Source organism: Salmo trutta, chromosome 24 (assembly GCF_901001165.1).
Source record: "Salmo trutta chromosome 24, fSalTru1.1, whole genome shotgun sequence".
Lineage (NCBI taxonomy): Eukaryota > Metazoa > Chordata > Actinopteri > Salmoniformes > Salmonidae > Salmo > Salmo trutta.
The window spans coordinates 14583306-14708073 of NC_042980.1; the positions used below are offsets into that span (position 1 = coordinate 14583306).

At 42.6% G+C, this 124768-nt stretch overlaps 3 protein-coding genes across 10 annotated transcripts; 2 read left to right on the top strand and 1 right to left on the bottom strand.

Annotated features, from left to right (window-relative positions):
• Nucleotides 1–44925: 44925 nt before the first annotated feature.
• Nucleotides 44926–67791, top strand: itga6a (integrin, alpha 6a). 6 transcript variants are annotated; one of them, XM_029711133.1, is made up of 27 exons: nt 45110–45234; nt 45344–45440; nt 46609–46680; nt 58276–58403; nt 58555–58634; nt 58980–59241; nt 59574–59705; nt 60194–60407; nt 60536–60729; nt 60816–60910; nt 61004–61131; nt 61229–61318; nt 61435–61496; nt 61623–61792; nt 61898–62041; nt 62202–62317; nt 62442–62601; nt 62689–62775; nt 62875–62954; nt 63047–63124; nt 63217–63319; nt 63392–63568; nt 63698–63790; nt 63878–63994; nt 64102–64200; nt 64311–64436; nt 66218–67791. In XM_029711133.1, exons 5-27 carry the CDS (start codon nt 58590–58592, stop codon nt 66380–66382), a joined length of 2937 nt encoding a protein of 978 aa, XP_029566993.1. In that variant the 5' UTR covers nt 45110–45234; nt 45344–45440; nt 46609–46680; nt 58276–58403; nt 58555–58589; the 3' UTR covers nt 66383–67791. The 6 variants fall into 6 exon arrangements, with proteins under 6 accessions (XP_029566990.1, XP_029566991.1, XP_029566992.1 ...); XM_029711131.1 differs by lacking the exons at nt 45344–45440; nt 46609–46680 and adding an exon at nt 64661–64789 and having other exon boundaries at nt 44927–45234; nt 66218–66260; XM_029711132.1 differs by lacking the exon at nt 45344–45440 and having other exon boundaries at nt 45104–45234.
• Nucleotides 67792–70722: 2931 nt separating this feature from the next.
• On the top strand, nt 70723–74513 carry pdk1 (pyruvate dehydrogenase kinase, isozyme 1). Its single transcript, XM_029711139.1, has 11 exons — nt 70723–71368; nt 71518–71662; nt 71886–71957; nt 72062–72246; nt 72512–72607; nt 72702–72779; nt 72922–72998; nt 73094–73192; nt 73287–73394; nt 73482–73595; nt 73703–74513. The coding sequence occupies exons 1-11, from the start codon at nt 71257–71259 to the stop codon at nt 73841–73843; spliced, it is 1227 nt and encodes a 408-aa protein (XP_029566999.1). The 5' UTR covers nt 70723–71256; the 3' UTR covers nt 73844–74513.
• Nucleotides 74514–74516: 3 nt separating this feature from the next.
• Nucleotides 74517–120610, bottom strand: LOC115160761 (neurabin-1). 3 transcript variants are annotated; one of them, XM_029711136.1, is made up of 20 exons: nt 120346–120610; nt 117997–119953; nt 91206–91338; nt 90905–91025; nt 90363–90467; nt 86739–86871; nt 83961–84110; nt 83798–83851; nt 83331–83560; nt 82519–82615; nt 82281–82425; nt 81954–82099; nt 81436–81769; nt 81211–81262; nt 81057–81128; nt 80702–80897; nt 79693–79737; nt 77517–77633; nt 76215–76403; nt 74517–75886 (listed from the first exon to the last, which is right to left on the bottom strand). In XM_029711136.1, exons 2-20 carry the CDS (start codon nt 119788–119790, stop codon nt 75728–75730), a joined length of 4272 nt encoding a protein of 1423 aa, XP_029566996.1. In that variant the 5' UTR covers nt 119791–119953; nt 120346–120610; the 3' UTR covers nt 74517–75727. The 3 variants fall into 3 exon arrangements, with proteins under 3 accessions (XP_029566996.1, XP_029566997.1, XP_029566998.1); XM_029711137.1 differs by lacking the exon at nt 79693–79737 and having other exon boundaries at nt 75573–75886; nt 120346–120609; XM_029711138.1 differs by lacking the exons at nt 77517–77633; nt 79693–79737 and having other exon boundaries at nt 75573–75886.
• Between the last annotated feature and the right edge of the window lie 4158 nt (nt 120611–124768).

Here is a 124768-nt window from a genome sequence, read left to right on the forward strand (position 1 = left end):
CACAGTTTGTCATCGTTATAGTGCAATTCATGTATTGTTTAGTGTTGTGTTATGTAATTGGCTCTGCTGGCATGCATGTAAAAAAAGGTTTTGGTAGTTTTGCCCACCAACATTTACATGCTAAAAGTGTTTAGTTCATTACCAAGTGAAGCTCACCACCTACTGCTGTGAACACAAATCTCAGTTTTATGACATTATTTCCTTTTTGACCAATTCATTCATCACTGTGTGTGAATACCAGAACTGTAAGTAAGGAATATGTTTTCCCCCTGTTTACTGACGAAGTTGTCAATAGTTTAAGAATATTTTCATCATTATTACAGCATTATGTATCTCCTTTTTATGCTACTTATCTATCATTGTTAGCTGGGAAGTCTGATGTTGCTAGCTACTTTCAGTCATTGGATTATTATAACAGATGAGAGCTGTATATCTTGTTTTGTTATTGCTAAATGAATGTGCCTTATCTTAGTATTGATGCCAGTGAATTCATGTTTATTATTTCCAGACCACATCTTGTATGGATAAATGGACAGTTAATTGGATAATCACAGCTGAGTGACATGGTACAGAATTGCAAACATTGTTAATGTCCAATCAACATTAAATAACCCTAAACGGAGGAACTGCCTCTCTCACCGTCTCTCTACTAGGAGTAGAATCTCCATATCTTCACCTACTCAATTAGTGTATCAATTCCATAGACATCACCCTTTAATTCCTGGTCCTTTAGAGTCGGATTTAGTAAACCAACCGAAGATATGATCAAACACATACGGACGCACCTGACCAATGCGTGCGGCCCCGTTCACAGAGAGAAAGACATCCCCCAGCTCACCTGGGTGATTATGCTGTTGAATATCTCCCTCACCAGGAACAACGCCTATCCACAACTCAGGCACCCCCTGATTAAGAAGAAGGAGTAGTCGAGTGGACATCCGATCAGAGAGGAGAGCACCAGCTCCAAATACAGTGCCCGCTCATCGGTGAGCCGCTTCCCAAAATTATCCTACCTCCAAGCAGGTTTGTAGGAGTAAAGAATGAAGCTCATGGGGTTTAATGACCTACAACGTCAGCTAGAGCAAGATCACAACATCGACGTAGAGTGTCGACGCATAGCAGCCGAAGCCAGAGAAGCTCATTGACAACAGGAAGAAGCTCAGTGCCGTCAGGAGGAAGCTCATCGGGCTGAGAAGCAATAGCTACACAACTGAACAGGCAGCAGCATCTACAGAAGGTACGTAGCCACCATCTTAAACTTCCCCGCCGTCAAGTTTGGAGATGCAGAAGCCTTCGACACCTTTGCCCTGTCTATCCACTCACTGGTAGGCATGCTCAGGACCCTTGAGGGGCAGAGCTCATATGTGGATCCTATGTCGACTGGCTTTTGAGCAAGATGCCACAGAGCTACCGGGATGAATTCGTTGAGTATTGCTTTGATCACGTCATCCTCAGGACTGGCACGGACCAGATGTACACCCTACACAACTTGGCAGCCTGGTTTCAGAAGAAGTCCCAGGCGAAGCGTATATCAAGCAGAGCCATTCAAGAAAGACCACCGTGTCTTCACGAGACAGAAGGAGAAATCTGCTTCAAACCTTTTCAATGCAAGTGAAGATCCAAACCCCATGGAGCCTGCTCAATCCAAGGAGAAATCCTAACCCAAGCCATACTGACCCCACTGTGACAGTAAAGAACACTTTCTCAACTAATGTAAAGCGTTCAAGAAGCTGAACACAGGATAGATCGTCAAGTGGATAAAGAATGGAAAAAGGTGTTGGAAGTGCGGACGATCCAAAGCTGATTTCTTGCACCCTCAGACAACCTTACAAGACATGTAAAGAGCAGCACCTAATGATCTTTCATGACACCATACAGGAAAATCAGAAAAGCGTGCTCATGGTGAGTGTCCCTACGACCGATGTTTACCTGGACAGAACAAAACCGATTGGCGAAAGTAATGCGGAAGGTCGTGAAGGTTTTACTTCATAATGGAGACCGAGCCCTGAAGACGCTTGGAGCGTAACATCGTCCTGTCACAGTCTGTTCAACAAGTAAACCTCTGTCACGTCCTGACCAGCAGAGGGAGCAATTGTATTAGTTTTGGTCAGGACGTGGCAGGGTTTTTGTGTGTTAAGTGTTGTGTTGGTGATTGGACTCCCAATTGAAGGCAGGTGTGTTGAGTTGCCTTTGATTGGGAGTCCTATATAGTAGTGTGTGTTTTTCTTTGGGGTTGTGGGTAGTTGTTTTTGCACTGCGTTGGTTAGCCTGCAAAACTGTTGCTGTCTCGTTTATTGTTTTTTCCTGTGGATGCCTTACTTGAGTATTAAAAAACTATGAGTATCCACATTCCCGCTGCGCCTTGGTCTTCTCTCCAATACGACACTTGTGACAACCTCACTTCTGAGCTTGAGACCCTCACCCAAGTACAATGGCTAGCCTCAAGTCGTTATATATTAAAAAACATTCTTGTGCATTTTGCTATTTTGCTATTTGCCTCGTGACTCATGCATGCTTTGTTGACTACAAACTTTCTTTACCCAACTGTGGGACAGACTATGTTTGTTCCCACACTCAGGACTCTGACTCTCTACACTGACTTTTGGCCTCCCATCCCATTCTAACCACCTCTCGCCGGCTTTGTATTCATGCTACCTGATGAAATTTCTGTACAATATGATCTTGTTGCCATCTGATGCACATTCAGATGTCATAAATCAGCACTGCAGAGCTCTCCCTGTCCTATGCCGTGCCTTGATTGTATTACTCTTGAAGATATCTGGAAATGTGCATGTACACCATGGCCCATCTACTGTTGCTAGCCCCAATTATGACTTGTGCTCTGATATCTGCTTCACTGATTTCTGTTCTCGTAAAAGCCTGGGTTTTCTGCAAGTTAACACTAGAAGCTTATTACCTAAAATGGATCAATTGAAAGTGTGGGTTCACAGCTCCAATCCAGATGTGTTGGTCATTACTGAGACGTGGTTAAGGAAGAGTGTTTTGAATACTGATGTTAATCTTTTTGGTTATAACCTTTTTTGGCAAGACATATCTTCCAAAGATGGGGGAGTGGCAATCTTTACCAAGGATAACCTTTAGTGCTCGGTTGTCTCCACCAAGTCTGTCCCCAAACAATTTGATTTGCTGGTTTTAAGTATTACACTTTACAAGATTCAAAAGGCACTCGCACATCTGAGCAATCTTGTTGCAGGTGCATGGCAACAATTGAAACAGGATGAAGGAAAAAAGGAAACCGCACACTGTTCTTGATAGTATCACTGATATTTAATAAGCTTACGTATCGGCCTAACGGCCTTCGTCAGAGCTTTTGTGAATGTTCTGAAAACAGCACCTCTATGTAGACCTAGCCCCACCCACATCCGTTCCACGTATGGAAAGGAGTTGGAGGCAAAGGAAAAATAAATAAGTGCTACCAAACATAACAATATGCATTTCACAAATATTACAAAAGTGTATAGACAAGACGCACCGAACACGTCCATAAAATCACAACGAGGACAAAGCAAGTTTTCATTAATCATTGGGTACATCATACGAAAAAACGAAGTAATCTTAAATAGGAACATATTTTAAATTCACAACATAACATACATAGGCATTTCATCATTAAGTCCTTTAGGAAATAATGTCTGGAGGGTGAAAATCCAAAAACATTCTCTTTTGCTCAGAGTATTATTAATATCACCTCCCCTGTCTGATATCTTGACTTTCTCTATACCACAAAATCTAAAGGTAGAAATGTCATGCTTTAGGTCATTAAAATGTACTGCGACTGGATAATCCCTGTCGTTTCTCCTGATAGAACTTTTATGTTCACTAATTCTCTGTTTGAGAGAGCGGGAGGTTCTATTACACTTTCAAATAGCTCTTCGTTGACTGTTGCTGGGTGCTATCGTCCTCCATCAGCACCGGCCTGTACCCTACCTGCCCTAATCTCTCTCCTGGCCCCTTACACTAAGCATGAATTTGTCCTGCTAGGTGACCTAAACTTAAACCACCTGACCAAGTCCTAAAGCAATGGAACTCCCTAAATCTTTCTCAGATTATTATCAATCCCACAAGGTATGACTCCAAACACCCAGAAAAGGCCACTCTTCTTGATGTTATCCTCACAAATAATCCTGATAGGTATCAGTCTGGTGTTTTCTGTAATGACCTTAGTGATCACTGTTTTACAGCCTGTGTTTGTAAAGGCTGCTCAGTGAAACAACCTGTCCTGATTTGTCATAGACACTTGCTAAAAAACTTTAATGAGCAAGCCTTCCTTCATGAAATGGCCTCTGTTAAATGGTATAGAATCAGCTTGATCCCCTCTGTTGAAGTCGCTTGGATCTTCTTTTTTTATATTTTCAGTGGTATTGTTAACAAACACACCCCCATAAAGAAAATGAGAATTAAAACAGGTTCAGATCCTGGTTCAACCATGATCTTGCAGGTCCACTCCACCTCAAGAATTGCATTTGGCGAAAGGCTCGGCACACGCATACTCAGGCTGACTGGCTCTTTTTCAGGCAAATGAGAAATAAGTGCACTCAGGCTATGGTTAAAGACCTGGAGAATAAACCCTCCTCCTCAGAGCTGCTCAGAGCTGCCCATGTCCCTTAAAGTTGATGAGGTGGTTGTTACTGACAAGAAGCACATGGCTGAGCTCTATAATCACCACTTCATTAAGTCAGGATTCATATTTCACTCAGCTATGCCTCCTTGCCCGTCCAACAATTCCTCATCTCCCACCCCTTCTAATGCAACTATCCCGATGCTTCTCCATCTTTTTCCTCTGCCCCGCTACAAAGTTTCTCCCTGCAGGCAGTCAATGAGTTCGAGGTGCTAAAGGAGCTCCATAAACTTGACCCACAAAAAAACATCTGGTTCAGATGGTTTAGACCCTTTCTTCTTTAAGGTTGCTGCCCCTATCTTCGCTAAGCCTATCTCGGACCTTTTTAACATGTCTCTCCTTTCTGGGGAGGTTCCCACTGCTTGGAAGGCAGCTCCGGTTCATACTTTATTTAAAGGGGGAGATCAAGCTGATTCTAACTGTTATAGGCCTATTTCTATTTTGCCCTGTTTATCAAAAGTGTTGGAAAAACTTGTAAATAATCAACTGACTGGCTTTCTTGATGTCTATAGTATTCTCTCTGGTATGCAACCTGGTTTCCGCTCAGGTTATGGATGTGTCACCGCAAACTTAAAGGTCCTCAATGATGTCACCATTTCCCTTGATTCAAAGCAATGTTGTGCTGCTATTTTTATTGACTTGTCCAAAGCTTTTGACATGGTAGACCATTCCATTCTTGTGGGCCAGCTAAGGAGTATTGGTGTCTATGAGGGATCTTTGGCCTGGTTTGCTATCTATCTCTCTCAAAGAGTGCAGTGTATTAAGTCAGAAAATCTGCTGTCTCAGATATGCCTGTCACAAAGGGAGTTCCCCGAGGCTCAATCCTAGGCCCCACACTCTTCTCAATTCACATCAACAACATAGCTCAAGCAGTAGGAAGCTCTCTCATCCATTTATATGCAGATGATACAGTCTTATACTCAGCTGGCCTGGAATTTGTGTTAAATGCTCTACAACAAAGCTTTTTCAGTGTCCAACAAGCTTTCCCTGCCCTTCAGAACACATCCAAAACAAAGGTCATGTGGTTTGGTAAGAAGAATGCCCCTGTGATTACTACCTCTGAGGGTTTAGAGCTTGAGGTAGTCACCTCATACCAGTACTTGGGAGTATGGCTAGACGGTACACTGTCCTTCTCTCAGCACATATCAAAGCTGCAGGCTAAAGTTAAATCTAGACTTGGTTTCCTCTATCGTAATCGCTCCTCTTTCACCCCAGCTGCCAAACTAACCCTGATTCAGATGACCATCCTACCCATGCTATACTACAGAGACATCGTTTATAGATCGGCAAGTAAGGGTGCGCTTGAGCGGCTAGATGTTCTTTACCATTCAGCCATCAGATTTGCCACCAATGCTCCTTATAGGACACATCACTGCACTCTATACTCCTCTGTATACCTGTCGCAAGACCCACTGGTTGGTGCTTATTTATAAAACCCTCTTAGGCCTCACTCCCCCCGATCTGAGATATCTACTGCAGCCCTCATACTCCACATACATCACCCGTTCTGCCAGCCACATTCTGTTAAAGGTCCCCAAAGCGCACACATCCCTGGGTCGCTTGTCATTTCAGTTTGCTGCAGCTAGCGACTGGAACGAGCTGCAACAAACACTCAAACTGGACAGTTTTATCTCGGTCTCTTTGTTCAAAGACTCAATCATGGACACTCTTACTGACAGTTGTGGCTGCTTTGCGTGATGTATTGTTGTCTTTACCTTCTTGCCCTCTGTGCTGTTGTCTGTGCCCAATAATGTTTGTACCATGTTTTGTGCTGCTACCATGTTGTGTTGCTACCATGCTGTGTTGTCATGTGTTGCTGCCTTGCTGTGTTTTTGTCTTAGGTCTCTCTTTATGTGGTGTTGTCTCTCTTGTCGTGATATGTGTTTTGTCCTAAACGTATATTTTGTTTATATTTTTATTTTTAATCCCAGCCCGCGTCCCCGCAGGAGTTCTTTTGCTAGGCCGTCATTGTAAATAAGAATTAGTTCTTAACTGACTTGCCTAGTTAAATAAAGGTTAAATAAAAATTAATTAATTAATTAAAAACAAGGTGCCTCAGTTACCTTTAATGTCCCCCCCTGCTGAAACGTTTCAAGAAGTATCAGATACTTCAGGCATTCACCAAAGACAACCTAGGGCTTTCCGAACATTACTTCCCAGTAGCAGCACTCCAAAGGCGATACGACCACCTCCGTAAGCTGCCTTTGCCACCGGTGGACTAAGCTCAACCTCTGCTGCTGATTGGTTCAGACATGCCTCACCTCCTGATACCCATACAGCCAGTGTGTACAGGCCCGCCTTGTGGATCCATTGCCGTCCACATCGAACTCGGTTGGTCATTCCCTACTAGCTATGTCCACACAGCACCAGCTGAACAACAGTACCTGCTTACCACTACTGTTTCGCCTTCCGCCGAGCTCTTCAGGAACATGGAGCGACTTAGGCAGATCGATACCCTTCCCTATGTGAGTGAGAAGCTGGCGGCTCGCTCGAAACAAGACCAGCAAGTCATGACGCTTTTCCAGACGTCCACTTCTAGGATAGAAGTTGATGGCATTCAGTGCTACGCTACATCCCTGCTTCGTCGAGTAAATGATGCAACTCTCCATGCTCCAAAGGAGGCTGTACTGCCAAGCCTCCATAGCACGGAGCGAAGACTCACCAAAGACCCAAAATGCGCCGAGGTGTACTGCCAGGAGATCAAGAAGCTGCAGATGGCAGGCTACGGGTCACTTGTGCCAACTGAGGTAGCTGAACAATCTACTGAGGCCTGGTTTATACCCCACCATATTGTGCATCACAGTGGAAAGGATAGGATTGTGTTTAACTGTTTGTTCCAGCATAAAGGACAATGGCTCAATGACTTTCTCCTCGCTGGACCAACCTTGGGATCATCCATGCTCGGTGTCCTCCCCAGATTCCGTGAACATGCTGTAGTTGTAAGTGGTGACATCAAAGGCATGTTTCATCAGATCCGCCTCTTACCAGCTGACAAACTGGTGCTACGCTTCATCTGCCTGAGCATGCAAAGAACTGAAGATCCGAACAACTATGAGTGGCAGTTCTTGCCATTCGGCACGACTTGTAGTCCCAGTTGTACCATCTATTTTCTGCAGCGTCATGTTCAGGACAACGTAGGAGCCAACCAAGAGCTTGTGAAGTCAGTTGAGGAGTCATTCCACGTGGACAACTGCCTTCGAAGCATCCCCTCTGCTGATGAAGAAAGAAACCTTGTTAATGGACTGCGGCAGTTTCTCCATACTGGAGGCTTTGAGATGCGCCAGTGGGCTAGCAATGTACCAGCTGTCATCAAGCACATACCGCCTGAGGCCAGATCAGAAAGCAGCAAACTGTGGCTTTCCGAAAGTAGCATGGATCTCCAGGAACCAACCCTGGGGCTACATTGGAACTGCCTCAGAGACTCCTTGGGATACAAGTAGAGGTCCAAGCCTACAATGAGTATTATCTACATCATGCTCGCCTGTCACTGCGACCCACTAGGCTACATCGTGCCTTTCACAATCTGAGCCAAGATACTCGTCCAGGACCCGTGGAAGGAAGGGATAGGTTGGGATGACCCCATTCAGCCTCAGAGACTGCTGGACAGATGGCTTGTCTGGAAACAAGAGATTCCTGGTCTTGTCCAGATGGAACTCCCCAGAACTTACACACCACCATATGCTGACAACCGAAAGCTGACCAGAGACCTCCACATATTCAGTGATGCATCAGAGAGAGCCATATGGCTCTGTTGCCTGCATGCGGACTGTGGATGACCAGAAGCAGGTACACATTTCCTTCATTCTGGCCAGGTTTCGCGTTGTGCCAAATAATCAATTGTCGATGCCACGCTTGGAGCCGAGTGTTGCACTCACTGAGGCTCAGCTGGCCAGTGTCCTCTAAGCAGAACGTGGCAGCCGGGTCCACTCTCCAGTTCACCCAGCAAAGCAGCAGATTACATAGCTGCAGAAAACCTCCTCCTAAAGCAAGCTCATATGGAATCGTTTCCTGTCAAACCGGTCTATACCTTCTAAAAGTTGTCTGGGTCCCTTGTCTCCTGAGTATGATAAGGATTCAGGACTACTTAGAGTTGGCGGTACACCTCGCAGAGCATCTGGAGATGGATGCTATGCACCCCATCATCTTGGATCCGCATCATCCGTTGACCAAGCTACTCATTCAAGATTTCGACGAGACTCTCCTCCATCCCAGCCCAGAGAGGGTTCTGGCGGAACTGCGCTGTAGATACTGGATTCTGCAGGGAAGGGAGGCCATCCAGAAGTTCCAGCACACCTGTTTGCAATGCCAAAGATGGTGCACCAAACCTGAAGTTCCTAAGATGCCGGACCTACCTCATGCGACTGTACAAGCCACCCTTCTACTCTACCGGAGTGGATTGTTACAAACCATTCAACATAAAATCGGACGCAATGAAAAGAGATGGGGCATCGTCTACAAATGCATGACCAGCCGCTGCACCCACCTGGACCTCCTGGAGAGTCTGGATGCTGATACTTTCCTGATGTCTTTAAGACGCTTCATTGCACATCGAGGCAAACCTTTTTAGCTTCTTTTGGACAATGGTATTAACTTTGTTGTAGGAGACCAAGAACTGCTAGAGGCCTTCAAAGCGATGGCACCCCACCTGAAGGAACAGTTGGCCAAACAGAGTATAACGGATCAACCACCAAGCGCTCCTCACTTTAGTGGAACGTGGGAACGTGCTCTCAAGGTCATACTCAAGGAGCAGACAGTCACTGAAACCGTGCTCTGTACTGTGCTTACCGAAGTGAAGGGAATCTTGAATGCTAAACCTCTCAGGTACATCTCCTCCGATGTCGCGGAACCAGATACCGTCACACCGAGCCTCATACTCATGGGACGCTACGACGCATCTCTTCCTCAGGTTTTGCATGACTGCAATGACATTCTAGGGAAACACTGCTAGAGGCATAGCCAAGTGCTTGCCGATCACTTTTGGTCCCAGTTCGTTCGCTATTACTTGCCAAGTCTACAGGAAAGACAGAAGTGGGGGAAGGATGGAAGGGAACTTACCGTGGATCAAGAGGTTCTCATCACGGACCCTCAGCTCCCTTGAGCTCTCTGGCCTGTTAGGAAGGTGACTCATACTTACCCTGGAGCTGATGGACGTATTCGGACTGCTGCCATCCAGGTCAAGGGTCGGACTTACCAACGACCAGTTGCCCAGTTGGTGCAGCTCCTAGCCATCCTTGATGATGATGCAGAGGAACCTTTCACCAAGAACAGACTTTCCATCTGGTTAGAATGTCATAGCAGACATTTGGTGTGGCTGTGTAAAGTGTGTCCCTTTTAAGAACTCAGTGATGATCTCACAGCTATCACAAGCTGGCAGAGTGTTCAGTTCATTACCAAGTGCAGCTTGCCGCCTACTGCTGAGAACATAAATCTCAGTTTTTGGACATTATTGCCTTTCTGACCAATTTATTAATCACTGTGCGTGAATACCTGAACTGCATGTAAAGTTGATGTTTTCCCCCTGTTTTACTGACAAAGAATTCAATAGTTTAAGAATATTTTTGTCATTATTACAGCATTATGTATCTCGTTTTATGCTAGCTACAGTTGAAGTCGGAAGTTTACATACACCTTAGCCAAATACATTTAAACTCAGATTTTCACAATTCCTGACATTTATTCAGAGTAAAAGTTAACATACACTCAATTAGTATTTGATAGCATTACCTTTAAATTGTTTAACTTGGTTCAAACATTTCGGGTAGCCTTCCACAAGCTTCCCATAATAAGTTGGGTGAATTTTGGCCCATTCCTCCTGACAGAGTTTGTGTAACTGAGTCAGTTTTGTAGGCCTCCTTGCTCGCACACACTTTTTCAGTTCTGCCCACAAATTTCCTATGGGATTGAGGTCAGGGCTTTGTGATGGCCACTCCAATACCTTGACTTTGTTGTCCTTAAGCCATTTTGCCACAACTTTGGAAGTATGCTTGGGGTCATTGTCCATTTGGAAGACCCATTTGCGACCAAGCTTTAACTTCCTGACTGATGTCTTGAGATGTTGCTTCAATATATCCACATCATTTCCCTTCCTCATGATGCCATCTATTTTGAGAAGTGCACCAGTCCCTTCTGCAGCAAAGCAACCCCACAACATGATGCTGCCACCCCGTGCTTCACAGTTGTGATGGTGTTCTTCGGCTTGCAAGCCTCCCCCTTTTTCCTCCAAATATAACAATGGTCATTATGGCCAAACAGTTCTATTTTTGTTTCATCAGACCAGAGGACATTTCTCCAAAAAGTACGATCTTTGTCCCCATGTGCAGTTGCAAACTGTAGTCTAGCTTTTTTATGCCGGTTTTGGAGCAGTGGCTTCTTCCTTGCTGAGCGGCCTTTCAGGTTATGTCGATATAGGACTCGTTTTATTGTGGAAATAGATACTTTTGTACCTGTTTCCTCTAGCATCTTCACAAGGTCCTTTGCTTTTGTTCTGGGATTGATTTGCACTTTTCACACCAAAGTACGTTCATCTCTAGGAGACAGAACGCATCTCCTTCCTGAGAGGTATGACGTCTGCGTGGTCCCATGGTGTTTATACTTGCGTACTATTGTTTGTACAGATGAACGTGATACCTTCAGACATTTGGAAATTGCGCCCAAGGATGAACCAGAATTGTGGAGACCTACAATTCTTTTTCTGAGGTCTTGGCTGATTTCTTTTGATTTTCCCATGATGTCAAGCAAAGAGGCACTGAGTTTGAAGGTAGGCCTTGAAATACATCCACAGGTACACCTCCAATTGACTCAAATGATGTCAATTAGCCTATCAGAAGCTTCTAAAGCCATGACATAATTTTCTGAAATGTTCCAAGCTGTTTAAAGGCACAGTCAACTTAGTGTATGTAAACTTCTGACCCACTGGAATTGTGATACAGTGAATTATGAAAGAATCTGTCTGTAAACAATTATTGGAAAAATGACTTGTGTCATGCATAAAGTAGATGTCCTAACTGACTTTCCAAAACTATAGTTTGTTAACAAGACATTTGTGGAGTGGTTGAAAAACGAGTTTTAATTACTCCAACCTAAGTGTATGTCAACTTCCGACTTCAAGTGTTGTGGTCAGATGAGACCAAAATGGAGCTCTTTGGCATCAACTCAACTCGCCGTGTTTGGAGGAGGAGGAATGCTGCCTATGACCCCAAGAACACCATCTCCACCGTCAAACATGGAGGTGGAAACATTATGCTTTGGGGGTGTTTTTCTGCTAAGGGGACAGGACAACTTCACCGCATTATTTGACGGGGCCATGTACTGTCAAATCTTGGGTGAGAACCTCCTTCCCTCAGCCAGGGCATTGAAAATGGGTCGTGGATGGGTATTCCAGCATGACAATGACCCAAAACACACGTCCAAGGCAACAAAGGAGTGGCTCAAGAAGAAGCACATTAAGGTTCTGGAGTGGCCTAGCCAGTCTCCAGACCTTAATCCCATAGAAAATCTGTGGAGGGAGCTGAAGGTTCGAGTTGCCAAACGTCAGCCTCGAAACCTTAATGACTTGGAGAAGATCTGCAAAGAGAAGTGGGACAAAATCCCTCCTGAGATGTGTGCAAACCTGGTGGCCAACTACATGAAACGTCTGACCTCTGTGATTGCCAACAAGGGTTTTGCCACCAAGTACTAAGTCATGTTTTGCAGAGGGGTCAAATACTTATTTCCCTCATTAAAATGCAAATCAGTTTATAACATTTTTGACATGTGTTTTTCTCGATATTTTTGTTGTTATTCTGTCTCTCACTGTTCAAATAAACCTACCATTAAAATTATAGACTGATCCTTTCTTTATCAGTGGGAAAACGTACAAAATCAGCAGGGGATCAAATACTTTCCACCCCCACTGTATCTAACATTGTCAGCTACATTTTCGCCTCTCATTGTCAGCTTGTTAGTCTGATGTTGCTAGCTACTTGTATTTCCGTTTCAGTCATTGGATTATTATAACAGATGAGACCTGTATATCTTGTTTTGTTATTGCTAAATGAATGCGCCTTATCTTAGTATTGATGCCAGTGAATTCATGTTTATTATTTCCAGACCACATCTTGTATGGATAAATGGACAGTTAATTGGATAATCACAGCTCAGTGACATGGCACAAAATTGCAAACATTGTTAATGTCCAATCAACATTAAACAACCCTAAACTGAGGAACTGTCACTCTCTAACAAGAGTACAATCTCCATAACTTAATTTACTCAATCAGTGTATAAATTCCAGAGGCATCACCCTCTAATTCAATATATAGCCTTGTTGATTTGATTATGTTTAAATGTTGAAGTTGAAATGGTGCTGGAAGAGCGGAAGCAGTGCTCCTGTTGTCTTTGTGCTGGCTTGCGGTAGCTCTGTGGTTCTAAATGAGTAGTGGTTTAGTCAACTGTCGAAAACATTAACTTGCTTGACCATGCTGCAGGTCATATAACTGTTACGTGTAATATTTGCTTTGTCGACTTCACAGGACAGATGTTGCTCTCCAGTTTTGTCATTTAAACATACGTATTTGTAGTTGAATTTATTCCTCCACTGTGTGACTGTTGTCTTTTTGTTGTCACGCTCTTATTGTGTATCAAGGTGGCGTATGAATAAATGGGTTATAGAGCAAATAGCACAAATATCACAACATAGGTTGTAATATGGCTTTTTTTGTTAGCTTGGCTTCCCCAGTGATTTTATCAACGCACTGCTACTGCCTTTCACTTCACATTTACCTACTCAGAAAGATGTCCAATTTGCACTTTGCATTGAAAACATAAAAAGGCAAAATATGGTTACATTGTAAAAAGAAATAAAAATAAATAAATAAGTTAACAGGAAAATAGCTTCTGAGATTCAATAAGCCATACACATGCTCTTCTGTTGCCAAGTTACCTCTGACCTGGCCTTCTGCTGTGGTGGACATGGTCAGTTTGAGTTTTCCTGGTCTCAGAGCCAGGCGGCTGCGATCTCTCTTCCACACATATTGAGGGGAGACACAGTCTGCCCATTGTTTCCAGGGACACAGCACTCCATTCCCAGGCTGGACCGATGAGGACTGCCTGTCACAGCCAATTAAGGATCTCCACAGTCTCACTGCACTCAGCCAGCAACAACCTAATAGTCTGTGGCCAGAATGAGCTTCTCCCGTGCAGTTAGAGTAGGAGCATTGAAGTTGATCTGCTTCAGTATCACTTGATGTTTTACTAAGGCTATAAGTTTGGGTTTGTTCTTTGAAATAAGCATACATCTAGAAAAAACTATTGCGACCTATTGCATGGTTATGAGTAGTCTCGCTACGTTTCCTACATTTAAGTGGCTAATTAGTTTTACATGTGCTCCATACAAATTCATTTATTTATTGATATGTTGGGGATTGAGATTCAACAAGCGGAAATTTGACTGACAAGGTATTTTCAGCCAGGACAGTCATCATGAAGTAGTCTGGAGTGAAAAGATTAGCAGTGATCGCTCATATTACTCTCCTCTGCTTGGCACTGTGTGAAGAGGTGACAGCTGAGTCTTGGTTGTGTGCCACGAGAGTGTCCCTGGAATAGATTCGCCCATTGTCTCAACATCATCTGTTTTTTCTCAGGAAGCCAGCTAACAAGGCACAGGGTGCAAATACTTGGCATGGAAAACATAAATACTGTCAGAAGCTGTTAAAAGGAGCAGATAGGCGCTGGGAATGCGCGAGTCATCACTTTCAGATTGTGGAATGGTGGGATTTCACACTGCCATGACACTATCTTACCCTACATGGGGATTATTTACAGGACTGGAGCTACTACACAACTACTCTTCTCACGACTACATTAAGGATAGTAGAGGTTTTGGGTGGCACCCACTACTCAACATTTACCATCCTGATTCTCATGCTCAGAGTTAATAGTTCTCTATCGTAAGGTCCTGGTTGTATTGAACTTATTGATGTAGCTGTTTTTCGGAGTTTTTCCCTTCAGCGCTGTGCTCCAGCATGGCGCAGTGGATCTTCTCAGTGTTAACTGAAATGAGGATAATGACAAGAGACAAGAAGCAGGTGCCAAGGCCTTCTAGAACAATCATGTTTCACCCCTGTGCTCGTAACCCTCCTTGACCCAAGGAGAAGCTCACTAACCAGTCTGGTTTGAATGTCTGTGATGATCCAGCATCTTTGCCATAATGACTATCGTTTTAGTTGGATTGCAGCACTAACTTGACAGTATCCATCTCCCAACATGTGTTTCATTCTGATTTTGAGAATGGGGTTACAATGTGTTGACATAATAAGAAACAGTGTGACAATCTGCTGCTGGTAAGTAGAACAGATAGCTGCAGGGAGATTTAAATTAACAGGCTTTTCCCAGATGTATTGTTTCAATGGCTGAGAAAAATTGACCTTTCTTGATTGGATGTTTTTCTTTGGCCAGTTCACATGCTGTTCTGACTTCCTATTGGATCTGTTATAGGATAAAAGCCTGAAATCATGTCTAATAGAAGCACTTCTCTTTTTTGCTGCATTATCAATAATGTAATGCTTAAAATGCTCATATATTATGTATTACTGTGTAAGTCAATAGGGAACGTTAGCAAAGATGGCTGACAATATTTGAAATAATTTTTTTAAGCAAATGTCATTGCCACATTGAGTTGGTGTGTTTGATATGTCTTGGTGTGAATGGGCATTTATAAATAACTGTGTTAGTGTGTGTTTTATTTTGACTTTATTATTCTCTTCTAAATACTCCTGAAGACACAACAAGGCCAGACAAGGTTGCTGTGCTCTGTTATCCTCTAACTTCTTGGTTATGCTGATAACAGGGTCATATTCCTCTCTTTGCCTGCCTGCCTGCCTGCCTGCCTGCCTGCCTGCCTGTCTCTCTCTCTCTCTCTCTCTCTTTACTAATGCACACAGCACACAATCTGTGCAATCAAGACAAAACCATGGAGTCTATATCTTCCTCTCGCCCCCCTGCATTCCCACCCACATCCTCACTCTCTGACTCCATGTAGCTCTCACCTCCCTCACTGGCACAACAACACATTCCTGCCCTATCTTCACCCACCTCTGCTACTTTAGAGCCTCATACAAGAGCCTACCGCAGGTAGGTTGTAGTTCTGTATGATGCAAAATGGTTACAAACAGGTTTCAGTAGTTAAACATCAGCTGGTATTGATACTTGCTGTTAGCAATCAAAGTTCAGACAGCAGGATGTCAATGTGACAGATAACGATTTTGACCTCTAGAGACGATCTATACATTCTACTTGAGTGTCCAACATATCCCAGCAAGTTCCATGTCACTGTGCCTCAACTGGAGGTGTAAAAGCTGTTTGAAGCAGGCAACACCTGAGAAACTTTAGCTGGACACATAGTTTCTGGAGAAAATAAATGGCTTGGCCTGATTCCATGACATCCCAATTTGCCCTGGATTGATTTGAGCACTCCAAGTGGGAGAGTTGCTGTTGTGATCACACCTCAGACACCAGTGGGGAATTAGCCCTCCTAGTGGGAAATGGAGCTGTATGGGAACACAATCATGCTAACAATCTCTTCCAGATGTTGTCCACCACGCCCAGCGGCGCAGGCAGAAATTGCTGTGTGGCTGGGCATAAGTAAAAGTGGCTGGGTCAACATTTTCCAGCCCTGACATATTTAAGTGAAAATTAAAGCAATCACATTGCATAATTTAACACATAACACATCATAAATGTGACCAAATACACCACAAACAAGCCCGTTATTATTGCCAAGTAGGCAGCGCAAGTGCGCAACTACACAACTGCTTACAACAACACCGCTGACAAAACAGTACAACAGTAAAAAAACATAATGAAATATAACACAACCATGCATGAGAGCACCAGCTGTTCCAGAAGACTTTGTGATCACGCTCTCCGCAGCTGATGTAAGACCTTCAAACAGGTCAACATTCACAAGGCCGCAGGGCTAGACGGATTACCAGGACGTGTACTCCAAGAATAAGCTGACCAACTGGCAAGTGTCTTCACTGACATTTTCAACCTCTCCCTGTCCGAGTCTGTAATACCAACATGTTTTAACCATACCACCATACCTACCTCATCCCCATATTGTTTTTACTTACTTTGCTGCTCTTTTGCACACCAGTATCACTATTTACACACCATCATCGGCTCATCATCATCTGCTCATATCACTCCAGCGTTAATCTGCTAAATTGTAATGACTTTGCTACTATGGCCTATTTATTGCCTTACCTCCTCATGCCATTTGCACACACTGTGTATATACTTTATTTTTTTCTGTTTTGTTATTGACTGTACACTTGTTTATTACATGTGTAACTCTGTGTTGTTGTTTCTGTCGCACTGCTTTGCTTTATCTTGGCCAGGTCGCAGTTGTAAATGAGAAGTTGTTCTCAACTAGCTTACCTGGTTAAATAAAGGTGAAAAAATTGTGCCTGTGCCAAAGAACACTAAAGTAACCTGCTTAAATGACTACCAACCTGTAGCACTCATGTCTGTAGCTATGAAGTGCTTTGAAAGGCTGGTCATGGCTCACATCAACACAATTATCCCAGAAACCCTAGACCCACTCCAATTTGCATACCGCCCCAACATATCCACAGATGATGCATCTCTATTGCACTCCACACTGCCCTTTCCCACCTAGACAAAAGGAACGCCTATGTGAGAATGCTATTCATGGACTACAGCTCAGCATTCAACACCATAGTGCCCTCAAAGCTCATCAATAAGCTAAAGACCCTGGGACTAAACACCTTCCCCTGCAACTGGATCCTGGACTTCCTGACGGGCCGCCCCCCAGGAGGTAAGGGTAGGTAACAACCCATCCTCCACGCTGATCCTCAACACAGGGGCCCCTCAGGGGTGCGTGCTCAGTCCCCTCCTGTACTCCCTGTTCACTCATGACTGCACAGCCAGGCACGACTCCAACACCATCATTAAGTTTGCTGAAGACACAACAGTGGTAGGCCTGATCACCGACAACGATGAGACAGCCTACAGGGAGGAGGTCAGAGACCTGGCCGTGTGGTGCCAGGACAACAACCTCTCCCTCAACTTGATCAAGACAAAGGAGATGACTGTGGACTACAGGAAAAGAGGACCGAGCACACCCCCATTCTCATCGACGGGGCTGCAGTGGAGCAGGTTGAGAGCTTCAAGTTCCTTGGTGTCCACATCAACAAACTAACATGGTCCAAGCACACCAAGACGGTCGTAAAGATGGCACGACAAAACCTATTCCCCCTCAGGAGACTGAAAAGATTTGGCATGAGTCCTCAGATCCTCAAAAGGTTCTACAGCTGCACCACCGAGAGCATCCTGACTGGTTGCATCACTGCATGGTATGGCAACTGCTCGGCAGAGGATAGTGTGAACAGCCCAGTACATCACTGGGGCTAAGTTTCCTGCCATCCAGAACCTCTATACCAGGCGGTGTCAGAGGAAGGCCCTAAAAATGGTCAAAGACTCCAGCCACCCTAGTCATAGACTGTTCTCTCTGCTACCGCACGGCAAGTGGTACCGGAGCGCCAAGTCTAGGTCCAAGAGGCTTCTAAACAGCTTCTACACCCAAGCCATAAGACTCCTAAACACCTAATCAAATGGCTACCCAGACTATTTGCATTGCGCCCCCTCCCTCTTTTTCACCGCTGCTACTCTCTGTTGTTATCATCTATGCATAGTAATTCATGTACTTCATGTACATTTTACCTCAACTATGTCACATGAGATGACGCTGGAGAAATGAAGCAGGTACGGGGAGTAAAACATTTAATAAAGTTGGTGTAATGGAAATGATCTGATTAAAGGTTTGACTAAATGATTTCACTCAGAAACCATATAACCTGTTGAAATGTATTCGAAATAAGGCTATAATAATGGGTTAAAAACTATATTCCAATACTTTGTGTGAGTAAGACACTGTTACCACTTCAAAATGAGCAGGGCAGAGTTGATAAGACGACCTTGGGAGGGGAACAGGAGAAGATGCCTCCCTAAGTTAGGGAGAGAAACAACGGCCTGGGAACAGCTAGGCTGGCAAAAGATAAGGAGACAGGTGGTCTGGGTACTGTGGAAAAATACAGCCGCCTAAAGCTGGGTGGAGTTCTCTACTGATGTAAGTTAGTGTGTGTGTGTGTGTGTGTGTTAATATAAAAGGCTTGTACATTGTAAGGATTTCAGAGCTCTCATAAATAAACGTTTTGACCCTTGTGGGCTGGCTATCCGTCTGCTTCATTCAACCAGAATCTTACACAGTCTGGGGGGGCAGACTGAGTAGTTTAATTGAAGTTCGGTTTAAGAACATTGATAACTTAACTCACGTAACAGATGGACATAGAACGAGACAGGAACAGCGTCAGCAAACTAATACTAAAGACAAAAACCATACAATGCAGCAGCGTGGAACAGAGCTGGGGAACTGACAAATATAGGGGAGGAAATGAACAGGTGATAAGTGAGTCCAGGTAAGTCCAATGACGCTGATGCGCATGACGAGGGAAGGCAGGTGTGTGTGATGGATGGCAGGAGTGCGTGATGCAGGGCAACTTGGCGCCCTCAAGCGCCAGGGGGAGTGAAAAGCGGGAGCAGACGTGACAGTACCCCCCCCCCCCCAAACCGTCAGAGACATGGGCGCTGGGCTAGCCGGTTGGGGCGTGGCAGGAGCGTGAGAGCCTGGCGAGCCGGCTGAGGCAAGACGCCTGTCGATCCCGCTGCAGAGAGGGAGCCCGATGATCCGATGCAGAGTGACGTGGGATGGGAAGCCGCCGAGCCAACTGAGGCAAGGAAACCTCGAGCCAGCCAGGGCGTGGAAGCCCGACGGGCTGGCTTAGGCACCCCCAGTTCTATTGGCTGTGGAATCCACCCCGACGTCACCAACAAAACAAAAAACAAAAAACTCCTGGACCAGCTGGGCGAACAAGAACTGACGATCCGGCTGAGGCCTGACGTGGGATGGGCGCCATCCGAGCCAACCGGGGCAAGGAAACCTCTCGAGCCAGCTAGGGCATGGAAGCCCGACGAGCTGGCTAGGCACCCCCCGGTTCCATCGGTGGTGACCCAGAGCCGATGCCACCATACCAACCGGAACGCCAGTACTCCCCGATGTATGTTGGCTGCTGCATTCTGTCACATGATGGCGCTGGAGAAATGAAGCAGGTACGGGGAGTAAAACATTTAATAAAGATGGACATAGAACGAGACAGGAACAGCGTCAGCAAACTAATACTAAAGACAAAAACAATACAATGCAGCAGCGGGGAACAGAGCTGGGGAACTGACAAATATAAGGGAGGAAATTAACAGGTGATAAGTGAGTCCAGGTGCAGACGTGACAAACTAACCGGTGCTCCCGCAGATTGACTCTGTATTGGTACCCCCCTGTATATAGTCTCGCTATTGTTATTTTACTGCTGCTCTTTAATTACTTTTTACTTTTATTTCTTATTCTTATCCGTATTTTTTTTAAACTGCATTGTTGGTTAGGGGCTCATAAGTAAGCATTTCACTGTAAGGTCTACACCTGTTGTACTCGACGCATGTGACTAATAACATTTGATTTGATTTGATACATGTCTATCACCTACATATTCAGAGAGAGAGAGAGAAAGAAAGAAAGAACTAAAGAAAGAGATTCTACAGCAGCAAACAAGTACAGTGACAAAACGGGAAAAATTATACTGTCATAAAATACGGATAATGGATGGTGTTCAGTCCGAGAGTCCAACCTCATGAAATAATCAACATATTATCAGATCAGAATGACCGCTCCCACTAAAAGGAGCGATCTACAGTACAGGCCAACAGGTGGATTCGGGACCATGCTCAGTGCATCGGCCGGACACCAGCTCGGCACTGGATTGAAATATGGGCAAACAGCTTACTGCACAAAGATGCAAGAAATAAAAGAAAGTCCTGAAAGTATTTTCATTAAGCCCCCAAGTGCACACCTTTTCCCATATGGAAACACCCACACACAATACAATACAAACACTTTAGGCCTATATCTTGAACTCTATGGCAGGTATGAAATAAATAGCTCACTCTGAATAAGAAAACTACCGTATAGGCATTCAGAAATTAAAACATGAAATCATTATATATAATACCACGGTGGGTATGAATACAGCAGTCCTATTTCAAAGGACAATAGGGCTAGATTGTTGAGATGTGCAGACAGCATGCAAGATCGGATGGATGTTTTGATACGGCCTGTAGTGGAGAAGAGTCTCTCAACAGTACATGAAGTCATACAGTAGGAAGGGTGAGGCCCTTAGTAGTCTATTGATGTTAGGGAAAATGTCAGGACTCCAGCTGTCCTAAACTTCAATAAGGGATGGGAATTCCTGACCTTCCCCCGCTTTCCAACGCAGTGATGGTAGTGGTACCATATGATTGCGGTTTAACCAATTAGATCCCAGGAACTTCCTACTGCATTTTTCAACATTTCTGATTAGCCAGGAGACAATGCAAAACAAATCAAATTATGGGTGGGCCAGTGTTCAATCTGGCAGGGTCTCTGCCCTGCCATGGCTTCGCTGCCATGGCTGCCATGGCTTTACTTATGACCACATCATGCTATTGCCAACATAAGGCCTGAGAATATGATGTGTTTATGTATACTGGACTGAAATCACAGCTACTGGCAATTTCTCAGATTGATGTGCTCTTTCTTTGGGTCTTCGTTGTAATGCTTCATTTGACCTGAAGCCAAATTCCCATGCTGGAACAAAGATAGACTTCAGGCTCCATCTATCAGAATGGCCGTTAATGAGCTATTCCTGGCAGAGAAAGCTCAGAACTTCTTCTCAAAACTATTGGCTGCCAGTGGGACAGTGTTGGGGATTAGTGAACTACACGTGGTTACTAGTAATGTAACTACATTTTACAGTAGCTTGGTTGTAGTTGAACAAAATTCAAATCTTGGTAGTGTTTTCAGTAGTTAATTAGCGGTGTAGCTAACTACTGGAACAACACACTGGCTTTTTTGCTAAAATAAAATATGGATGAAGTAGGCAAAAAGTTGCTAAATTCTGCCTAGCTCACACTTGAAGCATAGTTTTTGTGTTTAATAGAATAAATTACACATTATGTTAAAATCGGACTACAGAGTGACCTATTCTTGCAATTTGTATTCTAAGACATTTCAGATTTAGATATGATCATTTTTCACAAAGTAGTTTGGATGTAGTGAACTACTTTTTCAAGGTAGCTTTAGTTAAGTAAACTATATTTTTTCTTAATGTCACGCTTGTCGTCGGTGAAGGAGGACCAATACGCAGCAGGTACGTGTATGCTCATTTTGACTTTTATTAAACTATCAAAAGAACACTCCAAAACAACAAAACACGAAAACGAACGAACAACAAACAGTCTGGCAAAGCCTAGGGCTGAACACAGAACAATCACCCACAAATCACAAACACACCCTTATATATGGGACTCTCAATCAAAGGCAGATAGACAACACCTGCCTTCAACTGAGAGTCCCAACCCCAATTAACCAACATAGAAACACACTCACCAGACTAGACATAGAAATACATAAACATAGACTATAAACCAAAACCCCAGAAATACTAAATCAAACACCCCCTTTGAACAAACACACCACCCTGAACCACATAAAACAAATACCCTCTGTCACGCCCTGACCAAACTACAAAACAATTAACCTTATATACTGGCCAGGACGTGACACTTAACCTCTAAAAGTCAAAGCCTGGGGGAAGTTCTACTAAGCTAAAATATGGAATTGTTTTAAGATGGTCATACCATGCATGTATCATTAAGCTATTTGATTTAGAATTTTAGGACCCCTGTATGTATATAAAAAAATAAACATTATTTGATAAAAATATTTAATTTGACCCATAGAAACTCATTGAATAACACATTCATAAATGGCAAAAAAGACAGTCCAAAAATAAATCGTAAGGAATAAGGTTCTGAAGTGTCTGTCCTATATCTAGGAAATATAAGAAAGCTCAGGATTTTTAAAAACATTTTGGACACATATTTAACGCTTTTTTTTGTTGGCACAAAAATACCACCGTACTTCCCATTCATTTGTATGGGTTACCTTCAGACGAGTCCCGTGACAATTGTGGGGGTCTTAGAGCAAACGTGTTCGTGAGAGTATCATCTTTCATAGAGTGGTCTTTTATTAGTTAGTAGGCCAAACCGTTCAGACACTACAGATGTTTTCATGAGAAGACCGGTTTTTGGGATGTCTCATGTTCTCCTGGTCTGACAAACAGCGTTGTTAGCTCTGCCACTTTTCACTGCAGATGTAGAATGCCGACATAGGCAGATGCCCATGCAAAAAAAAAGAAATATGTGGACAAACCTTCAAATTTGTGGATTCGGCTATTTCAACCACACCCGTTGCTGACAGGTGTATAAAATTGAGCACACAGCCATGCAATCTCCAGAGACAAATACTGGCAGTAGAATGGCCCGTCATAGGCTGCCACCTTTCCAACAAGTCAGTTCGTCAAATTTTTGCCTCGCTAGAGCTGCCCCTGTCAACTGTAAGTGCTGTTATTGTGAAGTGGAAACGTCTAGGAGCTTCAACAGCTCAGCCACGAAGTGGTAGGCCGCACAAGCTCACAGAACGGGACTGCTGAGTGCTGAAGCGCATAGCACGTAAAAATCGTCTGTCCTCATTTGCAACACTTACTACCGAGTTCCAAACTGCCTCTGGAAGCAACGTCAGCACAAGAACTGTTTATTGGAAGCTTCATGAAATGGATTTCCATGGCCGAGCAGGAGCACATAAGCCTTAGATCACCATGCACAATGCCAAGCGTCAGCTGGAGTGATGTAAAGTTTGAAGCCATTGGACTGGATGCAAGGAGAATGCTACCTTCCCCAATGCATAGTGCCAACTGTAAAGTTTGGTGGAGGAGGAATAATGGTCTGGGGCTGTCTTTCATGGTTCGGACTAGGCCCCTTAGTTCCAGTGAAGGGAAATCTAATGCTACAGCATACAATGACATTCTAGACGATTCTGTGCTCCCAACTTTGTGGCAAAAGTTTGGGAAGGCCCTTTCCTTTTTCAGCATGACAATGCCCCCATGCACAAAGCAAGGTCCATACAGAAATGGTTTGTCGAGATCATTGTGGAAGAACTTGACTGGCCTGCACAGAGCCCTGACCTCAACCCCATCGAACACCTTTGGGATTAATTGGACCGCCGACTGCAATCCAGGCCTAATTCCCCAACATCAGTGCCCGACCTCACTAATGCTCTTGTGGCTGAATGGAAGCAAGTCCCCACAGCAATGTTCCAACATCTAGTGGAAAGCCTTCCCAGAATAGTGGAGGTTGTTATAGCATCAAAGGGGGGGGGGCAACTCCATATTAATGCCCATGATTTTGGAATGAGATGTTTGACGAGCAGGTGTCCACATACTTTTGGTCATGTACTGTATCTCTAGGTTAAACTGATGGATTTTGATGGGAATTGTTTAATTATGTTAATTAAATTGACGCACGGGTCAAAGATTTCTTAAGAGCAGCTTTGGTGTAGCTTAACTTCTTCCAGTGTGAAGTAATTGGTAGCTTGGTAAACTACATTTTCATAGTTGATTTCCCAACACTGCAGTGGGAACAACACTAATGGTTTAGGAGTAGATAAAGATAATTCATTAGTGGTCGCTCTGGCAACACACAAGCATTCCAATGAAAAGTCTATAGTTATGTCAAAAAACATATATTTTTTTCATGTGTTTTTATGAGGAAGTTTGACGACTAAAGAGCTGGATTGAAGCTAGTGTGTAGGTTTAATCTAGAAATATATAGTAGATACAGCCCTTATGGGACTACCATGTAGGTCTCACTGATGTTCATTTTGCACAGTTGAGTGGTTTCAAATGATGGTATTCATCTCATACAACCAACAGGCTCAGCAGAAGTGAGGGGGATGGGAACCATATCTGTCCAGCCGCTCACTGAGGCAATTACATGCTGAGAGGTTTTAAAAAGGAAAATCAGTCATCAACTCAGAATTGTGACACACAATTAATTAGGTCGCCAATGAATAGACGCGGTCAACAGATCAACATTCTTCATCAGCGATCTAATAAAGCTGATCAGAGTTTGGACGTGAACAGATCAGAGGATCGCTGAAAATCAACAAAATACATTATGGTCCATGAATATGTCCCTTAAACTGGAAAAATGTCTGACTTCCAGACTTCCTAATATATGTTGTGCAATATTTAATTGTAGTAATGTATTTCTATTGTTGATAACCCCTGTGACTCGGGCCCTGGCAAACATGACCCTTGATCCAAATTTGGTTGTCCACCCCGTTCCCTGTTCGGAATTCCAGGTATCCAGGGTGACCAACAGTGCCTGTTTACACTTCCAACGTTCTTTACAAAAGCAGCCATTGCTCTCATCAGGCAGAGATTCGCAGTGGGAGAGGGGAGGGGAAGACCACAATGCCTAATGGGTAAGGTTACTTTTATTAGTATGTTTTCATGTTGTTTATTTATCCTTTATATTATTCTGAAGTTGGACAATACAGACAAAGGAGGGAGATTCAAATGATTTTTCCTGGTGGTCAGGCCCATTTCAGTGAATAGAAATCTGTTTCTGTTAAAACTTTCAACAGAGAAAACACACACACACACACACACACACACACACACACACACACTATACTTAGTTGAGTTTGCAACACTTCAGTGGCCAAGGACTGTTCCTGCACCTAACAAGATTATAGAAGAAAGTGGAGGATATGACTTTCATTGTGGTGCATTGTGAGGCAAATCAACTGTGTGCAACCCCACTGTGTTAGCTGGGTCCTCCTGCTGCTCTGAATACTCACTCACTCAGTGCTGAGGGAGCAGTGGTGCACAGGATCATAAATCAACTGAGCCTGCCTGGTGCTAAAAGGCTTCTCTCTCCTACTGTGGAGTTCAAATCTACCATAACCTGAATCATACTGTATGAGACAATGACTATAAGACAATGACTATAAGACAATGACCATAAGACAATGTCAAACATTTAAGGTTGAGTAATCTATGTGAGATCACTCAATGAACGCAGGCAGCTTTCGAGTTCAGTAAAAGGGCTTTGGCTGCCGTGTGATTCGCTGAGCCTATGTCTTGCTGGGAGTGTTGCAGCTATAGAGATCCTGTTAAATTGCTAAGTATTCTAATTCCTAATTCTATGGTTGCAGCATTCATCACCATGGCAACTCATCCTTGGTCATCCTTTAGTCAATTGGACCCGATGCTTATACATGGTTGATTTTATGGTTATGATATCGATACGCAACTGGTGACTTATGTTTCCCTTTGTCTCAGCACACAAAATTCTGAAAATGTTTATATTGCTGTGCTGATTAGTCAAGCACCAACTGCCGTGTGATAATGCAATTCATACGATTGATATAAACATTGGTCAAGAAAAAATGCATGAATACACCATTAGTATATGGATTTTCCTCAATGTACCTCACATGTTCATGCGTCCTTTGAACATGGATACGATTCCCTCAACTGGTTTTAGCTTTGTAAGACCATTCCTGGTCAGACTCTGGCCAGGGTAGCTCTCTGGGACTTCTGAGTTCCTCTGCTAGGTGCAGGAAGAGCCTGAAGTTAATGTTAGAACCATCCATGCCCGGGCTGTTTCCTTTGAATAAGTCATGTTGCCTTTTTTCAGATGAGAGGGTCTTTTTTGATTTTTAACAACAATAGCTTCAAATGGGCAAGCTGCAGCTGGAATAACAACTGGAAGGAAGTCTTCACTTTGAAACAACCCTATTATTTAGGTTACCTTCTGAAGATTAAGTGATGTGCTTGAGTGCATATTATACAGCAGACAGTGTCAATATTGATTTGATTTTTGTGTTTAGCCAATTGACACTTTGAAAATGTATTATTTATTCACACAGTGCATTCATTTTGTGTTTAAATGGTGAATATGTCATTGCAGTGCACAGAATAGAATTATGTTCTAAATGTATTATATATGTATTTTCATTTAGAATGAGCACTTCTTTGGATATTACAAATTGACCTTATTACCTGCGATGAGCCTGACGATGCGATGCCAGAACAACCTGAGAGACACATGGAGAAATGCATGGCTTTGTATCGAGGGAAACACAATCCTGCGGTTTGAAGAGACAACAAAGGGGAGTCCCCCAGAATTCCCTGCGTCATCTGCTGGACCTGCCTGAGAAAGAATGCAGCAAGGTCCCACTCCCCTCATTGTTTATTCAGAGGCACACCACCCTCCCAGGAGTCATAAAGGGGAGGCAGTCCTTTGTGAGGGGGACCAGAGCAGATTTACTGCCAGGGGTTTCTCCACAAAGGGCTGTGCCACTGTCACAACAGGAGTAGATCAGGAGCTCTCCCTTTCACACAGTGTGATTTAACACCACGCTTCACACAGCTACTGGTGCCTCTCTGGCCGTAGACTTTTCACCGGGGCTTTTAGTGTCACACACACTCACTCACCAGACGTTCACACACTTTCAATGAAAAGCAGTAAGCGCTCTGCGGCTCAATTCTTAGTAGCTGTGACTGATGTTTGTGTTTTTCCAACCGCATTTCCTAAAATGTATAACCTTGATAACAAGCTTCAGAGTTGAATATTTTTGTTTACATACTTTGTATTATCTCAGAAACCGAATGATCTGAAGTGATGCAGGGAGAACTGTGCAGCGGGGTCACAATGGTATGTGAGTCTGTGCTCTCTGGAGTTTCATGGTGAATTTGTCTCAGGTGACACTTTATCTCGCCTGTTGGAGATGTCAGACTGAATTAAGATGCATATGCAAACATAAGGATTTTAAATCTGTCCAAGTGATGTTTTTATGAGCCAAAAGAACCACCTGATATGCAAGTAGCCCAAATATCTCCCCAAACACAGATGTAACAAAATCCTGTGAGAAATCATTATGATGCGATCATGTGACCATTTATTAGAGCTACACCAAAGAATCAAACTTAAAATGGATGTCATCAATAAGAATGCATTTAAATCCCTTTGAACCACACTACACTCCCACTTCCTCAAATTGAGACTTGAAGACACAGAATGACAAGAGGCTAAGTGTGTAATAAATGAGGTGAACAGATGGTGTGGTAATGAATGAGGAGTTCTGTACTCCTTAGTGGTCTAATGGTGCATCTGTCATTGCATTGCATTGCAGTGACTAGTCCAGGATTGTTAGATGGGGTGTAACGGCAGTTGTCTAAATGCCTTTATGAGTGCCATGCCTGCTGTGCTCTTTGGGCTCTGTCCGATAACTTCTGGGTTTGGTTTCTTCAGCCAGTCAGTTTTGATTTCACCACTGTGTAACTTCAGAAGCCAGCCCTCCAATCTCAAAAGCAGCTTGGGTTCCAAACAGCACTGGTATTAAGACACCTTAACAAAGCAATAAAGTCTGGTGGCAAAACATATTTAAAGAGGTAAAAAATATATATACATAATAAACAATGTTTAATGGAATATAAAGTATATAAAATGTACAGTACCAGTCAAAAGTTTGGACACACCTACTCATTCAAGGGTTTTTCCTTATTTTTCCTATTTCATACATAGTAGAAAAATAGCGAAGACATCAAAACCATGAAATTACACATATGGAATCATGTACTGTAGTAACCATAAAGTGTTAAACAAATCAAAACATATTTTATATTTGAGATTCTTCAAAGTAGCCATCCTTTGCCTTGATGACAGGTTTGCACACTCTTGGCATTCTCTCAAACAGCTTCACCTGGAATGCTTTCCCAACAGTCTTGAAGGAGTTCCCACATATGCTGAGCCCTTGTTGGCTGCTTTTCCTTCACTCTGCAGTCCAACTCATCCCTAACCATCTCATTTGGGTTGAGGTCGGGTGATTGTGGAGGCCAGGTCATCTGATGCAGCAATCCATCAGTCTCCTTCTTGGTTAAATAGCCCTTACACAGCCTGGAGGTGTGTTGGGGCATTGTCCTGTTGAAAAACAAATGAAAACCAGATGGAATGGTGTGTCACTGCAGAATGCTGTGGTAGCCATGCTGGTTAAGTGTGCCTTGAATTCTAAGTAAATCACAGACAGTGTCATCAGCAAAGCACCCCCCCCACCCTAACACCTCCATGCTTCATGGTGGGAACCGTACATGCAAAGATCATCCGTTCACCTACTCTGTGTCACAAAGCCATGGCAGTTGGTACCAAAAATCTCAAATTTGGAGTCATCAGACCAAAGAACAGATTTCCACTGGTCTAATGTCCATTGCTCGTGTTTCTTGGCCCAAGCGAGTCTCTTCTTATTATTGGTGTCCTTTAGTAGTAGTTTCTTTGCAGCAATTTGACCATGAAGGCCTGATTCACGCAGTCTCCTCTGAACAGTTGATGTTGAGATGTGTCTGTTACTTGAACTCTGTGAAGCATTTATTTGGGCTGCAATTTCTGAGGCTGGTAACTCTAATGAACTCTGTGTCTTCCTTTCCTGTGGCGGTCCTCATGAGAGCCAGTTTCATCATAGTGGTTGATGGTTTTTGCGACTGCACTTAAAGAAACTTTCAAAGTTCATGAACTTTTCCTTATTGACTGACTTTCATGTCTTAAAGTAACGATCAACTGTCATTTCTCTTTGCGTATTTGAGCTGTTCTTGCCATAATATGGACTTGGTCTTTTACCAAATAGGGCTATCTTCCGTATACCACACCTACATTGTCACAAACCAACTGATTGGTTCAAACACATTAAGAAGGATAGAAATTCCACAAATGAACTTTTAACAACACACACCTGTTAATTGAAATGCATTCCAGGTGACTACCTCATGAAGCTGGTTGAGAGAATGCCAAGAGTGTTTTCAAAGCTGTCATCAAGGCAAAGAGTCGCTACTTTGAAGAATCACAAACATAAAATATACTTAGATTTTGTTAGCAGTTGATGTTACTCTTCAATAACACAAACCCCAAAGCAAACCAGGGGGAGGAAAATAGGTGTATTCAAAGAGAGCAAATCATGCGGGGAGGTAGATGGTAGATGTTCATGCTCCCCTGTCCTCAGTCATCCTCTGAGGACAGGGGGACAGAATGTAGTTTTATAACCCAGCCCTAGCCTGTGGTTGGACCAATTAGAATTCCTTGCAATAAAACTGGGCCAATGGCCAAACAACAAGTATCCTATTTCAGATTCAATGTATAAACAATATGGACCAATGAGAACTTGCCATGTAGCTATGAGTCCCGGATTGAAATTCCTCCCATGTCTCTGACCCATTGATATTACAGAAAAACTCCTATTTCCATTGATCGTTAATTCTAGTCCTCTCGTCCTCTGCATTGTCCTCTCTACTTATCTTTGACATATTCTTACAATTTGTTTAACACTTTTTTGGTTACTACATGATTCCATATGTGTTAATTCATAGTTTAGATGTCTTCACTATTATTCTACAATGTAGAAAACAGTAAAAATAAAGAAGAACCCTTGAATGAGTAGGTGTGTCCAAACTTTTGACTGGTACTGTATATAATGAAAATTTACGAAAATATATGATGAATGATGTCCCTCAAATAGCACACACTCATTTTCAAACATGTCTGACATTTTACTCCACAGCTTGACGACAGAGGGGCCCATATGAGCCTCAAAATGTAGCACACATTTTGATAAGAATGTTATAGCAGTTTCCTTGCGGTCAACCTTTGCGTTCAGGTCTGACAGTTCTATTTTGAGCATACAAAGTTGCAAATGTTGTGAGAAAACAAACCACATGTTAAGGTAACAGTTCCCTCTTGCTCACCATGGGACTTTTCTTCAATGGTACCTTTCTTAAAATCAGGAGGCATTTTTCTTTTACTTATACAAATGACTCAAATGTCAAAGCAAATCGGTGAAGAAAGGCTCTCTCACCTGTGGAGATACACCTGTCTCTCTTCAATATCTCTCAGGTTACCCCATACCGTTGACCTGAGACAATCTGGCATAGCGAACTGACCTCTTCTGACATCTCCTATTACATACCCACCCAGGGCTATACTGGACATGAAAGCCCTGCCTGCTGTTTATGTGGTTTCTTTTTTTGGTTTCTATACTAGTTTGGTAATGGGAGGCATACCTCATAGGTCAAAGGCCCTGGTGACTTCATGACCCTTTGCTACACATTCATTTATCAAATCAAAATTCTGGACAGTAACACAGAAAAATAGGCTATAATTCTTGATGAGGATGCATAACATACAGTACAGCACATTGGGCACTATCAGTCGCCTTGATTTATGTCACGAAGCCATGAATTCATTTGCCACCTAATTTGGTAAATTGCCAACATAGATAAAGATAAATAATTCCTAAGCACATCTTAATTTACAATAGCAATAAATTCAGTTGCATACAGCATATGAAAGCGTAGATTTAAAATCTTGTATTCTGTATGCGTGGATTGATGGTTTTCTCATGGGCTGATACCAGCTGCATGACCACTATCATTAGCTTTTTTGGCACTTCCTCTCTCACTTTACCACAGCCTCCAGCCAGGTATCTACACAGCCTCAGAGCTCTATAGCAGACAACACTGTTGAAAACTCTGCACATGCCTGAGACTATTAATTGAACTGCTAGTTTCACATCTATATTTGACTTAACGCTTCATAGGCCCACAGCAGTTTCCTGTATTGTTCCTAAACCAATTAATTATCATAAAACGTGAGCCATTCAATTCTAAGCATATACAGTAATTATATTCAACTGGCCTGTCAATTCTGTGACATTACATATTTATACTGTACAGTTATTAATCATTGCTCAGAAAATATCACCGTAAAGGGTAGTACTGTACACTGAGTGTACAAAACATTAAGAACACCTTCCTAATATTGAGTCGCACCCCACTGTATTGCCCTCGGAACAGCCTCAATTTGTCGGGGCATGGACTCTACAAGGTGTTGAAAGTGTTCCACAGAGATGCTGGCTCATGTTGACTCCAATGCTTCCCACAGTTGTGTCAAGTTAGATGGATGTCCTTTGGGTGGTGGCCCATTCTTGACACACGTGGGAAACCCAGCAGCGTTGCAGTTCTTAACACAAACCGGTGAGCCTGGCACCTACTACCATACCCCGTTCAAAGGCACTTAAATATTTTGTCTTGCCCATTCACCCTCTGAATGGCACAGATACACAATCCATGTCTAAATTGTTTATAGGATTAAAAATGATTATTTTACCTGTCTCCTCCCCTTCCTCTGCACTGAGTGAAGTGGATTTAACAAGTGACATCAATAAGGGATCCTAGCTTTCACCTGGATTCACCTGGTCAGTCTATGTCATGGAAAGAGCAGGTGACCTGAATGTTTTGTACACTCAGTGTATGCCTGAGGTGAAGATGCACAGACCATGCCGGATCAATGGAATCTTAGAAATACCTACACTGAATACTTATTTGACTCATGCTTCACTGCCACTGAGCCAAATCACATTCTCCCAGGTAATGTAGCGTAGCCGCAGTTGTGGTGCATTGAGGTTGTGCAGCAGAGCATCAACGGAGTTGTGTGTTGATATGATCACGTTCTAGAAAAATGGTTTAACTGAATTCCTGTCTCCCGTTTCGTCATTGTTGAATTGTTATAAAGACATGGTTATGAAATCCATGAGACATAACAAAGGATTGCCGACGATTCAGTTTTTACAAGTTTAAAACAGTTATTTTCCGTGGTACTGTCTAGGCTAATGTTAGCACAGTGTATTGATAGCAGTGGCAAGTGCATCGTCAAGCTAGCTAAGAGAGAGTTAGCATCGTCATGGATGGCAGAAAATGATTCAATATGGACATCGGAGCGGGAAAACAACGTGGTTAAAAAGGGAGGAATATACAATGAGTAAAGGAAAGGAAAATGTATTCAACTGTGAAGACGAACATGGGAAGAAAAAAACTGCTAAATGAGCGAATTTGAGGATGAAAACGCTAGTGAGTGAAGTGAATGAAGATCACGTGACTGAGGAAACTATTGCTGTGGTTGAGGACAATATTGAAGTGAGTGACAATCAGGAGCCTATTGAGAAAAAAAATGGCTGGAATTGTTGGAAACATTTGACAGTTTGAGGAAAGTATTGAGCAGTGGAGCTCATATACAGAACGGTTTGAGTATTTTGTTCTTGTAAATTACATTAATGAGGACAAAATTGTGTTAACATTTCAAAGACATTTAATTTACTACGCAGCCTGCTACAGCCAGAGAGGCCTGGTAATAAGATGTATGGGGATACTGTGGAAATACTGAAATGGCACTTTTCCCCCGAAACCACTAGTTACTGCTGAAAGGTTTAGGTTCCACAGAAAAAAATCAGGAAGAAGGAGAATCAGTGACAACGTTTGCTGCTGCGTTAAAGAAACTATCAGTGCACTGTGAAGTTAATGACGTTCTAAATGACACCATTAGAGACAGACTAGTATGTGGGGTACGGAGTGAAGCTACACAGAAGTAATATGACCTTGACAAAGACCATTGAAGTCAGTGTGTCCATGGAACTAGCAGCTAAAGAGGCTCAGCAGTTAAGTTCATCAGGAAACGTGCATAGACTTGCAACTGAAAATCAGAGACAGAGAAATCAAGGCACATGCTTCCGCTGTGGCAAAGTGGGACATCAGGCGTCTACATGCTGGTGTAAGGACATGGATTGCAGAGCCTGTGGTGAACTATCACCGTGAGAGGCCTCACTGAGGTCACAGTTCAGTTAAACGGACAAACTGAAAAGCTGCCACTCTACGTCGTAAAAGGAGACTATCCATCACTATTGGGACGTTTGTGGTTGGAGAAAATCATACTGGACTGGCCGTCACTACAACAACACATGGATACACAGACCTACCCTCCATGTAAAGAAACATTGAGGAGTCTTTAATGGAGAATTGGGTAGTATAAAATATATTAAAGGGAAGATTAGCATTAAGCCAGACAGCAAACCAAAGTTTCCTTATGCTATCAGACCAAAAGTTAAGGCTGACTTGGACGCTTTAGTCAAGAACAAAGTACTGGAGCCGGTCAGCGTGAGTAAATGGGCGACACTTATCATACCAGTCCTCAAGAAGGATGGTGGAGTCAGGTTATGTGGAGACTTTTTAAAGTCACAATTAACCCTGAGTTGTCCGCTGAGCAGTATCCACTACTACATATCAACAATCCTTTTGAGGACTTAGCTGGGGGTCAAAAGTTCTGCCAAGCCTATTTGCAGATGCACATGGATGAAAAGTCAAAGGAGCTCCTGAGCATCGTGATACACAAGGGACTCTTCAGGTACTGTCGTCTACCATTTGGAATCACAAGTGCTCCAGCACTGTTCCAGAGGGCAGTGAACCCAGCACTGTTCCAGAGGGATGCAACCTTACAGAGATTGACAGACTGTGGACAGTGAGTTTGTAAGGACATACGTGTGTTCTTCCAATCATGGGTTTAATACTCCAGACATGTCATCACTCCATCCAAGGTCAAGGCTATCTTGGACGCCCTAGCTTCTCAGAACGGGAGCCAATTACTTTCTTTCCTGGGGTTACTGAATTACTATGGACGCTTTATCCCGAGCTTAGCAACAAAGCTGAAGCCACTGCATCAGTTGCTTTGTTAGGAGAAAACATGGTAATGGACTGAACAATGTGAGGAAGCATTCATGAAAACCAAGGATGCACTCCTGAAACCTCAGGCACTGACACACTTTGACCTGTCATTGCCCATCCAACTAGCTTGTGATAGTAGTCCATATGGTGTGGTAGCAATCTTGTCCCACATCATGCCTTCCGGTGAAGAGAAGGCGATCGCTTTCGCATTGAGGACATTGAACGAAGCAGAAAAGTAACTAGTTATGCACCGATTGAACGAGAAGCCCAAGGCATAATATTTGGAGTGCGCAAGTTTCACCAGTATCAGTATGGGAGGAAGTTCACCCTTCTTACAGATCATCGTCCACTGAGGAGCATCTTTGGACCGTATACTGGGATTCTGTCACTTGCTGCAAGGAATATGCAAAGGTGGGCTTTGTTGTTGTCAGTACACACCTACGACATCAAGTACCGCAAGTCAGAACTGCAACACAGATGGACTTTCCAGATTACCACTACCTGTGGTCAAACCAGAGTCACACCAAGTGGACATCTTCTACTTCAGACAAGTGGAAAACGCACCATTCACTTAAACATAAGTGTGGAGAAACACCAGAAACGACCCGTGTTATCTGATGTGATGGACATTATCATCAAAGGTAAAGCTGCAGGAGATGCTCCGGACCTGAAACCTGAGCTGTCGGTTTGTCTGCTGTGGGGAGGAGAGTTATCATTCCATTTTCGCTAAAGAAACCAGTGTTGCACAGCTACACTCAGGTCATTGTGGAATGGTTCACATGAAGGAAATTGCACGAAGCTACTTCTGGTGGCCTAGATTGGATGGAAGCATTGAGGAGAAAGCATTGACTTTTCAGGTCCAATCAAAGACAGAATGTTTGTCGTGGTCATGGATGCTTATAGCAAGTGGCCAGAGGTTGCAATCATGAGGTCTACTACTACTGAGAAGACCATTGAGAAGATTGGAGAAGTGTTTAGTCGGTTAGGATCGCCACTCCAACTTGTTAGCGACAACGGACCACAGTTAGTGTTCCAAGAAATGTCCATGTTCCTACAGGTGAATGGCAGACAGCACATCAGGTATGAAATGTATAATCCATCTACCAATTTTCTGATGGAGAGGTTCCTACAGACCATGAAACATGCCTTGAAAGTGTCTTAGGGTCAAGGGACGCTTGAACAGCTTTATGCTATCCTACAGGAACACACTGCCCGCAACCACCATCGCCTGCATCGCTACTCGTGAAAAAAGAGCTACGCACAAGCTTCAATCTACTCAAACCTCAGAACGCAAAAGAGACGAAGTGCGAAGTCAACAGAAGAGTCAAGTCATACGTTGTGAACTGAGAGCAAAGGACAGAGCTTTCAATCCTGGAGAAACGGTCTAGCTAGGAACTACTTCAATGGACCAACGTGGGTTCCTGCTACAGTCATTGCTCAGACTGGTCCTGTGTCCTACACTGTTCAACCTGCAGAGGACGTCATCTGGAGAAGGCACACAAATCAGTTACTGTCACACAGACAGAAACACCAGTCGTGAGTGGTCAAAAACTGTTACTGGGTGACCCTCTGACCCAGCAGTCATTACCTGGGGGCTCACAGTCAAATTCTCAGGACACTGACTCAGCTGCATCCACGCAAGTGTGTGACGAGACTGTGACACAGGCTACTTGCATGCCTACACCCGTGACAACGCCACAGTCTAAAGACATTGTTATTGAGAGTCAGATTGACCACGGTTACCCTACGAGAGATAGGCAGGCACCAACACGCTTGGACTTGTAAGAGTTCATAATTGTTGTTCATAATGGGGACAATTTGATTCAGGAGCTATTCAACAAGTAATCTGGAATTCTTGTTCCTGACTTAGAATGGTCATGTAATTGACTTTGTGTTTCACAAGATTGTAGTTTGAGAGGATAAATAATCAAGTCCCTTAGTATTGGAACTCAATATCCTGCTTTATTGCAATTATAAAGCATACATTGACTTGATAGAAACTATTTTAATATTTTTGTTGAGTAAAGCATAACGCTACATACATACATGCACTGTAGTATTTGTTCTACCTCATGAGAACTGGATTACATTAGTAAAGAGACTTGCCTAATGGTATCTTGCTTTGGTCTTGTGATCTCCATTATTGTAATCCTTGTGTTCTGACACATCTTTGCTGTAACCAGTAATGCTTCCGTTATAATGACCTGGCATAGGCACCTCCCAGTCATAGGCACCTCCCCCCTCTCAGTTCAATTCAAAGGGCTTTATTGGATTGGGAAACATATGTTTACATTGCCAAAGCAAGTGATATAGATAATAAACAAAAATGAAATAAACAAAAAATGAACAGTAAACATTACACTCACAAAAGTTCCAAAGGAATAGAGACATTTAAAATGTCATAATATGGCTACTGTACAGTGTTGTAACGATGTGCAAATAGTTAACTTACAAAAGGGAAAATAAATTAATTAACATAAACAGGTTGTATTTACAATAGTGTTTGTTCTTCACTGGTTGTTCTTTTCTTGTAGCAACAGGTCACACATCTTGCTGCTGTGTTGGCACACTGTGGTATTTCACCCAATAGATATGGGAGTTTATCAAACTTGGATTTGTTTTCAAATTCTTTGTGGTTCTGTGTAATCTGAGGGAAATATGTGTCTCTAACATAGTTATACATTTGGCAGGAGGTTAGGAAGTGCAGCTCAGTTTTCACCTGATTTTGTGGGCAGTGTGCACATAGCCTGTCTTCTCTTTGGAGCCAGGTCTGCCTATGGCGGCCTCTCTCAATAGCAAAGCTATGCTCACTGAGTCTGTACATAGTCAAAGCTTTCCTTAATTTTGGGGCAGTCACAGTGGCCAGGCATTCTGCCACTGTGTACTCTATGTTTATGGCCAAATAGCATTCTAGTTTGCTTTGTTTTTTATGTTAATTCTTTCCAATGTGTCAAGTAGTTATCTTTTTGTTTTCACACGATTTGGTTGTGTTGCTGTCCTGGGGCTCTGTTTGTGTTTGTGAACAGAGGCCAAGGACCAGCTTGAGTTTGATAATTAGTGGGTATCGGCCTAATTCTGCTCTGCATGGATTATTTAGTGTTTTACGTTGTAGGAAATTTTTGCATATTTTTGCATGCAGAGTCTCAATTTGGTGTTTGTCCCATTTTGTGAATTCCTGGTTGGTGAGCGGATCCCAGACCTCACAACAATAAAGGGCAATGGGTTCTATAACTGATTCAAGTATTTTTAGCCAGATCCTAGTTGGTATGTCAAATGTTATGTTCCGTTTGATGGCGTCTCTCAGATCGTTCACGGCTTTTGGAAGTTACCTGTGGCGCTGATGTGTAGGCCGAGGTATGTATCGCTTTGTGTGTGCTCTAGAGCAATTGTGTCTAGATGGAATTTCTCTCTCTCTCTCTTTCTCACTCCCTATAATCTTTGACTAGTTGAAATGGGGACAGATTTAGCTTTGAGGTCTCTACAATGCCCACATTGTTTTGTTCTCTGCAGTGAGAACAAGGCTCAGGTCAGTTCAATCTGTAAACCATCTTAAAGGCATGATCAAACACAATATTTTGTGAATGAGAAATAGGCGGTAAACATTGCATTGAAACATGTTAAGACCATGTGTGTTTGATCTGTGTGAACAAATGTACACAGGGTTGGGTTATCAACATTTTTTTTTTTAAGTATTCCTTGAGGCTAAAGTACACTCTACTCATCAATAATTTGTTCTTGCAGGACATGTCAACAAACTGTATTCATGCCTTTGTCCAACAGAGAGAAGACTAATGTCCACACTTTGAGTCAGAAGTCTCCCAACAAGAGTGTTATGCACAGTGTTGTCCTCTAGTTCATCAGACAAGGCTGTGGGCAGAGTGCCCCTTACATGCTGACCACACCGCTCACGCGTGTGCATGCGCCATCGTGCGAACGTTGATTTTGTCCACCCACACCAGATCCAATCAGGACACGCAGGTTGAAATATCAAAACTAACTCTGAACCAGCTATATTAATTTGGGGACAGGTCAAAAAGCATTAAACATTTATGGCAATTTAGCGAGCTAGCTTGCTGTTGTTCGCTAATTTGTCCTGGGATATAAACATTGGGTTGTTACTTTACCTGAAATGGTCCTCTACAACAATTAATCCACAGATAAAAGGGTAAACCGAGTTTTTCTAGTAATCTCTCCTCCTTCAGGCTTCTTCTTCTTCTTCTTTGGACTTTATATGGCGGTTGGCAACCAACTTTAAGGTGCATTACCACCACCAACTGGACTGGAGTGTGGACCTCAGTTCATCTTTCAATCACCCACATGGGTATATTCTCCTAAAAACCAATGGGAGAGGTGGGACATGTAGCGCGTCAAGCGACACAAATTGAAACAAGTTATATTTTAGCGCCTGGCTACGCAGACGCTCGTTGATGCGCTCAAGCAGTGTGGGTGCAATGATTGAATAACATGTATGTGTACATTTATTTTGCAACGATCGCGCACGCGACGCAGGCAGTGTTGTCAGCATTTTAGGATGTCCTCAGCTCTGACCCACAGTGGCTCTGACTCATTTTGGAATTTTTGGTATTTGGTATTTTATTAGGATCCCCATTAGCTGTTGCAAAAGCAGCAGCTACACTTCCTGGGGTCCACACAAAACATGAAACATAATACAGAACATCATTAGACAAGAACAGCTCAAGGACAGAACTACGTACATCATTCAATTGTTTTATGTTCCCAAAGTGTATTAAGAAGATAGCAGGGCCTGGCTGGCACATTAGCTGTGTTCTTCCTGTAAGGGGGTGTGCCAAGGAGCTGGCATGGTTCCCTGGGAGAGAAGGATGCCATTTCATTTGAGACATACTGTAAATGTAGAGACCACAACATTTGGGAATAATTACTTATTCATGAACATTGTGTCCACCAGGTGTTATGAGTCAGAATGGTCATACATATTTTACAAGCCATTCTCTTATTGATGAATGATTAGGAGCCTATCAAATTGACCATTGTCTATCAAAAGTATTCCTTGTTTTAAGAAGCTTTTAAAATGAAAATCTTCATGGAGCCTGAACTTGAGAAGCTCCAATCCTTGCAGCTTAATGAACAAAAAAAGCTTGAGGCAAAGACTGGACAAGTCAGCGTGCCAATTCTACCTACAGTTGAAGTCGGAAGTTTACATACACTTAGTTTGGAGTAATTAAAACACTCCACAAATTTCTTGTTAACAAACTATAGTTTTGGCAAGTCGGTTAGGACATCTACTTTGTGCGTGACACAACTAATTTTTCCAACAATTATAATAACAATTAATAATTATATTATTATATAATTTAGTCTATCACAATTCCAGTGGGTCAGACGTTTACATACACTAAGTTGACTGTACCTTTAAACAGCTTGGAAAATTCCAGAAAATGATGTCATGGCATTAGAAACTTCTGATAGGCTAATTGACATAATTTCAGTCAATTGGATGTGTACCTGTGGATGTATTTCAAGGCCAACCTTCAAACTCAGTGCCTCTTTGCTTGACATCATGGGAAAATCAAAAGACCTCAGAAACAAAATTGTAGACCTCCACAAGTCTGGTTCATCCTTGGGAGCAATTTCCAAACGCCTGAAGGTACCACGTTCATCTGTACAAACAATAGTACGCAAGTATAAACACCATGGGACCACGCAGCTTTCATACTGCTCAGGAAGGAGACGCATTCTGTCTCCTAGAGATGAACGTACTTTGGTGCGAAAAGTGCAACTCAATCCCAGAACAACAGCAAAGGACCTTGTGAAGATGCTGGAGGAAACAGGTACAAAAGTATCTATATCCACAGTAAAACTAGTCCTATATCGACATAACCTGAAAGGCCGCTCAGCAAGGAAGAAGCCACTGCTCCAAAACCGCCATAAAAAATCCAGACTACGGTTTGCAACTGCATATGGGGACAAAGATCGTACTTTTTGGAGAAATGTCTTTTTTGGAGAAATGTCCTTGCTGTCTCTGCCTTCCCGGATCCCCTTTCTCCACTGGAATTCTCTGCCTCTAACCCTATTACAGGGGCTGAGTCACTGGCTTACTGGTGTTCTTCCATGCCGTCCCTGGGAGGGGTGCGTCACTTGAGTGGGTTGAGTCACTGACGTGGTCTTCCTGTCTGGGTTGGCCCCACCCCCCCTTGGGTTGTGCCGTGGCGGAGATCTTTGTGGGCTATACTTGGCCTTGTCTCAGGATGGTAAGTTGGTGGTTGGAGATATCCCTCCAGTGGTGTGGGGCCTGTGCTTTGGCAATGGATGGGGCCACAGTGTCTCCTGACCCCTCCTGTCTCAGCCTCCAGTATTTATGCTGCAGTAGTTTATGTGTCGGGGGCTAGAGTCAGTTTGTTACAGCTGGAGTATTTCTCTTGTCTTATCCGGTGTCCTGTGTGAATTGAAATATGCTCTCTCTAATTCTCTCTTTCTCTCTTTCTTTCTCTCTCTCGGAGGACCTGAGCCCTAGGACCATGCCTCAGGACTACCTGGCATGATGACTCCTTGCTGTCCCCAGTCCACCTGGCCGTGCTGCTGCTCCAATTTCAACTGTTCTGCCTGCGGCTATGGAACCCTGACCTGTTCACCGGACGTGCTACCTGTTCCAGACCTGCTGTTTTCAACTCTCTAGAGACAGCAGGAGCGGTAGAGATACTCTCAAAGATCGGCTATGAAAAAGCCAACTGACACTTACTCTTGAGTTGCTGACTTGTTGCACCATCGACAACTACTATGATTATTATTATTTGACCATGCTGGTCATTTATGAACATTTGAACATCTTGGCCATGTGCTGTTATAATCTCCACCCGGCACAGCCAGAAGAGGACTGGCCACCCCTCATAGCCTGGTTCCTCTCTAGGTTTCTTCCTAGGTTTTGGCTTTTCTAGGGAGTTTTTCCTAGCCACCGTGCTTCTACACCTGCATTGCTTGCTGTTTGGGGTTTTAGGCTGGGTTTCTGTACAGGACTTTGGGATATCAGCTGATGTAAGAAGGGCTATATAAATAAATTTGATTTGATTTTGATTTTGGTCTGATGAAACAAAAATAGAACTAGAAATAGGCCATAATGACCATCGTTATGTTTGGAGGAAAAAGGGAGAGGCTTGCAAGCCGAAGAACACCATCCCAACTGTGAAGCAGGGGGTGGCAGCATCATGTTGTGGGGGTGCTTTGCTGCAGGAGAGACTGGTGCACTTCACAAAATAGATAGCATCATGAGGAAGGGAAATTATGTGGATATATTGAAGCATGTCAAGACATCAGTCAGGAATTTAAAACTTGGTCGCAAATGGGTCTTCCAAATGGACAATGACCCCAAGCATACTTCCAAAGTTGTGGCAAAATGGCTTAAGGATAACAAAGTCAAGGTATTGGAGTGGCCATCACAAAGCCCTGACCTCAATGCTATAGAAAATGCGTGGGCAGAACTGAAAAAGCGTGTGCGAGCAAGGAGGCCTACAAACCTGACTCAGTTACACCAGCTCTGTCAGGAGGAATGAGCCAAAATTCACCCAACTTATTGTGAGAAGCTTGTGGAAGGCTACCCAAAACGTTTGACCCAAGTTAAACAATTTAAAGCCAATGCTACCAAATACTAATTGAGTGTATGTAAACTTCTGACCCACTAGGAATGTGATGAAAGAAATCAAATCTGAAATAAATCATTCTCTCTACTATTATTCTGACATTTCACATTCTTAAAATAAAGTGGTGATCCTGACCTAAGACAGGGAATTTTTTACAAGGATTAAATGTCAGGAATTGTGAAAAACTGAGTTTAAATGTATTTGGCTAAGGTGTATGTACATTTCCGACTTCCACTGTATCTCTTTGTCTGCCTGGATTTGGGAGGTTCATTATCCAACTGATTAGCTTCACAGTTGACCTGCTGTCCATCCATGTCCAAACATTACTAATATTAAAAAGCCCTGGCCACTTCGACATTATTAACTAGATGCCCTTAAACATATGGACCTCTTTTGATTATAATTTGTCGGCATAAGAGTGTGATTATTGATACATATACATTGATGTATAGACTACATGTATCTCTCAGTCCAGTCTCATTACCAAATAGCCATTTCTGATCAATATTGGCTACAGTGAACTTTGATTTAGTTTAATGAAGCAATTTGTGAGGGTTGTTACTGCTTTCAATAATGGTAAACATTTAGTTATGAGATTTTCAACGATATGCATATCAATACCAAAATTCTGTGTGATATCAATACCAAATTCAGTCTGGTTCATCTTAGGGATGTCCATAAGAGTGTTGTTTCAAGTTGATAGGCCACTGTGGAGTGGATTTACAGTGGATTAAATGGACAAGTAAAAATGTTATTTTTATTTTTTATAACTCAGCCATCTTTTGACCAATCCCTTAGCTTTCTTAAACTAAGTTAAGACATGTACCATGGGCCTACAACATTTGGTGTAATTTGGTCCTATGGTTCATGAGAAGTATTTTTTGCATTTTTAGCATATTAGAGTATGTGCTAATATGCATCTACTGGTGGCCATCTTTGAGTGCATCATAATTATTTTTCTCAAAATCTTTAGGGACTATTGTGATCAGTCCAATTACAAAATTTGGAGTGAATCTGAGTTTTAGTCAATGAGAAGATTTTCATGATTGTTTTAAGCATTAGCGTTACATAGTCAAAAAAGTGAATTGTTAATAGTTTCCTTATTTTTTAAGATATCAATGCCAAACTGAATATGTTTCATCATGGTAATGTCGTTGATGACCCTATGTCGTTTCACGTTGATAGGCCATTGTGGAGTGTATTTACAAAGGATTTGAATGGACACATAAAATCAGATTTCTCCCCAATTTTGATCTTGTCTCATCTTGTCTCATCGCTCCAACTCCCCAACAAGCTCGAGAGGCTTCCTCCGAAACATGACCCGCCAAACCACGCTTTTTAACACCCGCCTGCTTAACCCGGAAGCCAGCCGCACCAATGTGTCGGAGGAAACACCATTCAACTGACAACCGAGGTCAGCCTGAAGTTGCCCGGCCCGCCACAAGGAGTTGCTAGAGCGCAATGAGCCAACTAAAGGTCCTCCGGCCAAACCCTCACCTAACCCGGACGATGCTGGGCCAACTGTGCGCCGCCCTAGGGAACTCCTGATCACGGCCGGTTGTGTTACAGCCTGGGATCGAACCCGGGTCTGTAGTGACACCTCTAGCACTGCGATGCAATGCCTTAGACAACTGTGCCATTTGGGAGGCCCGATTTCCTGACTTATTAATAAGTCAGCAGTTTGTTCAGAGACAAATGTGTTCAGCATGAAGAAAGACCTCTACCTACAATGTTTGCAGTCTCTTGGTCAAACAGGGGGGCGGATATGAGGATTTAAGTGAGACTGCTTATAACAGCGCCACCTATAGGCCAACCATTGATATTATTTTTGGTTAGGCTGACCCAGTGGTCTGGTAGGCTGACCCAGTGGTTCTCAAACCTCTCCTCGGGGACCCCCAGCCGATTCATGTATTTCATCTATTCCAGAACTAGCACACCTGATTCAAATTGTCAACTAATCATCAAGCCCTTGATTAGGTAAATCAAGTGAACTAGTTCAAGGCTAAAACAAAATTGTGAAACATCTGGGTGTCCCCGAGGAGAAGTTTGAGAACCACTGGGCTAACCTAACCAGGTAAAACTCCGGACCCTAGTATGACATAGTAGTAAATCAGCTGTAAAATGGTTTTATATGGGCTAGTCATACAAGTCATATGTATTTTTTACTAAACAACAAATGCAATATTTGATCACATTCCCATTTTTCTAAACACAAATAAATAGGCCTTTTTAGGCTATAAATGAATAGCTTAGGCTATAAATGCATAGCTTAGGCTATAAATACATGATATTACCGCTTCATTTCCCCTGGCCAGAGGGATCAGAGCGCATAGGCTTCTCTAGGCTACCTGCAGCTGTGGTTGTTATCAGTAAACTACAGTTGATCAGACTAAAGCACAGATGAATTGCGTGTGAGTTGACAATGAGGCAAATCAATCTAAACAACAATACTTGCTTTTGTGTCCATATTTTTTCCACCGAATAAAAGTGTTGAGGCATCTACATTTTTTTTTGTTAGTATCTCGAAATGTCGATTTAGTATGTCAAATTTTTGACTTAAGCATCTCAACATTTTGAGATAGTATCTACATTTGATTTTGTTTTTGGTGATGGGAATGGGCTTCCATAGTTATTTGACCATGTCAAGGGGAAAAAATATCTAAAAATAATGGTAGGTTTCACACTAATAAACTTAAAATGGAAACTGGAATGAATGACGACTACTGAATGGCCATTGCAGGTAAAATGTAAATAAAATCAAACCCCAGAAAACTGTTGTGGGGACTTGCAAGGTGACGTAAGTAAAGGGTGGAGGGCAGCAGTGTCACTAGTTAACACAGCCACAAATGGCTAAACCCCGTTTATTTCTAAAATGTCTCTTCTTAAAATGGGATTTAAACATAACCCTAACCTTAACTCTAATCGTAACCACACTGCTAATCGTAAACCTAACTCTAAACTTAAAATTAAAAGCAAAAAGCTGATTTTTTTTTGTTTTCAAGAATGTTTACCATAGCCAATTTTGACTTTGTCGATGTGTTAACTAGTGACAACCAAGTAGAGGAGGGAGGGGCGCAGTACTGCACGAACTTAATCCATAACCCCGGGAAAACAACAGAACCATTCAGCAGAGAATCCTGAGCGAGGTGTAGTGGAACGTGGAGACAGCGGCACAACATTGGACTATAGTGGTACCATTAGGTCCTAGCGCAATGGTTCTCCCAAAAAGATATTTTCCAATTCATGTGGCACTTTTTTGTTTGCTAGAATGGACTCATATATCAGCCTTCAACCTGGATACCTTGAATGTCCTGAGGAAAGACGGTGAACCGGGCAGTTTATTTGGATTCTCTCTAGCCATGCACCGGCAATTTCTTCCTTCAGATAAGAGAATGTAAGTTTTGTTTGTTTTGTTGTTGATATTGTTGTTGCATTAGTTACGTAACATTTATTAGGCTTACACTTCGTGTGGGTAGGTTAGGCTACTTATTGTGCGTCTCCAGTCTCCATTTTACAGTAACGTTAGTTGGAGCGTTCATCACTTGATGCATGGTAGCAGGTCCATTGACCAAATTCCCGTGGGACCGTTTTCTTGTCAAGGTAGGAGAATATTGTGCATTTAAAACGATACTGTGCATTTAAAAAACGTTTCCTATTAAAGCAACGTTCCACAATTGTTTCGTTATGGAGAGAAATTAACTATTGCTATTCGTACATGGTTTTTAAATATTTTAAGGTCTTAAACTTTTTTTTTACTCTCTATGTTTTGGAGACCTACGTGTTGAATGCGTGTTAATAGGCTAGAAGCACAATGAGTATTTATATTCAGTAGTGCGTGGGTCCAGTCATTGTGTGTTTCAGAATGCCCTTTGACAGGGGCCTTGCTACAAATTAACAATGGAAAACCAGAGGTAACGAGCTTTGTCACTGGAGAAATCATGCATGTTAATGACATTTGTTCAAAAGAAAGTGACTCTATCCCCCAAATGAGAGGTTGAGATGGGGGGCCTCTGAATATGAATAGGAAATATGTAAGGACATTAAAAAGTGAATACACACGGGATATCATACGTTTTCTTTTCATAGTATGAGACACTGTATTGCACATCCAGATGTTTATTGAAAAGTATATTATCACTGTTATCATTTCAGAAGCATTTTGGTGTCAAGTAACCAACAGCATTACTTCTGCTGTTTTTAACTCTTAAAAATAGATCTGCCTGCAACTCCATTCTTGTGCACTTATTTAATGACTTCATAACATGGTTATAAACCCTAGTTTATAACTAATGGTTGTCATTTTACTAAATAGCAACTCAGGCATCTGCAAAACCATGGTTTTATCTATTCAGCTGTAATCCATTCTCTGATAGTTTAGATGACATCCTGTGAAAAGAGGAATGATTGGTGACCTGTTGTAATTGTCCCAACTGTGAGTGGATGAGTGTGACATGAGTCGGGGAGAATTATTGGTTTAGAACAGGGTACTAGGGGCAGTGGCCCAGACAGAACACACTGTGTGTGTGCAGTGCACTGTGCACCATTTCAAAACATTGCAGCCATAAACAATGAACATATTTAGATAAAGAACAATGCATGAAGTCTAACTTCATCAAATAAAGATGTATCTTAACTATGGTCAGCATTGCTGTATTAACGAAAGAGCAAAAAATATTTTGACATACCTGACATTCAATAATGATTAGTAATGGTAATGATAGATAGGATGGGCACCATCCGTGTGTAACCTGTGATTCATTTCATTTAGCCAACCCTGAGGTGCCAGGAAAGTTAGGGGTGAGTGCAATGATCCAGCGCTGGACAAAACCAGGCCTCACAGGTGTGTGTTCCAGCTACCCACCAGAAGAACAGAGCAGGGGGATGGGCTCTGCTGCACGTCACATCCACACATACTGTAGCCAGGGTGAGCTTAGCTGAGCTCCAACAAGCAAGCACACATTTGGTGGCAGCCAGAGGGCACTTGCTGCAGTACATTAGAGATGCAAAGGCCCAGTCTGCAATGCACTGATAACAACATTTAGGCCAGGATTCCTTAGATCACTCAGATTGCCCTTCTTTTGCTTAGATCCTCACTTAGATCCTGCTTTGAGGAATGCAATGTGAACCTCTTCAGGTACGGCAGTTCTTGGTATCGTTATTAACACATTTACTACATGTTTATCACCTTCAACGCCAGAGGTTTTTAGGTTAAGCAATATGGACCCACAGTTAAATGCTGTCCGTGAGACGAGAACAACATGCTCTCGTGTTTATCTATAAAGCACTTCTGAATAAGCTGCCTTCTTATTTATCATCACTCATCAATGTTATAATTATAATTCCTAAAACCAGGTCTCAAGCATGGATTACACTTGAGGTCCATGTGATTTCCACAGAGTTGGGTATGGCTGCCTTTTCCTGTTACGCTCCTTGCCTATGGAATAGCCTGCAGACTAAACTTAAACTTGAGACTCTTGTCCCCCTTGCCCAAAAATTAATACATTTTTGTATTGCTTGTAACTGTTTCGGGTAATGCAAGTTCTTGTGCTTTTAGGGGAATAACCTATGTGTAAATCTAATCTGTTGCTGTATTTTTTTGTGTTATCTGTGATCGTTTTGTTTGTCTTGTGTAGTTTCTTAATCATTGTACCTAAACTGTATGTGTAAACATGTATACGCAGGGCCCAGCTGTAAAAGAGACCTTGGTCTCAGTCTGTGTTCCTTGTTGAAATAGAGGTAGAATAATAATAATGAGCATATACAGTAGGAGGATGCAGTTATGCCTAACCGTAGTGTCATTTGAAAGGGAACACGCTTGAGGTTATGTGCTTTGAATAAAGTTTAGAATAAGACAGTTAAAATGCTTATCGGTGACAAAATCATGTCTTTATGCCCATAAATGAATAGGGAGTGGAAACAGATGAACAACACAACTTTTAAAACTTTTTTTTAATGCTATTTTCAAAGCACATGTTCACCGTAATGCTGCTGTAAATTACTAGTTAAAAAAGTTTAATGTCCTACTTGTATGTTAATGTTTTACAAGTGTGTGTATCTCTCTGCCTGTCCAAGAAATAAGTTCAAGAGAAGCCTGCTGATGGCCCAAAGCAGCAGTCTTTAAATATATAGTGAATTTCATGGTATTTGTTGGACAAACAGAAGCTTGGTATTTCTCAGGAGCCTGGCAGTTGGCTGTGTCCCATTCCATTTCAAAGGGAGGATAGAATTCCTTGGTTGGGTAGAGAGAGAGACACTGATTTATTAGCAATGATAGAAGAGCTCAAGTCTTGGTGTTTTGAAAAGCCACACACATTGGGATCAGATGTACTAAGCAATGTCATTTCGAAAGAATAACAATTCAAACAAAAAGTCAAGTCAATGTTAGGAGAATGACAAACATTCTAGTACATCTGTCCCTGTTTTCTACAGAACTCTAATGAAGGCAAAGAAGACCGGTGGAAAAGGAACCATTTGCCTTTTGCCTATGACAGTTTCCCTTCCCCGTCGGGTTCTTGTCCTTGGTTGGTTGTTACAAAGAAGATAGTATCATAAAAAAATGTGTAGGCCTATCCGTTTAAGGTCATTGAGACCAGAAGGGAAACACAGTGTCTTGTAAACATTTTGTCTGTAATCAGTGCTTTACTTGAACTGAAATAGGTGTCGGTACTCATTTTGGGTGTCGGTACAGTTTAACTTTAGGTGCAGGAGCGCCACAATACTTTTGATGTAATATTCTAGGAACAGGAGCTCAAGCATTAGAACATTTGAGGTACCGGTACTCAGCTCTGGTGAGCTCCTGCCCAAGTCAAGAACTGGCTGTGATCTCAAATTGAAATCCTCATGTGACCTTAGATAATGAACAAACCAAGTGAAAGCAGAGTTGAGCACAAAGATAGTTAATGTGTAGGCCTAGCTAACAGCTGTGATGCCCATTAACCCGCTATGCCATTACACAGCTCCGAAAACCAAACGTCAACGCAAATATTTGTGAAACCAATCCACAATTGACTCTATTTATGTTTTCCCCCACCTACAGCATCTGATATTCACAGTCAGTGGCGTTAATGGAAAATGCAAATCTGGCCAAATTATCAGCAACATTTAATTGGGAATATGAATGAATTAATAATGTTAGCAACTAATTTATTGGCTATTGCTTGTACTGAGTGACCACTTCCTTTTTAGTACATTGGGGCTTGACATTTTTTTTAAAGGAGCGTATAGTCTATTATGATGAGCTGGTCATACTTATTGGAGCAGCGGGTGTGTCTATATAACAGACTAATATCCTCACTTTCTGAACTCAACCAAAGTGATTAACTCACTTACCCTTCCTCTCTAGTTAGATAACCTTCGGTGTCTAGCACTGATTGTGTAAAACTGATTTGAACTCAAAACAACCTCAAGACCTTCAGGGTTTATTGCCAATGTCTCTGTGCACTTAAAAAACATGTTGTGTTGAAAGCCGCCCATCTAACGTGAAAGAAGTGAACAGTCATTGTGTATCTTTGCAACTCCCCAATGGTTGCATTGAAAGCACAACCTCGTTTTAAGTGTGATACTCTAAAGTATTTTCCTTCCTTCTAATTATATAGTTTCCGGTGGAGTGGAAGTGATAAGTAGAGATCTACCTTTTTCCACTTGACACTGTATATTAGGGCTCCCAAGTGGCACAGCGGTCTAAGGCAGTGCATCTCAGTGCAAAAGGCGTCACTACAGACACCCTGGTTCAAATCCAGGCTTTATTACAACCGGCCATGATTGGGAGTCCCATAGGGTGGCGCACAACTGGCCCAGCGTTGTTTGGCTGGTGTAGGCTGTTATTGTAGATAAGGATTTGTTCTTAATTAACTTGCCTAGTAAAATAATAATATACACTGCCTTTCACATTTTTGGGGTCACTTAGAAATGTCCTTGTTTGTTGTCCATTACAATAACATCAAATTGATCAGAAATACAGTGTAGACATTGTTAATGTTGTAAATGACTACTGTAGCTGGAACCGGCTATTGTTTTTATAGAATATCTACACAGGCGTACAGAGGCCCATTATCAGCAACCATCACTCCTGTGTTCCAATGGCACGTTGTGTTAGCTAATCAAAGTTTATCATTTTAAAAGGCTAATTGAACATTAGAAAACCCTTTTGCAATTATGTTAGCACAGCTGAAAACTGCTGTGCTGATTAAAGAAACAATAAAACTGGCCTTCTTTAGACTAGTTGAGTATCTGGAGCATCAGTGTAACGATGTGCACTGAAAGTCAGGAAGCAAGTTCAGGGAGTGAGTGTTTTTATAAATAAATGCAAAATAATACCAAACACGAACAACGCACAGACATGAAACAGAAACGGAAACAATGACGCCTGGGGAAGGAAAGGGAGTGACATATCAGGGAAGTGATGGAGACCAGGTGAGTCTGACGACACGCAGGTGTGCGTAACGATGTTGTGCGTAACGATGGTGACAGGTGTGCGCCATAATGAGCAGCCTGGTGACCTAGAGGCCGGAGAGGGAGCACACGTGACAATCAGCATTTGTGTGTCGATTACAGACTCAATATGACCAGAAACAAAGAACTTTCTTCTGAAACTCGTCAGTCTATTCTTGTTCTGAGAAATGAAGGCTATTCCATGCGAGAAATTGCCAAGCAACTGAAGATCTCGTTCAACGCTGTGCACTACTCCCTTCACAGATCAGCGCAAACTGGCTCTAACCAGAATAGAAAGAGGAGTGGGAGGCCCCAGTGCACAACTGAGCAAGAGGACAAGTACATTAGAGTGTCTAGTTTGAGAAACAGACGCCTCACAAGTCCTCAACTGGCAACTTCATTAAATAGTACCTGCAAAACACCAGTCTCAACGTCAACAGTGAAGAAGCAACTCCAGGATGCTGGTCTTCTAGGCAGAGTTCCTCTGTCCAGTGTCTGTGTTCTTTTGCCCATCTTAATATTTTATTTTTATTGGCCAGTCTGAGATATGGCTTTTTCTTTGCAACTCTGCCTAGAAGGCCAGCATCCCGGAGTCGCGTCTTCACTGTTGATGTTGAGACTAGAGGTCGAACGATTATGATTTTTCAAGGCCAATACCGATTATTGGAGGACCAAAAAAAGCCGATATCGATTAATCGGACGGTTTTTATATATATATATGTAATAATGACAATTACAACAATAATGAATGAACAATGAACACTTTTATTTTAACTTAATATAATAAATAAATAAAATTTATTTAGTCTCAAATAAATAATGAAACATGTTCAATTTAGTTTAAATAATGCAAAAACACAGTGTTGGAGAAGAAAGTGAAAGTGCAATATGTGCCATGTAAAAAAGCTAACGTTTAAGTTCCTTGCTCAGAACATGAGAACATATGAAAGCTGGTGGTTCAATATTCCCAGTTCTTCAATATTCCAGCCTAATCTCAGGAGTTGATTGGCATGAAGTCATAAACAGCGCTGTGGTTCAAGCATTGCTAAGAGCTGCTGGCAAACACAGTAAAGTGCTGTTTGAATGAATGCTTACGAGCCTGCTGCTACCTACCGCCTCTCAGTCAGACTGCTTTATCAAATATCAAATCATAGACTTAATTATAATATAATAACCACAGAAATACGAGCCTTAGGTCATTAATATGGTCAAATCCGGAAACTATAATTTCTAAAACAAAACGTTTTTTCTTTCAGTGAAATATGGAACCGCTCCATATTTTATCGAACGGGTGGCAACTCTTAAGTCTAAATATTGCTGTTACATTGCACAACCTTCAATGTCATGTCATAATTATGTATTTCTGGCAAATTATGTCATTCTGGCAAATTAGTTCGCAACGAGCCAGGCGGCCCAAACTGTTGCATATACCCTGACTCTGCTTGCAGTGTAAGCAAGAGAAGTGACACAATTTCCCTAGTTAATATTGCCTGCTAACATGAATTTCTTTTAACTAAATATGCAGGTTTAAAAAAATATACTTCTGTGTATTGATTCTAAGAAAGGCATTGATGTTTATGGTTAGGTACATTTGTGCAAAGATTGTGCTTTTTTCGGCAATGCGCTTTTGTTAAATCATCACCCGTTTGGCGAAGTTGAAGTATGCTGTGATTCGATGATAAATTAACAGGCACCACATTGATTATATGCAACGCAGGACAAGCTAGTTAACCTAGTAATATCATCAACCATGTGTAGTTAACTAGTGATTATGTGAAGATTGATTGTTTATTACAAGATAAGTTAATGCTATCTAGCAACTTACCTTGGCTCCTTGCAGCCACAAGGTCCTTTTGACGCTGCACTCGCGCAACAGGTGGTCAGCCTGCCACGCAGTTTCCTCGTGGATTGCAATGTTATCGGCCATTATCGGCGTCCAAAAAGGTCGATTACCAATTGTTATGAAAACTCGAAATTGGCCTAATTAATCGGCCAATGCCGATTAATCGGTCGACTTCTAGTTGAGACTAGTTGAGACTGGTGTTTTGCGGGTACTATTTAATGAAGCTGCCAATTGAGGACTTGAGAGACGTCTGCTTCTCAAACTAGACACTCTAATGTACTTGTCCTCTTTCTCAGTTGTGCACCGGGGCCTCCCACTCCTCTTTCTATTCCGGTTAGAGCCCGTTTGCGCTGATCTGTGAAGGGAGTAGTGCACAGCATTGTACGAGATCTTTAGTTTCTTGGCAATTCCTCGCATGGAATAGCCTTTATTTCTCAGAACAAGAATAGACTGATGAGTTTCAGAAGAAAGTTCTTTGTTTCTAGACATTTTGAGCCTGTAATCGAACCCACAAATGCTGATGCTCCAGATACTCAACTACTCTAAAGGCCAGTTTTATTGCTTCTTTAATCAGCAGAAGTTTTCAGCTGTGCTAACATAATTGCAAAATGGTTTTCTAGTGATCAATTAGCCTTTTAAAATGATAAACTTAGATTAGCTAACACAACGTGCCATTGGAACACAGGAGTGACGGTTGCTGATAATGGGCCTCTGTACGCTTGTGTAGATATTCCATAAAGAATCGGCCGTTTTACAGCTACAATAGTCATTTACAACATTAACAATGTCTACACTGTATTTCTGATCGATTTGATGTTATTTTAACGGGCAAAAAATGTGCTTTTCTTTAAAAAACAAGGACATTTCTAAGTGACCCCAAACTTTTGAAAGGTAGTGTATATATTGAACATGCTAATGCATCCTTTTCAAAACAATGAATTGGATACCTCCGTGAATAGCTATGTACGTCGATGATTTGGTTAGGATATCTCCACAGTGAAACCAGAGAAAAGGCCATTGAATTGTACATGCCAGGCCATCTGTGCACATGTAACCCAATAGACAGCTTGCAGCAGTTTTGTCTCAGACAAGACACTCAAAACCAACTAGAAATCGTGGCTTTTCTAGGATCACACTGTACAGTAGTATGTCTATGAACTCTTTGCACCACATCTAACAGGGGTTTTGTTCCTATCTGAGCTTTCACTGAGCAGGATCTCTGCTTAAATCCAGCACGCCTAATTCTTGTAATGGCCTGGCTGATATAACAAGCCAACTCCAGGCCAGTGCCAAGTGTTGGGGTGGGTAAACGGACACAGTTAGAACAGCTGCAGGGGTCCTGGGGACTGTGAGTGTGCAGCGGTGGGGGCAGCGTCACACATGTGGACAAAGGATGCACCCATAATTTGACTACCACTATTCATTTCCTGTTAGTCTGTAACCAACCATGCTGTTGGTTGATCTGCCATGCTTTGACATGGTCTCTGTTTTAGCTTTCTTTGCTCTTCCTATTGTCTTTTAGACTTCTTGACAAGGATAGGGATATGGCTTCCCATGTATGCTTTTATTTACCTGTGGTAGTTATGCTGACTTGATTCTATAACCTGGATGTTTTCTGTTTTAGGGAAACAGGGGCAGTAGATTTGCAATGTTATTTTTTGAATGTGTCCGAAAATGTCTCATTTACCACAAATGTAACTTGTTGGCAGTTTTCTACGAAGAAGGTAGCTTAGCGGTAGCTTATATCACATCACAGTGTTCCCATTACTTCTCTAGGGCATTCAGATCTGTCAAGACCAGAGGGAAGAACGTTTCAGAAGCTCCCAGAAGCAGTTTAGACTTTTTGGTTCTAATTGCTTAGTCATTCCGAATGAGTTTATCTACATCAGAAGCTGTTTAGTAGTCAATATGACGGGGGGGATAAGGTGCTTGTCCATAAGTCATCAGAAATTAGCAGCTTGTTTACATGTGTGCACCAGACTTTGGATGCAAAGGCTGAAGTGTTGTGTGTAAATGTCAATATTACTCTTCAGTGATTTGCCGAATTCTACAACTATCACCGAGGAGCCATGCTGAAAACCTTTTCTTGCAGATACAAATCCCTATCTCTGTGTTACTATCTCTGTGTTACTGTCTCTGCATTGATGTGTTGTTTCCCAGTTCATATAGCTCTACACTCTGGGAAAAAAAGGTTCTATCTAGAACCAAAAATGGTTCTTCGCCTGTCCCCATAGGAGAACCCTTCGAAGAACCCTTTTTGGTTCCATATAGAACCCTTTTGGTTCTACCCGGAACCAAAAAGAGACAGCCGCAGAAACCTTTTGGAACCTTTTTTTCTACAAGTGTATGGGGTTGTATTCTCCAGGGTTAAGTGAGAGTGTGATGTGCAAGAGTAACATTACAATAAATAAATTGTGATTCTGAAAGCCCTCAACTATATACATTCTAACTGTGCCTAGCACTGAAGCTCAGCTGCACTGTGAAATTGTAGTTACGATCTTTGTATTGACTAAGCTCTTATTTGCATTTCACTGGCTGTTGATAGAAGGGAAGGGACAGAATTTGGGCTTCGATCTTCCTCTTTCCCAACAGGCTTCCTCTTGGGAGTCCTTGTTTGTTAATTGGAGGTCTATGACACTATCCAATGAATCAATAGGGGGTTACGGAAGAGCTTGTGAAATCATGCAGAGTGGAGGAAGAGGGTGGAGAGGATTCCCTGACCCCCTTTGAGGAAATTCTCACAACGTTTCCATTGGATTCACACTGTGGTCCACGATCACCCAAATGTGTTCTCCACTAGATCAGAGCTCCCTAAGCAGTTGAACATAGGACTTGTTGTCACGACTTCAGCCGACGTCAGTTCCTCTCCTTGTTCAGGCGACGCTCGGCGGTCGGCGTCGCCGGTCTACTAGCCATCGCCGATCCACTTTTCATTTTCCATTTGTTTTGTCTTTGTTTCTACACACTTGTTTTTCATTCCCCTAATTATTGTTAATGTATTTAACCCTCTGATTCCCCCATGGTGTTGTGCGGGATTGTTTTATGTCATGTTCGGTAAATGTTGGTGACTGGTTATTTCGACGGGTGTTGTTTCTTGCCCGTGCGTAAAAGTTGATGTTTGTGTGTTTTGTGTTTGGGCAAGTGTATTGTTTTACCTTGCACCATTCATTATTCTGAGTAAAGTTACGTTGCTCCAGATTCTCTGCTTTCCTGCGCCTGACTGCATACACCAGCTACACCCACCATTCTGACACTTGTACTGTATGGACTGTAATACATTTCCCTAATTGCATTAGAAAACGACTTCCTCTAGGTAATATGCAATAGGCCTATGCAATATTTTCACCCAGAGTGAGCCATTCTCATATTGATGCTTCTGCTCATGTTTTTCTCAGTGCTCCCTGGTACGGGCTGTGGCTCTCACTCACTGTCCAGGCTGGACAATGTGACCCAGAGTGGTCCTGCTGAAGTGTTTCTCTCACTGTGGTTGTTCAACAATGAGCAAGCTGCCTGTGTGTTTCCCTCAATAGTGTTAGCCTAACAGGAACACTTTTTTCATTTAGTGAAGTGCAAGTACAGCCAATTCCTAAAAGCCCTGCTAAGATATTACTTGAAATATTTCATTCCAATATCATTCAGTCACAGGTCTTATAAAGCATTGTGCATAAATATATGGGCTCCTGAGTGGGCAGCCGTGTAAGGCACTGAATCTCAGTGCTAGAGGCATAACTACACACACCCTGGTTTGATTCCAGGCTGTATCACAACCGACCGTGATTGGGAGGCCCATAGGGCGGCGCACAATTGGCCCAGCGTGGTAAGGGTTTGGCCGGTGTAGGCCGTCATTGTAAATAAGAATTTGTTCTTAACTGACTTGCCTAGTTAAATAAGTAAATACAAATGTAAATGGCTCTACAAATTATTCAGGCCTTAAACGTATTCACACAGGCCTATTGTACCCCTGCGGTTGTTAGGATTCTCTGAGGGACTGGGGGTGATTTGGATAAGTTGTTGTCAGTGAGCTAATGTTGTACAGGACAATCACATTATTGAATATGTTCCAAATTAGATTGTCGGCTCTACTGTTTCTCTGCCTATTGCTCATTGTATTGCACAATAATCTACTCTACTACATACAGTTGAAGTGGGAAGTTTACATACACTTAGGTTGGAGTCATTGAAACTTGTTTTTCAACCACTCCACAAATTTCTTGCTAACAAACTATAATTTTGGCAAGTCGGCTAGGACATCTACTTTGTGCATGACACAAGTAATTTTACCGACAATTGTTTACAGACAGATTACGTCACTTATAATTCACTGTATCACAATTCCAGTGGGTCAGAAGTTTACATACACTAAGTTGACTGTGCCTTTAAACAGCTTGGAAAATTCCAGAAAATGATGTCATGGCTTTAGAAGCTTCTGATAGGCTAATTGACATAATTTCAGTCAATTGGATGTGTACCTGTGGATGTATTTCAAGGCCAACCTTCAAACTCAGTGCCTCTTTGCTTGACATCATGGGAAAATCAAAAGACCTCAGAAACAAAATTGTAGACCTCCACAAGTCTGGTTCATCCTTGGGAGCAATTTCCAAACGCCTGAAGGTACCACGTTCATCTGTACAAACAATATTACCTAAGTATAAACACCATGGGACCACGCAGCCGTCATACCGCTCAGGAAGGAGATGCGTTCTGGTGCGAAAAGTGCAAATCAATCCCAGAACAACAGCAAAGGACCTTGTGAAGATACGGGTGGAAACAGGTACAAAAGTATCTATATCCACAGTGAAACGAGTCCTATATCGGCATAACCTGAAAGGCCACTCAGCAAGGAAGAAGCCACTGCTCCAAAACTGCCATAAAAAAGCCAGACTACGGTTTGCAACTGCACATGGGGACAAAGATCGTACTTTTTGGAGAAATGTCCTCTGGTCTGATGAAACAAAAATAGAACTGTTTGGCCATAATGACCATCGTTATGTTTGGAGGAAAAAGGGGGGGGGCTTGCAAGCTGAAGTACACCATCCCAACAGTGAAGCATGGGGGTGGCAGCATCATGTTGTGGGGGTGCTTTGCTGCACCCCCACAACATCTATTTTGTGCACTTCACAAAATAGATGGCATCATGAGGAGAGGAAAATTATGTGGATATATTGAAGCAACATGTCAAGACATCAGTCAGGAAGTTAAAGCTTGGTCGCAAATGGGTCTTCCAAATGGACAATGACCCCAAGCATACTTCCAAATTGTGGCAAAATGGCTTAAGGACAACAAAGTCAAGGTATTTGAGTTGCCATCACAAAGCCCTGACCTCAATCCTATAGAACATTTGTGGGCAGAACTGATAAAGCGTGTGCGAGCAAGGAGGCCTACAAACCTGACTCAGTTACACCATCTCTGTCAGGAGGAATGGGCCATAATTCACCAAACTTATTGTGGGACGCTTGTGGAAGGCTACCCGAAACGTTTGACCGAAGTTAAACCATTTAAAGGCAATGCTACCAAATACTAATTGAGTGTATGTGAACTTCTGACCCACTGGGAATATGATTAAAGAAATAAAAGCTGAAATAAATCATTCTCTCTACTATTATTCTGACATTTCACATTCTTAAAATAAAGTGGTGATCTTAACTGACATAAAACAGGCAATCTTTACAAGGATTAAATGTCAGGAATTATGAAAAACTGAGTTTAAATGTATTTGGCTAAGGTGTATGTAAACTTCCGACTAAATAGATCATGAGAAGATCTCTTTTTTTGTCCCTAACCACCAAAATAATTATTTTGAGGACTGACAGCCAGTTGATATACAAATTGTTTATATTTGTGTCTCAAAGGGCATGTTCCCAATTATTTTAAAACTCTTCAAACAGTATTATGAATGCTGGCAATTTGTCTGGCAATTTGTATAGACACACTGTAATGGACATGTGTTTGCCAGTTTGACATGGTTTCTGTTATTCAGTGCAGTCCTGGGTACTAAACTGACTGCGTCTAATCCCATGTCTAAAAAATGGTCAGTATGAATTATTGAATGGAACAGCTGCAGTATAGGATTACCAAACATCTCTGACATCTGCTATTGTCACAGTACATTCATCTATAGACCATACATATCTTAAAGATACAGTCATTGGATTTGTCTTACAGACTGTTGATTGGAGCACCAAGAGCCAAAGCTCTGGCCAACCAGAGAGCCAACATAACCGGAGGCCTGTACAGTTGTGACATCACCACAGAATCCGATGACTGCGATCGCATCGATTTTGACAATGAAGGTGAGGTGTTACTCATGTCTGTTTCTCTCTCCTACACAACATATGAATTAACACGATGCTTTATTATTCACAATATACTGTCATTGTAATAAATCATTCTAAAGCAAGAATAAACAATAACATCCTGATTCCTTCTGATGAATTTCCACAGAGGATGTGAGAGTTGAGAACAAGGAGAACCAGTGGATGGGGGTGACAGTTAACAGCCAGGGCCCCGGAGGGAAGATTGTGGTAAGTCTGTGTCAGAGGATATACTGGTTGGTTTCCTGGTCAGGTTCATAATGCTTTGTATATCTCACATGTGGAACTTTGCATTAGATCTACAGTATTCATTAGCTGAGGATCTGTCTTACTTGGTGGATGTTAACCTGATTTCATTATACCCTGATGAAGACAGCTTGTCTGTCGAAACGTTGGTTATTTAGGTTATTGAATTATTTCATCAGAGCTCCTAGAGTGTGCGGCTCTCCTTTTCTTTTTCAAGAGTTCTACTCCGCTAGCCAGCACCTCCCCTAAACCGGATGTGCGTTTCTTTCGCCTCCAGATGAACTTGATTCCACTGTCTTGTCATTGCAGACCTGTGCTCATCGCTACCAGAGACGTCTGTTTGTGGACACTGCTCAGGAGTCCCGTGACATCACAGGCCGCTGCTACGTCCTGAGTCAGGACCTCACTATTGATACGTCCTCTGATGAAGATGGAGGGAACTGGAAGTTCTGTGAGGGACGTGCCAGAGGCCATGAGAGGTTTGGCTCATGCCAGCAGGGTCTGGCTGCCACGTTCACCAAGGACTACCACTACGTGGTGTTTGGAGCGCCTGGCGCCTACAACTGGAAAGGTAGGTGTCTGTTCATAAGGCAAGAACTTAAGTTGTAGTTGCCAAACCTATTTACTTTGAAAATCAATGGGGGTTCAATGTATAGATTTGAATGTCAGCTGAATCAACCATGTAGTAATTGTGACTTACATTGCCCTCTAGAGGTAAAGAAAGGCATTGCAACATTCTTCATTTGACATTTCCATACTGTGCTTTAGTATAATTTTATTTTCACTTGTAGAATAAATTCACCCAATTACATTTAGCTTGTGTCACTATTGTTTTGTTGAGGGTCATATTTAAGCCAGCAGCATTCCATTGACATCTTCACCCCTCACTCTCAACCACTCTAGGCATTGTACGTGTAGAGCAAAAGAACAACACTTTGTTGGAAAAGGGATTTTATGATGATGGGCCTTATGAAGTTGGAGATGAGAACCGCTTGGATCCTGACCTGGTGCCTGTGCCTGCTAACAGCTACCTAGGTGGGTACAGTAGGTCTGAACCTTGATTGTGGGAATCATGTGTTTTGTGTGCTTAGGCATCCTGTTCATGACCAGTTTGTCTGCTGCCAACCCTGATAACATTGTGTATAAGTCGCCTTCTCTGCAGGTCAACTTTGAGAGAACTCTGGATGTGACGACCAGTACTTACTTAGGTTTGTGACCTTCGAGGTGCCTAAAACATGAACCGTTCCATCTCCATGATGGCTAACTGGTGAATGGTTTATAGTGTGAATTTAGCATGTCATTATTTTAACATAATGCTTGAATGCACTGTAGTTATTATTACTGGTATACTTATGTGTGCATCAACATATGTTTTCTAGGTTGCGTCAAGATGACATGACTAGTATATTTCTTCGCGTTTTTCTTTACATCCCAAGTTCACTCATTTATCCATGAAATATGCATGATCTGTATTATAGACAGTGTAAGAGATGTACCTTGATTCCTGTTATTTCATGTCGCAGGATTTTCCCTTGATTCTGGCTTTAGCATCACCAAGGGGCGTGGCCTAACTATTGTGTCTGGGGCACCACGAGCCAATCACTCTGGGGCTGTGGTCCTGTTGCGAAAAGAGAATGAAGCGTCAGCAAGACTCTCCCCAGAGTACATTCTAGAAGGGCCTGGACTGGCATCGTCTTTTGGATATGATGTAGCTGTGGTCGACCTGAATGGAGATGGGTATGTCACACAAGTTGACTTCTGCTTTTCCAGTTTTGGCTTATCCATACATTATGTAATCAAACCTACATGGATATTGTAAGTCATGCTTCAATTTATTTATTTTTTTATTTTTTTTTGCTTCCCAGGTGGCAGGATATTGTTGTGGGAGCCCCTCAGTTCTTCATGAAAGAGGGAGACATTGGAGGAGCTGTTTATGTCTACATCAACCAGGCAGGAAAGTGGGCCAAGATCACCCCAATCCGCCTCAATGGAACCAAAGACTCAATGTTTGGGCTGGCAGTGGAGAACATCGGTGACATCAATCAGGACTCCTATCAAGGTGGGAACTTGGTATCTGTTCTTGTTTCTGGCCTTTTCTGTGCTTTTCCCATCAAATTCCATAGCTAAATGGCTTCTCTTTTACAGACATCGCCGTTGGAGCGCCCTACGCTGACGCTGGTGCAGGAAAAGTGTACATTTACCATGGTTCTGCTAATGGAATCAACACCATGCCTGCACAGGTTGGTTTTACAGTGTTTTAATGGTTAAGAATATGCTTGTTGACATAGTGAGATGACGTCACTGCTGCATCCTATTTTTATTTGTCATTTCAGATCCTTGAGGGAAAGCCCAACAACATCAGATTATTTGGATATTCTCTGGCTGGGAACATGGATTTAGATAAGAATTCCTATCCTGATATAGCCATTGGGTCGCTCTCAGATACAGTTCTCGTTTACAGGTAATGATCTTGTTAGGCTATCTATAGCAATCTAGTTTCGACCTCACAAATGAATTTCAAGATAACACATAACTCACATAACAACCATTTTTTTTAGGGCAAGGCCAATTATTAGTATCAAGAAGGATGTCAAAATTACTCCGAAGGAAATTGACTTCACAAAGAAAACCTGTGGCAACAGTATCTGGTAAGGTGTTGATGGGATTTGATGACTACTCATGTTTGAAAATATGTCTGACATCTTTATACTTCTGTGAATTTGTTTGCTAATTGAATTGAATGACATCCATTTGTTGTCTATAGTTTGACCGTGGAAGCATGCTTCACCTATAAAGCAAACCCTGCATCATACAGCCCAAAACTAAGTAAGCGAAGCTTCTCTCTCTCCTGTAACCCTACCCCAATTGGGATAATTTGTCGTAGTCCCAAAATTCCTGAATCCATTTGTGCTTACATAATACATACTGTTGTTCTGGAATGTTTCCTTACAGCTATCCGCTATGCATTTGAGGCTGAAGCAGATCGCAGGAAGCAAGGGCTGATCTCTAGGGTCCTGTTTCTGAACAAGTCTCGCACCGACCAGGACTTCCAGTCCACCGGAAATCTGGACCTCCGGGGACAAAACAAAAGAGCGTGTACCAAGACAAAAATCAGACTGCAGGTACAGTATTTGGTCTTCGTCTAACCCTCTTGAGATTTTAGAATAACACCTAAAATGTGGCGAGGGAGACGGTGTACTCATCAGGGTTGTGTTCTCTGTCTGTAGGATAACATTAGGGACAAGCTGCGTGGTATTCCCATTGAGGTGTCAGTGGAGATCCTGGGCACCAAGCGTCAGAAGAGGCAGAACGCTCTCCCCCAGCTTGTGCCTATTCTTGACAACTCCCAGCCAAGCAAGGTCGTCACTGAGGTAATCATACTGCTTCAGAGCCGAGAGAGGATCTCCATGTTGCATATACTTCACGATGCCATTGAATGTCTCAGGGCGAATGGAATTCAGTAAAGTTTAGAATGGACTTACTGTCAGATGCATTAAAAATAATATTTTTATGTATTGTGCTTCATTACAGGTGAACTTCTTAAAGGAGGGATGTGGAAATGATAATATTTGCCAGAGTAACTTACAACTGGAGTACAGATTCTGCTCCAAAGAGCCCAACCAAGAGGTATTCCCTCCATTACAGATGTGAGTATGAACAAACATTCTTAGTGCATATACATTCTGGGACGTTCATGCTAAGATTTGGGAAAGAAAACCATGAATCTGAGGAAGAGGTATAAGGCTATGTTTTGTTTTTGTTTTTATCCAGGCAGAATGGGCTACCAGTGATCTCCCTCAGTGATCAGAAGGACATAGCTCTGGAGGTGACAGTGAGGAACAGAAATGGGGATGATGCCCATGAGGCTAAGCTGGTGGGGATGTTCCCTAACGCTCTCTCATTCTCCGGCTTTCGCTCTCAGAAAACTACGGTAAGTGGAGGGACTCTGGTTTATTTCAGCATACTCAGATTTGCTATCAGTCAAGTAACAACATTGTAATGGGTTCTTGTTCTCCAGAGGGACAAACCGGTGCTTTGTTTAGCCAATCAGAATGGCTCCCAGACAGAGTGTGAACTGGGGAATCCATTCAAAACAGATTCAGAGGTAGGAAGTAGTTTTCGTTACAGTATTTTTCTTATTCTGTCATTGCGTGGCTCACTCATGGTGAATGTTGTTTCATATTTGGATGCAATGTGTTTCCAGGTTACTTTCTACATAATCTTGAGCACTGCTGGTATCTCTCTCAATACCACAGAAATCGACATTGACCTTGAGCTTCAAACGTAAGTAGCACTATAGTTTTCGCACAAACGTGACTGATGACTGACTTGGTGGCCTTGTAAAACACTTTTATGTGTCATTTCTCTTCTTTCAGGACCAGTACACAGGAAAAAACGGGCAGTGTGAAAGCAAGGGCAAAAGTAGTGATTGAGATGTTACTTTCTGTTGCAGGGTAAGTATTCAAACATTTACACTTTTTGACTACTGCATCAATTAGTTTTGATGTTTTTGATAGTTTTTAGTATGTGGTTTGTTTATCAACAGAATTGCGAGACCCTCCCAGGTGTATTTTGGGGGCGATGTGAAAGGAGAGAGTGCCATCAAGACAGAAGAGGAGATTGGCAGTTTGATCGATTATGAATTTAGGGTAATTATCGTTGTCTGCTTATCTCACTGAGGTTTGACCGGGATGTTGAAAATTTTAATATTATACCTCCAGATAATCAATTTGGGTAAGCCGTTGAAGTCCTTTGGCACAGCCACGCTGAACGTCCAGTGGCCCAAAGAGAATGTGGATGGGAAGTGGCTGTTATATCTGGTTAAGATCAGCACCACTGGCCTTGAAGAGATCCCCTGCTCCCCAGAGACTGAGATCAACTCTCTCAAACACGTTCAGGTAATACTTTCCTAATGCAGTTTCACTGTACTCTATGCATTTGTGCAGAAGCAAAAAACGTTCAGAGATGACGTTTTAAAACACTTAATGAAATTCTAGTTTGAAACACTAACTTGTGACCATTTTTAGGAGTCTAGCACATCTAGGAAAAAGCGTGAAGCTGGAGGCAAAAAATCTGGAGGCAAAATCTCTTTATCAGACCAAAGAAAGCACAAGATTTTGGTAAACACACTTTCATTTGCATTTTTGTTTTTAAATTGATCAATAATGACAACTAGGTTGTCTGACAAAAAAGTATTTTCCTCTCAGATGTGTGGCAATGGCTACGACGCTAGATGTGTGGTGATCAAGTGCCCTCTACTGGGCTTGGACAGTAGTGCAGTGATTTCTCTAAGGTCCCGTCTGTGGAACGCGACCTTCCTTGAGGTGAGAAACAACATGCCTGTTGCTATTTGCTTTTCAAAATAGTCCTAAATAGCCGATACGATTGATTCGGACATTCTCTAACATTGAAAACCTTTATTTTGAAACAGAATTACGCGTCTTTGAACTATCTTGATATAATTGTGAAAGCTTCCATCAGCCTTGATGCACCTGCAAAGAATATGGTTCTCAGGAATGCTGAGACTCAGGTGAGTGGCACAGTCCAGTCGCACAATGACTCCTTCACTGATCAATACAACTAAGAGTTTCTATGTAACAAATCAAAATAAACATAGTGTTTCTCCTTGTGCCCATGCAGGTGAGAGTCACAGTGTTTCCAGAGAAGGCGGTAGCCCAGTTTGGTGGAGTCCCATGGTGGATCATCCTTGTGGCTGTCCTGGCTGGTATTCTGATGTTGGCGTTGCTAGTGTTTCTACTCTGGAAGGTGAGGACAGTCTAGCTGCAACACATTTACTAATATGTTCACTGTGTTGTACTCTGCTATTAGTAGACGCATGTAACAGTGAATCATTATTCATTCAGGTGGTAATCATAACATACAGTGATTATAACGTACCTTACTGATAGAAATGGATTTTATTCACACTTGCGGTGTTACAGTATACTTCCATTCTCATATTGATTCTCATCACCCTTGCTCTCCTTAAGTGCGGTTTCTTCAAGAGAGCCCCACAGTATGATGCAGCGTATCACAAGGCACAGATCCATGTTCAGCCCTCTGACAAAGAGGAACTCACTACTGAGACATAGTGCCTGACCTCTGCACTCAGACCTGGGGTAAAATGGACACTGCAGTCAGCATGGAGTGTGGGCTTAACAAAGACTAACTCGCTTTGGCTTTAAAGGAAACGCTTACTTCCGAAGCTGCTTCCGAACGTCTCGTGTGAAAATGTTTGAATGGACACACACTCCCATACGTATTTATTTGGACAGTGAAGCTAAAACGTTGAATTTGGCTCTGTACTCCATCATTTTGGATTTGAGATGAAATGTTTATATGAAGCAACGGTAAAGAATGTCACCTTTTATTTGAGGGTATTTTCATACATATCTGTTTTAGTGTTTAGAAATGAATGCACTTTATGTATCTAGTCCCCCCATTTGAAGGTGTCATAAGTATTGGACAAATTCACTTATAATATATTAAGTAGTCAAAAGTTTAGTATTTGGTCCCATATTCCTAGCACACAATGACTACATCAAGCTTGTGACTCTACAAACTTGTTGGATGCATTTGCAATTTGTTTTGGTTGTGTTTCGGATTATGTTGTGCCCAATAGAAATGAATGGTAAATAAGGCATTTCACATTTATTGTCAATAAGAATAGAATATGTTTCTGAACACTTCTACATTAATTTGAACGCCACCATGATTACGGATAATCATGAATGAATCGTGAATAATGATGAGTGAGAAAGTTACAGATGCACAAAGATCATGCTCCCAAAACAATTTGGTGAGAAAGTTACAGAGGCATAAATATCATACACCCCCACCAAAATGTTTTATTTATGCCTCTGTAACTTTCTCACTAAAACTTTTGACTAAATTGAATACACTATAAGTGAATTTGTCAAAATACTTATGATACCTTCAAATGGGGGGACTAGATACATAAAGTGCTTTTATTTCTAAACTGTAAAACAGATATGTATGAAAACACCCTAAAAAAAGGGGGAAATATATACTGTCATAAAACATTTGATCTCAAAACCATAATGATGGAGTGTGATACCAAATTAAAAGTTTTAGCTTCACTGTCCAAATAAATACGTATGGGAGTGTACTATATCTGGTCATTGGAATCGATCTAATTTGAATATGTGCAAAGAGTATGCACTATTCAGATACAGTATTTGTGTTTGAATTTGGTCAGCATTTAAAGTTTTTTTCCCCCGAATGAGCAGTTATTCGATTTCCCTTATTTTCAAACCTATTAAACTTTTTATTCCAGAAGTAATTCTGGAACTATATCTTGTGTGCTATGAAGCTTCTTTATTTTTCTAGGTTTCTGCTTTGCCCGCCTGGCTGTTTGGAAATGCTATTTTGAATATTACTCTTTCCAAGGGAAGCATGCTCTCACACAAATCACTCTCTTTGCATTGCCTCTGATTTGCTTGAGCATTATATTTTGTAAGTGTTGTATTTATATGTGCAGGTTGATACATGTCTCATTTATAATAATGTATATTTTCTCTTGCCAGTGTGGATTTTTCAAACGCTCAAAACATGATGACAGCGTTCCAAGATACCATGCCGTACGGATAAAGAAGGAGGCTTGTCAGTTTAAAGACGGAAAAGCCAAGATGGATTCCTTTGAGAAAAAGCAGTGGATGACAAGCTGGAATGAGAACGAGAGCTACTCATGAGACACTTGACTGTTGGGATACGGTCAGATACAATAATCTCCTATTATTCGAAACATCCAATGACTGCATTTGGGAAGCAAACTACAAAAGAAAAATGTTCTATTCTCCCCAAGGACTCTCAGATGAAAATCTATCCTGTGTCCTATCTGAGGAAATGAGAAGCATCACGTCTTACATTTGGGTAGAAAAAGGGAAATTGGGACTTTGAAATCCATTATCTGACACTGATACAGTTTTTAATGACATGATGAATTGAGTTTTAATCTCCAATGTTTAGCTGTAGATAATCTTTCTGCTGTGTTTTTTTGCGGTCAGTTTTATCCAATCTCTATATTGTATAATCCCTGCAATGTATAGCCTGGAACATTCTGTATGTTTTGTATATATTTAAATACTTTAACACACTGTATATTTATTTTTGTCATTATCTGTATAAAACAACAGATATGCATTGGCCAAAGTCTTTTTTAATTTTTTTTTATCTAAAGTTACTTTTCAGTAGAATAAGTAAGGGTAAATGGTACTGCTGATTTTCTAGTGCTGCACAGACTAAAAAGTAGCTACAGGTATTATGTGAATAATATTGTCATTGGGACTCATTCTTTGCACTTGTTATGATTGTTAAAAAAGGTATGTCATTTCTACACAAGTCATAAAAGTTTATGCAATGCCTCTCAATTCCCGAATTAGAAAAGAATAGCACCTTTATGAATATTTCTAAGACAGTTATGTCAGTTATGAGTTGGAGATATATAACTGATTCACACCAAACCTCTGTTTATCCAATACAGTGCCCCTGTCAAAGCCATTTGCGCAAATACTGTACTGGGTGATACTTCAGTAGCATGCAGCTGGGACAATTGGAGCTGAAAGAAGCAATAAAATGCAGTTTATTGTTTTGCTAATTTTATTTTAGCATTCCTGAGTAAGAAGGAAGGCACTCAGTAATGGTATTTGTAATGTGTGTCTTGAAGGTTAAGATGCCACCTGACATAAGAATCACAATACAAACCCCCAAAATGCCGACTTCAGAAAGTGATCTTGTTGATGAATGCTGTCTGTAGGCCTATCAGACTTCATTTGATATGGAAGCTATTCAAAGGGTAATTGCTGTGGAATGGTGATCAATGAGAAGCATTAGGCGCTTTCACACTGCACCTTAGCTCAGGGTTAACAAACGCTTGTGTGAACACCGACTAAGCTAGCCCAGGGCCAGTCTAGTCTGGGGCTAAGAACAATGCAGTGTGAAAAGGCCTATTTAGTAGTAGGCCTACCTAAAACATGTTTTGAAAAAAAGAAATGTAAGTCTCATCACTGGCTCTTCATTCATTCCTCTATTCAGATGTTTTGAATATTGTGCTTTGTGACAAATTGCAATAAAAAGAGAATAATGGCTCATAGTTCTACAATTCCGTCTTCTTTTTCTTCTTTTTACGTAACAGTTGTTATGGGGTCACTGAAACTTGTAATTGACCAACTACAAGCAAAAAATATGAGGGATAGACAAAGATTGCCTATTATATTGACAAGATATTTGAGTGACTGCTCTAACAATGGAAATACATGTCCTCAAAGATGGAAGGCTGGCTGGATGAGGAGAGATCAGGTGACACCATTTTAGGCAATGAGCGGGCAGATACATGCCTGAAAGGCCATAGAGATAGATAGAGGGCTCATCTTTGTATAATGTCATTATTGTGTCTGTGACAGCATCGGCAGTGCTATTGAGGCAATCTCCATTTTAAAGTAGTCAATTTTATCATTCATTGGCTGATTCTCCCAACTCATAGGAATCCCCACCCAGTTGACTACTTTAAAATGGTGGAAGCCCTCAAATGGCAACATCTATGCTAAAAGGGTTTATGTCCATGCTAAAACGGGTTATATCCATGATGAGTCCCATTTTTCGCTATGACAACAGGCAAAACTCAGATATAAAGTCGTTTTTTTCAAAGTTGCCGAAATGCCACGTGTCCACTTAAATTAGTGATAAAAGTCACCTTGTCCAAGAGAGATTTTCATGGTTATCAAAACGTCAAGCCAGAGTAAGCCTAATTGAAACAGCTCATATTTTAAGTGTTTCTAAAATCCCCTATGGGGAAAATGAATGGTGGAAAAACGATTGGAACCATTTCCCTGTTTAACTGCTAGGTTTTATGGGTATTATGACACCTCCACTGTGGGGCTTTATACCTCTGGTTCATTCAGCCATTCCTATGGGGGAAAGAATGGGGTTTTGGGGATAAATGCTGAAAAGAATGTCTGAGGTTAACACAGGCTTAGGAGATCTGATACATTTTGTTCTATGAAATAATATTGTTTTTGGGAAATGTGTTTTTTGCATATTTTACTCTCCCTGAGACAACCTCTGAGAAAGGGGTGACAGCCAGTGTCTGCCATTATCAACAGCAACCCTGGAGCATAAGGTTTAACTGCTTTACTCAAGGGCACGTCGACTGATTTTTTACCTTGTCGGCTTGGGATTCGAACTAGCGACATTTCGGCTACTGGCCCAACACTCTTTATGTGTTTGTTTTGATTAAATAAATGCTTAAAAAGTATATAGACTAAGGAAACAGGCACTTCTGAGTCTACTAAAGTGGCATGTGTGACGTCAAGGACCCTGAACCAAATAGGAAGCTCACTCTTGGGGTGTACTTTGACACTAGGCTGACCTGGGCAGAACACATTGAGAGAATGGTGGGAAAGTAATGTGCTAAATGTCATGCACTGTCTGATGGGGAAAGAGTGGGGGGCTGGGCGTTCCTCATTGAGGACCATGTACCGTGCCTTTGGAAAGTATTCAGACCCCTTGACTTTTTCCACATTCTGTTATGTTACAGCCTTTTTGCAAAATTGATTACACCCCCCACATTTTTGCTAATTTATAAAAAATACAAATAAATGGAATATCACATCTACATAAGTATTCAGACCCTTTACTCTGTACTTTGTTGAAGCACCTTTGGCAGCAATTACAGCCTTGAGTCTTCTTGGGTATCACGCTAAAAGCTTGGCACACCTGTATTTGGGAAGTTTCTCCCATTCTTCTCTGCAGATCCTCTCAAGCTCTGTCAGGTTGGATGGGGAGTGTCGCTGCACAGCTATTTTCAGGTCTGTCCAGAAATGTTTGATCGGGTTCAAGTCCGGGCTCTGGCTGGACCACTCAAGGACATTCAGAGACTTGTCCTAAAGCCACTCCTGCATTGTCTTGGCTGTGTGCTTAGGGTTGTTTTCCTGTTGGAAGGTGATCCTTCGCCCCAGTCTGAGGTCCTCAGTGCTCTGGAGCAGATTTTCATCAAGGATCGCTCTGTTCTTTGCTCCATTCATCTTTCCCTTGATCCTGACTGGTCTCTCAGTCACTGCTGCTGAAAAACATCCTCCACAGCAGGATGCTGCCACCACCATGCTTCACCGTAGGTATGGTGCCATGTTTCCTCCAGATGTGACGCTTAGCATTCAGGCCAAAGAGTTCAATCTTGGTTTCATCTGACCAGAGAATCTTGTTGGTCTGAGAGTCTTTAGGTGCCTTTTGGTAAACTCCAAGCGGGCTGCCTTTTACTGAGGAGTGGCTTCCATCTGGCCCCTCTACCATAAAGGCCTGATTGCTGGGGTGCTGCGGAGATGGTTAACCTTCTGGAAGGTTCTCCCATCTCCACAAAGGAACTCTGGAGCTCTGTCAAAGTGATATTCAGGTTCTTGGTCACCTCCCTGACCAAGGCCCTTCTCTCCCATTGCTCAGTTTTGCCGGGCGGCCAGCTCTAAGAAGAGTCTTGGTGGTTCCAAACTTCATCCATTTAAGAATGATGGAGGCCACTGGATTCTTCGGGACCTTCAATGCTGCAAAAATGTTTTGGTACCCAGATCTGTGCCTCACCACAATCCTGTCTCAGCGTTCTACAGACAATTCCTTCAACCTCATGGCTTGGTTTTGGCTCTGATATGCACTGTCAACTGTGGAACTCATATAGACAGGCCTTTCAAAATCATGTCCAATCAAATGAATTTACCACAGGTGGACTCCAATCAAGTTGTAGATACATCTCAAGGACAATCAATGGAAACAGGATGCATCTGAGCTCAATTTCGAGTCTGATAGCAAAGGGTCTGAATACTTATGTAACTAAGGTATTTCAGTTTTACATTTTTACACATTTTCAAAACAAAATGTGTGATGGTCATACTGTTGGCCTTGCAGTGGGTGGAGGAAGTCATTAGATACAGTCTAAAATATTTTGTTAGATTTTTTAAGAGAAAAAGGGCTGGCAGGTAGTTTTTCCCTGTCTCATGGACCACAGTAGGTGGCGGTAATACACCATAACGTTGGATGCCAACCATTGATAAACCCCACCGAAGAAGAAGATGAAGCTCGTTCGTGTTTGTTTTGACTGCTAGCGTGCTGCTGGAAGTTAGCTAGCACAACAAAACCAATGCATGATTCTTGAAGCGATATATGGTTTGTTTAATGTAGAAAGTAACGTTATAATACGCTAAACTAATACATGTTTTAAGATAATGTAAGTAGCTCACTTTCTAGGAACGCTTGCGAACAGTTCCAGTCGACTTGAATGAATGACATGCTGGAGTAACGTTAGCTAGCTAAATAAGCTGGAAAACTCCAAGCTATTGTCATTTATTGTGAACTGTAACCGTTACCGAGCCCATTTGTTTACTTGTGGACCGTGATGGCTGCAAACGAACTTCATAAAAGCTACCTGCTGTTAAAAGCTAGCTAGTAATGTAGCTAGCTTAGCTACATATCTCGTTGCGTTCATCAGATGTCAACAATGCCATGGGCAATCGGATGTTCAACACCGTCAACTGAATCATTTCTATCCGCGCCCGTTTATCAACTGTGAGCTAAGTCGATCAAAATGAGGATTCTAAGGGCCTTGATGAGTAACGCCGCCTCCATGGGAAAGCATATTGATTACTACTCCAGGTTCTCCCCTTCTCCCCTCTCAATGAAACAGTTCTTGGACTTCGGTAAGTGTACTTGATTTTCAATGTCTTTAGCCAACTGTTGACTAGCTTTATTGAGACATGTGGCACATAGGCTTTATATGGCTGCTCCACCTGCTTCATATCTTTCATCTAACTAACCAACAGTCGTGTTTGTTCTGTTCCATATTCAGGGTCGGGTGAAAATGCATGCGAGAAAACATCGTTTGCATTCCTCAGACAGGAGCTACCTGTGAGGTTGGCGAACATAATGAAGGAGATCAACTTGTTACCTGATAATCTGCTAAAGACTCCATCAGTCCGGTTGGTACAGAGTTGGTGAGTACTGTCATTTTAGACCCAACGGACCCCCACCTAGCCTGGTGGAACCAGCCTGAATGCTGCTTTTACCATTGCATTTCACTTCAGTAAAACAGGATGGTGAATGCAGATATCAGGCTGGTTCCACCAGGCTAAATCCCATCTTCTCCTGTTATGCATTTTCATCAGCCTATGAATAGCTTAACCAATGTATTGGGTCATTTTCTCTTTTTTTTTTTAGGTACATGCAAAGTCTTAAAGACATTATTGAGTTCAAGGAGAAAGATGCTGATGATGAGAAAGTAACATATGAGTAAGATTCTAATCACGTTTTGTTATTCGTGCTGACATATCACTAATAAAAAAACGGGGCCCATTTGTGGATCATAATTCCTTTCGGTGTCTGTCTTCACATAGTTTCACTGATGCTGTTATAAAGATCCGAAACCGTCACAATGACGTCGTCCCGACTATGGCCCAGGGGGTTGTGGAGTACAAGGAGACCTATGGCACAGACCCCATCGTCAGCCAGAACGTTCAGTACTTCCTGGATCGCTTCTACATGAGCAGAATATCCATCAGGATGCTGCTTAACCAGCACAGTGAGCATGTCACCTGTTCTAGCACCCACACTGACATCAAAAGCTACGGCATTGCTCAGAAGAGGAACATTTGAAATGGAAACGGTTCCTGGCAGTTTAAAGACATTCTGTTTTAAGGCGGAAAAATACCTTTACATCCTACGACCAGAATATCTGAGAGAAACTGACAAATAACGGAAGCAGAGCTGTCAAACTTGTTATAATAAACACCTGTTAAATGTTGGTGGTGACGGTTTTGCATGTATTTGTACGTCTTCTATTCTAGCCCTGCTCTTTGGTGGGAAGGTGAGGGTAAACCCAGCGCATCCTAAACAGATTGGCAGTATTGATCCGCACTGCAGTGTTACTGAAGTAGTCAGGGGTAAGTGTTGCACAATTTTAAACAACTGAAATAGGCCTAAATTGATAGCAACAATTTAGTATTACTTTCCTAACTGCTTTGCCTTTACCCCCAGATGCGTATGAAAATGCAAGAAACCTTTGTGATCGGTATTACATGAACTCTCCCGAGTTGGTACTGGAAGAATTCAATGGTAAATGTTTGGATTTCATTCCTGACTTATGCATAATAATACACTTGGTGGACTTTTTATGATATTAGACTGTATTTACATGTATTTTCCGAAATGATTGCATGACACTTACAGTTCCTACATTTTCCAATTGTCCCTACAGTGAAAGATGATGGAAAGCCAGTGACTGTAGTGTATGTGCCATCCCATCTCTACCACATGGTATTTGAACTTTTCAAGGTATGCCTTATTTTTTATAACTTCAAAATTAACTACTTATGAGCTTACGTTCAGAGACATTTTTTGCACCTTAAATCTGGATTCGATCTCTCCAGAACGCCATGAGAGCCACTATGGAGTTGTATGGCGACTCTATGGACTATCCTCCTGTACATGCCCAGGTTGCCCTGGGGAGTGAAGACCTGACAGTCAAGGTACAGCTACTCTGAAGTGCTGCTTCTCATTTGTCCTCTCTTATCATATCAGGCTTATCAGTGCATCTCTAGTCGATGCTATTTACTCTTCCAGGTGAGTGATCGTGGAGGAGGGGTCCCTCTGAGGAAGATTGAGAGGCTGTTCACCTACACCTACTCCACCGCCCCCCCACCCAGCATGGACGGCCAACGCAGCCCTCTGGTGAGACTTTCCACTTTATAACAAGGAGCTCATACTATTAATATTCATTACAATATCGTAAGCATTCTCTTATCTGTTCTGTTGTAGGCTGGATATGGGTACGGCCTGCCCATCTCTCGATTATACGCCAGATACTTCCAAGGTGATTTGAAGCTGTACTCTCTGGAGGGTTATGGCACCGACGCTGTGATATATATCCGGGTAAGTCACAAAAATGAGACGGTAAAAGCATTGTATACAAGTGCTGATATTTTTCAGAGTAACTTGAAACCCATTTCTCCCATTATTCCCTCTACAATTGTGCGCAGGCTTTGTCCACGGAGTCCATCGAGAGGCTTCCTGTTTACAACAAGTCAGTGTGGAAGCACTACAACACCATGCACGAGGCAGACGACTGGTGTGTTCCAAGCAAGGAGCCCAAGGACATGACAACGTTCCGTAGTTTTTAGGCCTAGATGCCTCCTGGTTAGACTAGTGTCATTTGCTAGATGATTTACTGTAAATTAATTGTGGTTGCTGAATTCCTTTGTGTGAGATGCTATAGCTGTTCCACTGTGGGAAGCAATAGGTCAAATCCCTTTGCACCTTTACTGGTTGTATGTATACATAACTAACAAAATTACAGAGCCAAGTTCTAGTGCCATTTCATGTGAATAATAAGTTCTGGTGTTTCTGGGAGTGTTGCTTTTTCAAACTGACATGTTTATACCATGTGTATTATGTGAAAGGATTGCTTGGTTTCTAGCATTTTGCTGAAAGGGAAAAAGAGTGAATGTTGCTTGTTATTTATACTGAGTGTTCTCCACGGGCTGAAGATGTTTGTTACAAAGTTGCGCAGCTACGAGGTCTTTTTCCACGTCCTCCGCTATCGCTGAAGGAATGTTCTTTTATCGCGACAGTATAGACGAAGTACATGTTTTCTATGTCCTCCAGTGATGCATGACGTTAGACAAATAAAAATATAGTACTAGTTCTAACCATTGAGATACTTTTTAGGTGATGTGCGTTATTTCTGTCAAGTGTTATTGACCTTATTAAAGTGTACAATAGTGGAACTTCCATCTCATGATTGTGGAAGCCATTAGACCTCCCAATAAAGCACAAAATACACCCACAAAAGAATCTGTGAGAACTTGTTTATTTTATGATGCTCAACATGCACCCATCATTCATGTTGACAAGACAACCAACTATTAAACTGATATACTGTCATAGGCGCACACACCTCGTGTTCTCATGGACCCCCACACCCTGTCAGCAAGGAGCGCACGCACTGTAGAATAATAATAATAATACATGTCTCGGTACCGTTTCAACGACATGTCAGATTCTTCGGCTCAATAGGACCACGTAGTAGTACATCCTCCATTGTCAAAACAGGCACAGTTGGGAAGGGGTTATATAAACAGCATTTACGTTGTCGTTACTTGATTCTTTTTGCCTTTCATTTAGCAAAGATGTTGTCATCCTAGTGGCTATTCTACTTAGTAGAAAAAGTATATATAAAATGATGAACCTTTAATAATTTGATTTTTAAAAAGTTATGCAGTTAATTGATATGTAGAAAAGTTAATTTATACACTTAAAACCTTGTCACCCTTTTAAGCTTAAAAGATTATATAGTACTTTTATCTCAACTGTACAAAGTTCCTGCAACAAAATATCTGTACATGTCTACAGGAAAGTTACGCTAGCAAAAATACACTATAAAACATGTAAAAAGTAGTACTGAACTCATTCCACTTGTTGTATGGGTAAATGTACACAAATCCTGCAACTACATATCTGGAAACTCAAAAGGGATAAAAGTACTGCTTCTATAGCTTTATAAAGGTTAAAAAAAAACATGTTGGGTTTTGTTTTTGGTCATGTCCCCAACACTTGTCATTACAGTATCACTTTCACCCCCCTGTCTCCCCAATCTTCCACAATGATGATGTGTTACAGATACTGCTGGCGACAGGACTGTCAGCGTGTTTGATTTGATTAAAAAGCAGAGCCAGCTCTTGTGTGTTCTTGTGAATAACCCAAAACTAGGAAAAGTATCAATAGCCAACGACAAATCGGACTATTTTCAGATGATTCTTCCAGTTGGCATGGTAAATCAACACTGGTGTGCTAACATTATTGTTACTGGTCATTATAAACTCACATGATCAGTGACTGCTTTAGTGCTCTCTTAGTAACTGCTGTGAACTGAGGTGGATGGCACCTAGGTCGGCCTATATGTGAAACAGAACAGACACAAGGGTCGTTGAATGCCCTGCCTCACTCGAGGGAGAATGTGTTGGGTTATGTTCAGAGAGAGAGAGTGGGTCACCTCTGGGGGCAGTTCAGCAGACAGAGTCAGTGTTGGGAGGCAGTCTCCCGCTGCGCCGTGATTCCTTCTCCCTTTTCTCCCTCTGTTTCTCCAGCTTCTCCTGGGCCTTCCTCATGTCCTTCAGCTTCTTCTTGATGGTGGCCCGGTCACTTTGGCTGGACACACCTAGGGCCTGAGGGGACAAACATCACAGGTCACATTCTAGAACACACCTCTATGAAATATATATATACATTTCGGACAATATCCTCTAATTTATTGTGTCGTTTTTCCATATGTACCATTTTAGTGTAAATCATTGTGGAATTCAGCCGGTTTATTTGGGGCTATAAGGTGGCAGTCTATGGCTTATAAACCTGACTGCTGCTGTAAATGGAAGAGCTTGCATTTGGATGATATGAAAATCACTTCAATTGTACTTTCTTCCTTCAGACTGAAACGGCGTGGCGCCTACATGTGAGTTCTGAACTGTGGTCTTGTTGCTTGTGATGCCCTCGTACCTTCAACTTGTCACTGTCCAGGTGCATGATTTGATGGCCATCCACACCCTTGGCGGTGAACTCAGGCGTGTATTGGTCCATGTTCATGCCCATCAACCAGTGACAGACTTGCTGATTGTTCCACTCGAGGACAGGGCGGTTCTGCCACTGGTACTCCTTCCCTGTGGGCAGTGGCTCATCATCCAGGTTCTACGGAATGCCAAGAAACACATGACATCCCAAGAAAACGAACGAAAAAAACACAGCTGCAGCACAGTATAATGGATGAAATAGCAAATTCATGTTTAAGCACAATATCAAAGCATTTGGAACATGCATTGCACATCCAGTAACTGAAATCACATTTTAAAAAAAAAAGCCGTGTCCAATGGTCCATTCAGAGTTTGTCACAACGCCGTTAAGTGGAACAGGCCAGAACATGCAGAGGGAGCATGTCTGTTTTGTTCTACCTGGCATACGTCTGCTTGTTTGAGTATAGTAGTCAGGGCTTAGGTGTAGTGTTTATCAAAGTAAAATGAATCACTTATCAACTGAAACACCCACAAGATAAGTCAAACAGTCATAAAACACAATTATACACACACAATCCAAAAGCATATGAAAAGGAATGCAAGACGAGCTCCACTAAACAGACACAGGAGCGGCACAGATCATTATATATGGCAGGGTTCCCCAACTGGCGGACGGCCTGCGGTGTGGTTGTCTTTGGCCCCCAAACATATATTCTTTTGTTGTTGTGAATTTTGAATGATCATTCTTGGACATAAAAACACCAGGAAATCAGCTCCAAGTGATTTTAATTTGGGAAATCTGTTCCCAAGTATTCCCACGCATATTAGAAATACACATGACCATATACAAATGTAAGCAAGGTTTGAAATGATTATGTTTTCGTCAAATATTATTTCTGTTTGGGCTTCTACAAATGATTTGTAATTATGTTCCGCCCCATCGACCAAGTAAACAATCGGCTTACGGCTTTATCTAGTTGATGATCCCTGTTCTAAGGTCGATGAGAAAAACAGAAGACGACTAGAGTAACGAAGTAGCCTCTACTGCTAGCTCAGCTGGTAGTAGCACAACAAGGACCCAAAGCTAAAGACAGACACTTGTTTTAACACCACACAGACAACTTCAGCACACACATGCAACTTCCTTCTCCGGGGGTCATTCACGATTCCATCATCACAGCCCCAAGGGGGGTAAACTCAAAAAGCATGCTTGAGACTGTCCCCTTTCAGAGACATCTGAGCAGCACCATCCCGCACAGGGGTTTGTGGAACAAAGAGAGAGAGCACTCACCTCACTGGACGAGAAGACTAAAGTGTGTGAGCGCCCAGGCAGATTGGGCTCTGCAACTAAGCCTGAGATGTCTGAACTGGGGCTGCCAAGGTTTGAATCATCTATGACTGACAAATTCTGGAGCAGTGGAACAAGGAGGAAACAAGGAAGAACGCATTAACTAGACAAACACATGGGTGGGTAAACGACAGTTCTGTGGCCTAAAGCTCTAGGGAGGAAGGGGATCAGCAGTTGTACTGTAAACGTGGAAATTGAGGTTGAGAATTAAATAGGGATTATTGACATGATTTGGTCTATGGTGATATCAACACTGGGAACACTGTGTAAAATACATTATCATCATAACAGACGGGAAGAAGAAGATATCAGGTCATTGATTTCACATTCATAAATCCAACTGGATTTACCAATTGAGTTCAAGACAAACATAACTCGACAGAATTGCTATCATGACAAAACGCCTTCTACTACGACAATTATGACACACAATTTCTACTGGTACAGCACTAATAGCAGCACTCAAAAACCTTTGTGGTACTGTGTCAAGAGTATGTATTTCAATCGTTTGTGATGAATTCCGACTGATAATATTCATCATATCATGTGTGATATGAAAGGTATGGCGAGGAAGCATAAATGTGAAGTTAGATTTACAGTGCCTTCAGAAAGTATTCATACATTTTGTTGTGTCACAGCCTGAATTCAAATTCAACATTTTCTCACTCATCTTAGACAATACCCCATAAAACATGTTTTTAGAAATATTTGCACATTTATTGAAAACTAAATGCAGAAATATCTCATTTACATAAGTATTCACACCCCTGAGTCAATACATTGTAGAAGCACCTTTGGCAGCGATTACAGCTGTGAGTCGTTCTGGGTAAGTCTCTAAGAGCTTTCCAAAACTGGATTGTGCAACATTTGCCCATTTCTTTTCAAAGTTCTTCAAGCTCTGTCAAATTGGTTGTTGTCATTGCTAGACAACCATTTTCAGGTCTTGCCGTAGATTTAAGTAGAAGAAAATCTACTTAACTAGGACACTCATGTACATTCACGGTCTTCTTGGTAAGCAACTCCAGTGTAGATGTGGCCTTGTGTTTTAGGTTATTGTCATGCTGAAAGGTGAATTCATCTCCCAGTGTCTGATGGAAAGCAGACTGAACCAGATTTTCCTCTATGATTTTACCTAAGCTTAGCGCCATTCCATTTATTGTTATCCTGAAAAACTCCCCAGTCCTTAACGATTACAAGCGTACCCATAACATGATGAGGCCACCATTATGCTTGAAAATATGGAGAGTGGTACTCAGTAATGTGTTGTAATGTGGTACTCAGTAATTGTTTGTATTCAGGACAAAAAGTGAATTGCTTCGCCACACTTTTTACAGTATTTCTTTAGTGCCTTGTTGCAAACAGGATGCATGTTTTTGAATATTTTTTATTCTGTACAGGCTTCCTTCTTTTCACTCTGTCAATTAGGTTAGTATTGTGGAGTAACTACAATGTTGTTGATTCATCCTCAGTTCTCTCCTATCCCAGCCATTAAACTCTGTAACTGTTTTAAAGTCACTATTGGCCTCATGGTTGAATCTGTGTTTGAAATTCACTGTTTGACTGAAGTACCTTAGAGATAATTGTATGTGTGGGGTATAGAGATGAGGTAGACATTCAAAAATCACGTTAAACACTATTATTACACACAGACTAAGTCTATGCAACATATTATGCGACTTGTTAAGCATATTTTTACTCCTGAACCTATTTAGGCTTGTCATTACAAAGGGGTTAAATACTTATTGACTCAAGACATTTCAGCTTCCCATTTTTAAATCTTTTGTAAACATTTTGAAAAACATAATTCCACTTTGACATTATGGTGTATTGTGTGTAGATCAGTGACACAAACATCTAAATGTAATCCATTTTAAATTCAGGCTGTAACACAACAAAACGTGGGAAAAGTCAAGGGGGGTGAATACTTTCTGAAGGCACTGTAAGTGCTTGACACACTACCACAAAACCCAATTCCACTACAACAACACAAATCAATGTTGGGGTATTAGTACAATTTAGAAGTGAAATGAAATATCACAACACTAAACTAGATGACTGGTTAGTTCTAATCTACCAGCTCCTCTAAGATTGGGGTTGTAAAAAGGAAATCATACTGTACCAAATCTAACGAGCGACTGAATATAGAGGACCAGGAGAGATTTGTCTGTTTAAAAGAAGGACGGTTGGAGAGATTGTCAAGTCGTTTTCCGTACTGTACACTGGGGTTGACACCCACCTCTAGCTGCCACAGGACCACACAGAGTAGAATTCCAGCCAGAGGAACCAGGGGAGGCCCTGTTTGTGGCACACATCGCCCACTCCCCACAGCCCTGGTGCTGTTGGCCTCCGTCTACTCCCCAGGCAGCCTGGTTGGGAATTACTCAGGCCTATTTGTGCAGATGCATTTAATGGGGATAATTATCTGGTTGCTAAGCCATTGAAATGCCAGTGAATCCTCCTCCTCCTCCTCTTGCTCTCAGATTAATGATGGGGTAGCGTCTCAAATGGCACCCTGTCCCCTATATAGTGCACTACTTTTGACCAGGGCCCTTAGAGGAATAGGGTGCCATTTGGGACGCACCCACGACCTCCATATGGTTCCACAGGCGGCAGCAGGAGCAGCAGTGCAACCCTGTTCTGCTCTCTTCCTGAATGGGAGGAGCTATAGGAGACAGACCAGCCACTCCACAGCAATGTCATCGTCACGCTCTGGGAAAAACGTTACCGGCCGGCTGCTACACATCTCTTGACTGGATGTGGTATTTCCAAGCAGTGCAAAAACCTGCTTTAAACAGTGCATTACTGACCAATGAATCACTGGCTTATTACTGGCCAACTCACCATGAAACGGTCCGGAAATGACAAAGGGGTCAGTTCAGTGTCACAGGACTTCTTTCATTCCACTTAGTAGTAGCAAATGAAATGGAATTTGAATCCCGGCTATATTTTTCATTACAGTAAAATGGCCTAATGCAATCATTACTTTATGTGTTCTGCTTCCATTTGTTACTGGTGATTCTGAAGTGACTGAAAATCTCTACCTCTTGGATAAAGATGTCTAGATGATGAGGGCTTTTTCATTCTGTCTTTTGATGGAGTTGGCACTGTGTGTGTGTGTGTGCACTCACCTTGTTCTTGCGGTCCTGGCTCTGCTCGCTGCTGGTCTCAGTGGCTGCGTACGGTAGGCTGCTGCTGGTGGACAAAGGCTCCTTGTCCCTGTCTCTGTCCCCAAACCAGGAGAAGGGCATACATGTGGGAATAGAGGTCATGGACTCAGAAGGGGACAGGTTTCCCCCAGATTCCTCCAGGAGCTCGGCAGAACCCCTGGACATTAGGAAAATGAAGAAAAACAAAAGTCTCCAAGTTACATATTGTTCCTTTATTAGCAGAAAGGTCCTCTGCTAGCAGAGCTGTGAGTGTACGGTGATGACATATCTAGGATGTGGTGAAACTGTCAGCCTGGTGACATGACATGTGACATACCTGCTGTCCAGAGATGCTCGCATCGCCTCCTTGTCATGTTTCTTCCCTTTGCCACCAGACTTCCGAAGGCCACTGTTGGTTTTCAAAAGCTTTAGATTACGCAGGACTAACAGGACTGTCAAAATGGAAACTAATCTTTATCGCAGGCACTTACCCAAAAATCGTCTTTTTGGGTTTTCCGACTGAAGAACTGTCATTTGTCTCATCTGTAAAAGAGTCCATTTATTTAATTTTTTTACAAAGTAATGAACTGCCATGAGCAGAGAGCCAGTAAGAGGCATATCACTATGGTGACAGTCAGTGGAGGTAGCAGCAACAACCTGTTTTGTAAATGTACTGTGTAAACAGCATATTGTGGGTAGCAGATTAACGGCAGTACCTTTGAGCTCCTTGCCCTTCCCCTTGGACTCCCTCTTCTTGACGTTGCGAAGGAACCCTGAGGGGGAGTGTGGCGAGGGCAAAGAGGTGTCTTTCGGCGGGGACAGGGAAGGACTGCCCCCGCTTTCGACACTATCTCTCTGGGACGGGGGCAGGGAGGGGCTGCTGGAGAGCTTCAACTTGCTCCTGGATCTCTCTGCAGCCTCGGGGGTATTGTCCCTCTGGGCGTTCCTAGGATAGCAGATGGGCCCGGGCAGGGACAGGCTCTCCTGGATGCATCTCCTCCTGCTGGCAGAGTCCTCCTCCGCATCTTCCTCCTCCTCCTCCTCGTTCTCCTGGAGGGGAAAAACAGTGAATTGAGCAGACAAACAGCGGCTGGGAGATAGAACTGAAACATGTGAATATTGGTATTGAACATGCATCCATAAAAAGAGACGCAGAAGAAGAAATCTTTGAAATAGCTAGTACTATTGAACCCTGAAATTGTTTTCAAAATGAATGAGAACTTTCTGAGCTGACCTGTGAGTGGCAAGGGGACATGACGAGATTCTCCTTCAGTTTGTTGCGAGACGGACGATTCCTCCTTGGGGCCAGTAGGCACTTGGCTTTGTGTGCACTGGTGTCCAAGCGCTCAGTCTCCGGAACCAGCTCGCTCCAGTCTGTATCTGTGGAGGAGAGACAAAACAGCTCAGTAAACACAACATAAGGCAAACTGTACACTATTCTCAGATATACTGGTGATCAGAGACAGTCACAGAGACAGTCACAGAGACAATCAACCCTTCCAATGGTAGTAAATAATGGGTGGCTTCTATCCTGTTGGTCAAGTGTACGTTGGAGCCCTACCTAGCGTTAGAGAGTCCACTGACTGTGTGTTGATGACAGGGCCTTCACTCCCCTGGCTGCGCCGTCTCCTCTCCACTGCAGAGTTCTGACCCGCCTGGGTCTCTTCACGGTCAGCAGGTGGACCGCTGACCTCCAGGACCGCTATCTGAGGAGAGAACCACAGAATGGCCAGTCAACTTCTTCTCCACTAGGTCTGTTCTAATGTTGAAGTCTCTTTCTTCCAATATGTCCCTCTGACCCTGTCCTGCAGGCCTTCAAGCTGCTCCTTGTACCATCGATCCTTCTCGTCTAGAACCTTCCTCATCTCCTCCTCCTTCTTCACAAAGTCAATCTCCCTGGAAAGGAATCAGAGCATTAAACTTCAGAAATCATTCCACTGACGTATAAACATATTGTACTTTCTACACAACATGACTCAGCATAGTGGAAGGAAGCCCTCGGCCTGGTCAACACAGAGACTCACTCAGCTGAAGTCGAGACTTTTAAATAATGAAATAATGCACGTCTAACTTAGTGAACTCAACTCGAACTGCAAAAATCACTGAAGCTGGAGACTCATATCTCCCTCACTAACTTTAAGCACCAGCTGTCAGATCAGCTCACAGATCACTGCACCTGTACACAGCCCATCTGTAAACAGCCCATCCAACAACCTCATCCCATTTTTACATTTTTTTTTCATCCCCATACTGTATTTATTTATTCATCTTGCTCCTTTGCACCCCAATATCTCTACTTGCACATTCATCTTCTGCACATCTACCATTCCAGTGTTATATTGCTATATTGTAATTACTTCGCCACCATGGCCTATTTATTGCCTTACCTCCCTTATCTTACGTCATTTGCACTCACCGTATATAGACTTTTCTTTTGTCTACTGTATTATTGACTGTATGTTTGTTTATTCCATGTGTAACTCTGAGTTGTTGTATGTGTCAAACTGCTGTGCTTTATCTTGGCCAGGTCGCAGTTGTAAATGAGAACTTGTTCTCAACTAGCCTACCTGGTTAAATAAAGGTGAAATAAAAATAAAATAAAACAACTCACTTCTGCTGGTAGTCTTTGAGCAGTTTCTTGGCCTTGTTGTATTTCTTGTCCAGCGTCTCGTACTGGCTCTGGGTCTCTGACAGTTGCTTGTTGACAGTTTTACACAGAGCCTGGGCCTCCAGCCAGTATTTCTCCAGCTTCAACATCTTCTCGTTATTCTCCTCAATCTTCTGCTCCAACTCAACCTCCATGGACCCCCTGGATGCTTTGTCCTCCTCGGACGCCCTTAGCTGTAAAGGAAGAGTGAAAGGTATTTTTACTACCTAAACGTAAGGGCTTCTCGTCTACGAGTACAATCACCATATTCAAATCATTACGGTCAGTCAGGTGACTGACAGGCAGAGACAGACAGTGTGACTGATGACATTTATGGTTAGTCACCGGGCTGGCGTCAGCTTACGCTCCAAGCATTTATCCATAAGTTCTAGTGTTTATAAAACAATCGTTTGTTCTTCAGATCGACCTACCTTTTCCTTCAGTTGGTTTATTTCAGCTGTTGCTATGTTGTGTTTCAGCTGGAGCTAGGTTAAAGAAAGAAACAATTTAAGTAACAAAAACAAGCATATATCACACACATATTTACACAGCCACCAAACTGTAAACTTGTGATAATTCTATCATTTGAAATACCTCCTTGAATTTGAAGCCCATCTGTGTGGAGTCCACATTGGAGGGCATGAACATGGCCTCGGGCTTCGGCAGGTCAAACACCTCCACTGTCCTTCCGCCGGAGAAACTAGACCCTAGGATACCTCCCTCCTCTTCCTCGTAGTGCTCCTCCTGAAACACAAAACAACCACACAATCACGCAGCCAATCACATGCCCACGTGGCGCCCAGTAGCTGGGCTCGGAGCCCAGGGGAGAGGTATGGGTAATCACTACATCATATCTCAGTGTTACCGTGGTAGCCTGCAGAGAGCTCAGCAGGAGGCCTGTATCAGCAGGAAATTCATATCTTCTGCTCATCAACATGTTCCATCACACACACACACACAAACGCCCAAACATGAGCCACCACACACTTTGAAAAAAACAACACAAAAAGCCCCATCACACTACTGAACAGATTAATTGCATACCCACATTGAAATTACTCCTTGGACAGGAGTAGCCCGGCATTCGGAATGTATTCAGACCGCTTTACTTTTTCCAGATTTTGTTACGTTACAGCCATATTCTAAAATGGATTAAAATATTTTTGTTCGCTCAATCTACACACAATACCCCATAATGACAAAACGAAAACAGGTTTTCAGATATGTTTGCGCATTTATTCAAAATAAAAAACAGAAATACCATATTTACATAAGTATTCAGACCCTTTGCTATGAGACTTGAAATTGAGCTCAGGCGCATCCTGTTTCCATTGATCATCCTTGAGATGTTTCTACAACTTGATTGGGGTCCACCTGTCGTAAATTCAATTGATTGGACATGATTTGGAAAGGCACACACCTGTCTATATGAGGTCCCGCAGTTCACAGCGCATGTCTGACAAAAACCAAGCCACGAGGTCGAAGGAATTCCGAGACAGGATTGTGTCGAGGCACAGATCTGGGGAAGGGTACCAAAACATTTCTGCAGCATTGAAGGTCCCCAAGAACACTGTGGTCTCCATCATTCTTAAATGGAAGAAGTTTGGAACCACTTCCTAGAGCTGGCCGCCCGGCCAAACTGAGCAATCGGGGGAGAAGGGCCTTGGTCTGGGAGGTGACCAAGAACCCGATGGTCACTCTGACAGAGCTCCAGAGTTACTCTGTGGAGATGGGAGGATCTTCCAGAAGGACAACCGTCTCTGCAGCACTCCACCAATCAGGTCTTTATGGTAGAGTGGCCAGACGGAAGCCACTCCTCAGTAAAACACACATGACAGCCCACTTGGAGTTGAAGGACTCAGACCATGAGAAACAATATTCTCTGGTCTGATGAAACCAAGATTGAACTCTTTGGCCTGAATGCCAAGCATCATGTCTGGAGGAAACCTGGCACCATCCCTACGGTGAAGCATGGTGGTGACAGCATCATGCTGTGGGGGTGTTTTTCAGCAACAGGGGTTGGGAGACTAGTCAGGATCGAGGGAAAGATGAACGGAGCAATGTACAGAGAGATCCTTGATGAAAGGGCAAAAGTTCACCTTCCAACAGGACAACTACCCTATGCACACAGCCCAGACAACGCAGGAGTGGCTTCAGGACAAGTCTCTGAATGTCCTTGAGTGGCCCAGCCAGAGCCTGGACTTGAACCCCATCTAACATCTCTGGATAGACATGAAAATAGCTGTGCAGTGATGCTCCCCATCCAACCAGACAGAGCTTGAGAGGATCTGCAGAGAAGAATGGGAGAAACTCCCCAAATACAGGTGTGCCAAGCTTGTAGCTTGAGGCTGTAATCACTGCCAAAGGTGCTTCAACAAAGTACTTAGTAAAGGGTCTGAATACTTACATTTGCAAACATTTCTTAAAACTTGTTTTTGCTTTGTCATTATGGTGAATTGTGTGTAGATTGATGAGGGGGGAAAAAACAATTGAATCCATTTCTGAATAAGGCTGTAACGTAACAAAATGTGAAAAAAGTCAAGGGGTCTGAATACTTTCCAAATGCACTGTATCTATATGATTTGCTCCACAATGAGACATGTACACTGCGTGTACAAAACATTAAGAAAACCTTACTAATATTGAGTTGCACCCCCCCTTTTGCCCTCAGATCAGCCTCAATTCCTCTGAGCATGGCCTCTATAAGGTGTTGAAAGCGTTCCACTGGGATGTTGAACACAATGATTCCCACAGTTGTGTCAAGTTGGCTGGATGTCCTTTGGGTGGTGGAACATTCTTGATACACACGGGAAACTGTTGAGTGTGAAAAACCCAGCAGCGTTGCAGTTCTTAAAACAAACCGGTGCATCTGGCACCTACTACCATACCCTGTTCAAAGGCACTTAAATCTTTTGTCTTGCCCATTCAGCCTCAATGGCGCACATACACAATCCATGTCTCAATTGTCTCAAGGCTTAAAAATCTTTCTTTAGCTAGTCTCCTCCCCTTTATCTACACTGATTGAAGTGGATTTAACAAGTGACATCAATAAGGGATCATAGCTTTCACCTGGTCAGTCTATGTCATGGAAAGAGCAGGTGATCATAATGTTTTGTATAATCAGTGTATATCGCCTTTTATCATATCCAATAGGTTTACGCTTTGTTTCTTTTCTAGGAGCCCTACCTTTTCATGCCCAGTTCCCTCTACAAATAAAGGCATGTGGTTGCCTGTGCTTTTGAAAAGCAAACATTGCGCAATTACAGCAGGCTCCAGCAGCCACCCCACCCACACAGCACCAGGGTTACTCACTGCTCCCTTCCCGGGTGGAGTGTAACTGGACTGGGCTAAGCAACGGGCCAGGTGACTCACCTCCTCGGTGGACTGTTCATAGGGGTCGTCCAAGTGCTGCTGCTCCTGCTCGCTCTTCTCCTGCTCCAGGGTCTCGCTGATCAGACGTGCCACTTCGCTCTGTGTCCCCGGCTTCTCCCGGCCAATCAGAAAACTGTTTGTGTGAGAGTGCAGCGGGTCAGCGTGGAGAGTGGTAGTACCAGTGCATACGCCTTAGTACCTGGCAGGCGCCTTGCCTAGTCGATTTTATTTCCTTTGCTCTAAGTCTTGGCATACCAGCGTAGTTTTCAATCATAATAGTGGGCTCATACTGATATGAGTCGTTGTAATGCAAACGGGTGAAGCCTGTTTATTGAACTTTTCCTAGTGTGTGTGTGTGCGCGTGTGTGTTTCAATTGCCTACAGTGAATCATTAACATATTTACCCATGTCCCATGTGGGCTACTCTCTGTGTGGAGGCCTGAGGCACATGCAGTAGACAATAACAAAAAGCAACCGATTTATTCAATATTTCGACATTTCTCAAGGATATTTATTATCTTCCAGTCATACCTAATCACTTGAAGAAAGCTGAGGTATTTTGTGGGACGTACCATTACTGTCACACCTTAATCTCGTGTCGCCAGACAACCTAGAACTCTGGGGGCGAGGCTAGCCACACCTAGGATGATTACGACTTATTTCAAAATCAAATCCGCTCACATTTTATTTGTCACGTGCGTAGAATACAACCTTACAGTGAAATGCTTACTTACAAGCCCTTAACCAACAATGCAGTTTACAAGAAAAGTGTTAAGAAAGTATTTACTAAATAAAACTGAAGTAAAAAATAAATAAGTAAAAAAATAAAATAAAAAAAGAAGAAAATAACAAATAAATAAAGAGCAACAATAAAATAACAGTAACGAGGCTATATACAGGGGGTACCGGTACAGAGTCAATGTGCAGGGGCACAGGTTAGTCGAGGTAATTGAGGTAATATTTACAGAGGTAAAGTAACCATGCATAGATAATAAACAGAGAGTAAGCAGCTGTGTAAAAATGATTAGCTGTTAAGCTGTTAAGGAGCCTCTTGGAACTAGACTTGGTGCTCCGGTACCGCTTGCTGTGCGGTAGCAGAGAGAACAGTCTATGACTAGGGTGGATAGAGTCTTTTGCAATTTGTAGGGCCTTCCTCTGATATCACCTGGTATAGAGGTCCTGGATGGCAGGAAGCTTGGTCCCAGTGATGTACTGGGCCGTACACACTATTCTCTGTAGTGCCTTGCGGTCGGAGGCAGAGCAGTTGCCATACCAAGCGATGATGCAACCAGTCAGGATGCTCTCGATGGTGCAGTTGTAGAACTTTTTGAGGATCTGAGGACCCATACCAAATCTTTTCAGTCTCCTGAGAGGGAGTAGGCTTTGTCGTGCCCTCTTCACAACTGTCTTGGTGTGTTTGGACCATGATAGTTTGTTGGTGATGTGGACACCAAGGAACTTGAAGCTCTCAACCTGCTCCACTACAGCCCCGTTGATGAGAATGGGGGTGTGCTCAGCCCTCCTTTTCCTGTAGTCCACGATCATCTCCTTTGGTCACGTTGAGGGAGAGTGTGTTATCCTGGCACCACACCACCAGGTCTCTGACCTCCTCCCTATAGGCTGTCTCATCGTTGTCTGTGACCACTGTTGTGTCATCTGTAAACTTAATGATGGTGTTGGAGTTGTGCTTGACCATGCAGTCATGGGTGAACAGGGAGTACAGGAGGGGACTGAGCAGGCACCCCTGAGGGGCCCCTGTGTTGAGGATCAGCATGGCAGATGTGTTGTTACCTACCCTTACCACCTGGGGGTGGCCGGTCAGAAAGTCCAGGATCCAGTTGCAGAGGGCGGTGTTTAGTCCCAGGGTCAGCTAAGTGATGCGCTTTGAGAGCACTATGGTGTTGAACTCTGAGCTGTAGTCAATGAATAGCATTCTCACATAGGTGTTCCTTTTGTCCAGGTGGGAAAGGGCAGTGTGGAGTGCAATAGAGATTGCACTCCACACCACCCTGGGATAATGGTGTTGATGTGAGCCATGACCAGCCTTTCAAAGCACTTCATGGCTACAGACATGAGTGCTACAGGTCGTTAGTCATTTAGGCAGGTTACCTTGGTGTTCTTGGGCACAGGGACTATGGTGGTCTGCTTGAAACATGTGAGTATTACAGACTCGGTCAGGAACAGGTTGAAAATGTCAGTGAAATCACTTGCCAGTTGGTCAGCGCATGCTTGGACTGCACGTACTGGTAATCCGTCTGGCTCTGCACCCTTGTGAATATTGACCTGTTTAAAGGTCTTACTCACATCGGCTACGGAGAGCATGATCACACAGTCGTCCGGAACAGCTGGTGCTCTCATGCATGCTTCAGTGTTGCTTGACTCGATGCACGCATAGAATTAATTTAGCTCGTCTGGTAGGCTCGTGTCACTGGGCAGCTCACTGCTGTGCTTCCCTTTGTAGTCCGTAATAGTTTGCATGCCCCACCCCATCCGACGAGCATCAGAGCCGGTGTAGTAGTATTCAATCTTAGTCCTGTATTGATGCTTTGCCTGTTTGATGGTTATAAGCGTCCGGGTTAGAGTCCTGCTCCTTGAAAGCGGAAGCTCTACCCTTTAGCTCAGTACGGATGTTGCCTGTAATCCATGGCTTCTGGTTGGGGGATGTACGTACGGTCACTGTGGGGACGACGTCATCGATGCACTTATTGATGAAGCCAGTGACTGATGTGGTGTACTCCTCAATGTCATCGGAAGAATCCCGGAACATATCCCAGTCTGTGCTAGCAAAACAGTACTGTAGCTTAGCATTTGCATCATCTGACCACTTCCGTATTGAGCGAGTCACTGGTACTTCCTGTTTTAGCTTTTGATTGTAAGCAGGAATCAGGAGGTTAGAGTTATGGTCAGATTTGCCAAATGGAGGATGATGGAGAGCTTTGTACGCCTCTCTGTGTGGAGTAAAGGTGGTCTAGAGTTTTTTTCTCTCTAGTTGCACATGTAACATGCTGGTAGAAATGAGGTAAAACGGATTTAAGTTTCCCTGCATTTAAGTCCCCAGCCAATAGGAGCGCCGCCTCTGGATGAGCATTTTCTTGTTAGCTTACAGCTACGAAGCTGTATGTTATCCATGTCGTCATTCAGCCACGACTCGGTGAAACATTAGATATTACAGATTTTAATGTCCTGTTGGTAGGATAGTCTTGATCGGAGCTCTTCTAGTTTATTATCCAAAGATTCCACGCTGGCTAATAGGACGGATGGTAGAGGCGGGTTACCCACTCGCCGCCGGATTCTTACAAGGCACCCCAACCTACGTCCCCTATGTCTCTTCTTCATGCAAATGACATAGATTTGGGGCTTGTCCTCCGGTGTCTCAAGTAAATCCTTTGCGTCCGACTCGTTAAAGAAAAAATCTTAGTCCAGTACAAGGTGAGTAATCACTGTTCTGATATCTAGAAGCTCTTTTTGGTCATAAGAAATGGTGGCAAAAGACGTTATGTACAAATAACAACAACAACAACAAAACACACAATAGTAGAATTGGTTTGGAGCCCGTAAAACGGCAGCCATCTCCTCCGGCGCCATTCTATCAACGGGTCTATTAGAGCTGGACTCTGAGCTCACCTGACTGTTCCTTTAGTGTTCTTCAGCACTGTAGCAGCAAACAGCTGGGTCACTCCTACCAGACTGATCCCATCCACCTCCACTATCTGGTCATTCACCTGGATCCTAGTTGGAAAGGACAACATGCAATCATAAGGCAAGACATTTGAGACATATTGTATGTTAGAAAGAGGGAGTGTAATCAACAGGGGAGGATATTTGAGAAATGTACTGTAACTATGTTATAGTGATGCTTTTCCTTAATTTTTTTCAAATGCACAAATTCTTCCAGCTGGCAGCACAACATAAGGCCATATTCCTTGGGAAACAGAAGGAGCCATTTTCTTTCGGTGCCTCATAACATACAGCCAGTTGTTTAGAAATGGTGTACGAAGACCATTCGGAAATTAAGCATTTGTACACTTTGACATCCCGACAGTGTTATGTATCATCGTGATACGCCTATAATTTACAACACATTTTAAATGCCACGGTTAAAACTTTAATTCTTCGGGTTAAGCACAGTGGAGCGGAGAGCGTTTCCCCAAAGGGCGGGGCATCACCTGCCATCCCGTTCAGCTGCTCCACGCTCAGATATGGTCTTCACAAAGATTCCTAGTTTCTCCAGGCCCTGGTCAGCTCCCACTCCCATCCCTATGATACTGATGCCAAGGCCGTTGTCTCCTGTGGAGCAAAGAAAGATGGGGAGTTAGAATGGATGGATGGGACTGCATTCTCTGGACCCTTGTGATGATGTTGATGAGGATGTATCATGGCCAGGGCTGCCTTGTAATTTTTTTTTATCTCAAATGGTACTCAAAGGGATTAATAAAGGAAAGATGAAAGACAGACAAGAAGACGGACCCTTTTCAATTTCCACAGGGAACACGTCCATCTTCTCCACCCTCTTCTCCAGCTCGTACTCAGCCGACGCCGCCACGGGGTCCACCTCATCGTTGCGCCGGTCGTAATCCTCGTTAGAGTAGGTGCTGAACACCTGCAGTGTGGGAACACAAGCACAGGGGGCTTACAACTAGGTAAACCACTCCCCACACTCCAACAACAAGCAATGGACCTAATATGGGACAGACACATTTTCTTGTCTCTGAACTCATAGAATTAGCGTTATTCTCTAAAATAAGTCTGTTCTGCTCAGAACTATTCTATTTTTTTGTCTCTACTGTGGTTATGCGTTTCAATAAATATTAAGCAGACTAGGCTTTGATGTCTCAAACTCTAACCCTCCATACAGTGAGGGAAAAAAGTATTTGATCCCCTGCTGATTTTGTACGTTTGCCCACTGACAAAGAAATGATCAGTCTATAATTTTAATGGTAGGTTTATTTGAACAGTGAGAGACAGAATAACAACAACAAAATCCAGAACAACGCATGTCAAAAATGTTATAAATTGATTTGCATTTTAATGAGGGAAATACGTTTTTGATACAGGTAACGAGCTGAGATTAGGAGCACACTCTTAAAGGGAGTGCTCCTAATCTCAGCTTGTTACCTGTATAAAAGACACCAGTCCACAGAAGCAATCAATCAATCAGATTCCAAACTCTCCACCATGGCCAAGACCAAAGAGCTCTCCAAGGATGTTAGGGACAAGATTGTAGACCTACACAAGGCTGGAATGGGCTACAAGACCATCGCCAAGCAGCTTGGTGAGAAGGTGACAACAGTTGGTGCGATTATTCGCAAATGGAAGAAACACAAAAGAACTGTCAATCTCCCTCGGCCTGGGGCTCCATGCAAGATCTTACCTCGTGGAGTTGCAATGATCATGAGAACGGTGAGGAATCAGCCCAGAACTACACGGGAGGATCTTGTCAATGATCTCAAGGCAGCTGGGACCATAGTCACCAAGAACACAATTGGTAACACACTACGCCGTGAAGGACTGAAATCCTGCAGCGCCCACAAGGTCCCCCATCTCAAGAAAGCACATATACATGCCCGTCTGAAGTTTGCCAATGAACATCTGAATGATTCAGAGGACAACTGGGTGAAAGTGTTGTGGTCAGATGAGACCAAAATGGAGCTCTTTGGCATCAACTCAACTCGCCGTGTTTGGAGGAGGAGGAATACTGCCTATGACCCCAAGAACACCATCCCCACCGTCAAACATGGAGTTGGAAACATTATGCTTTGGGGGTGTTCTGCTAAGGGGACAGGACAACTTCACCGCATCAAAGGGACGATGGACGGGGCCATGTACCGTCAAATCTTGGGTGAGAACCTCCTTCCCTCAGCCAGGGCATTGAAAATGGGTCGTGGATGGGTATTCCAGCATGACAATGACCCAAAACACACGGCCAAGGCAACAAAGGAGTGGCTCAAGAAGAAGCACATTAAGGTCCTGGAGTGGCCTAGCCAGTCTCCAGACCTTAATCCCATAGAAAATCTGTGGAGGGAGCTGAAGGTTCGAGTGCCAAATGTCAGCCTCGAAACCTTAATGACTTGGAGAAGATCTGCAAAGAGGAGTGGGACAAAATCCCTCCTGAGATGTGTGCAAACCTCGTGGCCAACTACAAGAAACGTCTGACCTCTGTGATTGCCAACAAGGGTTTTGCCACCAAGTACTAAGTCGTGTTTTGCAGAGGGGTCAAATACTTATTTCCCTCATTAAAATGCAAATCAATTCAGAACATTTTTGACATGCGTTTTTCTGGATTTTTTTGTTGTTATTCTGTCTCTCACTGTTCAAATAAGCCTACCATTAAAATTATAGACTGATCATTTCTTTGTCAGTGGGCAAACGTACAAAATCAGCAGGGGATCAAATACTTTTTTCCCCTCACTGTAAGTTATCAATAAGAAAAGTGCTCCCTGTGCCATCAACTCTTGTTCACCCTTTGCCAGTGAAAGAGGCTTCTGTGTCTTAGTTTTCAGACAGTGAGGTAACTTGCAGTCTCCCTAGTTTACAGCAAACTAAAGCACTGAGGCATGCAAATGCCAGTATGCACCAAGACAATGTTACAGGGATTTCATTAAGGTTTAAAGAAGCTATGATTTCAGCAGACATAACATCAGAGCACTAGTTCAGTCTCCGTTCAGTTCAGAGACGATGTAGCGGTTTCCTTGTTAGGATCCTCGTCGCACAAAGTGTGGCTGGCAAAGCACGCCCTGCCTCGAGAAAAAGCAGGCCACAGCTGGAAGGAAAAGAGTGGATGTGGCAAAGATCATTGCTCTGTGGCGACAGGTGGCAATCCTCAGTGCTAAAATGAATAGCTCACAGAAAGCCTGTATTCAGTCAGCAATCTCCTGCCCTCTACCAGCTTTCATTGCAGGTGGGCGTTATCCTGCCATATTGATTAAATCAAACATCACACAGTTCATTTAGCCGGCATGCCGCGTGTATTTGTCAGCTGGCATGGCCGCCTTCCATAATCTAACTTGTGAAACACTCTTAGAACCATCTGCCGGCAGTGACTACGTTACCAGGATGTAGTAAGAACGGTATGAATCCAATCTATCTAAAGCGGCTTGGGCTGTGGGCTCCCAGGTCTGTATGGTGTCCTCTCCTCAGTCACAATGTGATATCCAGCCAAAGAGACAGAGAGCCAGAGCAAGCAGCACAGCCAGCTGGGATTTCACAGCTTCTTTTTTCAGATGATCTCAGTTCTGCTCTGAGAGAAGGGAGCTCTACTGATGGTGGGGATGGAATGGAGCGGACCACACATTCGTCTTCAGCTTTGATATTCTTCGGACATCCTATGTCAAGAACTGCAGGAAACTCACTCAAAATTAAACGTGTTGCTGGCTACAGGAACTGGAGGAAAGGGAAGATATGTCAAGGTTTAAAAGAGTGGGAATGCGGAGTCTACAACTGTCAAAGCCAAGGGAATGAACTCTAGTCTAGAGTTATTCTGTTCTCCCTCATTTTTAAGGCATGGGGTCAGATTCAAGTGTGACCTCACTGTAACAACAGCACTCTCCATACATGGACAGAGTAGTTGTTACCTCATGTAACTACAGAGTCTTAGACATGACCCACTGTGTTATTACAACCCAATGACGAGCTCAGAAAAGTTGGGCCCAATGTTGGTCAGAGCACGCACTATATTGAACAATATAAAACACAACATGCAACAATGTCAAAGATTTTGCTGAGTTACGGTTCATAGAAGGAAATAAGTCAAATGAAATAAATTCATTAAGTCCTAATCTATAGATTTCACATAACTGGGCAGGGGCGCAGTCATGGGTGGGCCTGGGAGGGCATAGGTCCACCCACTTGAGAGCCAGGCCCACTTACTTGGGAGCCAGACCTAGCCAATCAGAATACGTTTTTCCCCACAAAATGGCATTATTACAGACAGAAATACTCCTTAGCATCCAAAGGAGGACAGCTCCAAAGATCCACAAGGACGGGGCGCAGCCCGGCAACCCTAATGCCTAAACAAGCAGCTTCACTTGGAAAACATACAAAAATTCCCGACTATCAATAGCATGACAAAGAACAATCCCGCACAAATCCCCAAACGAAACAGACAAACTAAATACTCACACTAATTGACTAACACAAAACAGGTGCAGACCTAATCAGACAAAACCAACAGATACAGAAACATAGATCGGTGGCAGCTAGTAGGCAGGCGACGACGACCGATGAGCACCGCCCGACCGGGGAGAGGCGCCACCTTCTGTGGACGTTGTGACAGTATGGAACATTTCAGGGATCTTTTATTTCAGCTCATGAAACATGCGACCAACACTTTACATGTTGTGTTTATATTTTTGTTCAGTATAGTAGCGAACACCAAAGACAGACACAAAACTGGCTTACTCATTCTCCAGAGGATAGATGTATCCTAGCCTGCTATCTACTAACGGGAATTTTCTCACACAGTTCTGGGCAATAGTTCGAAGGAGTTCCCACATATGCTGAGCACTTGTTGGCTGCTTTTCCTTCACTTTGCGGTCCAACTCATCCTAAACCATCTCAATTGGGTTGAGGTCGGGTGATTGTGGAAGCCAGGCCATCTGATGCAGCACTCCATCACTCTCCTTCTTGGTCAAATAGCCCTTACACAGACTGGAGGTGTCTTGGGTCATTGTCCAGTTGAAAAACAAATGATAGTCCCACTAAGCGCAAACCAGATGGGATGGCGTATCACTGCAGAATGCTGTGGTAGCCATGCTGGTTAAGGGTGCCTTCAATTTTAAATAAATCACAGACAGTGTCATCAGTGTCACCAGCAAAACACCCCCACACCTCCTCCTCCATGCTTCACGGTGGGAACCACACACGCAGAGATTATTTGGACGCCGATTATGGTCGATTACATTGCAATCCACGAGGAGACTACGTGGCAGGCTGACCACCTGTTACGCGAGGGCAGCGTCAAAAGGACCTTGTGGCTGCAGGGAGCCAAGGTATGTTACTAGCTAGCATTAAACTTATCATATAAAAAACAATCAATATTCACATAACTACACATGGTTGATGATATTACTAGTTTAACTAGCTTGTCCTGCGTTGCATATAATCAAAGCGGTGTCTGTTAATTTATCAACAGCCTACTTCAACTTCGCTAAACGGGTGATGATTTAACAAAAACACATTCGCAAAAAAAGCACTACTGTTGCACAAATGTACCTAACCATAAACATCAATGCCTTTCTTAAAATCAATAAACAGAAGTATATTTTTTTAAACCTGCATATTTAGTTAAAAGAAATGCATATTAGCAGGCATATTAACTAGAGAAATTGTGTCACTTCTCTTGCGTTCTGTGCAAGCAGAGTCAGGGTATATGCAGCAGTTTGGGCCACTGGGCTCGTTGCGAACTCTGTGAAGACTATTTCTTCCTAACAAAGACCGTAATTAATTTGCCAGAATTTTACATAATTATGACATAACATTGAAGGTTGTGCAATGTAACAGCAACATTTAAACTTAGAGTTGCAACCCGTTCGATAAAACGGTTCCATATTTCACTGAAAGAATAAACATTTTGTTTTCGAAATGATAGTTTCCTGATTTGACCATATTAATGACCTAAGGCTCGTATTTCTGTGTGTTTATTATAATTAAGTCTATGATTTGATATTTGATAGACCAGTCTGACTGAGCGGTGGTAAGCAGCAGCAGGCTCGTAAGCATTCATTCAAACAGCACTTTACTGCGTTTGCCAGCAACTCTTAGCAATGCTTGAAGCACAGCGCTGTTTATGACTTCAAGCCTATCAACTCCCGAGATTAGGCTGGCAATACTAAAGTGCCTATAAGAACATGCAATAGTCAAAGATATATGAAATACAAATGGTATAGAGAGAAATAGTTGACGCGTCATCATTTCTATAATAACTACAACCTAAAACTTCTTACCAGGGAATATTGAAGACTCATGTTAAAAGGAACCACCAGCTTTCATATTTTTTTTTACATTTTAGTCATTTAGCAGACGCTCTTATCCAGAGCGACTTACAGTAGTGAATGCATACATTTCATACAATTTCATACCTTTTTCCCCCCCCCCCCTCTGCTGGCCCCCCGTGGGAAACGAACCCACAACCCTGGTGTTGCAAACACCATGCTCTACCAACTGAGCTACAGGGAAGGCTACATGAGTACATATGTTCTCATGTTCTGAGCAAGGAACTTAAACGTTAGCTTTTTTACATGGCACATATTGCACTTTTACTTTCTTCTCCAACACTGTGTTTTTGCATTATTTAAACCAAATTGAACATGTTTCATTATTTATGAGACTAAATAGATTTTATTTATGTATTAAGTAAAAATAAAAGTGTTCATTGTTCATTCTGTATTGTTGTAATTGTCATTATTACAAATATATATATAAAAATTGTCTGATTAATCAGTATCGGCTTTTTTTTGTGTCCTCCAATAATTGGTATCGGCGTTGAAAAATCATAATCGGTCGACCTCTAGCAGAGATCATCCGTTCACCTACTCTGCGTCTCACAAAGACATGGAGGTTGGAACCAAAAATCTAAATTTGGACTAATCAGACCAAAGGACAGATTTCCACCGGTCTAATGTCCATTACTCATGTTTTTTGGCCCAAGTAAGTCTCTTCTTCTTATTGGTGTCTCTGGGTAACTAGGTCTTCCTTTCCTGTGGTGGTCCTCATGAGAGCCAGTTTCATCATAGCACTTGATGGTTTTGGCGACTGCACTTAAAAAAACTTTCAAAGTTCTTGATATTTTCCGGATAGACTGACCTTCATGTCTTAAAGTGATGATGGACTGTCGTTTCTCTTTGCTTATTTGTGCTGTTCTTGCCATAATATGGACTTGGTCTTTTACCAAATAGGGTTCTTCTGTATACCACCCTACCTTGTCACAACACAAATTATTGGCTCAAACGCATTAAGGAAAGAAATTCCACAAATTAACAAGGCACACCTGTTAATTGAAATGCATTCCAGGTGACTACCTCATGAAACTGGTAGAGAGAACGCCAAGAGTGTGCAAAGCTGTCATCAAAGCAAAGGGTGGCTACTTTGAACAATTTCAAATATAAAATATATTTCTGATTTGTTTATTAACACTTTTTTGGTTACTACATGATGCCATGTGTCTTATTTCATGGTTTTGATGTCTTCGCTATTATTCTACAATGTAGAAAATAGATGTCTAACTGAGAGAGACTAATCCTCTCCCTTCATGGCGGTTCATGGCCGCTGTGATCTCCAAATGTTGCGAGTGGTAAGGAAGTATGGTCCAGGAGACAACACAAGCCACCCTCAGAGGGAGACAGAGGTTTGCTATCTGCCGAGGTAGGCAGAGAGTGACTCTGGAAAGCTACATGATTAGAAATAGATTCCTTTGGAAGCTTGGATGGAGGAGTAGTGTGAAGGCTGCATGATGTAATCCAGTAAACATTTCCACTCCGAGAAGCCCAGTCTGAGGTCTGGGTGCTGGAGCATGTCAGGACTTGAGGAACCTGGCAGGCGCTCAGCAGGAGTAGGAGACGACCGACCGTCCGTCTCTGTGTAGACCGCTATGGGTTCTCGCAAACACATTCCCATGTAAACAGATTACAATCCAAAAGGGTTTGTACACACTATTGCAATTTTGTGGTGAAGGGAAGAATGGCATTCTCATTTTACTAGAGGTAGATCTAGATTTGGGTATGTCCGTGGGTATAATCGCATAGCTGAACACTATATCCACTGCCTGCATCCACTGCTTTGGCTTTATTCTCCCAGCTGGACAGACATTGCTGAAGCTTGGACACAAGCAATGCCATCTCACTTGGTATTGAGATGAGTGAATTTGCCAATTAGCACAGGATGTACAGTACAAATGCTCTCCTCCATTTCAAATGAAAACAGTTTAGTCCAAGCACATCAGTCCTTGGATTATCTGACACGCACACATTTACTAAGGCTGAGAACAGTGTGCTCTAGAAAAAGTCTGTATGTGAACAACCAAATCAGATTGGTTTGGGATTTAATAGCCAGTTAAAATCCAAAAAAGAATCAATAAAACCGAAGCAGACAAAGCTCATTAAGGATAAAAAGGCCTGATTTTGGGGGTGTACAGTAATTAAGTGGAGAAATGTTAATAGAAAATGTAAATTGTAGAACGGTGGGAACACACTGATGCATCCCAGGCCTCAGCTGGACTCTGCAGTGAAGCTCCAGTGGTTTTGCTTGGCTTCTCCCTTCTTTTGTTCCATTTTCCTGTTGCCATGGAATACTCCAGCTATTCGGAACAATGTTCCTTTCTCTGTTGCTGAAACCTAATCACTCAAGCACTGTCTTCCACACAAGATAGAGACTCTGGAATCAAAGTCTTTATTAACCCCCCCAAAAAACACAGCTTGCTGTTGTTATCACCAATCTCCAGTTACCATGTGAAACACCCATTTACATTTATCTCTGTGTGCAGGCCTGGTGGTTGGCCAGGTAAGAGTTGCAATTTGTTACGTTCTGGAGAGCAAGGACAAGCAGATTCAGATCAAATTGGTGAAGCGCATTGTATTCTCATTGACTACTGAGCTGAAAGCTTGGCAATTAATGTAGCATTTTATTTTTTGTAATTGTGTGCCACTAAATCTTTAATGGAGTGGCAGAAGCTGTGATGTGGCTTGGTAAACCTTAGTGCCATCTGCTTCATATTTTCTGTTTCTCCAACAGCTTGTGAAAGCCTGTCTCCCAACACGCCTGGCTTGACAATTACGCTTCATCCACCTTCAACCACCACAGAGGCCTGCCTGCCTGCCTGCTGTACACACACACACACACACACACACACACTTTCCCCCTCTCCCGTTATCCCTTCCCCCCAAAACATACCACTGTGGGAAATGAGTCAGCAGCTGGGAGGGAAGCTAACCAGAGAAGCCCGCGCTACGCAAGGGCACCAAAGCGAGCGCCGAGCGCTGGATCGGGACGAGCACATAATGTAAGCAGCTCTACAAAGACAACAAATGAAAACATGCTGTGGGAGCAGGGCAGGGGCCTGGTGCAGATCATACAGTAATTAGGAAAGAAAGCATGCGGCCAAGTTATTCAGTCCTGAATAAACAGAGCACGGAATCGGTTCAATACTTCCTGCTAGCATGCTCTACAAAAAGATAAGACCAGATACAAAAAATATACATTGGTTCAACAACAAAAAAAACTGTTAAATAGGCCTCCTTTTCAACTCTACCTTTGAAGAAATAAACAATGAATCACTCTGGAAAAGCAAAGTGACTGACTGTTTAATTGTGAGAAAGAGGCCATACCCTAACCTTGTGTTTGGTGATGTGGAGTCAGATGGATAGAATGCGGCTGGGTTCCATTTTGGATTCACATTCTAAGGAGCGTGGAGTAAAGACAGGTTGAACAGGTTTGCTTCTAAATGGCCCACTGACTCAGATTAACAGGCACCTCTCGTGCCCTGCTATGGACAGCTGTTAAAAACCCTCCGATACCACTTCATCTTCTGTCAGCTAAGTGAAAACAACAGTTATTGATGTACTTACTTTTAATCACAAAATGAAACGCAGTATGAGGCAATCACAATCAGCCCCAGACTAGTCGGAGTCTCCCTGTGCCAAAGAGCGAAAAGGCAGCATTGAGGCAGCTGTATTAGTATTCAGGCCCATCCCTCCAGTCTCCAGCCCAGGTGTCTGGAGGGAGCACAGATCCTGGCAGGCTGGGCCTCCCTCTCCTCACCTCTCCTCTCTGGCTTCTCTGCTGGCTGGGTAAGGGGTGGAGTGCAATGTTCCCTCAAAATATTTTCAGCATTGAGCAAATTTCAGGTCTGCTGAGCGCAAACTTGAACATTATGAAAATTCTGTGCAACTTCTAGTGTGTGTTTACTGTGAACACTGAGGCTGTACCCACTTTAAGTTACAGTTTTAACAGTGGTGAAGTAGGCTACTGTGGCTATTTGATCATAATGTAGGCCTACCAGAGTGGCCGACCATCAAAAACAATGGAGAAAATGATGCATCCCACAACATTTTAAACATGGAAATAGCTGTTCTATCATTCAGCCTAAAGTAGCAGAAAATGTGTTGAGTTCAACGTAGGTCTACATTCCATGACACTTTTGAGAAGAAAAAAAAAACATGCAGGGCTTGACATTAACCTGTTTATCCACTTGTCCTTCAGAGAAGGAGGTGACTGAAAATGGTTGTGTTGCTAGATGTAAGAAACCACTTTACAAAATACAATTAATTATTATTCCCATACCATTATTACAGAGAATCAGACAAATTATGCAGCCCTCTGCCTATTGGCTACTTAGCTTATTTAGGCTAGTCTAAAAATACCACACTGCCCCTTTAAGACAAAAAAGCTCTTTACCTGACTTGCTTTTCAAAGATGTCTAGAGATGTACACATTTTGTGCTCTTGTAGGAAGCAATCACCCCCCTATTGCTGACTACAAAGTATCTATAACTAGGCTAATAACTCACTAACTAGCAAAATATATGAACAAAATGTCCACACGTGGCGACATGCAGCTCTTGCTTTGATCTCAACACAAGCTCATCTCTATCACGACCACAGCTGTAAACACAGTCCAGTTCAAAGTAAATGGCACAGATCCATATATGGCAATGTTTGATTTGAATTTAGGCCTACCGCAGCTCTGATTGGTTATGCCGCACGGGTCTGTGTAAAGTACGGTCTGAGTCGTGCCCAATAAAATCCTACTCCAATTTGTTCTGCCTACAACAAACTCTCTTGCATAATTTGTTTTGGTATGTCGTATTGAAAGTGGCTAATATCACACTGATTTGATCACAATTGCCACGGTAAAGGGAAACGTTGATAGTGTTAACATGGAAAACTCTAGAAAGTTGAGTGAAGTTCAATCTCGTTCCTCTCTCCGCTGATATTTCTTCTAAGCTTTGAGGGAACATTGGTGGAGTGTGTCAGACACATTCCTCTGGCAACTAAAAAGAACGAAATAGAGACAGGAAATTAAAGTATAACATTTTGTGGAGGGGATGTACAGGAGTCGTCCCTCGAGTGTCCATGACTAGAGTAGTGGGGCCGAATGGTATCTACGCTCACTTCTCTCCACTTTCCAGGATTTAAAACAGGAAATCGAGCAGGACAAAGGGAATGCCACAACATAATGTTTTTTTTTTGTAGAACGACTGAGAAAGTCACTTCTGGTGACTTAAAAAAAATATAAACTTAATTATGTTGACGCCATCTGAAATATAACTGATTCACGCCACTGCACTGTAGGGAGATGAGGAGCAAGCAGTGGCTGTAGCGCTTGTGTCTCTCATTAGCGCCACTGCTCATTCTGTTTGCAACAAATATACATTGTAACTTGTCACTCTGATTTAAAAGGATAATGCAATATTTTGGCAATCAAGCCCTTCGTATACTTACCCAGAGTCAGATGAACTCATTGATACAATTTGTCGCAATTTGCGTGCAGTTTGAATTAAGGAAGTAAGAAATAGTTTTGTGAACCATTGCTAACTAGCGTTAGCGCAATGACTGGACATCTATAATAGCTGCTCCCATAGACTTGCTAGCTGCTCGCATAGACTTCCAGTCACTGCACTAACGCTAGTTAGCAACTTCCTACAAACTGCGCGCAGAGACATAAAAATGATACCCTGAATCAGATGAACTCATGGGTAAGTAGAAAAATGGCTTATTTGCCAAAATCTACATTTAAAAGTGCATCTGGGCAAAAAAGTATATGTTTAACAATTATTTTTTTATTTTAACCCTTTACACGTGGGAATTGGCCTATATGGATAGGGCTAAATGTAAATGTTTCTTACGGAAGAAATCTGAAAATAATGGTAGTAATTGAAAGGCAACAGTTTGGAGATTATGGGAAAATTATTAGACCAAAGTTGAGGACAAAACATTTTTACAATGACGGCCTACCAAAGGGCCTCCTGCGGAACGGAGGCTGGGATTAAAAATTACAAAAATAAAATATAAATATAGGACAAAACACACATCACGACAAGACAGACAACACAACACTACATAAGAGACCCAAGACAACAACATGGCAAGGCAGCAACACAGCATGGTAGCAACATAACATGACAACAACATGGTAGCAACACAACATGGTAGCAGCACAAAACGTTACTGGGCACAGAAAACAGCACAGAGGGCAAGACGGTAGAGACAACAATACATCATGAAAAGCAGCCACAACTGTCAGTGAGAGTGTCCATGATTGAGTCTTTCAAAGAAGAGATTGAAATAAAACTGTCCAGCTTTAGTGTTTGTTGCAGCTCGTTCCAGTCGCAAGCTGCAGCCAACTTAAAAGACGAGCGACCCAGGGATGTGCACGCTTTGAGGACCTTTAACAGAATGTGACTGGCAGAACGGGTGTTGAATCTGGAGGATGAGGGCTGCAGTAGACTTCTCAGATCGGGGGGAGTGAGGCCTAAGAGGGTTTTCAGCGCCCCCCCTTGGGTTGTGCCGTGGCGGAGATCGTTGTGGGCTATACTCGGCCTTGTCTTAGGACGGTAAGTTGGTGGTTGGAGACATCCCTCTAGTGGTGTGGGGGCTGTGCTTTGGCAAAGTGGGTGGGGTTATATCCTGCCTGTTTGGCCCTGTCCGGGGGTATCATCGGATGGGGCCACAGTGTCTTCTGATCCCTCCTGTCTCAGCCTCCAGTATTTATGCTGCAGTAGTTTATGTGTCGGGGGGCTAGGGTCAGTCTGTTACATCTGGAGTATTTCTCTTGTCTTATCCGGTGTCCTGTGTGTATTTAAATATGCTCTCTCTAATTCTCTCTTTCTGTCTTTCTCTCGGAGGACCTGAGCCCTAGGACCATGCCTCAGGACTACCTGGCATGATGACTCCTTGCTGTCCCCAGTCCACCTGGCCGTGCTGCTGCTCCAGTTTCAATTGTTCTGCCTGCGGCTATGGAACCCTGACCTGTTCACCGGACGTGCTTGTTGCACCCTCGACAACTACTATGATTATTATTATTTGACCATGCTGGTCATTTATGAACATTTTAACATCTTGACCATGTTCTGTTATAATATCCACCCTGCACAGCCAGAAGAGGACTGGCCACCCCTCATAGCCTGGTTCCTCTCTAGGTTTCTTCCTAGGTTTTTGCCTTTCTAGGGAGTTTTTCCTAGCCACCGTGCTTCTTTCACCTGCATTGCTTGCTGTTTGGGGTTTTAGGCTGGGTTTCTGTACAGCACTTTGAGATATCAGCTGATGTACGAAGGGCTATATAAATAAATTTGATTTGAACTAGTGGGTCTTGCGACGCGTATACAGAGATGACCAGTTTACAGTGATGTGTCCTATAAGGAACATTGGTGGCAAATCCGATGGTCGAACGGTAAAGAACACCTAGCCGCTTGAGATCACCCTTACCTGCCGATCTATAAATTACATCTCTGTAATCTTGCAAGGGTCGGATGGTCATCTGAATCAGGGCTAGTTTGGCAGCTGGGGTGAAGGAGGAGCGATTACGACAGAGAAAACCAAGTCTATATTTAACTTTAGCCTGGAGCTTTGATATGTGCTGAGAGAAGGACAGTGTACCGTCTAGCCATACTCCCAAGTACTTGTATGAGGTGACTACCTCAAGCTCTTAACCCTCAGAGGTAGTAATCACACCTGTGGGGAGAGGGGAATTCTTCTTACCAAACCACATGACCTTTGTTTTGGAGGTGTTCTGAAGGGCAGAGAAAGCTTGTTGGACACTAACAAAGCTTTGTTGTAAAGCATTTAACAAAGTCCGGGTCAGCTGAGTATAAGACTGTATCATCTGCATGTAAATGGATGAGAGAGCTTCCTACTACCTGAGCTATGTTGTTGATGTAAATGGAGAAGAGCGTAGGGCCTAGGATCGAGCCTTGGGGTACTCCTTTGGTGACAGGCAGTGGCTGACAGCAGATGTTCTGACTTTATACACTGCACTCTTTGAGGTAGTCAGCAAACCAGGCCAAAGACCCCTTAGAGACACCAAGAATGGAATGGTCTATTGTATCAAAAGTTTTGGCCAAGTCAATAAAAATAGCAGCAGAACATTGTTTGAATCAAGGGCAATGGTGACATCATTGAGGACCTTTAACGTTGCAGTGACACATCCATAACCTGAGCGGAAACCAGATTGCATACCAGAGAGAATACTATAGACATCAAGTAAACCAGTCAGTTGATTACAGACAAGTTTTTCCCAACACTTTTGATAAACAGGGCAAAATAGAAATAGACAGTTAGAATCAGCTTGATATCCCCCTTTAAATAAAGGACGAATCGTGGCTGGCGATGATAGGGGCAGCAACCTTAAAGAAGAAAGGGTCTAAACGAGTGGGCTCCCGAGTGGCGCAGTGGTCTAAGACACTGCATCTCAGTACAAGATGTGTCACTGCAGTACCTGGTTTGAATCCAGGCCGCCGCCCGGCGCACAATTGACCCAGTGTCGTCTGGGTTTGGCCGGGGTAGGACGTCATTGTAAATAAGAATTTGTTCTTAACTGACTTGCCTAGTTAAATTAAAACATTTAAAAAAAACATCTGACCCAGATGTTTTTTTTGGGTCAAGTTTAAGGAGCTCCTTTAGCACCTTGGACTCAGTGACCGCCTACAGGTAAAACTTTGTAGCGGGGCAGGGGAAAAAGAGGGAGAAGCGTCGGGGATAGTTGCATTAGAAGGGGTGGGAGATTAAATGCTGGATGGGAAAGGAGGCATAGCTGAGTCAAATATGAATTCTGACTTAATGAAGTGGTGATTAAAAAGCTCAGCCATGTGCTTCTTGTCAGTAACAAGCACATCAACTTTAAGGGACATGAGCAGCTGTGAGGAGGAGGGTTTATTCTCCAGGTCTTTAACTGTTTTCCAGAACTTCTTGGGGTTAAACCCACAGAGAGGGAACAGCTCCTTAAAGTAACTAACTTTGGCCTTCCGGATAGCCTGAGTGCACTTATTTCTCATTTGCCTGAACGAGAGCCAGTCAGCCTGAGTACGCGTATGCCGAGCATTTTCGCCAAATGCAATTGTTGAGGTGGAGTAACTCTGCAAGATCACAGTCGAACCAGGGGCTGAACCTGTTTTTAATTCTAATTTTCTTTATGGGGCGTATTTGTTAACAATACCACTGAAAATATAAAAAAAGAAGGTCCAAGCGTCTTTGACTTAGGGCAGGTAAGGTACAGGCCGGTGAGGATGGAGGACGATAGCACCCAGCAACAGTCAACAAAGAACTACTTGCAAGTTTAATGCAGTTCACCTGACAGAAGACTGAATCCAAACATTACACTGTTGATTTGAGAATTTTACATTTACTCTACTTTTCGCTGCATCTGTTGATAACAAAGTCAGAAAATATACTGGATACATTGAGTAAAATCATAAGAACATTCCTGGAAAATGTGGGGTCGGTGCAACATAAGACAAAAAATGACAAGGTTTGAGTGAGAGGTCTAACTGGTGTCTCCAAGTGGACACACACACCTCTTCAAAGTGTGCACAGTCATCTCAATGCACTTTTATGACTCAAAGAAGAGTCTTCAACTATAAGGTGCTTTTTTGAGCTTTCCTAGCTGTGCCGTCGAGGAACTACAGCAAGCACACTTGCAGCTTTGTTTGGAATAGCACTTGCATCCCTGCCATCACACAATTCCGGTTGTTGTTTACGCTGTCCATAAACAGCCCATTATAATTGGCAATCTGGGTCATAGATTCATTCTGTTCATAACAACCCAGGGTATGACATGTCATCTTGTAACTGTACATCAAACACAGTGATCCTAAATGTTGACACTGTACAGTGCCTTCAGAAAGCATTCATAACCCTTCACTTATTCCACATTGTTACAGCCTGAATTCAAAATTGATGAAAGTTATGTTTTTCTCACCATCTACACACAATACCCCATAACGACAAAGTGAAAACATGTTTTAATTTCTTTTTGCAAATGTATTTCAAATGAAATACAGATATATCTAATTTACATAAGGAGTCACACCCCATGAGTCAATACTTTGTAAAAGCACCAATGGCAGCAATTACAGCTGTGAATCTTTCTGGGTACGTCTGTAAGAGCTCTCCACAGCTGGATTTTGCAACATTTGCCCATTATTCTTTTCAAAATTCTTTAAGCTCTACCAAATTGATTGTTGATCATTGATCAACCAGGTTGATCATTGCTAGACAGACAACCATTTTCAGATATTGCCATAGATTTTCAAGTAGATAAGTCAAAACTTTAACGCGGCCCCTCAGGAACATTCACTGTCTTCTTGGTGAGCAACTCTAGTGTAGATTTGGCCATGTGTTTTAGTTCATTGTCCTGCTGAAAGGTGAATTAATCTCCCAGTGTCTGGTGGGAAGCAGACAACCAGGTTTTCCTCTACAATTTTGCCTGTGCTTAGCTCCAATCCATTAATTTTTTATTTAATTCTGAAAAACTCCCCAGTTCTTAACGATTAGAAGCATACCCATAACATGATGCAGCCACCACTAAGCTTGAAAATATGGATAGTCATATTCAGTAATGTGTTGTATTTGTCACACCTATTCCCGCTCTCCCTCTCTAGCACTCAAGGGCACCAGGCTGTCCTTCATTACGCACACCTGTCACCATCACTATGCGCATCAGCGCTCATTGGACTCACCTGGACTCCTTTACTTTATTGATTGCCCCTCTATATCTGTCTGCTCCTCAGTTTGTTCCTCATGTCAGCATTGTCATTTACGTTTCCCCTGTCTGTATTCTGTTCTGTTTGTTGGTTATTAAATGTTCACTCCCTGTACCCGATTCTCCCCTCTCCAGCTTCTGTCCATACAGAATGCTCACACCAATATGTGAAGCATCAGGGAGTTTTTGTTTTTGTTGGTGACGTTGGGTCTGGGTCGAGAGGTTTACTTGCCTCGGTAGGCGCCCATCCCACGTCATGCCTCAGCCGGTTCATCGGGCTCCACGACTCAGCTGGCTCGTCGGGCTTCTACGCTTCAGCCGGCCCGTCAGGCTCACCCAGGTGGGACGCCGGGTGGGGGGGTATTGTCATGCCTGCTCCCCGGCGCCAGGCTGCCCTTCATTATGCACACCTGTCACCATCATTACGCGCATCAGCGCTCATGAGACTCACCTGGACTCACTTTGTTGATTGTCCCTCTATATCTGTCTGCTCCTCAGTTTGTTCCCTGTGTCAGCATTATTGTCATTTGTTTCCCCTGTCCAGACACTGTCCGTATTCTGTTCCTGTCCGTTGGTTAAATGTTCACTCCCTGGTCATGCTTCTCGTCTCCAGCGTCTGTCCTTACAGTATTGGATTTGCCCCAAACATAGCACTTTGTATTCAGGACAAAAAGGTAATTGTTTTGCCACATTTATTGCAGTATTACTTTAGTGCCTTGTTGCAAACAGGATGCATATTTTTTCCTACTTTCCACATTGTCAATTAGGTTAGTATTGTGAAGTAACTACAATACTGTTGATCCATACTCAGTTCTCCCATCACAGCCATTAAACCCTGTGTGTGTATACAATGTCTATGTTTACTTGACCGAGTCAGTGAGTGGCGCTTCCTGTGACAGCATGGCGGTGGGTGCAGGTGCACATGCTGTTTCCTGCTGCCATTTTCCTTTTTCTCTGAAGATTAACTCATTCCCAACTCAAAAATGTCTACCCAGACTCCAACAGCAATGAGCAGCACAGTACACTAGTTTAGTCAGCCTCTCTAGACAGTGAATTAACTGGACAAACTACAGTGTACTTACCTCTGTACTGCACACAGTATCTACAACAGGATAATAACACAGCTGGAACTGGGGAGTGTTACCGCTCTCTACTATAATTCTACAACATGTGGTCATAGCATTGGTGTCAAGGTGAATGTGAATTTCAGCAGATACAGATTGCCGGGTGTGCTGTCCGTTAGACCTGTGGTTCACAGTTTGAACATAGCTCTGTGTGTCACACCACTCCATCATTTTATTCAGATTAGGCCACACCTAGAAAACACAATTCCAACTGTACAGAGAGCAGAGGAGTTAACCCTTTCCTTACCTCTGCCTACGACACAATCAACTGTTTCAAAAGCCCTTTGAAGTAGGGCTGGGCGCAACTTTTTCACATTTATGGGCGATTCAAGATATGTAAATAAGCTTTGTTGCTCAATTAAAAAAGGTCTATACACTGCATTTCAAACAGTCAGGTACAATCAAATTAATTCAGGGCTTGTACAATTATATCTAGGCTAAATAAGCCTTCCAAAACCATAAGACCAACTAATCATTTTATTTGATGAAATTAGTTTAACCTGCTTTTTTTTGCAATAACCACCGATCTGGCTTTCAAGTCTGTCTATGACAGGGTTTCAATTAGGAAAACGTGGCGCCGGACATTTGACCAGCAGCATTTTAATTTACATTTGAGAAATTGACCGTACCCATATGCATAAGTTGTGTTGCACCCACGCTGCTCAGAATGACAGAAATCACATTTAGATTATAGCAATTCAAATAATCAGAACATGCAAGTCGAGGATGAACGATGTGCGGTCCTTCTTACCGAATTCTGATGTGCACTTTGAAGATGTTAGAATAAATGAAAATTTCTCAGCCAGCAAGACGAGTAACGAACAGCAAAATCACTAGCCTATGTCAACCTACTATCCCCCATAGTAGAAAAGTCGACCTATTCTATTGGTCAGCTTGTCGAGAAAGAAATAGCCTATTCCAAACAGACTCTGGACTCTATCATCTCACAACTGTCCCAAATTCATACAACTAGTTACGTTAAAAAGCAATTAGTCTGATGCAACAGATGCGAATGTTTATGATTCTTGCGAACAGGCATTTGGAACAGCGCGCTAAAACATGCATTCAAATTCATTCGATATATCACCCAGCCATTCTTTGAAGTAAGAATAAAAGCGACGCAATATGACATAAAAACGATAGACTGTGCAAGAGATATCTTGAAGATAAAAATGTGTGGAAAAAGACTAAGGTATAACCCCCGGTGTTTATGTCGACCATTTATCATGAGGCCTGTACAGAAGGTTTTGGGACTGCTGCAGCAACAGACTACTACTGACTCAGCTGCTATGGGAACGCAGTAGATCGTATCCAACGCCCCATCTAGGTGCTCTGTTATCCAGATATTAACATGGAGATATTTCCCCCACCATTGCATTAATGCATTGACTGACTGAGGAACCTGCGGCAACACAGACATTTAGACTACAGTAAATCAAGGAGCAGCATTGGTCTGCCCTATATTATCTGGCGTACAGGAATGTGACAGTGTGCACGTGTCAACAAGCCAGTGGCTAGTCTCCGGGTAGTATAGCAGGCAGTAAACAAAAAGGTCCAACGTAACTTTGACGTAATTGTCACCTAGTAATTAAGCCTAACCTTCAAATAACCATTATGGCACTTCAGGTTGGAATACTCAGCTTCTTTGTTTCTTTTATTGTCAGTCTTTTTTTTTTTACACCTTTATTCTCCACAATCTTGTCTCATCGCTGCAACTCCACAACTGGCTGTGGAGAGGCGAAGGTGGAGTCATGTGTCCTCCGAAACATGACCCGTCAAGCCACACTTCTTAACACCCACTCGCTTAACCCGGAAACCAGCTACAACAATGTGTCGGAGTCAGTGGTGTAAAGTACTACTTAAAGTACAGATACCCCAAAAAACGACTTACCATTTATATTTTTGACAACTTTTACTTCACTACATTCCTAAAGAATATATTGTACTTTTTACTCCATACATTTTCCCTGACACCCAAAAGTACTCGTTACATTTTGAATGATAAGCAGGACAGGAAAATGGTCAAATTCAAGCACTTATCAAGAGAACACCTGGTCATCCCTACTGCCTCTGGTCTGGCGGACTCACTAAACACAAATGCATCTTTTGTAAATAACGTCTGAGTGTTGGAGTGTGCCCCTGGCTATCCATAAATTTTAAAAACAAGAAAACGGTGCGGTCTGCTTTGCTTAATATAAGGATTTTTTTTCTTATTTATCCTTTTACATTTACTTTTGATACTTAAGGATATTTAAAACCAAATACTTTTACTCAAGTAGTATTTTACCGGCTGACTTTTACTTGAGTAACTTTCTATTAAAAAAGGTAGCTATACTGTTACTCAAGTACGACAATTGGGTAATTTTCCCACCACTGGTCAGAGGAAACACAGTTCAACTGATGACCGAGGTCAGCTTGCAGGCGCCCGGCACAAGGAGTCGCTAGAGCGAGATGAGCCAAGTAAAGCACCCCTGGTCAAACCCTCCCCTAACCCGGACCACGTAAGGCCATGTGTGTGCTGCTCTATTGGAATCCCGGTCACGGCCGGTTATGACCGCAGGCTGTAGTGACACCGCAACACTGCGATGCAGTGCCTTAGACCGCTGCGCCACTCGGGAGGCCAGGAATACTCAGCTTCTGATGGGTACAAAGCATCAACTTAAGTTGAGATTCCTTAAGTAAAGCACAGCCTCTATTTTTAAAGATGCATCAATCAGAACCAGCAGATTAAGTACGGAGCTAATGGGATAGGAGTACATGTGTCTGAAAATCAGTCTCAACAAATTCTCCATATGTGCAACTGCAAACTGTCTTTTGAGCCTTGGTCAAGGGACATGTTCAGAATGGAAGTCTCCTGCAGCAGCTTGACAAAGAAGACCTTTCTTCCTCAGACAACAGGTCCCCTGTACAGGCTCAGGTTGCACACAAAGACCTAAATCCTGCTGCAGGCTGGAGCACAAAGCACTTCAACTCTCCTCTGATAGCAAGCCAGGGCTCCAGAGTGGCCCACCACGCTACGCCAGGAAGGGCCAGCTCAAACCAGCACACTGTCTGAGGCATTGTCGACTGAATACCCTAGTCAAGCACTACTAGTGAGGTAAACTAGAATCATTCTGTATTGTGCCACTAGAGGTGAGGACAGACTTGTGTTGAAAATGAAATGGAAAAACGCTTCGGTGGAAGACCAAACTGTCAAATGCAAATCTTTCTGCTTTCCAGATAACTGGAAAAAGACAACAGTTGTGAGTAGACAGTCAATCCCCTTTTTCAACTGATATTCAAACACCAACAGCAAGAGCCAACCCGTCACAGAAATGACCCGTATTGCAAAAGGAGAGTGTCTTTTCTCCTGAGAGGCCTGTTTGAGAGGGAAAGAACACCGCTTACATAACTTTACTCTCTAGGCTATTGAGGCTACAATTATGGAAACAAATTGATAAGTATTGTAACAGAAGCCATTCCTGCTTGCAATATCATCGTTGACGCTTAAAGGAAAGACCAGAGGAAGCGTTCCACTTTCGAGTCAACACATAGCAGGAGACGCATCTCATCCTTGTGTTGTTAAGAGATACTCCAGGGTGGAATATTTTCAGGAAGTGCATGCTTGAGGAAAACCTAAAGTGCCGTGCCCACTTCAAACTGTCTGGAAGCAGTTCAAACATGACTCATCTAAAATAGGACACCCACCATTTTATAGATGGCACCCTGAGGAATATAGAAGAAAAGAAATTAAGGGATGCGAAAAAGCTTGTGGAAAACAATCTTTCATTAATAACTAGTAAACACTTTGTCCCAGACACATGAAATGCTTTCTACCTTCAGCCTGTTAGAATTGAGAAAAAAGGAGGGAAGAACAATGAGCAGCACATGCCAGGGCAAGACCAAAACGAAGAATCCACCATTTCACAACCACAGGAAGAACACTGTCAACCAACAGATGTCACGTCACACTTACGACCTAGTCCTAACAAGGAGACGCCCTTTAACCTTAGCGCTACCTGGACAAAACGACTGGTGATCATAAATCGATCCATCGTTGGTACAGGAGTAATGCATTCTTCACTGAAACAGTGTTTGATAATGGAGTTTGCAATGGCTTGAATTTCCAAACACATTTGTGTATCTCTCTTCACTCACACTGTTACTGAGCTCTATCAATATGTGAACTGTTACTGTGACACAATGATGTGAAGTGTAAAGCTAGGCTAATCTCTGCTATGTCATCCCTAGGACTGATACAGCGCACTGTTTGTGTCGTCCTCCAGGTCAGCTACTGGCCCCCTCTCCCAGGACCCCCTCCCTAGGACCCCATGTCAGGCCAATTGGGGCCATCCACACCCTGAGATAACACACATCTGAGGCCCTGGATAAATGTTGACCAGTATATAGGCTGTGGAATGCCCCGAAGTGATTTTTTCCCCTGGTCTGCCAAAATTGTTGATAAGCTGTGTTGATGGGAGATATCACCCAACACCCCCACGCCCAGCCCACTTCATTTTGACGCCGTTCACAAATGAGTTTTAGGCCATATGGCCCAGCCCTATCTCAATTTTTTTCAAACCTATGGGCAATTCATGATATATATTTGTTTTCTCTAAATAAGCTTTGTTGTACAATTAAAGGTAAAATACACTGCATTTAAAAACAGTCAGCGATAATCTAATGAATTCGGAGCTTGTGAAATTATACCTCGGCTGAATGTACACTACGTTCAAAAGTTTGGGGGTTCGAATACAGGCTCAAAATGGCCAGAAACAAAGAACTTTCTTCTGAAACTCGTCAGTCTATTCTTGTTCTGAGAAATGAAGGCTATTCCATGCGCGAAATTGCCAAGAAACGGAAGATTTCGTACAACGCTGTGTACTACTCCCTTCACAATACAGTGATAACTGGCTCAGAATAGAAAGAGTGGGAGGCCCCGGTGCACAACTGAGCAAGAAGACAAGTACATTAGTGTCTAGTTTGAGAAACATACCTCACAAGTCCTCAACTGGCAGCTTCATTAAATAGTACTTGGATTAGCTAACACAACGTGCCATTGGAACATAGGAGTGATGGTTGCTGATAAAGGGCCTCTATACGCCCATGTAGATATTCCATTAGAAATCAGCCGTTTCCAGCTACAATAGTCATTTACAACATTAACAATGTCTACACTGTATTTCAGATCAATTTGTTGTTATTTTAAAATGGAAAAAAAGTGATTTTCTTTAAAAAACAAGGACATTTCTAAGTGACCCCAAATTTTTGAACGGTAGTGTATGCCTTCCACAACCATAAGACCCACTAATAATGTAATTATTAATCAAAATAGATATATATATATATATTTTTTTTCAACAATCACTGAACTAGCTTTCAGGTTGGTCTATAAAAAAATGACCTTTTTGTTAGAAATTTTACCATTCACTAATAATGTAGCAGGCATTATATAGAAAATTAACACCAGTCTCATAAACAAACCCACGTGCTAGTGAGTAGCCAGCTAATATTTACATTTCAAGTTTGGCCAACTTGGATCTGAATTCAGCTAACAGTTGCATTGTTATGAACACACCCTTCTGTCTGTCTCCAACTGTTTGAACAGCATGCTAGCCTGTCCACATTGTTCAAATGTTGAAATCAAGTGGTCTACCTTATTTCTAAAGAATGAGAACGAGTTGCCAATTCCTGATATAAATTGTTTTACGCTTATTGCACATTTATAAAGCACAGACTACACAGCTAGTATAACAATCTTTATTTGACTAAAAATCTGCTAGCGATACGTGATAACATAATGCGCGCACGACTAACTGAGCATTCATTTTCCAGAATGTTCGTTGGTACATCTGTTTCAGTAGTGTCTGCTCTGCTCGAAATATGAGGAGTTGAAACATTAAAAAAGGTTATGGTTCGAAACTTCTCATCTATTACAGTAAAATAATGTATCCATGTGTTTTCGTGTCCATATGACCCATTCTGTTGGACCAAACCTCAAATTTAAATAGCGAGTTGAAACCGTTTGTCAGAGAGGAAGATGTGATATCTCATCTGTTGTTGTTGTGAGTGGTAAGAGGAGAGGCTTGGGAGAAAGAGGCGAAGCAAGAGGTTTCACTCTCGTCAAAATAAGCCCAATGCATTTCTACGCTCTTATTTTGAATCCTAAACTTGTCACCTGCCTTCCCGCATTCGGGACAACGACTCCCATTGTTAGGGCGGAGACATGAGCATCTCGTCATTATATACAGATCTCTGGTGTACATGGGGAAGGTGCAAAGCACAGAAGGAGCGAACGAGACCGAAAAGACAACGTGAGAACAAGCGGACATAATCTCTCATAAAAACAAAATACTATTCTGCGATACAGGCATTAGGAATGAACATAAATTCAAATTAATTTGATATATCGCCCAGCCCTACATTCACGAGTGCCAGTGGAAATGGAAAATGCCATGCACAGGCACAGATATGAATACCCTCTAGCTTACCATTTTTAAATCACTTACCAGCAGCGAACTGAGCATATTGACCAGGCGGATCATTAACACGATAGATAGGAGGGAGTTCTGAGGGCAGGAATGTGTTTGTTCCCAAAAGGATTTAAGTTGTGCTCATAAAAGGTAGAGTAAATAGGGAATTCTTGGTTTTGCTGTCCCCCACCATTATCATGAAATGACTTGGCACCGGTCAGTAAAATGAGATCATACGTGTTGAATTAACATATACACGTCTTGTTGGTCAAGAGTCCTTACATGTTGACTAGGCTTGGGTGATATACCGTTTATAGCGTATACCGGGGTATTTCGAAATACAGACGGTATGATTTTCAATACCATTTGGGTTGAGGGCACCCTCGCCTTGCGGTGGCGAGGGCTACGCCACTGCTTTCACGGTATATAAGTTAAGTATAACCATTTTTTTAAATCCAAGACGTGTCAAATAAATGATATCCAGCTCAGGGCTCCAGCTATGCATTTGATTTGCTAACTTGCTAGCTAAGTGGCTACACGTCAAGATGAAGCTTCTTGGTTACAGCAGAGACATTCAATCCCCTCCTGGATTGCCTAAATTCTTGTGCGTAAATTAAATAAATAAATACATACAGTACCAGTCAAAAGTTTAACACACCTACTCCAGGGTTTTTCTTTATTTATACTATTTTCTACAATGTAGAATAAGTGAAAACATCAAAACTATGAAATAAAACATACGGAATAATGTAGTAACCAAAAAAAGTGTTAAACAAATCAAAATAGATTTTATATTTGAGATTCTTTAAAGTAGCCACCCTTTGCCTTGATGACAGCTTTGCACGCTCTTGGCATTCTCTCAACCAGCTTTATGAGGTAGTCACCTGGAATGCATTTCAATTAACAGGTGTGCCTTGTTAAAAATTAATTTGTGGAATTTCTTTCCTTAATGTATTGGAGCCAATCAGTTGTGTTGTGACAAGGTAGGGGTGGTATACAGAAGATAGCCCTATTTGGTAAAAGACCAAGTCCCTATTATGGCAAGAACAGCTCAAATAAGCAAAGAGAAACTACAGTCCATCATTACTTTAAGACATGAAGGGCAGTCAATTTCAAGGCCTTTGAAAGTTTATTCAAGTGCAGTCGCAAAAACCATCAAGCGCTATGACGAAACTGGCTATCATGAGGACCACCACAGGAAAGGAAGACAGAGTTACCTCTGCTGCAGAGGATAAGTTCATTGGAGTTACCAGCCTCAAATTTCTGGCCAAATAAATGCTTCACAGAGTTCAAGTAACAGACACATCTCAACATTAACTGTTCAGAGGAGACTGCGTGAATCAGGGCTTCATGGTCAAAATGCTGCAAAGAAACCACTACTAAAGGACATCAATAAGAAGAAGAGACTTGCTTGGGCCAAGAAACATGAGCAATGGACATTAGACCGGTGGAAATTTGTCCTTTGGTCTGATGAGTCCAAATTTGGGATTTTTGTTTCCAATCGCCGTGTCTTTGTGAGACGCAGGATGATCTCTGCATGTGTGATTCCCACTGTGAAGCATGGAGGAGGTGGTGTGATGGTGTGGGGTTGCTTTGCTGGTGACACTGTCTGTGATGTATTTAAAATTTGAGGCACACTTAACCAGCATGGCTACCACAGCATTCTGCAGCGAAACGCCATCCCATCTGCTTTGCGCTTAGTGGGACTATCATTTGTTTTTCAACTGGACAATGACCCAACACACCTCCAGGCTGTGTAAGGGCTATTTGACCAAGAAGGAGAGTGATGGATTGCTCCATCAGATGACCTGGCCTCCAATCACATGACATCAACCCAATTGAGATGGTTTGGGATGAGATGGACCACAGCGTGAAGGAAAAGAAGCCAACAAGTGCTCAGCATATGTGGGAACTCCTTCAAGACTGTTGGAAAAGCATTCCAGGTGAAGCTGGTTGAGAGAATGCCAAGAGTGTGCAAAGCTGTTATCAAGGCAAAGCTACTTTGAAGAACATAAAATATATTTTGATTTGTTTAACACTTTTTTGGTTACTACATGATTCCATATGTGTTATTTCATAGTTTTGATATCTTCACTAATTTTCTACAATGTATAAAAATAAAGAAAAACCCTTGAATGAGTAGGTGTCCAAACTTTTGACTGGTACTATGGATAGATATATCTATATATATATATATATACACACATACATATATAGTATGGTACAATGTCCAAAGGCTGATTCACAGTGAATGGAAATAATCATTCCCCAAGAGTAGACCTCCAACCAACCATCAAGAAATCACTGGAGGAGCCATGATGAGGTTGTTTATACTGTACAGTACAGTTAAGTCAGGGTTCCACCACGTCACTCCAGTTACCTCCCGACTATCCTCATTCAGCTGGGGCTCATACAGACCCCTCACGTAATGTCAACAACGTTTCCATAAACACCGCTTGGAGCATTCTGGACTAACATCCGGAAATGTCTCCACTACCACTAGCCTAGATCCACAACATTGTTAACAAGAGAAAGATGTGACCCTCAGACACACCAGCTTTAGGCAATGCCTCAGTAATTACAGAAGCTTAAACACCCCATAGTTTGGGTTTTCATCCATGATGCGTTTCACCTGATACAGTGCTACAGCAGCCATAACATCATCATGTGTAACAAAGACACTCATTTCCTGTGTGTGATCTGTCAATCAAGGCACCAAAGAATGCCCTCCACAAATAAGTCAACAACCTGAGCAAAAGCAGACTTCCTTGGTTAACAAGTTTGATCCAAAAGGGCGCCAGCTGTGACATTGTCCAGTATATTACCACATATACAATTGACCTCTCTCAGAACTTTTGGGCCAGACAAAAGCTAGCTAGCTACCATGAATAGAAACTATATGTAAGATTTACATTTTATAAGACCCCAAAATTAAAGCAATTAACAACAACTTCACTTCAGATTATCAATGTAACATTTACTCTTCTCAATGCTTACCCGTATTGGTGACGTTGAAAACTTGATCTTCCTCAGCGGTTCCGGTTCCTCCTCATCATCTGAAAGCCCAGGGGCCTCCTCATACTCCTCCTCACAGGGCTGCTCTTCCTTCTCCTCCTCGAGGGTCTGGTCAGTATCCCTATCATCCACAAATGCTGTGTTCTCTCTACCATATGCCACTGCGGAAATCTTGCCCCTTCTGCCCTGCTCCTCCTCAGCAACCTCCTCCTCCACATTTTCCTCCTCGTAATCCGCGGTTTGATTTACAGGGTTCGTATCTTCTCTCCACTCCTCTTTCAATTCATGCCGTGACTCCTCAAATCGACTTACTTCTTCCTTCTCCAGTGTAATCTCTGTCTCCTTCCTGTCATCTTTCTCTGAGATCTGCTGAAGGTGGTCATCCTTCTGACTGATCGCCTTTGATGGCAACTCTTTTAGCTCAACTTTGATCTCTTTTGGGGGTTGAACATGCACTTCCTCAAAAACATCGTCTTCAATATTCTCATCTTCGTTCTCCTCGCTCTCTGATGACTCATTCTGTACCACTACGAGCTCAGCCCGGACCATGCCAGGCAGAGATGAGGCCTGGGTAGGTGGCTTTTCCCTGGTGGGACTCTGTGCCACATGCCCATCACTCTTGGCACTGTTGGAGGTTTTGGCCCTGTTGCTACTGTAAAAGCTATTGGCAAACACAGTAGGCTGTTTTTGATCCCTGGGGGGTGGACTGGAGGGTTTTACTCCATCGCTACCCACAGATGGTCTACTGAAACCGTCACTGGTTGAGGGGGAGCGCTTGTAAGCGCTTTGGCCACCTGGGGATACGGGCTCTGGGGAGATGGGCTTTGGAGTGGCGTTGGCTGTTGGGGAGAATGGTTTGTGAGTAGTGTTATTGAATGGGGGAGTTGGTTTGAGGACGACACCGGTAACTATGGAGGTGGGTTTGTTAGCGGCATCATTAGTTGGAATGGTGGATTTGTAAAAAATGTCCCTTGTTGAAGATGTAGGCATTGAGCGATCTGAGAGACTGCATACTTTAGACAACATCTCTGTTGCTTTTGCCTCATTGTCACTGTCCACAATGAAGTTGTCTAGCCGCCTGGACATGGGTCCAGCTTTCAGTGACACCCTGGATACATGTTTAGTCTCCTCAGTATCACACGTCTCATCTGGCTGGCTTCTCGTCACTGGAGTGGGACCAGGCTCCGTTTTGATGTTGCTAGTTTCAGTGGACCCTGACAATCTCCTGGTACTTTTCCCCCCATCAGACACACTGCCCAGGGGCACCCGGCTTACAACTCTGTTGGGAGACTTCTCCGCTGCGGGTTGTTCTTTGATAGTCCTCTCAAAGAGTTTCCTGGTCGAAGAAAACTTCTCTGCCAAAGCTGTTTTGTCAACTTCGACATCTTCTCCCTTGAAGGTTTTGTCTAAACTTGGAGATTCTGGGCTAGTGGCACAGCTCAAGCTTGTTTTGTGTGTGGTGACTGCAAATGGCACATTTGGTGGGGAGACAGGGGACAAATCAGCTTTCAAAGTTGTTTTCACCTCTTGAATCTCTTGTTGCTGGCCATCCATCTGGAGGAAAATATTCTTTATCTTGTTTATCCGATTGCCAAAATGCCTCCCCCTCGTGTCCTCCTGTGTGTCGTTAGAGCCATTTGCATATGACTTTGCAGCGCCGTCGGACTTCGTCCCATCAAAAGTACACTTAATCGCGTGGAAGTCCGACTTGTAAGCATTTCTATGCGGGGACGCACTCCTCAGCGCCCTTTCTCCTTTGCTCTCGGCTTTTATCATTTTCAAAGATTTACTGGGAGTATCTTGGGAAGAGGCGATAGAAAAACTTCTGAGTGTTTATTGTTCCACTATTGTTGTTCTCACTCGACCAGTGCCATGGATCCCTCAGATTATTCGGCGTCTTGGTCAGGGAGTCTAAATCATGCGTAATGTGGTGGTCATTCTACAGAGACAAGAGGAAAATACACTTTCAAAACCTAGCTATTAGTACTATTCGAGCCTATCCAAAGCAACTTCCTATATACCTTGCAATCGCATTCTTCCGGCTGCTTCAAAGCAAATTACTTTTCCCTCACCACTACATTGTCGTAGACCAACTTTTAAATTATTGAACCTGAATGGGCTTTTAAGAGCCTATGATAATTCGTAGCCGGTCAAACAATGACAATAAAAGTCAGCTAAAGATGAAACACAGAAATAAGTGAACTGTGCAAAACACGTTAGATACCAAATGTCTATTGTGGTGATCAGTTTCATTGTAACAATTACAAGTAAACCGTGAGCAAAACATGTCAGAGCTTTACCGCACGCAAATTAACTTCCATTGTATTTTACCTCTTACGATACTTGTTTCTTTATCCTAGGTGCTGACGGCTCCTCATAATGCAACTCTTGTGTAATTTATACTCCCGAACTTGTCATTTCTTTACCGCCATCACTCCCCTTTCCAGTTTTCCTCCTTCCTTGTACTCCAGATACAGACAAATCGCGCTTCCGCGCGTACGTACCCTCTCCCTCTGGCGCGCCACACGATCAGACAAAATCGGGGGCGCGCACACCAAAACATTCCAGGACTACAAACCCCCATCCCTTCTTGAGTGCGTGGTCGCGCAGACACATGAACTATTTGAGGAATAGATTTCCTTGAGAAGCTCACCCACCGCTCTGCCGCATATGAAAGAACATTTAAAATGTCCTCAAACAAAGCAACACCTATCCCATCAGGTAGCTACTGTATGTATCTTCAGCAGCTGCTCTGTCTGATAGCTTTGGTGTAAATGTCTCAACAGCAATATGGCTATTTGATGTTCCAACAAGTGGCTGTGATTTTGGTGAACAGTCTAAGAGCTTGTGTGAAATAGGCTTGGCATGATGCAACACAGATAGCTTACCACCAACGTAACTTGGTCTATTTTGCATCGCAGTGCCAGAGGCATCACTACAGACCTGAGTTCGATCCTGGGCTGTATCACAACCAGATGTGATTGGGAGTCCCATAGGGCGGCGCACAATTGGCCCAGCATCGTCCCGTCCGGGTTAGGGGAGGGTTTGGCTGTCATTGTAAATAAGAATTTGTTCTTAACTGATTTGCCTAGTTAAATAAATCAATCTCAGAGATACTACCACTGCAGAACAGTGATGTATGTGTCATAATTCGACTGTGTCCATTGTGTAACATTGTTCCAGAATAGCTGACTTGTAAAGAAACTCAAAAAGGTACATAAATGGCACTATATTACCTCACTGAGGAACTGTGCTGCCTTGCAGAGAAGCCAAACTAGTTTCTCTAATGCAAATTCTCTCTCTCGTATTCTGCCACTGTGTACTCTGTTTAGGGCCAAATGTGTCAAGTAATTATCTTTTTGTTTTCTCATGATTTGGTTGGGTCTAATTGTGTTGCTGTCCTGGGGCTCTGTTTGTGTTTGTGAACAGAGCCCCAGGACCAGCTTGCTTGGATTTTTGGCCCAATCTCTCAGTCTTTCTGTAGCAGCCAGACTATGCAGCCTGTCTCAGAAAACAGTGTTTGCCTACTGAGGATGGAAAAGTACACTGAAAATGATGAGTGCAGTTTTACAGGAGAACATCAACACTGGTGGTGTTTGCATAGGTAAGGAGAGCTCATCTTCTCTGTGAAGAACACACCATAACACTTAATAAATAGAGAATATTACTTCAGAGTTGACTAATCATTGAGATCTGAGTAAAATTGATATGGTAAATTATGCTAATACAGCCAAATGTTTCCACACAATCCAAACAATGGCAATCGTATTATTTTATGATTTAACACTACAACATATTGTAATGCAATGACTGGATTCTTTTATAGGAAAAAGAGTGAATACAGTAATTATTTAATATGGAAAATGGAGCAATTACTTACCATGCAGCACTTAAAGGAGGAACCAGTTTAGGGACAGTAGCCCTGCACGAAGTAGCACAAAAGTTAAAGTTAACTTCTACTCTATAGACAGACATATTTGATGTGTTAATTCTAATCTAAAAATACCAAGATAGCCTTAACAGGATTTGTTGATGTTCTTGAGATCAGCCAGACTCACTGGAAGAGAGTTTAGTGACATTTCCCAGGTGGCATGAGGACCTAGATTTCGAAAATACCAACCAATCAAATAGAAAGGGGGACAGAAGAGGTGAATAGAATTGAAGAAAAAAGTGCTTTGCACTCCACCCTCACAGACATCAATACATTTTATAGGATAGATTAAGTAGATGTTCAATCCAATAAAGAACAGACTTGATAAAATGTGTTAACCCTGCACAGGCCCTGATCACTTTGCAAGTCAATGTACAACAGTGGAGGCTGCTGAGCGGAGGACGGCTCATAATAATGGCTGGAATGGAGTCAATGGAGTGGATCAACCACATGGAAACCACATCTTGGATGTGTATGATACCATTTCCTTGACTCCCTTCCAGCCATTATTATCAGCCGTCCTCCCTTCAGCAGCCTCCACACCTATACTAGACTAACTAGATATCTTAACGTTGACAAGTAGAAGTTAATGACATCTGAATCTTCTTGAAAATGTTTTCATGAAAGCAAATAGGCTTCTGTGCTGAGCCAAGATATATTCCAAAGTAGTTCCTTTGTAGAGCATCAACTTCTGCCTATCCTACACTCATCTTGGTACCAGTAGAGCACACTAATCATAGATAATGGACAAAATGCATTTAGAAGGCATTTCGTTAGGTGATCATTCCAAAATCGTTGTGTAAAACAAAAGTTACCGATTAGTATTTAATGAAATAAACTTGGCAGCTAACGCATAAACAGATGGCGATCTATTTGTCATATTTTGAGCGTTGTTATTTTCTCAATCGCCCCAGGAGTGAACCCATACATATTTAAAATGTTTGAAACATGAAAAATTTACCCCAAAAATGTGTAGGTCTAACAACATGTCTTAACTCCAATTGAATGGATTGAAGAGCTACTCCAAATGTTTTATGACTTCCAGTGCCTTCAGAAAATATTCAGACCCCTTTTTCCACATTTTGTTACGTTACAGCCTTATTCTAAAATGTATTAAATAGTTTTTTTCCACTCAAATCTACACACAATACCCCACAATGACGAAGCAAAAACAGGCTAATTTAAATAAAATAACTGAAATATCACATTTACATATGTATTCAGACCCTTTACTCAGTACTTTGTTGAAGCACCTTTTGGCAGTGTCTTTAGCTGACATTTGGCACAACTCCAAGCGGGCTGTCATGTGCCTTTTACTGAGAAGTGGCTTCCGTCTGGTCACTCTACAATAAAGGCCTGATTGGTGGAGTGCTGCAGAGATGGTTGTCCTTCTGGAAGGTTCTACCATCTCTACAGAGGAACTCTAGAGCTCTGTCAGAGTGACCATCGGGTTCTTGGTCACCTCCCTGACCAATGCCTTTCTCCCCCGATTGAGGCCAGCTCTAGGAAGAGTCTTGGTGGTTCCAAACTTCTTCAATTTAAGAATGATGGAGGCCACAGTGTTCTTCAATGCTGCAGAAATGTTTTGGTACCCTTCCCAAGATCTGTGCCTCGACACAATCCTGTCTCATGCTCTAAGGACAATTCCTTCGACCTCATGGTTTGGTTTCTGCTGTGAATTGTGGGACCTTATATAGACAGGTGTGTGCCTTTCCAAATCATGTCCAATCAATTGAATTTACCACAGGTGAACTCCAATCAAGTTGTAAAAACATCTCAAGGATGATCAATGGAAACAGGATGCACCTGAGCTTCATTTCATGTCTCATAGCAAAAGGTCTGAATACTTATGTAAATAAGTTTAACATTTCTTTTAATTTTTTAAAATCCATTTTAGAATAAGGCTGTAACGTAACAAAATCTGGAAAAAGTCAAAGGGTCGGAATACTTCCCGAAGGCACTGAATGTATAAGTTAAGTTACGCAAATCATATATATTTTTGACTCATATATAAAAAGAGTGTGGCTAATGGTAGGTAGCTGATGGTATAGACAGATTCAATTGAGATGACTTCAATACAGCCTTTGTGTAACTATTCAAGTAGGCTACATCACAGTCAACATGTCAGAGGATATTCATAAATAGAAATGAACACAAACAGCTTAGCAGTAGCTACATTTAGGGAAGCAATCTCTGCAGTCTTAGTGGAAAAATTCTGCTCTTCAGGCATTTCCTGGGGAGTAATCTGCTCTCACATTCCATTTGGGACATAGTTATCTGATGTATGAGGGTTTATAAATCTTCTCGCAGAAACTCACATGTGCTTCCACATTACATTGTGGTCAAGAGATTTGTTGTGGGTTCAACAAGGTGAAGGGTTAAAGGTTTCAATGATCGGAATTATGAAACAGATTGAAGGCCGACTTGATTTCCCTTGACATTTAGCACTCGGTTTATTTTTCAGTGAAAACTCATGTCTAGATCCGCTGTGTGTGGAGCCTTTAAAACATGTAAAATACTCTTTGTTGTAGCCCTTTTTCAGTAGTGGGAAACTTTGAAAGTCATCTACATACCAGCTGCAACAAAGCAGCTGCCTGAATGCTAGTTAGCATCTGAAATGATGCTGTGTGTGCATACGAGGTCTGCATGTGTGTTTACTATTACAAGCTCACTGGATTATCTCCGAGCAACGGTGGGCCATGAGGCCCTGAAAGGCATACAGGCAGTCAGTGGGACAGCATACCTCCCAGGGGTAAAATCACAGCAGGCCAATGGCCCACAGTCCCCATGACAACACCTCAAACAATGTCTGAACGCACCAGT

What these genes read in the sequence shown, in the direction of transcription:
- itga6a (XM_029711130.1), top strand. Translation starts at nt 45,053, where the DNA reads ATGGTTCTCCCAAAAAGATATTTTCCAATTCATGTGGCACTTTTTTGT. An exon ending in GCCCCGGAGGGAAGATTGTG is followed by an intron (nt 58,635 to 58,979) that starts GTAAGTCTGTGT and finishes TTGTCATTGCAG; the next exon opens with ACCTGTGCTCATCGCTACCA. An exon ending in ACTCTCTCAAACACGTTCAG is followed by an intron (nt 63,569 to 63,697) that starts GTAATACTTTCC and finishes GACCATTTTTAG; the next exon opens with GAGTCTAGCACATCTAGGAA.
- pdk1 (XM_029711139.1), top strand. Translation starts at nt 71,257, where the DNA reads ATGAGGATTCTAAGGGCCTTGATGAGTAACGCCGCCTCCATGGGAAAG. An exon ending in GTCCGGTTGGTACAGAGTTG is followed by an intron (nt 71,663 to 71,885) that starts GTGAGTACTGTC and finishes TTTTTTTTTTAG; the next exon opens with GTACATGCAAAGTCTTAAAG. An exon ending in ACGCTGTGATATATATCCGG is followed by an intron (nt 73,596 to 73,702) that starts GTAAGTCACAAA and finishes AATTGTGCGCAG; the next exon opens with GCTTTGTCCACGGAGTCCAT.
- LOC115160761 (XM_029711136.1), bottom strand. Translation starts at nt 119,790, where the DNA reads ATGATAAAAGCCGAGAGCAAAGGAGAAAGGGCGCTGAGGAGTGCGTCC. An exon ending in TTGAAGGCCTGCAGGACAGG is followed by an intron (nt 82,426 to 82,518) that starts GTCAGAGGGACA and finishes TTCTCTCCTCAG; the next exon opens with ATAGCGGTCCTGGAGGTCAG. An exon ending in CGAGCATCTCTGGACAGCAG is followed by an intron (nt 80,898 to 81,056) that starts GTATGTCACATG and finishes CCTAATGTCCAG; the next exon opens with GGGTTCTGCCGAGCTCCTGG.